The sequence below is a fragment of the Canis lupus genome, chromosome 3 (assembly GCF_011100685.1).
Source record: "Canis lupus familiaris isolate Mischka breed German Shepherd chromosome 3, alternate assembly UU_Cfam_GSD_1.0, whole genome shotgun sequence".
Lineage (NCBI taxonomy): Eukaryota > Metazoa > Chordata > Mammalia > Carnivora > Canidae > Canis > Canis lupus.
Window position 1 is genome coordinate 60,684,706 of NC_049224.1, and position 140,934 is coordinate 60,825,639.

Sequence of the window (140,934 nt, forward strand, 5' to 3'; positions counted from 1 at the left end):
CAGCATTGTCTTAACCAGAGGTCAACATCTTCATTAGCTTGATCAGTTTACTTAGACTGAGCTGTCATGGTGCTGTGATTACAAGCTTTGATTTCTTTTTTTTTGTTTTTCCAAGTCCCACTGGTTTATTTTTTGTTTTTATTTTTTTATTGGAGTTCAATTTGCCAACATATAGCATAACACCCAGTTCTCATCCCATCAAGTGCCCCCCTCAGTGCCCGTCACCCAGTCACCCCCTGCCCACCTCCCCTTCCACCACCCCTTGTTCATTTCCCAGAGTTAGAGGTCTCTCATGTTTTGTCTCCCTCTCTGATATTTCCCACTCATTTTCCCTCCTTTCCCCTTTATTCCCTTTCACTATTTCTTATATTCCCCGAATGAATGAGACCATATGTTTGTCCTTCTCTGACCGACTTACTTCCTTCAGCATAATACCCTCCAGTTCCATCCTCATCAAAGCAAATGGTGGGTATTCGTTACTTCTAATGGCTGAGTAACATCCCGTTGTATATATAGACCACATCTTTACAGCTTTGATTTCAAACTTCCTACACGGGGCTTATTTACAGTAAACTCCAACCACCACGATGGCCTCTTCAGCACTTCGCTCTCCTGAAGGACAGCGGTCCAGAGGTTCTTATAGAGCTACAAAAAACAAGCACATACATCAATAATAAACAAGATTCCTTAGACAGCCAAGGAGACAGACGCAGATGCCCTCATAAGCTTTTGTTGAAAACACAGTGAATTCTATGTCGCTTTTTAGAAAAGTTTAAAATGGTTTCATTTATATAATCTTTTTTTCTAACAGAAAACAACTGGGAAAGTGTAATACTTTAAAACATGTTTATGGTGACAGCTTCACATGTGTCCTCTTCTCTAGGAACTCCCGTAGGGGGCGGCCCGCACGGCTCCCGCAGGTGGGTGCCAGCTGTCTGCTCTGACACTTGCCTTCTCCCCTGGTGGCTGCCGGCTGGGTGGGTACCCGCACACGGACCCTCTCCACCTGCCCCTTCTGGGCCAGCGGGCCGCCTCCTCCAGCACACTCACACTGAACCCCTCCCGCCGGGCTGCCCCCTGGGAAAAGCAGAACAGCTTTTATTCCGGAGGAAAGCTGTGAGCCTTGTAGAAGCAGGTGACTGTGCTTCATCTGCCCCAGACACAGTGCCCAGGAGGACAGGTCTCCAGTCCACGGAGACATGGACGGAGCCTCTTGTGTACCTGGCTGGCTTCAACAAATTTTACTTCTTAATTTTACTTCTTCTTTTCTTTTTCTTTCTTCTTCTTCCTTCTTCTTCCTTCTTCTTTCTTTTCTTCTTCTTCTTCTTCTTCTTCTTCTTCTTCTTCTTCTTCTTCTTCTTCTTCTTCTTCTTCTTCTTCTTCTCTTCTCTTCTTTTTTTTTTTTTTTTTTTTTTAAGTATAAGGCTCCACACCCAATGTAGGGCTTGAACTCACAACCTGAGATCAAGGGTCGTGTGCTCCACCACTGAGCCAGCCGGGTGCCCCTTACTTTGAAGAATCCACTGTCCCTGCACCTGCTGAGTGCACTTGCTGGTCCCCTCCAGCCCTCTGCTCTGCTTGCTCTCACAGAGACACGGACTCAGGCTTGCTTTCTCTGCACAGGTGACATATCACAGTTTGGAGCACGATACTCCATTTAATGATCATTTTAAATAACCTCTGGCAGCCATATTTGTTCACTTAAAATGATCTTCCCGCCTAGCAGTACCTGTTTTAAACGTGTGCCATATAAACCTTCCTGTCAGGTGAGGTTTGGGGATTCCACCGTGGAATCCAGAGCCACAAAGAGCCTGCACCACAGGGATGCCCTCCTGCCCGTGAGCCAGGCTGCGCCTCTGCAGGGCAGGCATGCAGGCAAAGGGCTCCAGTCCGCCAGCCGCTCTGGCTCCTTCCACACCAGCTAACACTCCCATGTGCTCGGGGCCTCCTATGATGCCATGTCCGGGTGCTCCGTGACGGGCACCACTCACATGTCTCTTCCTCAAGTGCCAGCCAGCCTGGTGCCTCATAAGCGCCCCCACAGGCATAGGCTAGCCCCTCTCCTGTGGCCTTATTGGCACATCCTCCTGCCTGTGCCCATTCGGGCCCTGGCCACACCAAGGGCTGAGGCCTGATCTCCTGTCTTCTCTCCAGGCAGTAGATCTCTACCCACATCCTGGCTCTGCTGCTTCCTGGCTGGGCAGCTGTGGGCAGGCCACCTGGCTTCTCTGCATGTTGGGTTTCTCCCTGGCAAAGTGGTTTTTTCATAGGCCGTGTGGGAGAGAGCCAGATGCTCAGGCCTGCAGTCAGGGGACCGCAGGCCTCCATGGATGTTACTGTCTCCATGCCGGCCCGGGGACTTCTATCCTGCCCACCCCAGGGCCCAGTACCATCCCAACCCCAGGTGTGGCCTGGGCCGAGGTCAGGGTGCCTGCCTCCCTGCCGGGATAAGTCTGTTCCCCTGAGCACACATGGAGGGCTTCTGTTCCCTTACATTTAATCTCCACTGAGACACAGCAGAGTGGCAGCAGGTATCTCGGCATGAAGGACATGGCCGTGGGGGTGGGGGGTCAGGTGGGTCAATCCTGTTGCACTGCTCATAGTTGTAAGACCCCAGGCAAGTGGTAACACAGGGACAACACTCTAGCAGATGCTGAGCAGACCTCAGTGTTCATCACACTGAACATCACATAGCTCACAGGGATATGAGCTGGCTCAGTACTGAGCACCATAAGGGTCACACAGCAGGACAAAGTAGGGGCACCTGCCTGGAGTGCCAGAAAAGAGCTGAGAGGCAGTGTTCTGCTTAGACGTAATGAATGGAAGTGCTCCAGGCAGCAGCGAGAGCAGGTGCAAAGGCCCTGAGGCAGGAAAGCCTAGCATCATAGAAATGAATGGGGATGGTGAGGGTGGAGTCCTGAGGGCAGGAGGGGCATAGCATAAAATGACCTTGGAGAACCAGACAGCCAGAGGGCAGGCTGCCTGGGCTTGGGGTGCAGGAATGGGTGTGATGTGCATGCGGTTACGGGTATGAGGGCTGTTGCTGGAGGCCTCAGCAGAGGAGCAGCTTGACAGGATCACTCTAAGAGATCCTTCTGGAGCATGGCGGGGCAGAGAGATCGGGGAGCTGAGCCGGGGCTGCTGGGAAGCGAAACTACCAGGGGTGAGTGGTCATTGATGGAAAGCCAGCATTGTGAGACATCAGGAGGACCCAGCTCTGGAAAGGGCTCCCGGGGGTGTGAGAACAGGGAACAGCCTTAGGGCCTGGCACTGGGCAGGGCTTGGGCTGACCCTGGTACCCTGGCCCAGTTAGGGTGTTGCTGCCACCGCACATCTCGGAGGCAGGCAGGCAGGCTGGGGTATGGCTAACTTGCCCCAGGCCACCCCGACCTCTCCTGGCCACCCCTCCAGTGCTGCCCAAATGTGACAACTTCCCGGGAGGCGCCAGGGCCCTCCTGGCCCATGCCACCATCTCAGACGCCGGAATGACCACCAGCAGCCCCCAGAGCAGCCCCCACACATGCTCGGATGCCTGGCATTTCCCACCCGGCCACCGGGGGACTCACCTCGCCGTCGGCTCTGCCAATCGGTGAGTCCAGGACAAAGTCGGGAGGGGCGATCACGTCCACCAGGGCAACCGCATCGTCTTTCAGCTGTTGGAAAACAAAGTCCATTCGCTTGGCAACCCCCAGAAATCTCCATGGTGACCACTGAGAAACAGAGCACTGGCCGTTTGTTGCTACAGCCCGCTAGCAACGGTAACCCTAGCAGGCGCGTGCGTGGCTTGATTACTAACGCATTATCTTTTCGTTGGCCTGCAACACAGATTCCCTCGGTGTGTGTCTGAATATTTTCACCATGTTGCTAATCACTCAAGACTTCCAATGCGTTAACCGTTTTTCAATAAGGTAGGAGCTGCTCGTAAAAGTGGCTCTGCAGCCCACTCACCGGCAAGCGTCCTCAGATTTGTGTCTGAATCCTCCCTGATCTGAGCAGCTGCTGCTGTAGCAGGGGAAAATGTGTCCGGAAAAAATGTGCCGGAGAAGGTGTTTATAGGCACCTGGGAAAGTCGACCTGTGAAGGCTGTCTGGTGCGCAGTGGTTTTAGGACTCCCCATCCCCTCCTGCAAGTGATTCTTCAACATGACACATGGAATTTATATGAGACTCCCAAGAACATTCTTGAAATGCAGAAACATTTTTTTCTTGAAATAATTGTGAAGTGTCCTGGTGGCACCAACCAGAGCTCTGGCGTGGGACAGTTTCAGCGACGCAGAGAGCAACAGGCCATCCCGGAATAACAAAGTCCACACGACAGAGGGGAGCAGGACACCTTCATGGTTCAGATGCTGCTCGTTAGTGCACCTGCTCCCTCACTCCACGGCCATGTGCCCTCTGCCCGCGCGTCACAGATGAATGAGCCCGCCCACTTCAGATGGAACCGTTGGCAGAGCCAGGCCCCTTGTCTACATGGGGGTCAGCACACATGCCACGTAACAGCCCAAAATGGTCGGCTCAGTGGCCACCTCTGCCGAGGCCGCAGCAACACACCCACAGATGATGCATAAGTGAACTGCCGGACGGGGCTGGCACCCCCTCCACCTGTCTGACCCATGACCCAGGCCTCCCTGGTAGCAGATAGGGACAAGGCGTCAGCTGCCTGCCTGCCTGCCTGGGCCACAGCCGCCAGACGCGGGTTCCGGGGGACATGGCTATTTGGGAGCAAGGTGAACATCTGCTGCATTTTTTGTAAACAGCAACCCCCCCCCCCCACCCCGGAACACACAAAGGAAACCCTTCTAGTCACTGGCTTTACTGGAAAGAACCTACACGTGGCCACACCCCGGTACAGTGCAGTCACAGTCACACACTGATCCAGAACCCCAGAGATTGGGGGCTGGCTGCTGGTGAACTGAGTCAGGGAGGGGCTGAAAACCAGTGGCAGAGGTGTCACCTGGAACCGCACTGACTCTGAGTGCCAAGGAGAAATGAAGTGTCAGGTCGCCAGTCCTTTGAGACTTCTAATAAAATTATATCCCATCAAGAGGAGAGAGGACTCTGCCAGCTACCGTCACCCAATCTGGCGGCACCAGCACGCGCGGCCCTTTCACTGTAAGTTAGTCAAAATCAAAGATAAACAGCCTCGGTCACACAGGCATGTGTCCACGGCCAACAGCCGTGGGGCTGCAGTGAGTGATGGGACGGCACCGCTCCAGGCCATGTCCGCCCCTGCAGAAAGGCCCCCTGGACCGAGCGCCACTACAAAATAAAGTGGGGGCTCAGTCCATGTGACTCTTCTGGGTGACAAAGGTCAAAGAATACAATACACAAGAAAACTACCCTGAAATGAAGTTAGTCGGCGGCTGAGTCCCTTGGAATGCTTGAGAGAATTGCCAAGGCGGCTGTACGAGGTGCGTTCCAGACTACGGATTCTAAGACGTTCCCTAAAAGCTACTCTTTCCTAACATTTCTGACAGAGCCATATTTTCTTAAATCTTCCTGCTCTTGTTTGATGTTTTACACGCTCGAATGTGTGGGAAGCAAAGGCGGGTGTGTGTCAGTGGTTACACGTAACATGGGAATTGTGATGACCAAGAGTGACTGCAGCTCACCTGTGAACACAGGGTCAGGATGGCGTTCTGGATCATTTTTCCTGCTTCCTCACCAGAAAAGTAGCCACCTGTAAGCACAGGACTGGTTACACCAGGGTCTGGTACCCGAAGCCCACGTTACCCTACCAGGTGCCCCCTTTGTGTGAGAAGGTCTCCCCTCTGCAGGAATACGCTGGCTGGGGCCAGGGTTCCCATGTCCCCTTCCCATCACTGTGCAAGTGCCAGGAGGTCACAGCCAGGCTAGGAGACCTCCTCGACCATTACCACTATCACTCCCACCTCCACCTCTACCACTACCATCACCTCTATTACCATCACCTCCACCACCATCACCCCAACTCCACCATCATCACCTCCACCTCTACCACCATCACCCCCACCTCCATCACCATCATCCCTACTACCTCTACCATCACCTCCACCACGATCACCCCTACCTCCATCACCCCATCCCCCACTACCTCTACCATCACCTCCACCACCATCACCCCCACCTCCATCACCATCATCCCCACTAACTCTACCATCACCTCCACCACCATCACCCCCACCTCCACCACCATCACCCCTACCTCCATTACCCCATCCCCCACTACCTGTACCATCACCTCTACCACCATCACCCCCACCTCTATCACCCATACCCCCACCGCCATTACCCCCACTTCCACCACCACCCCACCACCACTACCATCACCTCTACCACCATCACCCCCACCTCTAGCACCACCATCACCTCTACAGCCACCATCATCATTACCCTACCTCCATCACCCTCACCTCCACCACCACCATCACCTCCATCACCACCATCATCATCATCCCCAGTGCCATTAACTGCACCACCTCCACCTCTACAACCACCACAGTGGGCTTGCGGTGGCATCCATTGGGCTCAAGGCCACAGCCTGTGCATTTGAGTGCACAATCTTCTCTTTGATTTTTGTGAAGAAAACTGTCCATACATCAGAGTTGTCAAGTCTTAGTGCATGGTCTCCTGCCCTACACCCTGCCACTCCCTGGGTTCAAAGCCCACTCTCCCCTTTGTAAACCTAGCCACATGCTCTCACCGCCTCCTCAGAGCAACACCAGCCCTGAGCAGGAAGACCTTGTTCTTGGTGAGGGGAGTAGGACAAAGAGTCTTACTCTTCAGGAAGTGCACATATATGCACAAGACATGAACAGATATATAGTCTGACTGTAGCATTAACATGTCCCAGGAGATATTAGGGAAAAATGGTCTGAAAATGTTCCTTAGAAGGATAATAATGGAGAAAGATGGAGGAATTCAGGCTTACACCATTTTCACCAATCTCCAATTTCACTCCACGGCCATGTGCCCTCTGCCCACGCGTCACAGTGGAATGAGCCCGCACATTGGTATGTGGAATCAGTCCACATACCACCTCCTCCAGGAAGCCCCCCTGGATCCACAGGCTGGCATTCCTGAGGGTGTCTCCCAGCAGCCTGGGCTTGTGTCTATCTGGGCCTCATGGTCCTGGAGGTGTGGGTTTCAGCTCTCTATAGACCAGCTCCCTGCCTGGCTAGTACGGGTCTTCTGGGAATATTCTCTGAACTGAACTGGAAACAGACTTCAAACTCTGAATAAAAGGGAAACGTTGTCCTGTCCTGATGTTGCTTTTTTTAACATGGAATCCAGGCTCACCTGCCCCCGGTCTCCCCCAGCCTGTGATGAATGCTTAGTACACACACATGGAAGGTAACATCTCACAGGGGAGGCAAAGTTCCTGGACAGGACGTGGCTGGATTCCAGGTAGGACAGGGCGGGGATAGGGCGGATGGACAGGTGTCCACTGCCCAGGCCTTACCTTGGTAGAGCAGGGCCATGTGCTGGCTCAGGGTCCACAGGGCGTAGAGGGCACTGAGCCGCCCCAGTATGGCCCGCAGCGGGGGCGGCACGCTGGGCTGGTGTGTGTACTCGTGGAACCTCCGCACCACCGTGAGCTCCAGGAACGCCAGAGCCAAGGGACGGCAGTAGTACACCTTAAAATAAAACACAACAGAGCCGTCGACCCCTGTGAGCAGGCGGCTGGGGCCCCAGTTACAGTGTGCTGGGGGCGGAAGAAGGAAGCCTTAGGAACACAGACCCAGACCAGAGTGCCAGTGCATGCCCTGGAGGGACACTGACACCAAGTGACGCTGCGCATGGAAGGGGGCACAGCATGAGAATCACCCACATGCGAACAGCACGGGAAGGCCAGCGCCCAGAGGCAGCCTGGGCTGAGGCCGGCGCTCATGTGCTCCTCGACCTGGGGAAGCCCAGTGACCGCTCTCTGCTTGGCCCCACCTGGAACGCACAGGGACAACCGTGCCTGGCCCTGCAGCACAGGGGCACCCCCGGGAGGTGTGAGGGCACACAATGGGTCCTCCCTGGCACAGAAGGCACTCAGCAGGCCACCCCAGCTGCTCTGGCCCCACAGAGGAAACTGTCTCCCGTCCCGCTCATGAATCCGTCCAGAAGCAAGCAGTGCTAACTGCAGCTGAGACGCGGGACCGCTCCCAGCTGGGTTGCATTTGCAGAAGGAGCTCTGATGCCCGCTGTGTCTGTGAGCAGAGGCCACTGCAGATCCTCTGGTCCCAGTGTTTGTCTTCACCTATCAGCCCCAGAGCCCGCTGATCATCAGCTTCATTAGCTTTTCTTTTCCCCTCTTCACTGTGTCATCATACCAGATTTGTTCTATTTAGAACAATAACACTGGTCATGATGAGCACATGTTGCCTTCATGTGGCAGGCACAGGAGCCGTGTCTACACAGGACCCTGGCTGGTTGGGCCGAAGGGCTGCATGACGGCTCTGCCAACCAGGTGTCAGCCCACCCTGCATGTCATCTGAGAATCTGAAATGACACCTGTGGAGCCCAGGGTTTGAGAGCTGCGTGTGCTGGGTCCAGAAGGCTACGTGGGCCCCAGAGTGACAGCCACACTGGGCCGGGGACGCAGGAGGCCTGAGAGAGACGTGGCACTGCAGCAAAGGCCAGTGGCCCTGAGACGCCATGAGCCAGAGAGCAGGTCCGCTTCTGCTGGCTCTAGCTCCAGACCCCACAAGGCCTGCGACACTTGACGCCAGGGGCTCTTTGCTCGGGTAAGTTTGTCCCCAGGGACATCTACCACCATCAGATGCATCCTCGGTTGTCAAAACTCAGGGGTGCTGTTGACATCATTGTGGGGGGAGGTGAGGTGCTGCTGAGCATCGCACAGTGCACAGGACAGGCCTCCCAAGAACTGTCCGTGGATGGGACTGGATGGAGCCTCTGCTCCCCAGGCTCCACTAGGCGGGGACGTGTGGTAAGGCCACAGTTCTGCCTTGGCTCCTGCACCATCCATTGACCCTCCAGTGCTGGGCTGTTTAAGTGTCCCCTCTGGGAGTCTGATGAGACTCTTCCTGGACTCCAGGAGGCGGGGGGTCAGCTGTCGCTCTGCAGCCCCGAACCTGGGGCTAGTGCTCGCAGAGAGGAGCACTCAAGGGCAGGGCCGGTCACCCGTGAAGACTCTGGAGGGGCAGCCCTGCCCCCAGCCCTGTCACGAGGGCAACCCCTCCCACAAGCCCCTGTCCCCATGAAGCCATAAACCAGCCAGATCAAGCTATCTGTTTCTGCTGTGCTCCAATTCCTGAGGATATTTGCACATTAGCAAATAATGAACGATTCAGGCAAAAAATGAATTCCTAATTGTCCAGGTTCAGACATCAGTTCAGGGCAAAGACCCAGGCCCTGGGTTTGGCGCTGGGTTCCCTGCCGGCCCCTCGCACAGCTGAGCTGGATGACCTAGGGCATCTCTCTTGGCCTCGACTGCTTCATCCATGAGAGAAGACAGCAGGAAATGACATGTGTCAGGAGCCCCATGTGCAGCTGGGGATGGGTGGGCGAGGGAGGGGGCGTGCTCAGCTGCCTTCTGAGGCAGACAGCTCTGGACAGGGGCTGGCTCCAGGAACTGGGGAAACCCGTGACCCACTTTTTTACATTTTCTCACTTTGAACATGGGAGGGTATTACTCGGCCAAAAAAGGCAATAAATGCATCTTTTTCACTGCCAGTCTGCGTAGGTGCACAGCAAGGGGCAGCTGTTTCTGAGGGGAGGCGAGAGAGGAATGCGCTCCCCCACTCCGAGTCTGAGTCAGCACACTCTGGATTTTTTTCTTTAAAGATTTTAAATATTTACTCGTGAGATGCACAGAGAAGCAGAGACACAGGCAGAGGGAGAAGGAGGCTCCCTGTGGGGAGCCCGATGTGGGACTTGATCCCAGGACCCTGGAATCAGGCCCCGAGCTGAAGGCAGACACTCAACCACTGAGCCACCCAGTGTCCTAGCACATTCTGGATTTTAAGGGAAGCAGGGAGTAGCTGCCCCAGAGAACACAGCAGCCCACCTCGCCATGCCCATGGGACACCGTCCTTCACCTGCACAGCCCCAGTTCGTGCTCTGGAACCCCTGTGCCTGCTACCTTGTACCAGCAGCCGGTTCCCCGCCAGGAACCCTTCCCCACCAGGACATTCTGCGGTCATGCCACATGAGCTTCCCTGGCCTGCAGTCTGTCTCCTGACTTTATTTACAGAAATGGTGAGCATTTATATAGTCAGATCTGAATACTTTCTCTCTTTTACGGTTTCTAGTTTCCTGTCTTAAGAAGGCGCGTCCCATACCAAGGCCATGTAAACGATCTCCGCAATTTTCCTCTCACACCCTGTGGCTGCTCAGGTCACTGTATGGGAAGGGGCTACATCCCCCTTGGAACCCATGAATGTCCAGCCCAAGCTGTGCTTGGTCAGCTGTGCTGACCCAGTGCTCTTAGCACACTCTGTGATCCAGACCAGCGGTGGAAAATGCAAGACTGCACTTGGGTCATTACCTCCCTCCAGGCCTCATGCTGCTCCATGCACCTGCACTCCAGCCAATGAGTGCCGATCAGCCCAGCAGCCCTCCCTGGGGACCCAGAGCCCAGGCTGGCCTCGCCCTCTCCTGTTCTCTTCTCTGCGCGACTCACTGAAACGCTGCTACGAAGTCCCTTAATGAAGGTCTAAAGGTGAATTGTTTCTAAAATGGCTGGGCCCCTGCTTGGGTTCCATTGTCAGGGAGCCAGACATGGGGTGGCTGGTAGGGGTGCAGAGGGACAGGCACCTCTAGGCAGTGTTCCAGGATTCAGGTGGCATGGGAATGAGGGCCTCTTGCGCCCGCCATATCTTTGAGGCCTTGGCTTGTGAGTCAGGGGGAGGACCTCCACTTTCACTCCAATAGTGACAGCCTGACAGGCGGGGAAAGGGGTGATGTGGGACAAGCTAATGCACTCCTGTCAGTGTCCAAAAGACTAAGCTTGCTGGGGCCCCAGCCATTCCAGAAGGATCATTTCCACGCCCCCTATTTTTGTGGCACTGAAGTCAAGTTTACTGACTGGGGCCACCCACGAAACTTATTTACTGTACAACCTACGTTCGAGCTGCTTTTATCAATCCAGGCCTTTGCAAGAAAGATGCCATCCTGTTTCCTCACCTCCGCACCTGGTGCAGGTGCTCCTGGCTGCATCTGACCAAGCGCTCAAGCTGCCCATCACGATGTAACAGAAGGGGTCAGGAGCCTTTGGAGGAGATGGCCAGATGTGGACACGGAGTTCCCAAAGGACATGAAAAGAGCCTCATGAAACAAGACCAAGGAGAAGGAATGGCCCCAGTTCTAGAAACTTCTCATGTTTCCTTTATCTGTGGCCTCCCAAATGACACCGATCACTCCAGATATACTGGCTGTATGGGTCACAACAGGCCAGATCCAGATGCAAGCAGGCGTTTTAGAGAGGGCTGCTTTGACGCTATAGATTGCGGAATGTGGGAGCCAGCCCCGTCCAAGTACAAAATCCAAAGCCACCCTGGACCATTCCCACCAAGGCTCCCTGAGAAGGGTAGCAATGACCTGAGAGAAACCCGGTGTGACCTCACATGAGTCACCAAGCTGTTGCTGGCCAGCCAGGAGGGACCAGGACTGGTGTCTGGCCCCACATCCCAGCGTCCCCGCTGTGACAGTGACAGTTCTGGGTGCTGCCAGATGCTGCCAGGCACCTTGAATACAACACCCACAGTCCAGGGAGTTCTCTGTAGCAAACCAAGGTGCAGAGACCTGCCCATGCGCCCGAGGTCCCAGGGGCCGAAGGGCTTGGCTTGCCACCCCCAGGACATTCAGTTTCCCCAGGCCACGGCAGCACAGGAACTTAGGGCAAAATAAAAAAGCAAATTTTAAAACAAATATGTACCTGACTGTTGTTTCTTGCTTCAAAGTCATTCCTTCCTGATCTTTTCTCTTCATTTAATTTTTGGTAACTCTCAAGGAGAAGGTAACAAACCAACCACTCGTATGCCGCCAGAGGGACTTCAAAACAAGAAACAGAAAAAAAAAAAAAAGTGACAATAAAGTATCTACTGTCTGCAGAGCACTTACCAGGGAAAGGTGCTGCCGAGAGCAGCTCGGGCAGATGGAGTGATCTTCAGGACGAGTGCGAGAGCCGGGCTAGCTCCCAGACAGGGACACTGAGGCACAGGGAGGGCCCAGCTCTAGGTTGGGACAGGCCCAGGGGAGGGCATCCCCTGGCTCTAAGGCCACCCCGGTTTCTACACTAGTCCAGCAACCAGAGGCCAGGGAGCCCCAGAGCCACCTTTGGGGTGAGCATTGTTTTGGGACAGCTGCAAATTCTGGCTGGTGCTCACGTGCTTAGTCTGACGGGACAGAACACATCCCCCGTGTCACTAGGGATTTGCATGGACACCAAGGACAACTTTGTGGCAGATGGCGGGTGAGCAGCAGGAGGAAGGGGTGCCCGTTCACTGGCCAGCCTGGCCATCAGCCTCTGTGGGGCTGGTGGGCAACTGAGCTGGGAGTTCCTATTGGTCCTCCTGGGGCCCCAGCCCAGGCATGTCCCTCCCAAGGAGCACTAAGGGAGGAGAAGTGCCCTAGACTGTAGACAGGCACGCACTGGATGGGGTGGAAGAAAGACCCATGGGAAAAACCTCAGGGCATCCCTGCCCTGCCCTCTCCCTGCCCCCAGTGCTGTGCCACATCTGTGGACGGCTCGCCTCCTCGTCACATCTCAGCCAGAGATGACGCAGACGCTGACACAGCACATCCTATGTACCAGGCAGGTTCCAATCTCCTCGGAACACCCAGCCAAACAGAGCTGCTACCTGCCCGATGAGGACACAGGGCAGGAGGAGGTGCCCAGGGTACAGAGGGGGAGGGTATGAGTCATCTGACCTGGTCATGTGGCCCCGATCCACACCGTCACCAGCCCCTACCCTCCAGCCCTGGCACAGGCAAGCCCTTTTGCTCCGCAGCTGTTCTGGACTCAGACCCCCAGGAGGGGCCATGGGGACCAGGCCACACTGGATTTGGGCCCAAAACCTGGGCAAGTGGTCCTCGGGATTCCTCCTGCATCACACAGCCCGGTCCCAGGAAGAAGACAGGCAACCCTCACTGGGGACCCGTTGCAAACAAGCTGGTGCCTCTGAGGCCTCCTCTGCACAGCTATCTTCAGGCCGTGCCAGAGTCCTGCCAGGTATGGTCACTCCAACAGAAGCCTCCAAAGGACATGCCCACATCCTGATCCCAAACCTACAAACATCTTTCTTGGGAAAAGATAGACAGAATCAGTTAAGGATCTCAAGAGAAGATTCCCCAGGAGTGGTGGGCCCCAAACCCAACAATAGTGTTCTATTGGGATCAGAGGGGAGATACACGCATGGGGTAGGCCATCGGGGTAGAGGAGCGATGGAGCCATGTGGGCATGAGCCCAGGAGCAGCCGGGGTCCTGGAAGCTGGAAGAGGCAGGAAGGACCCCACCCCCCCCAGCCCTGAGCCTCTGGAGGGAGCGCAGCCCTGCCCACGCCTTTTGTCCAGAGCTGCCAGAGAGAAAAATGTCTGTTGTTTCCGGGTCCTCCCGCACTCCCCACGCTGGTCACTGCTACTGCATTCCAGCTGTCCCTTCTCCTAGCCCCAGGGCTCCTACACATGTCTGCTGGGCACTCAACTCCTCGAGTGACACCTGAGCTAACAGCAGCATCACACCTCTTCTCCCCAACTCCCGGGCCTTCATTCTCACCCAGCCATCTATCCAGTGAGCCCCTCAAGACCAGCCAGACACCTGCCAACCACCTCCCTGCCCTCCCACCCTGCTTCCATCCCTCCCCCATGCTGCCCTTGTCTGGGTCCCCACTTCTTAGCCATGTCCCCTTCTGAAGCAGGGCTCTGACCGCCACGTGCCCACAAGGCAAGGCGTAGATGACTGGCCCCAGCTCACTGGCTGGCACAGGCCCGGTCTGGGTGTTGCCTGCCATCTGACCATGTTCCCATACCCTGAGCTCCTGTATGGCTGTCCATTCCCACACAACCTCCTCTCAAGGTGCAAGACCCGCCACAGAGCTGGCTGCCAGGGCAACAGTGCTCTCCCTACATCTGGTTGCCCAAGGGGGTTTTCAGATGGTGGCCCCCAGCATGTGGCAGCCAGCCCCAGCAAGAGTGAACCACATAGCCCCGGCCCTACCAGGCTCAGCATGGGGATGACCACATCCCCCCAGTGTACCACAGGGGACACTGGGGCTCGGAGAGGTTAAGTATCCAGCCCTAGGTCATGCTGACGTCAGAGCCTGAGGTCCCATGACTGCACCATGGAACCCCAGTGAACAGATACAATGTGAGCCCACTGCCCTGTATGTACACATGGCTGTCAGAAGCACACATGCTGAAACACAATTACTTAATATTTTTGCAAATTAGCCAATTTGACCAGAACAAACGGGCCTCATACTGTCAGGGGACAGCGCAAATCCTCAGATGCACAGGATGGTCCTCAGCACACATGCCTGTATGTGAATCGAAGGAAGCAGAGACAACAGGCCATGCCCGCCCCTCCCTCTCCAAATAAACAACTCATCCCCCGAAGGGAAATCTCTCCGACCTTCCTGACAGGCAACGCTCGGTACAGAGGGGTCTGACGTCTCCAGTCCTACAGAGCACGAGGCTCATAAAGATTTCACGTAATCTTCACCACAGATCCCGCCAGCACATGCCAGGGCCGACACGCGGGATGGGCTGACCATGGGTCCCAGAGATGAGGGGCCGGCCACGTGCCACATGCTCCCTCCTCTGCGTGGACAGTGACGTCAGCACTCAGTGTCACTTTCACCAAATGAATTTTAGTTCCGTTTTTTTCCTCTAGAAAATGTTTTTACTTTGTTGGATCTTGCAAAAACCAGGGCACTCACAGGAAAAACAGATGACGCGGCCTGGCACATTTCCTGCTGTAGATACGCAGGAGGGGCCCCTGGTTGCACGGTGTCTGTGAGGGAGGGACTGGACTGAGTGCTGGGCACGTCCAGAAGCTGGCAGACCACTTGTTTACTATTGGGTTTTACAACGGGTGATGGTTTTAGAGGAAATAACGCTGGTTGGGTTGATGTTATAAGAAGCATAAGCTCATTTTCTAGTGTTTTCTGTAGCAACACTTGGCTGAGGAGCTCTGTAACCATCTGAAATAGATCTTTAAGTGCGTCCTGCTTCCTACGGTTACTTTACAAAGGCAGGTGAAGACCTGTTAGGTTGGTTATCATCAGGAAAACCATGACAACATCTGGCAACCAATAAGAAAGAAAACACTTATGAGCAGGAGCTTTCTAGAGGATGGTGATGATGATGATGGTGGAGGAAGTGGCTGGGACATCAGCCCAGCCTGGATTACACTCTTGCTCCGGCCGCTGACTTGGATTGGGGCGGCCCAGTCTCCTCTCGGGAAGACGGGCGCAGTGCGTGCAGCCCTGCGGGGCCGAGTGGAGAGTGAGGTGGGTGTCCTCGGTGCCCACAGCTGCTGATGCTGTGAAGCCACAGGCTCTCGGCCTCTGATAAGCAGGCGGGTGGTGGCCCCCAGGCCCGGGGGATGCTCACTCTGAGGTCTCCTGATACAGGGCCAGGTGCCCTCCTCCCATGACAAAGGTGCTCTGCTAACAGTGCTCGGTGGAACAAAGGGCGTCTTCGTGATGACTTCTGTGATGGAGAGTAGAGTCCGCGTGGTTGTATTTACAACAGTGACCGGTGGTTCCTGAGCATGTACATGGTACCAAGCACGGCGCTGAGCGCTGCAATCAGCTCCCGCGACCCAAGAGCCTGACGGAGCAATTACAGCTCTTCCCAGGGTTCGGCCAGCAGGCCTGAGGCGGGAAGGGGTCGCCCCCTTGCTCTTCTGGCAGTGGGGCTGCGCTTCCAGGTCCCCGGGGGGCTCAGCAGAAGGGCAGCTCCCGCCTGGCCAGGACACAAGCCCCACAGTTCATCACCATCCCACAGGAGCAGTCTCCAAGGGGCGTGTAAACCAGTGTTTCCGGTAGCAGCATGAGGCACTTGCCCTTGGTGCTCATAGGTCAGATGAAGGTGAGGTTCATGACGTTTCTGCTGTGGCTTCAAGTGTTGTGTTTGGCAGGGGATGTGACAGAAAAAGGAGTGGGACCCCGTGGGAGGCATTCCCTTCCTTTAGTGACATTCCCATTTGGGGGAAGCGGGGACGCAGGCTCAGGGCAGGAGTTCCACCACCGTTCCTTCTGCAGGTCTCATCCCACACTCATTAGGAGGCTTCCAGGAGCTGCTGGGGGGACGCTGAGCTTCGGAGCACAGCAGGCTCGGCTGGACCCGGGCTCCTCGCTTGCACTGTGGATGTGCTGCTGGACCTCCCAGAGCCCGGGGGCCGGAGCAGGAGCAGAAGGAGGTGACCCCAGGATGGGACCAGAGCCTTAGCAAGCTCCCTCCAGCAGAGAAGCTCCCCCTGAGCCCTGGCACTCTGGTTCACACCCACTGCTGCCATGGTCACTGCCCTGTCCAGGACACCCTCCTATCTCATGTCCCTCTGTTCCTACAGTGGCCAGAACGGACTTTTCTCCAGAGTAACATTTTAGAGTGAATCATCACAACGAACACCCAGACCCAAGTCAGTGAGCAGCTCTCTTGCTCAGAATCGAGTGTTTCCCACAGCCCTAGTGCACTCCACCGAGCACATCCTTCCCACGGTGCCCCTGTGGCCACCACGTCCCTGTCACTGAGACCTCAGGCTGCCCTGGCCAGCCAAGCCCCAGTGCACGGGCCACCGCCACACAGAGCGCCTGTTCCTGTGACCAGGCCTGTCCCCCATGGACTGCAAAGCCGCGCAGAAGGCACCTGCGTCTCAGCCAGCTCTGTCTTCCAGCCAAGCAGTACGCAAATGCTTGGAGATTGAAGGAACGACCAGCGTAAGAGCACATGCCGTCTGTAGGTTGCATATGTTCTGTGTTGAAATATGAGTGTGCTTGCTATGCTGCTGCCTACAGCACAGCGTTCATTCCTCTCTCTGAGGAAAGAGCCTGGGGTAGGGGGAGAAGCGGGGCCTCCACCGCTCCCCACTGCGCACAGCAGCGTACAGTATCCCAGGTTAGGGTCAGGCACTCAACAATCACAGCCATGTGCGAAGAGCAGGGAGCCCAGTGCCGAAGGCAGCTGAGCCTATTCGGGGCTGAGAAGAAAGAGTGTACTGCAGGATGGGGGCCACAGAAGTGAGGCCAGCAAGGGTGGCATGTGCAAAGGCCCTGAGCTAGGGAGACTCCGGCTTCCTGTGAAGATGGCTCAGTCACAGGGGCAGCCAGTGAGCAGGAGCCCAGCCACCCAGCAAGGCAGGAACAAGACCCAGGGCCTCTCCCTCTTCACCCTTAGGGAGAGAGCACCTGACTCAGAGTCAGGCCCACAGAGGGGCTGGATGAATCCAGGAACCACAGCCTACCCCTACTGAACACATGCCCCCAGGGATCACGACATGCCCCAGGGAGGGAAACAGGGAGATGGTGTGCTCACCTGAGGAGTCCAAGCAGCTGTTGATGCTGGGGCATGAAAACCTCTGACCAAGGATCTCAGGATAGGCTTCCAGAAAGTCCACAGTCTTCAGAGGGCTCTCTAGGCGCACACCACCTGCAAGCACACCCAGGATCTGGAGTGACCACCCCACCCCACCTCGCTGAGCACCTTGGAAACTGGAGGATCATGGTGAGCAACACGTTTCCTTCCTAGGGATGCAGGGTGTGCCTTGGTGGGATGTCTCTTACGTTCAATGCGGGATGCCAACAGGCTGAGGAGGTAGCTGCTGGTCTGCTGCAGGAGGATGTTGTTGTCACCTTCATACGTGCAGTTTGGGTCATTGTCATTCCTCAGGTCACCCAGGCGGTTCACTGCAATGAAGCCACGCACTTCGTCACTTAAAGTGCTCACGAGAGGCAGGAACCCGACTGTCCTGGCTGGCCCGACCAAAACAGCACTCCCAGGCTGCCCAGGCCCCCACCACGCCTCCTCCTGGGCTGTGTCCTCCCAACCTCCCAACCAGATGCTCGTCTTTAAGGAGACATGAGTAGCCACAGTTAGTGTGACTACTGACTTTGATGCCCCAGTGCAGTGCAGATGAGCAGGAGTGCTCGAGAAATGCCCAGCATCGCCAGCTTCTCCCTCTGTCCAGCTGACACTGAGCCTCAAGTGGTCAGCTGGCAGGGCCCCAGCGTGCGGGTCACGACAGACACAGGCTGCTGCAGGGGAGCTGCCTACCTCGTGGGGGGCAGGCATCATTTTACACAAGAAATTTCAAATGTCTCAGGGCGCCGTCAGTTAAGCGTCAGACCCTTGATTTCAGCTTAGGTCAAGATCTCAGGGTTATGAGATCAAGTTCTGCCTCAGGCTCCACACTCAGCACAGAGTCTGCTTGGGATCCTCTCTCCTTCTCCCTCTGCCTCTCCCAATTGTGCATACACTTGCTCTCTCATTCTTTCTCTCTCTCTCTCAAAGTAAATAAATCAATCTTGAAAAAGAAAAAAGAAATTTTGGATATTCCAAGACATCTCTGTTTTCTTTTGCTGTCTCTCCTGTCTGTTAAGGGACCAGATTCCTTCACATATTTTATAAGGTACGCTTTCTAGACGCCGTTGTCTGGGTCTCCATCCTCACCACATGCCCTACACAGTGCTGGCCGAGGCAGGACCCTGTGTTGTGGTATACTGCCATCGTCCTCGTTTTACAGGTAAGGAAACCGAGGCACAGCGAGGTTAGCTGGCCCAGGTGCAGCTAGACAGGATGAGTGGAGGGAAGAGGAGTGGGACTCCCATGCTCACATGCTGCTGGGAACAGAGCCTGAGAGGGTGTAAGATGTTCTGCAGCAGACATGGGGCTTGTGGTCCCCTGGAACACCTGATCGTTTCCCCCCCAACTCCCTACAGACCACTCTACAGAAACAGCTGGGCATGACCACAAAGAAACAATTTGAAACAATTCACAATTGATATTAAACCTAGGCAGAGCCCCATTACACGTACCCCACTGAGCTGGGTTTTGCTAGTTTCAGCCCAGCATTTGTACCCTGACACCTGACTCAGTTGTTTATGTTGTCTGAGGGGCTACAGATTCCCTTTCATTATTCTATTTCAAGCCCAACAAAGCAAACTATTTATGGTGTCTCTAGGAGCTGTGACAACAAACAGAAACTATAGAGCACTGCCCAGAGGACAAGATGTGTAAGTGACGTGGGCGCCACCGCAGTCACCCGTTCGTCAATGGGTAACGGGGAGGCAGAGCGTGGTGGGAGCCCAGCAACCACTGCTGGCCGCCTGCGTGACAAGTAACTGGAGCAGATCCTCACTGAAAGCACGTAATGAGCCACAGACCATCACTGTAATGATTTAGGCAAGAGCCTAAAATGCTTTTGCAGAGGTTATCAGCTTGAAAACAAGGTTGTTGCCGATTCTGTTGTTCGGAATGCGTGTGGAGCCTTCTCTGGATAACTACGTTTTACCAATCACTTACTGAACACCAGCACACGGGACGTGTCCTGAACACTGAACACTCTGACAATTACCACAAATGAGAGGCCACTGGCCACGTGCCACATGCCCTACACAGTGCTGGCCGAGGCAGGACCCTGTGTTGTGGTATACTGCCATCGTCCTCGTTTTACAGGTAAGGAAACCGAGGCACAGCGAGGTTAGCTGGCCCAGGTGCAGCTAGTGAGTGGCAGAGCAGGAGTTGGTCCCCGGCTGTTGGCGGCCCACTCTCTTCACCACAAACCAGCTGCCCAAATAAGAGCCAATGCCAATAAAAACTAACTCTCTTTTTCTAAGTTTTTTTTTCACCCAAATAAGACCTGGTGCCAGTTTACTGCCAAGTTGTTCACCAAACGGTTACAATTCAAATGAACAGAGTATCTACTGTCTGCTCTGGTTTCTGGGGGGCTCCTTCACATAGTCTCCCCACTGTTCCTTATCCCCAGACGGAGGCCAAGGAACGTGAGCCAGACGCGGGGGCATCTGTCTAGGGCAGTGGGCTGGCAAACCTGCTTTGGGAAAAGCCCAGACAGTGAACATTTTAGGCTTGATGGAGATGACTCGACCCTGGTTGTCATGCAAACATGGCCACAGAAGATTCATGAACGAACGGGTGCAGCCACATTCTAATAAAACTTTATTCGCAAAAACCAGTGGTGGCTGACTTTGGCCTACAGGCAGTCGCCTACTGACCCCTTGAGTCAAAAGTAGAGCTATAGACAGAAAACCCAAGAAATGCTTCAAAACCTACCAGCCAGATAGCCATGTCCTCCACACGCCTCCCGGCATTCCTGAATTCCCTTCTGGGCAGTCCATGAGGCCAGGGGCTTGCTGGCCGACACCAAGGCATGGATCTCACGTCCGAGCTCTGCCTTAAGAGAGGAAGTCCAACAAAAACAGGTGAAAAGAGGCTCTGACACCAGAGGTCAAAGGTCAATTCACCCCTAGCGTCAAAGGCTCGTGTCCCCTCTAGTCTTATCCAGGACACCTGACAACTGCAGGAGAAAAAAAAAAAAAAACAATTTTAGCTTAAAAAGCAAGGATTCATCTCAGAGTGGAGACATTGTGCCATAAGCAGTTTCACAGCCACAAAAACGGATGGACCAGAGAGTTCTGTGCAGCAAACAAACGCCAGGGCGTAAGGACGATCGCAAACGCAGAGCATAGAAGCAGAGAGTACACGTTATACGGTTTATGCGAAGCTCATGAAACTGAAACCAAGCAGTGGGAGAAAGAAAAGCAAGAAACCAGACAGGAGGTGGAGGTAGGGCTCCCCTCCGAGGAGAGGTGAGGGTGGAGACCATGTCCCAAGAGACTGCGCAGGTGATGCGATTTCTAGTTGACGCTGCAAGGCTATCCCTGGCCAGCGGCCCCGGGCCTCACATGTCTCATGATATCCTTTTGCTTCTACTTAACATTTAACAGGTACAATAAAGAAAAAGAGACATGCACACCTGCTGAATAAGATGATCCCTGTTACTGGTGTTTTTGGTGTGAAATAAGGACCATGTCTAGGTCCCACTGTGCCTCAGTTAAGCACTGAGTTTCAGAAGGAATATAGCATGCTTACTACACTTTATTACATTATTAATAGGAGAACGATTCCAATGTCAGCTGGCAAAAGTCTCAGTGACTCACGCTGGGGAAAAACATGTTTAATCCCTGCGTTCCCGTGGACCTGTGTGCTGCTGAGCAGTGCACCCTGCTGGCGGCCTCCACACCACCCACCACCCACCCACCCCCACCCCCGGATGTTTGCGCTGAGTATTCCAAAACGTGCTAATTCAATACAGGCCTTTTAGGGTGTTGTACATAACACCGATCTGCAGTATTTCTGATTTGTTTTCAGACACATTCCTTGTGATTCATTTTACTCATGCCCAGGAGGCAACATGCAGGGCCATGGAAAGGCGGTTGTAAGCCGTTTACACAGGGATCAGCCAAGGATGAGTCTACATAGCTGCCGAGCTCAGTGCACACTCATTTCTGGCATAAATCCTTGACTGTCAATTCAAATCCAGTCAGCTGGATTCAGACCTTTAGAGGGTTGTTTACGAAAGGATCAGAACCGTGAAATCTACTGAGGAGCCGGTAATGTGCAATCTGCCAAATCATCATGTTCTCAAAAGGAGGAGGACAGCTGAGCTCACAGCCTGGAGTCGGAGTCACGTCAGCACATCCCTGAGAGCTGGGAACATGGACACATGCCCGCGCTGTCCAGATCAGTGAGGGTTCCACGAGGCCCGGGTGGGCAGACACAGCTCAGGAAGTGGCCCGGCAACCCCACAAAGCCACCACGGACGACGGGCGTTATTTTGAAAGACAGGCTGAGTCTGTGCCGATCAACATCAGTGAGAGTCAATGATGATGAACACTGCGGGAGGGCGGGGGGGGGGGGGGGGGGCGGAGGGCAATAAGGGCGTCATCTCACCTGCCTGGCACTCTGGTCTTTCCCCATGAGGCCCTGCTGAAGGTCCACCAAGTCCAGGAAGAGTGATTTAGAAAAGTGGTCTAAGGCATAGACGGCCGCCAGATAGGGGAGCAAGCGCCATTGCTACAATCAAGAAGACCCTCACATTACCACACCACACATCCTCGTGGGGAGCCCACCCCCTCCCCCGCGGGGAGCCCACCCTGCCTTGCAGAGAACATGCTCCCCCTCCCCGCAGAGAACCAGCCCCTCCGGATGCCCAACGGCAATGATGACCAGGGCAGAGTCCAGGGGCAACAGGTCAGCAACAGCAGGATCTTGCTGCCACAGCCAGGAGGCCCTCTGCCCTGATGCGCTTCCAACCCAGCCAGTCCCTCCCATCACCCCACAGTCTTGCCCACAGGTGCTGCTTCCCGTATACCATGTTATTGGAACAGTGATGATCAGCCACCTACAACTGAGGAAGCCAGCCGACTGCACTGGCACGCAGGGCTAGACACTTTATAGCTTGTGCTCTGTGTGCCTACCAAGGATCAAGCAACCACCCCTCAGCCACATGGGGAAACTGAGGCTCACAGGGAACTAGAAGTCCCCCCAAGGCAGGGACGAGGTCTCTTGCACATCCACTGCTACATGGATGGAAGGGGGGGTGTTGAGGAAAAAGCAGGAAAGGAAGTTATCACCACCACCATCAACACCACCGCCATCCATCGCTTACTGAGTGCCGGGTGCCAGATGCCCTGCCGACTGGTTTCCATGGATTGGTGTATTTAATCCTCACAACCGCCCCACAAAGAGGTATTATCATCAGCTCTAATTTATTAACGAGCTAGTCAGAACGCAGAGAGGTTAAGTGCCTTGCCCAAGGGCACACAGACAGCACGGTGGAGCTGGGGCAGGAGCCTAAGCGCTGCGTCCAGGCAGTCAGGTGCACTGACCTCACGAAGGACGTGGGATTCATGGTGGAGGGGACAATATGCGCCACAGTCACGAACCAGATATTCTGCTTCTTCTCATTTATTTGTTATTAAAACAGGCTCCCAGCCATGATAAAAAATGTTAAAAGAAACTGGGATTCTGTTATGGTTCCTTCCAGCTCTCACTCGGACACGCCTGTGCTTACACAGAGCTTGGGCCAAGACCAGGTCAGACTTGCTATTGAACTCAGAAGGAGCCCCCTGTTTGACCCGTGATGCCCCCCGCTGTGACCTGGGAACTGCAACCCTAGCCCACCAGGTGAAAGACAAGTGTGTGAGGAAGGGGTGAGGCCAGGTGTGTGAGGAAGTCCCGAAGCTTCCATGTGTGAGGAAGACCCAGGTGAGGCCAGGTGTGTGAAGAAGTCAGGAAGGCGAAGGGAATGAGGAAGTGGGAAGGCCAAGCATGTGAAGAAGGAGTGTCAGGAAGTCATAAAGTCCAGGCGTGTGAGGAAGGGCTGATAGCATACAAGCACCATGAGTATTCTCCAGGATAAAATTTATCTCCCTTTGCCAGGAACTAAGGAGCTTATTATTGGTGTTGCCACCTGGGATCCCCTTTTGCCATCCCAGGGTGCCTCTCTCCTGAGGAACAGCAGGACGAGTGTCCCTCCTGCTACTGGGTGATGTCACAATGAACAGCTTGAATGCCCAGCTGCTGTGGCTGATTATTCCCATAGGGGGTCATGTCTGAGGGACGTTGTGAACCATCAGAGCATGGCCCTGGACATGTGGAGCCTGCAGTGCCCTCAGATACAAATGGAGTGAGCCCCTCACCAGAACGTGCTTCCTCCAAGGCCCTTATTTTGGCTCCTGTACACACTCCTTTTCAGGAGGACCCACTGACAAGAAGTCTGCTGCCCAGCTGCTAAGCTCCCCTTTCAGCTGGTCCATGAGCAGCCTGAGGTCTGACCTGCCCCCGGGAAGCAAAAGGCAGCACCCAGCAGAGCATGTGCACATCCTCACAGGCGGGACTGGTGGCTGGACTTGGCCAAACCAGTACCTGCATCTGATACTCCAGCACCGGGACTTCCTCCTCATCTGATGGCCCAAACTGACACCGAGTGGCCGAGAAACGAAGTGCTATAGAGACAGCCAGCTTTAAGTTCACGGTGGACATGCCCACAATGGCGACCCGGCCCATGGACAAGGTGCCCAGGGATGCTCCGAAGCGCTGCCGGTCATCCTATGGAAGAAAAGCACATGGTGAGCATGAGCAGGGCAGCTGGGCCACCTCGGGGACACTCCTGCAATGACCACAGGGCCCGGCTGCCAGGCCCACCCCTAAGGGCGCCCCCGACCCAGACTTCCAGGCCAGGGCTACAGTGTCTGAGTTGTAGATGGCAATAGCAGGGGACATTCAGGGGATGCTCTGCTATGGAGGCAGCAGGCAGGAGGGATAGGGCCACACGAATCCACACCCTGTGTGGGAACCACAGGCTCCTGGCCTCTCAAGTAGGACACAGTCTGGCTGTGCTAGTGCCAACATTCTGTTCCCATGACCCCCATTCCTCTGGAATTCCTCCTTCCGCACAGAAGACAACCTTCCTGAGGGCTGTGACGGTCACTGGCTGTGTTCTTTTATGATAGATGGTAGCCTCACATGCATTTGTGTTAATCTCCTGTCGCCAACCTCAGGGCCTTGGGCACGATTTTCTACAGCAGTGGTGCCCTGGGAGCACCCAGCTTCCAGCCTTAACTGATCTTGCCATCCCGGCCTCCCTCACCTCCCGCTGCCTCTCCTGCCTTCATTTCTTTTAGTATTTGGACTTCTCTTCCAAAGTCCTATCCCCTGTGGTATTTGTGTGGCAACCCTGCAAACCCCAGTGAGCCGGAGAACATTTACAACACCCTGACACAAAAATGACAGTTGGATGGATCATCGCTGGGGAAATCTGAAGGCTCAGAGAGTTCTACTCTGTGGGAGTCAAGCCCGCACCCTCTTTCTGGAGGATCTCATCTGTTTTTCTGTGAAATGTTTTCATTTCTCTACAGTGTGTTTGCAGCGAGCACTCACCCGACTTCTCCCCAGGGCTTCACGGGCCGTCCATTGGGTCTTCTTCCCTTCCTTCACGTGGACATTCCTCTTCCTTACCGCTCCCTTCCCCTCCTCTCACTCTGCTGCAGCCTCTCCTATGTGCTGAGGACCCCTCTCTCGGGCCTTCCAGCCTCCAGCCTCCAGCCCGTCCCCCGTGACGCTCATCCCCTCTGCTGTATGCCTTCTGCTCCTTCATTTTCCTACTGGCTTCTGATGAATGGCTGACACTACTATTCCCATTGGTAAGAGACTCTGGCTCCATGTTGCCGACTTTTCTCCTCGTCCCTAGCATCTCTATCATGCTTGCTTCCAACTGAGCTGTTCCAACTCTGATCAGGTGGGTGTATGTTGTGGGACAGAGTCCTCTGAGGCTCATGTGCTCCTGGGGATGCAGCCACCTCAGCTGTGAGCTCAGGACCTAGGAGGTGACCAGCTGCTCCAACATGGGCCATGGCCATCGTGCGTCTAACCCTCCAAAGAATTTAGGGATGTGATGAGCCCCGGACACCAGACAACATTGTCGCCCCATTTGGATATTTCATCACACAACCGATGCCCTCAAGCTCTTTAGGGGAAACAGCAGCAATAGGGCCAGCCTCCCTAACTAACCCGGGAGAGCTGGGTGGGGGGGTGAGGTGGGCAGAGGAGTGGACATCCATGGGCAGCTGTTGGCCAGCATCTGTCATCATGCCCAGGCACCAGAGGGTGCAGCTGACCTAAGTGACACCTTCCTTGTTGGGGGTACTGGAACATGAACTAGAAGAAATTTGCTGCCAGCCAGCCCAGCAAGGGTGGTGGGACTCCTTGGAGGCCTGGGGAGTGTCCTATGCAGCACTTTCCACCTGTAAACTTCTCCATCTGGAGATACCTGTACCTTAAAGGGGGTGACGTAGGTACCCTCGAGGGTGACCTCTCCATTCCGGTTCAGAAGGTCTTGGCGAGGAATTCTAACCTTGTGGAACATGGCAAATCTGTGCAGAGACACAGCAGGACTTCTGGTTAAACTGGGCTCTGGCCCTGGGGCTTATCTACTCTCCCTGCAGAAACCTGACAGATAAAAAGCAAAGGAAAGCTAAAAGGGTGACAATCTCCCTTCCCAAAAGAGAAAACAAGAAAAGTCACTAAGGGCAGGAAATTTCAACACATTTTTCTATTTAAAAAGTAGATTCAGAGGGTGACTGGGTGGCTCAGAGGGCTAAGTGTCTGCCTTCTGCTCAGGACATGGTCTCAGGGTTCTGAGATCGAGTCCCCGTGTCGGGCTCCCTGCTCAGTGGGGAGTTTGCTTCTCCCTCTCCCTCTGCCCTCCCTTACTTGTGCTCTCTCGATCTTGCTATCTCAAATAAATAAATAAAATCTTTTTTTAAAAAAAGTAGTAAAAAAAATAAATAAAACAAAACAAAAAAAAAACCCGTGATCTGTATGCGGTGGGGCTCTGTGCGGAAGCAAATGACCATCTACTGGTAATCACGAGGCCAGGTGCCCTCATGCTGCTGGGACAAAGCTGGTTAGTCAGAAAAGGAGGGAAATTACTTTTTTAAAGATTAGAATCTCTGGTTCTTACCCTTAAGTCTTATACCAGGATCCACAATATGACATGAAAAACCAGCAAACTAAGATTTTAAAACTCTCATGTTAAGCAACAGAACCGTGTTATTGTACCCATGCTCAGAAAGCATGTGAATTCATTTCTTTTAGAAAGCTAAGAAGAATAGAGGCCCACACACGTCATTATAGATCACTTACGCATTAGCAATAGAAGGTATCCTTTAGAGCTGTCAGGTTGAGAAAACCTACTTCATAATAGTCTAAGGGACCAGGTTATACAAAGGTATGGATGTTACATACACTGAGCAAAAACCCCAAACCGCCTTAGAAATCTCAACAGATCACACAGCAACTTATCTGATTACCAAGCGCATTTTCAGTGTCATCCAGAAAGCTCTTTTGACCCATAAGAGGCCATGGTGGGGAGCACAGCGTCACCAAGCCTGAGTGGGGAGCCATCCCTCTTTGCTTACCCTAACTCCAGCCAGAACTGTGGGCACCCCCAAGATGGGGCCAGGCACCCCATCAAAGCCGGGCACCAGCTCTGCCCAAACGGGGTCCTGACCCCCACCCTGCTCCACCTGTGTTCACTCAGCCGCCACTCCCTCTGGTCCAGTTCACTGCAATAATCGTCCCCGGGCTCTGTGCAGACCACATCCCTTGCAGAGAAGCACAGGCCTTTCCAACTGCTGATCATAATGATGAGAACCTGAGCACATCCCTTCGACCCATCCGCCCTCCAGCCCCAGAATGATGTGGGAAGCTCTCAGATGGGGCCTGGCCTACTGTTCCAGCAGCCCCACCTGCCTCCCAGCCTCCAACCAGGTAGCACCTGCCAGGACCCTCCAATGGGCCAGGCTGTCCCATGATCTGAGGCATGTCTCTCAGAGTGCCACTACATCCTCCAGAGGCCTGTCACAATTCTCCTCTCACTCCGCCCTGCAGCAGGTAACTGGTGGTCCCCTGGCACCACTACCATGTGAACCCATTCTGTGGTGACTGCTCACTGTCCACAATCTCACTGAGCCACCTCCTTCTGGTTGGCAGTTTCTATGGGCCTTACTGACCCTTTGTTATAGAGCCATTGGGCCTGACACTTGAAAGATGCTTGCTAAGAGACGTGTAGTGGGTTGCAGCAGGCAAGACATCGTGCCCTGGGTACCACGGGTCTCTCCACCACCCCTGCATGCAGGCCAGCCTTGGGGGAAAGACGCAGCACACTGTCCAGGTCTCCCAGGGAAGAGCAGAGACCCAGGGCTGGGTGCAGGGCCGCTGGCAACAGCCCCGTCCCACATTCCTTGGGGAACATCTAGGGGATCTGCCGGGCAAGAAGGCACAGCCAGCCACCAGGCCCCCGCCAGCATCCAGGCGAGAGGCCAACCTCTGCAGGTCGCCCTCCCAAGTATGAAACCAGGGTCGGCTGCAGACCAGCTCCTCCACAGGTCTGGCTGGGAGCAGCTGAGGCACTGCCCAGGAGCGGCTGCAGCACCTGAACCTCCATGGGGCCGCTCTGACTGGCGGCAGTGGAGGCCCCCCAGGCCGTGAGCCCACACAGCCACTTTCAAGAATACACTGGATGCCAGTACCCCCAGAGTGTTCGAGACTATTACTCGGAAGCTGAGGAATTCTTCTCCAAGCACAACTCAGCAAACTCAAAGTGCCTTTTTTAAGGAATGGAAAATCTTCCCTCGTTCTTGCAGCATGGAGACAGAACAGGTCTCAAGGGGTTTATACCCATGAAAGGATTCACCAAGCTTAACTGAGAGCAAACCCCCACATATTCTCTTTTGAGCACATGCAAACTACAAATGCCGTCCTAGAAACAGTCAGATGGCAGCAAAGCCAGTGTGTGTGTGTGTGTGTGTGTGTGTGAGAGAGAGAGAGACATGGAGGCATAACATGGGGTCTGTGTGACAAGATGTATATGCATGACATGTATGTGTGAAACAATGTATGTGAAACACAGTGTGTATAACACACGTATGTGTGATGTGGGGTGTGTGTGACACACGGGTGTGACACGGTGTGTGACAGTGTGACACAGGGTATGTGTGTGACACACGGGTGTGTGGGGTGTGGAGTGTGTGACATGGGTGTGTGACAGGGTATATGTGATGCAGGGTGTGACACAGGATAGGGTGTATGTGGTGTGAGGTGTGTGGGGTGTGTGTGGTGTGGGGTATGTGTGGTGCAGGGGTGTGATACAGGTGTGTGTTATGAGGGTGTGTGACACACGGTATGTGTGATGCAGGGTATGACACAGATGTGTGACACAGGGTAGGGTGTATGTGGTGGGTGTGTGTGGCACGGGGTGTGTGTGTGGTGTGGGGTGTATGACACAGGTATGTGTTATAAGGGTGTGTGATGATGCAGGGTATGTGTGATGCGGGGTGTGTATGTACAGGGTATGACATGGAGTGTATATGACATCGGTATGTGTGACATGGGGTATGTATGACAATGGTGTGTGTGTGACACAGGGTGTGTGTATGACAAGGGGTTTGTGAGATGGGGGATGTGAGACAGGGTGTGTGTGACATAGGGTGTATGTGCACAGGGTGTGACATGGAACATATGAGACACAGGGTGTGTGTGTGACATGGGGTGTGTGACAGGTGTGTGTGCACAGGGAGTGACATGGAGTGTGTGTGACAGGGGGTGTGCATGTGACGCGGCTCTCAAGTGGCAGATGAGGCGTGTGTCCCTGTCACGTGTTCCCTGCCCCACAGGCGTCTAGGAGGGGACAGCACTAAGGGACTCGGAGGGCTCATGGGCTGGCATCAGCAGGGCCCCAGGACCTGAGTGAGTGGCCCCGAGTGGCAACCCCGCAGAGAACACGGGACCCATTGAGGTCAGGGCACACACTCACCCGTTGTCTATACCATTCAGTCCCACCTTCTTCCCCATGTCGCCAATCATCACCCCTGGCATAGGAAGAAGGGTCTTGGGGTTCCGAATCTGTACAAAACATGGAAGACAACGAGTGGCAGCCATTAGGACCTCACAGAAATGAAAAAGAACACAATAAAAAACCCCCGTGACTGAGCCCCAGGCTCCCTTCCTGTATCTGTGAGGGGAAAGAGGGTAAACTGTGTCCCTCGAAAACGGGACCTTAAAGAGCCAGGGTTTTTGCAACTATAATTAAGCCAAGGATCTGCAGACAAGGTCCTCCCAGATCACCACAGTGGGCTCCAAATACAATGACAAGTGTCCTCTAAGAGACAGGATGTAGCCCCAGCCCAGGGACCCGGCAGCCACCAGGGCTGGACAAGTGGACTGTCCCCTGGAGCCTGGGGGCGGGGAGCTGGCCACACTGATGTCAGAGATCCAACCTCCCACTCTGTGGTGCCGTCTCACTGTGGCAGTGCCCGGTGACCAGCATGGGAGCCGAGGAGTCCTGCAGCCTCGAGGCCAGCAGGAAGGTCACCTTCAGGTTGTCGCTGGACCAGGGCCATGACCACACACCCGTGCACATGCATGCTGGAGGAGACATGGCCTGACATTAGCCCCACAGATCTCTGCTCCCAAAGTGGGGAAGGAGCACTTACTCAGGCACTAGACGTAGCTAGCAAATGGTTCCTCACCATGGGAGCTCCACGCCAGGGATACAGGGCTGCACCCGAGAACACCAGTAGAGTCGTGACTCCCAACCGGGTGTGAGCCTGCACCGTCCCCTCCCGCTGGGGACAGGTGTCATGTCTGAGAGCATCCGGCTGTTCTGGCTGGAGGGCACCCTGGGCATGAGTGGGTGGAGCGCATCCCACTACATGGGGCTTGGCCCCATCACAAGAGGCTGACCCAGCCCAAACGTCCACTGCCCTGGCAAGAAACTCTGCTTTAAGGAAATATACTGAGTTCATGCTATTCGGAGTTTAGCTAACTGTGGAATCGCTTGCTTTTGTTGATTTTGGTGGAACAACCATCTGATTGGATTGAATGCCATGATAACAGTATTTCAGATAAAACAAAGGCTGAAGTCCACATGTAAATGCTCTTTCCCCTTCCTTGTCTATTTCGGAAAGGCCTGGTGAAGATTCAGATGCTAACTATTCATAATGGTTTGAAATTGAAAAAAGTTGGAAAGAAAGTACACACGGAGAGAAGACGCACTAAAAGAAAACTAGTTGGGGACGCCGGGGTGGCTCAGCCGTTAAGCGTCTACCTTTGGCTCAGGTTGTGATCCCAGGGTCTGGGATCAAGTCCCACATCAGGCGCCCTGCATGGAGCCTGCTTCTCCTTCTGCCCATGTCTCTGCCTCTCTCTGTGTGTCTCTCGTGAATAAAAAAATAAAATCTTTAAAAAATATAAAAGAAAAGAAAAGAAAAAGAAAAGAAGTTGGTGCTTTTTGAGGAGCTGCACAGAAAAACAGCGCGGGGGCAAGGCCCAGTTCACATGGGAATCAATGGCCACACAGTCACCACAAATTCCACACTAACCTCCCCATCAAGGAAAGGGAGCAGACTAATGCCCAGAATGGAATTAGTTAAGGTCATATGATCTCAAATTTGACCGTGTACATTTACAGTTTGTGAGGCCTGCCGACTGGACATGAGAAAACAAACTTGAGAAAAATCACACCCCTCCACCAGATGGCTACACCCTGTTGCATGCATCATAACTCTGAGTAGCTTAGTGATTCCCTGTTTCAGGCCCTCTTCCTTGATGGTGACAGGGAAGCACGGCACCCACAAGACCTCGCTAGGTGCACACGAGGCACACAGAAATGCTCCGCTGGATGGAGGGGTGACATGGTCCCGCCGGAGAGTCAGCAACAGCACAGCTCTCTGAAGTGAGGGCCGGGAAGCCTGAATGAAGCTGAATCCTAGCCCAATCCCCACAAGAGGCCCATCCAGGTACAAGTCTGTACTCAGAGCAGCATCACATGGAAGCCTGACATAATGACAAGTGATTTCTGGTCTGCATGCGGGGACTCGAATGTGAATCGAAAATAAGCACATGAGCAATGAGGAGAAAGGGACCCACTGGTCATCACTGAAATTAAAACCCTTTGTGTCTCAAAGGACACAAATGAGAAAATGCAAAGAAGACCTCTGGGACGAGAGAAAAATCATCTCTCGGACGAGGGGTGAGTCTCCAGGATGCACAAAGAGCTCTCAGAACTCAACAACCAGAAGACGAGCCACCCAATGCAGAGAGGCACTGGACCAGCCACATGACGGGAGAACTGTGACTGTGACCGTGCCCTGCAATGGAAGAAGCCAAGCAAGAACCGGGGCCACAGGCCAGGGCTTGATCTATAACTGCCGGCTTCCCTCGCATGTGTCCTGCTGCCAGCCCAGGACCAACCTCTCAGAGCCAGCCCGCTCCCCTGAACAGGCTCAGTGACTGCCCCAGCCTCCCCAGGGACTGTGGCCAGCTCTGAGCAAACAACTTTGCCTTTCCCTTAGAGGGGGGGAGCGGGACTATTTCCACAGGGCAAGGGACTTGAACAGGTGTTTCTCCAAAGAAAATACATACATGGCCAACTGGCACACGAAGAGCTCAACACCATTTGGGTTCTACGAAAATGCAAATCAAGACAGAACAAATACTAACACTGCCCATGTGGGTGCTTGTTTAAAGAAAAAAAAAAAAGGAAAATATATATTGGTGAGGGTCCAGAAGAACCCAGAGAATACAGAGTGGCGGGAACTGTGGGAAGTGGTACGGTGGTTCCTCAAAAAGTTAAACACAGCATGACCAGAGGACTCCACAAGTCCAGGCCCGGGCCGATGCCCCAAAGACCGAAACAGTGTTTTAGCAGACACCTGCTCGTGAGTGTTCAGAGCACTGTTCACCACAGCCCAGAGATGAAAACAACCCGAACATCCACCGACAGGCAAGTGGATATGCACATCGGGGTCCATCCATGCAATGGATTGATTATTCAGCCTCGGAAAGCAAGGAAGTTCTGGCAGCTGCTCTAGTACGAGTGGACCTCAAACCCACACTACAGAAAGAAGCCAGATGGGAGAGGTCATGCTGTTGGATCCCTTCCACATGAAATGTCAACAGGCAAACCTGTAGCCAGGGGCTGGGGAGGGGGAACAGGGAGCCAATGGGGGCATGGGGTGTTCTCCTCAACAGGAAAATGTTCTGGAACTCAGGACAGCCCTGGGGACACACCAGATGCCACTGAATTGTTCACTTCAAAGTGGTTAATTGTATGTTATATGGATATCACCTCAATCAGGGAAAAAAAACAAAAAAAAAAAAGACGTGGCTGACTTCCTTCTCTCCTGAGAGCCTCTCACCAGAAAGGTCTTAACAAAAATGCCAGAATAGGGTCTGGGTATGGGGAAGTGGGGCTCCCATTCAGTATCCAGTCGCCAAGACAGAAAGGCCTTAGACAAACTTCCGGAAGCTCGGCTTCAGGGACACCGCAGCCGCCCTGGGCAGGCGGGACATGGGCCCCGCAGGAAGGCAGGAAGCCCTGGCCCAGCCATTGGTACCAGGTGTCCTCTTGGTGGTAGCTTCCTGCTCATGACCGGGGAACAGGCTACCTCAAGGCCCCCAAGATGGACTTCATGTCTTAGACCTGCCAGCTCAGAACCATAGGAGGGTGTGGCTGGGAAGCCCAGGATTGTGACAAGTGTCTGAAAACTTGGCGCCATGGTCACCAGAGGGATGGAAAGACTATCCCTCGAGTGATGGTGGGTCTAGACCAGGGTTGATTGACCCCAGCAGCCCTGACTCCTGGGGCTGGATGATGCCCTCTTGGGGGCAGGCGGGTGGGGTGTCCTGCACTCAGAGGATGCTGCCCAGCCGAGAGCCACCTCACCTGTACCACAAAGGGGTGCAGGCCGTGGCACTGGCCCTCCGGTGTGTACAGCTGAGCGAACACCACAGCGTGGGTAGCAGTCTTGCCCATATTGCCCACCCAGAATTTGGCAGCTTCAAAATCAGGGGAGTGTATGATGAATTCCTGCACAAGAGAGAAAAAAATTAAAGTTATAATCAAAGTTATAATTAACAACTGAAACACACGCATAATTCCTTTCCCTTTTGGATCTATCCAACATTTTCTGTTGAAAATTCCTGTGGAAGACTAAGTGGATGAACGGCTGACTCCTGTCTGTTGCAGGGAGCCCTGGTTTTAAACACAGCATACCCTTGTGTCCCATGACTTAACAAAGACACATCCATGGAAAACTAGGACTCATGTCAGACAATAAAATATACACCCTGGGGTGCCTGGGTGGCTCAGTCGACGCAGCATCTGCCTTCAGCTCAGATCGTGATCTCGGGGTCCTGGGATCAAGCCCTGCTCAGTGGAGAGCCTGCTTCTCTCCCTCTCCCTCTGCCCCTGCTCATGCTTGCATGTGCTTGCTCTCTTTCTCTGAAATAAATAAAATCTAAAAAAAAAAAAAAAATCACCAACTATTATAGCAGCTGGCCAGTGCCCAGGTACTGCTTACTGTGATGCCTCACCTCCTCGGGGTGCCATCCCTGGCCACAGCCCTTGAGTGGAGCCCCTCCTCTGTGCTCCTACTGTTTCTCTTTCCATGGCCTCCCCCCAACTACAACCTCCATAAGGGCCACATGACCAGGAGCACAATGCAGACACTTGACACGTTGAGGTGAATGAACATGGGTTAAGGGATGGGCCGGGAGGCTGGTTCATTGAGGCAGGAGATGAGCAGAAGAGCAATGAGGGGGTGGGCCAGGGGCCTTGGAGGGCCTAGGGATAAGGTGGGGTGGTGGTGGGGCGCTTGGTAACCAGACAGAGCCACCGTCTGACCATGAGTCACCTGCTGCGTACATTGCAGGCCAGTGCGGGCAAATGCTGTGCAGGTTTCCTTCTCCCTGAAGGAGGTAATGTCCTCACACAGCCTGGGGGTGTGTACAGGGTTACCAGCTCCAGGTGCCCGGGTGACTACCTAACAGATGCTGAAACCCCACAAAAGAAAAGTAGGGGCAGGGGTAGGCCTACCGGTCCTGCCTCCTGCTCACCACCCTGTGGCACCGATGCCTACCGCAGCCCTCAACCAGCTGCCGCACACGGCAGCGACTCCTCCACCAGACACCTGTTCTCGGCAGGAGTCGCTGAGCAGCAGGCTGCCTCACAGCCATGGCACTGCCACTCTCTGTGCCCATGTCTGCCCACAGCCTTCACGCGGTCTCAGCCTGTCACACCTGCAGATGTCCTCCCTGCGTGTGGCACACTGAGCCCACTCCCTTGACGTCTCCACAGTCCCCAGTGCACCTGACTTCTCCTTGCTAGTGTCCGTTCATGTCTTCCCCAAGCACATGTGAGTCCCTAGAGCAGAGATCTCTCTGTTGCACTCACTGCTAGGTGCCCGGTCTCCAACAGCAGGGCCAGGCACATACGAGGTGCTCAACAATAGCTGTCGTCTACACGGATGCCTAACCTGTGGCCCACAAAGGGCTCTGGGCTGCCAATCCCTCCAGCTCTGACGTTACGCTCTGATCTTCACTGAGGTGCAGATGCCAACAAGCAGCGGATCAGAACCAGGCTGCTCCATGGATGCCACACTTCACCCTGCCTCCCCACTTAGCACTGGGAGCCCACAGTGCCAGCGTGCAGAGCACAAAGACAAGGCCAGGCCAGGCCAGAAAAACCAGGGTTCAGATAAAGGCATCTGGTTGCTGGAAAGCCAAATAAAACCCCAAGAGGGCCATGGGCGATCTCTCCACTCTATTCTGGTGTGGAGAGCTATTGGCACTGTGCCATGACCACTGCTCCCTTGGCCCTGCCCTGCCCTGCTGGGGGCTCCCCTTAAGTCTATGGCTCTGTGCACCTGCAGGCAGCACCGACGTACGCGGTGCACACTCAGCCCACATTGCTGAAGAATGAATGAGTTATGAGTGAATACACAGCACAGGGCTTATACTTTCTGTTACAGACTCTTCCAAACACGCTACCAACAAGAGGAAGGCAGAGGGTTCCTAAGACACCAGACCAGGTGTAGAAAGAGCAGTGGAGGGTGTGGTCTTCAGAGAAGTGGAGTGGTCCGGCACAGGCACAGAGGGCATGGAGAGAGGAGGCTGCCCTGACCTGTGTACCTCATCCTCTCCCAGCCCTGCCTTCCCCTGCAGCATTGACCACCCAATAAATCATGACTCCACTAGCTGACATCTGTGTACCCCTACTGGAGCCTAGAATGTCTGCTCCCCAAGAGCAAGGACACAGACCTGAGCGCCCATGGCTAAGACCATCACCCTCATGGGGCAGCACTCCACAGATGTGCTGGCGCAATGCACAAGGCACAAGGCAGCAGCCATCAGTGCACACCAGTGTGTGCCATCGGGTGCAGCAAGGCGGTGCACTCTGAGGGACCAGATGTCAGGGCAAGAGAAGACAGAGCAGGCCCCTGGCTGGCAGAGCCTGGTCTCAGATGGGGACCAGGCAGCTAGAAGGGACCAGGGTCAAGGGTCAATCTTCGACAGAGCGAGAGTGCATGTGTGTGTGCACAGGCAGGGGGAGGGGCCTAGGGAGAGGGGGAAGCAGACTCCCCAACACGGGGCTCAATCCCAGGACCCTGAGATCATGACCCGAGCCAAAAGCAGATGCTTAACTCACTGAGCCACCCAGGTGCCCCGCACTGAGCAGCTTGAACCGTTTACAAACCCAACACCAACAGGCTGCCTGGTGAACCAAGAAATAAACCCTTTATGTCCCAAGCTGCCACTTTGCAGGGTGATGATCTCAGTGTGCATGTGAAAAGCACACGTGCACAAGGACGGGTTTCTGAGCATTGGGACAGCACCTTACACATCCTTGAAGCCCAGAGGCCAATGGGAACATAACAATTACCTGGGTAATGGGGTCATAGTGGGCCGTTGTTCGGATGGCCTTGGCATTACTCCCATGGCTGAGTTCGGTCACGGCAAAACATCCAAAAATCTAATATGGAAGCACAAAATGGGGTAAGGCAAGAAAGCTCTTTCTGCGCACCCCTGGAGGGGCCCCACCACCATCCTTCTGGAAGGACTAAACTATAGGCCAAAGCATCAACTCCCCCCACACACAACCAGCTGGGGTCTTACGGGGTCATGGGGCCATGCTGGACACCACGGCCCTGGCCTCTGGGAACAGTGAAAACTGAAGGCTTCGCTTTGAGAGCCACAAGCTAAACCCACCAAGTGCTGGGGATTCGGGACAGCATGCTGGGGAATACACAGCCCCCAGGAGCCCCCTTCTGCTCCCCGAGGTGCACGGGGAGAGAGTGCAGGCACACAGGTCACTGTAGCTCTCGTCTCACCTCCATGTTGAAGATCTTTGGAAGGTACTTTAAATGTCTTTCAGAACCCAAGTTGTATATTGCTAATCCAAAAGTCTGAAAATACAAAATCAGCATGCAAACAGGTGAAGTTAAAAGAGTCCTGCTCTTCTGCACTCTGGGAGTGGGAGTGGCAAGTACTGTAACGTCCACAGGGGGCTGAGACCCGGGTCCCTGGGCTCAAGCAGCTCGTGTAAGTCAAGGGCAAGCACCTCCCGCTAAAGATGCCCCAGGGAAGTCCCGACCAGCCAGATGGGCAGAGACAGGAGCAGAGGGGGAGCAGAGGGAACCAGGGTGCAGGACAGGGGGCAAGCTCTGCTTTCCATCAGAGCCCCATGGTGGGCCACAGGTGTGCCAAGGCCACAGACACGTCCTCACCTCTGCCCGTGTACCAGCAATGGGAGCCCTGGCATCTCCTCTGACCTGCTTTCCCTTCCCTGCTGGTTTTTGCTTTTTTTGTCAGGTTTTTTTGGGGCATTGGGGGGATGGGGGTTGGTATAAAGAAGTCCTAAGCTCCTCTTCTTATAGGGCTTTAACTTGCACTGTATTCTCATCAAGGCCTCATGTGCACAAACTTGCATGTACAGCTGAGAAAGGCAGGACCTCTCCCTAAAGCATCATGGGATCTGCCCACACATTCTAATCTCCATTCTGGCTTCCCACACAATTTTTTAGAAATCTCTTAAGATATGTGCTGCCAAAGTGAGCGCTAGAAATCTCTTAAAAGAAACATTTCCCCAAATGCTCGCGTCCCCACGAACCTCCACAAGCCAGCAAACACTGGCGCGCCAGCAACCACCACACCCCGTGGGCACCGTCTACATCTCATGAGGACCTGCTCTCTCAGTGCTCTTCCTCCTGCTTGGGCCTGGGGCGGCTTTGCATGAGGCAGAAAAGGCATGCTCCCCACCCCCCACCCCTCCTCGCCACCCACTTACCACCATATTCAGCAAGAGCCTGATAGCCAGGGACCAGTCATACATGCCCAGGCAGTTGGTGAACACCTGAAACCACAGAGGGTTCGCTACCATGTCCTCCAAGGGGAGGAGGTTGTACTCCATGATTCGCTTGCAGCGGAGGAAGCTCAGCTCCCGGTACCTATCCAAGGAGATATCTTCCTCGTGGGAACGAGCGAAGAGCGGGTCATTCTCCAAAGTCGAGAAGATGGTTTTCTGGAAATGCAGGAGACAGGGAGTGGGCCACTCAGAGGCCAGTGACAGATGCTCACTAGGCTCTTACTATGGTTTTCTCAAGGCTGCTGGCTGTGTGGGACACGGTCTGACCCAGAACCCAGGGGCAGATGAAAGTCCTCCTATGCTCCTTCTTGGAGCTGCAATGAGGCTCGCTTGGCGGGCTCATGGGACACAGGCCATGCCGGGGACTAGCTGGGGTCTTCAGAGGCCAGATGGCCCACCTGTGCCCGTGAGCTGGATGCCCAGCACACCCTCGGGGGTCAGCCTGGCCCACTGCCCACACGTCTCACCTTCAGGCGGAGCACGTCTTCGCCTTCCAAGAACAGCACCAGCTCCTTCCAGCAGAAGGAGGCTCGGGCGCGGTAGGCCTGTAGGGGCCCCCTGGGGAGATCCAGCAGCAAGGCATCTGCACCGCCTTCCAATGGGGACGCCATCACTGGGTGTCAGCCTGCAGGACACAGATGACCTGAGCCAGTGAGCGAGTGCACCGTGTGACAAGTAGGAGAAAAGCAGACTCCCAAAGTGCCGGCCAAAGAGAATTGTCATACAAGACCTCACGTCTACCTTCCCTAAAGACAAGGTAAGGAGACATCTGAGAGCAGAGGCTCCATGCTTCCATCCGGCCCAACAACACCTCACCCTCTCTGGACCACCAGACCACTCCCCAAGGCCCAGCCAAACCTTATGGCCCAGGAAGCCTCCCTCTGGAGTCCAGTCAATGCTGGCTGGTCCACTCTGACAACACAGGACAGGACCAAAAGTCCCCTTCCAGCCTGCCTGGGCATCAGACAGGAGCCTCTGAACACGGACTTTTGTCCTGAACTCTCTTGACAAACAGACATCTGGCTTCCCACCAATAAGCCAGGCCTCCTGAGGCCCAGCCTTCTTGACCAAAGAATGATTCTGGAAATTTCTGAAAGGAATGGTTCCTGTCCACACTGCCCTGGCTCTCAAGGCACAGGATAGGAGGGGCCTGTGAACCTAGACTTAGGGGAGTGGCAAGAAGGAGAGTAGGGTCCCAGGCGTGGACCTCCAGCTGAGTCTTCAAGGCCTCTGGGCACCGGAGTACGGTTGCTCAATACTGCTAATAAGTAATAGGGACTTGATCTCTTGACAAAAAAACTTCTATGCTTCTGGGGGGGGGGAGGTGCAGAGGCACCTGTGTGAGCACCCACATGGTTATGGCAGGGACTGTGCCCTCTGACCCCATCTCTTCTAGAACCAAAGGCATCCTGAGAAAGTGAGGCTACAGACCAACATCCCATATGAACACAGGTGCACAAGTCCTCAATGAGTTCTGCAGACCAAATCCAGTCACCCCCCATGACAAGGGACGTGGGCCCCAGGAAACTATGGGCAGCTCAACATGTAAAAGTCAGTTAGGGGCACCTACATGGTGCCGTCAGTTGAGCGACTCTTGATTTCAGCTCAGGTCATGATCTCAGGGTCGTGGGACTAAGCCCCACGTTGGGCTCCAGGCTGGGCACAGATTCTGCTTGGGATTCTCTCCCTCTACTCCTCCCTACCTTTCTCTCTCTCTCTCCCCCTCTCTCTCTCCCCATCCCAGAAAAATAGAAAGAAAGAAAGAAAGAAAGAAAGAAAGAAAGAAAGAAAGATCAATGTAATATGCCATGCCAACAGAATGAAAGACAAAAATACATGATCGTGTCAATGGATGCAGAAAAAGCACCCAAAACAAAATCCCATGCCCTTTCATGAAAGAAATTCTGAACAAACTGGGAGCAGGAGGGAACACCCTGCACCTGATAAAGGGTGTTCCCCTATGAGATGTCCACAGCTATCTTCGTCCATTAATATGGAAGACTCAATGCCTTCCCCTGAACATCAGGAATAAGACAAGTGTGTCTACTCGGCCTCTTCTCATCAACATGCTCCTGGATGCTCCAGCCAATGCAGTTATGTGAGAATATGAAATCAATGCATCCTGATTAGAAACCTATCCCTTATCTGCTGGTGATGTGATTAAGTATATAGAAAATCCTAAGGAATTCACTAAAAATATAAGTTCACTAAATTTACTAAAAGAATAAGTTAGTTTGGCCAGTTCTTTGGGTACAAAATCAATATGCAAAACTCTACTGAATTTCGTTTTTTTAAAAAAAGGATTTTAGGAGTCAACAATAAAGGACCGAGGGTGCCAAGCGGGAGTGGCCTCGGCGATTGAAGTGAGTGAATTCAGATATATAATTCAACCTTGTTAGAGGGCTATTTAAAAAATAAAAAGTTGATTCGGTGCATGAGAGCAAGTTACTGCTGCATACCGTTCAGAGACTTACAGGTGCTTGCCTGCATTGCAATAAAGGACTCATATATTGAGCAAGACTTATATTTATCTCTTCGTTTTGGAGAGCCTAATAAACTGTTATTACAGTTTCTCTACTGACTTTCAAAAGTTTTGAAGTTTGAAAGAGACATCTTTACAATTAATACAGCATGAGCACGGCCAGAACAGAGAACCCTGTTATAATGGGTCTTTCCAGTCAAAATGGTCAGCTGAGGGGCCCTGTGAAGCCCAGTGGTGGCCCCGGAGGACGGGGGCACACAGACACAGCAACAGATGAACCAGCTGAAAAATACCAACACAATCAATAATGGCACTCAGCAGCAAGCACAGAGTATGACCACCACTATTAAACCTGGTGATGACTGGAAAAAGACTTTAAAACTCCCTCCAAAGGATCTAAGAATCAAAACTTCGGATGTGACCTCCACAAAAGGAAATGAGTTTGAAGATTACTGTTTGAAATGGGAGTTACTGATGGGAATTTTTGAAATGGGCTGGGAAAAGCCATCTCCTATTCAGGAGGAGAGCATTCCCATTGCTTTATCTGGTAGGGATATCTTAGCTAGAGCAAAAAATGGAACAGGCAAGAGCGGTGCCTACTTCATTCCCTTACTTGAACGGCTAGACCTGAAGAAGGACAATATACAAGCAATGGTGATTGTTCCCACTAGAGAAGTTGCTCTACAGGTCAGTCAAATTTGCATCCAGGTCAGCAAGCACATGGGAGGGGCCAAAGTGATGGCAACCACAGGAGGAACCAATTTACGGGATGACATAATGAGGCTTGATGACACAGTGCACGTGGTGATAGCTACCCCTGGAAGAATCCTGGATGTTATCAAGAAAGGAGCAGCAAAAGTTGATCATGTCCAGATGATAGTATTGGATGAGGCAGATAAGTTGCTGTCACAGGATTTTGTGCAGATAATGGAGGATATTATTCTCACGCTACCTAAAAACAGACAGATTTTATTATATTCTGCTACTTTCCCTCTTAGTGTACAGAAGTTCATGAATTCCCATTTGCGGAAACCCTGTGAGATTAACCTGATGGAGGAACTAACTTTGAAGGGAGTAACCCAGTACTACGCCTATGTAACTGAGCGCCAAAAAGTACTCTGCCTCAACACACTTTTTTCCAGGCTTCAGATAAACCAGTCGATCATTTTCTGTAACTCCTCTCAGCGAGTTGAATTGCTAGCCAAGATTTCTCTACTGGGTTATTCTTGCTTCTATATCCATGCTAAAATGAGGCAGGAACATCGAAATAGTGTATTTCATGATTTCCGAAATGGCTTATGCCGCAATCTTGTTTGCACTGATTTGTTTCCCCGAGGTATTGATATACAAGCTGTGAATGTGGTAATAAACTTTGACTTCCCAAAGCTGTTAGAGACCTATCTCCATCGTATTGGAAGATCAGGTCGCTTTGGTCATCTTGGCTTAGCCATCAACTTGATCACATATGATGATCGCTTCAACCTGAAAAATATTGAGGAGCAGCTGGGAACAGAAATTAAACCGATCCCAAGCAACATCGACAAGAGCCTGTATGAGGCAGAATACCACAGCGAGCCCGTGGAGGACGAGAAGCCCTAACAAGCATGCTTTCACAAACTACAGAGGGCTCGTTTGGATCTGTGACACATCGTTTGGGGGGGATGCTCTTCTCTTTGTGGCTTTTTCATCTTCTTTTATTTTGGAACTATGAAGACTTAAAAGAGCTCAGACATTTTTTTCTTTTTTTTAACTGGTGAAGAGAAAAAGCTGAAAAGAAGGAATTTACCTTTTTTGTTCCACTTGTTTGCACTGTGTGCTGACTGAACATTAGTTGCACTAACTGCTGGTTTTAAAAAAATGTTTTCTGGGGAAGGGGGACAAGGAAGGAGGAGAAAGAAGAGAAGGGGAGAAACCCTAAAAAGAGAAGAATCTTGATGAACACACGAGCTTGTCTACAATTTCAAAATTCTCCAACAGCTGACTCTTGAGTGCATTTCAACTTCTCCCTAATTACTCATCCGTTTTTTAAGACTGAAGAGCTTATTACTTATTTGTGCGAAGTGCCTTATGCTATGAGACCATTCAGAATATCATCTTTTAGACGCAGCCCAAGAAATCAACAATAGTAGTTCTTTCCTTTTTTAATTTTTTTTCCTTCCTATCTTTTTTAAAATTTTTGTCTTTTCATTTTGATTTCAAGTTGGAGTCTCTCTCTTCCCTTTATACCCGATACTCAAGCCCAGGGCTGGAAGATGACACGTATTAGTAATGTTAAACACCATTCTCTTTTTCTTTATGTGGAGGAGTTGATATGCAACTGCAGTTCATCCGCACTGTAAATACATGTATTTAAAAAAACAAAACAAAACAAAACAAAACACAATCCCAAGTAAAAATTTCTTCCGGGCTGAGTAGATTACAACATCATCGCTCCCAAAGGAAAGAGCAGTCTATCATTGCAGGAGCCATATGACAAGCCTTTGTGCTCTATAGCAGAACACTAAAGACTGGTTTACATACGCTTCCATTAGCAGTTATGGCACTTGATGTGTAGACATGTCAGGGCCTTGACCCTCTTTCCTCTGTGGCAAAGCGTGTCCCATAGAAAATTGGGTGTGTATACTTGTATAAACTTTGTAAATAAGTTTTTTTCTGGGTTATATATATATATATATCTTTTTTTTGGATGAAGGTTGCTGGGATTAAGGGGATTAGAATGATTATGGGAGCAGCTAAAGATGAGAGGGGCTCAGTTTTCCGCAACACTAAATTCTAAAAAGTACTTTGGCCTCTTTAGTAGAGAGAGCAGACCTCTGTGGTGACCCTGTGTTGGAAGAGGGACCTGGAAGTCTGGGATTTATTGTTTGCTGCCACACTGTATCATCTAATACCTTTGGAGAACACCTGCCAGAGAGAGCAAAGAAACTTCAGAAACCTATAACTCAAGATGTTATTTTTGAGAAGCTCTCTCTGATTTTGCTTCTCCCTCCCCTTTTAAAGAAAGTTTGAGGAACTTTTCAAGCTCAGCAAAAGGGGACAAAGATTAATCTCCCTTGCAGTGTGGAAATTCAGTTGTGTGGCAGTGTCTGAGCAGTATATGTACGAAGCATGGATTTTGCATTTCAGAACATTAGCCAGTACCAGCTTTGGTAATGTTAGCAGTTCTGGAGCTTACTTTCTGTGGATCACTTCCTGTACTGTGTAAGTGTGTTGCCCTCTGCCCACCTTGATACATAAACTTGCAGGAATGGGCAACTCCTGAGAGCTGTTAACTTTCATGCTAAAGAAAGCTGCTTGCCATCCTCTTGCTTTGTGACAAGAATTATCTGTCATTTTGCATTGTAAATTGCTGGCAAATGCTTTACAGTCAATAGTGTTGCTTTAAATTGTGCCCCTCCCAACATGCTTGATGTTTGGCCTGATCTCCAGGCAAAAGGAGTGAGATGAATCAAAACCAGTGAACTTTTTTTTTTTTTAATGTTTTTAATTCCCTTTTAACCCAGTGTACTAGGTCAATCAGGAGGCATCTAGGGTTTAAAAAAAAAAAAAGCAAAAAATAAAATGAAAAAAATTTGTTTCCTATATTCCATTTTTTCGAAACCCTAAAATATTACAAGAGAAGTCCTGCATATGCTTTCGTGCTTAATTCGTGGCTAAAAAAATCAATTATTCAAAGTTGCTTTTTTTTTTTGACTCTTGCATAGTTCTAAGCAAAACTATTTTGTGACTCACCCAAAACTCCTTAGGATCAAAATCCTACAGATGCCTCCTGATCAGACATAGCCCTAACTCCTTAAAAAATCTGTAGCAAGAGCTGCACAGTACAAACCCAAAAAGAATAAGCTCATTTATTTAGTATCCAAGCTATGTTCTATCCAGCCAATGTTGGTTACTAAATACAAGCCCTAATTAAGAAAATAACTCTTTTCCAGGGAGGGGTGGGGGGGAGGGAATTTAGAAGGCATCAACTTTTGACCAAAAATATCTTGCCCTTGTACTGATGCAGCTCTCTCTTTCTTCCCCACCTCTGGCGAGATAAGAGGGATCATTCATTATAGAAGAAAAGCAAGAAAGGCTTGTAAATGCAATTTGATATCTCGCTAGAGAGTGTAGGTGACAAAAACAGCGCAGTCTCGTTTGCTATCCTCAGACTGTGCCCGGTGCCACATGCCTGTGGGTCCCTCTTAAAGCACAGACTTCATTGAAAGTATTACTGAAGTATAGCCTCTGGTGAGGAGTGGCACTTAAACTATCTGGGACACCACTACTGGACACAGTTCTGTAGAGGCAGCTGTCCAGTTTTGGTGCTGGACTCTTGAATAGGAATTATTAAATGGAAAGATGCTCTAAGGACTAGGTCAAGGCCTAGTCTTTTTTTTTTTTTCTTTTTTTTAAGTCCCCCCTCACTATAAGAAGCATTGTTATTAGAAATTGTTTTTGTCTTCTTTCCACTATTGGGTGTCTGTTTTCAGTAATGGTAATATTTTTTCCGGTGATTCATTTGGATGAAACTGTTCCCTATTTTTAATATTTAAATTATGTCCAACTCACAGGTTTTGCCTGTGGTTGTAGTTGTGTAATGGGTTATGGACTGTTACACACCTTGCTGCCTCTGGGCCTGTGTTTTGTTTTTCTCTTCCCATACATTCCAACGGAGAAACTTCTTGTCTTTCCCTTGGGAACAGAATAATCTAAGGGAGAAGCAAATCTAAATATATTTCTCAATTATTTTCACGTTGGCCCCACCATCATAATATGGGTGGGCCCCAATGGCTAGGGGGCGGGGGGAGGAATTGGTTATCAGTATTTGTTTTCAGAATGAGATGGAAGCATCTTTCCTTTGCTGTGTGCTTTGTGTTTGATACCATCATGCTTGAGTTAGAACCAGACAACTCAACACAAAGCCTTGAGTGTAAATTTGTTGGAATCAAAACATCTCATTCGGATCACTTGGTTTCATTTGTTTTTTTTTTTCTTTTCTTTTTTAATAGGGGTGGGAGGGAGGTTACTATGCCCCAAAAGGGAGGGTGTCTGCACTAAGGATTTAGAAACACTTTGGAAACTCATAACCTCATCAGAAATGGCCTTTAGCCACACTCCTGACCTTCTAGATGAGTACAAAAAGATGAAATGATTTTTGGGAATTAAGCCATTTATTTTAATTTGCTACTTTTTTCAGTGTTCTGTGTATCTTAAAAATTGTTACTGTGGAATCATTTTCTGACAAAATACTTTTGTCAAGCAAAATTTTTGGCTTCATGGGAGCTGAAGTCCGTCAATGTTTTGGTGAAATTAAGTGGACTTTGGTGAGTTTATAGTTCTACTTTATATCCTTAAAGATATGTTTTTTAAAACTCCTCCCAAAAATCTCTGGTCTAAAAACTCATCTTTGGGGTAAAGAGTTAAGTGTCCAAAGGTTACAACAGTTCATGAGGTTAGAGGGAGCTAGCCCGGCACCTGGACTCTGCCCCTCCACAGCTGACAGATTCCAGCATAAGTGTGTTTAAATTCTCCAGTAGACAGTACTGGGCAGGGCAAGGGAGGGGGTAGGGCTGGGTTATTAAGATACAGGCTTCTGTATTTTAACCAATGGTTGTGGGGGAGGGGTGCCTGGAGAAAACAAAGTCACTTCCCTTTTTTGAAACAAAACTAAAACTTGAAAAAAATTATTTTTGTTTAGTAAAAATGGGGTAGAATTCCAATGTCCCTAGCCACAAGGGACCAGTTCCACTGAGAAATGAACAGTGGGGACTCAAAATTTTGAAAACATTTGGGGAAAGGGAAAATTGGCTTTCTGTTAATTGGCAAATGTTCCAGTGGGACTCTGTTTTTGTTGGGATGTGTTATGTTGTATGTACACATATATATGGACCAGAGTCTGCTGAGTTTATAAGGTTCAGGAAAAAATGGTTGATAAAATCTTGGTTTTTGTTAATTTATCTCAATAAAAGCCCACTGGAACTCCAAAAAATAAAAAATAAAAAAATAAAAAAAGGATTGATTTATTTATTCATGAGAGACACAGAGAGAGAGGCAGAGACATAGGCAGAGGGAGAAGCAGGCTCCCTGCAGGGAGTCCAATGTAGGACTCGATCCCAGGACCCTGGGATCACACCCTGAGCCGAAGGCAGACACTCAACCACTGAGCCACCCAGGTCCCCTCTACTGAATATCTATACACTAGCAATAAACAACTCAAAAATGAAATGAAGAAAAAAAATAAATTTACAACAGCATCAAAAATAACAAAATACTGAGAAATAAATTCAGAAGAAGTGTAGAACTTATACTCTGAAAACTACAAAGTGTTTTTGAAAGAAACCTGAGACCTCAATAAATGGAGAAATATCCCTCGTTCCTGAGTCAGAAGGACCCAGTATTGTGAAAATATCAATATTCGCCAACTCATCTACAGAGCCAATGTGGTTTCATCAAAAGCTCAGCCGCCCCCCCCCTTTTTTTTTTGGACAGGAATTAAAAAGCTGATCCTAAAATTCATATGCAAATTTAAGGAACCCAGAAGAGACAAAACCAGCTTGAAAAAGAACAAAGCTGGAGAATCCATTCTGCTTGATTTCAAAACTTGCCACAAAGGGACGGTAATGAAGACATATGGTGCCACATGAAGACAGGTGTGTAGATTGACAGCAGAGGGCCAAGAGTCCAGCAGTAAACCCTAATATGGAAGGTCAACTGCCTTTGGACAGGCTGTCCAGACAAGGTCATGGGGAAGAAACTGTCTTCCCAAGTGGGGCTGGGCACCCGGATGTCCATGTGCAAAGTAATGAGGGTCCACTCTTCCCACACACGCATGACACTTACCAGATATAAGTGTTAACACTAAAGCTGCACAAAGAAAAGGTAGAAGTGACCTTCACAACCTTAGGTGAGGCCAATCCTTCCTGGACACGGCATCACAAACACATGCAATAAAAGTAAATCAAACATCATCGAAATAAAAAACTTTTGCTCCAAAGAATGCCAATGGGTGAGTGAAAAGGCAAACCAGAAAATGGAAGATATTTGCAAATCACATATTGATAAAGGACTTGGACCTGGACTATATGAAGAATCTCAATAATAAAGCCAAATAACCTGATCTAAAGGCCTCAAATAGGTACTTCTGCAAAGATATGCAGGTGGCCAACGAGCATGCGAAGAGATGTGCCACATCAACAGCCATCAGGGAGTGCGAATCCAAACCACATGAGATACCACCCCATGGTGCACATCAAATCGGCCGGCAATAACACGTATTGATGAGAATGTGCACAGAGTGGAGTCCTCATGCCTTGTTGGTGGGAATGCACAATAGCAGTCATTCGGGGAAAGTCTGACGGATCTTCAGAAGTTTAAGTAAATAGTCACCACGGGACCTGACAATTCCACTCCCAGGTACACACCCAAGAGAAATGGAAATAAATATGTATGCAAAAATTTGTGCATGGATATTCACAGTGGCATTATTTTTAACACCCCAAAATGGAAACAATCCACATATCCATCAACTGATGAATGGGTAAACAAGATGTAGGCTATCCATACAATGAAATAGTATTGGATGAACCTCGGAAGTGTTGCATTAAGTGAGAGAAGTCAGACACAAAAGATTACATATTGTATGATCCTACCTACATGAAATGTTCAGCATGGGCAAATATGTAGAGGTTAAAGTGGACTAGTGGCTGCCAGCAGCTGGAGAATGATTCCTAACAGGGCCAAGATTCCTTCTGGAGTGATGAAAACATTCTGGGAATAAACAGCACTGCCGATTGCCCCACTCTGGACCATGCACTTCATTTTTTTAAAAAGATTTTATTTATATATTTGACGGGAGAGAGAGAGAGAGAGGGCAAGCGCACGAGCAGGGGGGAGGGGCAGAGGGAGAGAGAACCAGACTCCCCACTGTGTAGGGAGCCCAATTCGAGGCCTCCATCCAGGACCCCCGGATCGTGGCCTGAGCCATCCAGATGCCCTGAGTGGTGCACTTCAGATGGATGAATCGTATGGTGAGTTACATCTCAATAAAACAAGAATTTTTTTTTTTTTTAAGGTAAGCCACAGCTCTTGGCAGAGTCCAAGTGCTTCAAAGTGCAAGCTATAGGGCAGCTCTTGGCTTTCTGGATTTCCATGCCCTGACTGCAGTCCTGTCACTCCTCACACCGCCTCCCTGCAGGCCAGGGCACCACCCTGTGAGTCCCTTCCTGCTCCCCTCCAGCTGCTTGCAGACTCTCAGCCCCGGCCACTCTCACTCTTCATCACCTGCTGAAACTGTCCTGATGGATGGAGGGCTCCCAGACCTGACTCTGAAGAGCCGCATGCTCATCCGGCAGTTTTCTTGACACTTCTCCGTTCTCATGATCTAGAGGTCCTCAAGCTCTGAATGTTCAAACCCCGGGCTCCTTGGCCCAGCCTTTCCTCCTGCAGACCCAGGTCCATACTGCCAGTCCCCATGGTTCCCGAGTGCCAAGCTGGAATTCCCTTCTCTGACTCCAAACCTGGATGGTCACCAACCACCCCCCCACCCCGCACTGCACCTCGTTAACACCTATGGAATCCTTTCTTAACTCTGCAACTATTAAATCAATCACAATACTGTGCAACCATCGAGCAACCGCTGAGGGTAGGTGGCCGCTAAGCAGCTACACCATGTCAATGGTGCTTGCAACCCCAGGTGTTATCAGCACTCTTATGTTCCAGGTGAGCAAACTGGAAGCTTGTTAGAGTGAAGTAAGTTGCCGGAGATCTACAGCCGTCAGCTCACCAACCTCAAACCCCATGATCCTAAGCAGCCAGGAGGATCCCCAGGGCCCCATGCTGCCTGGCGGCACCCACATTACTGCAGATGGTGCAGCTGCTGCCACCAAGGGGCCTGACGTGAGCACTGACGAGCTGGGTGAACTTGGCCTGTCTCTTCACCTCTTCGGGTGTCAGGGTGACCACATGGTAATGCTAGCCTAGTGCCTGGTGTCTAGGCTGCTGCAACTCACGGCGGGCCTTGGAGCTGCCCCCGCAGGACATCGTTACAGTAGCAACAGCCCTGACTCTAAATGCAGACTGATCGTTCTCCCTTTAGGTGACAGCTGAGTGGGCGACCTCTTGGGACAATGTCTGAAATCCTCCAACGGTCTCTCCTGTTGACCTACCTGTCCTTGGCACCCGCACTCTTGCCCCGGGCAACTATTAAATCAACCACAATACGCGCAACCATTGAGCAATCACCGACCGGTGATTGCTCAATGGTGTGCCCCCGGGCCTTTGCACAACCGCTCCCTCCACCCCGGCCAGGCACTTCGTCCCCGCGCCGCCCGCGCTCCCAGCCCCACGGCCCCGACCTTGGATCCCGCCAGGCCTTCCCGGTCGCCGGGTCCCCACACCGCCCGGCGCATACAGGTGGCGCCCAGCAATTGTCCTTCGGGGCTCGGCAGACGTCCCAAGGCGAGCGCCGCGCCTCCGGAAAGCCTAGAGCCGGGCTGGCAGCCGCGCACCACCTCCCGGCCTCCGTCCGCCCTGACGTCATCACCCCGCGCCGCCGCCAGTCGCCGGGGAGACGGCCGGGGGCGCTCCGGGGGGTGGGGCGCGCGCGCGTGCGTGTCGGCATCCGGGAGGTGGAGAACACGCGGCCCCCGCCGCTCCGCCCTGCGCCCCAGAGGAGCTGCGCCCGGGCGCGCCCCCCACCGCGCCCCGGGAGGCACGCCCCGGCCAGACCCCCAGACCCCGGCAGCCACCCACCCCCCCTCCAGACCCCGCCCCCCCAGACCCCCCTCCAGACCCCCGGCCCCAGACCCCGGTCCAGACCCCCAGACCCCGGCAGCCACCCACCCCCCGTCCAGACCCCCGACCCCCCAGACCCCCCTCCAGACCCCCGGCCCCAGACCCCCGGCCCCAGACCCCCGTCCAGACCCCCAGACCCCGGCAGCCACCCACCCCCCCGTCCAGACCCCCGACCCCCCAGACCCCCCTCCAGACCCCCCTCCAGACCCCCGGCCCCAGACCCCCGTCCAGACCCCCAGACCCCGGCAGCCACCCACCCCGCCCAGCCGTGTCCAGGGCCGCCCGCCTCCTCGGGCCGCTCTCCCTTCCCGTGAGTTAAGCTTGGTCAGTTGCGAATTCCAGGGTCCGTAACAAACGGGCGTCTCCTTGAGCAGAAAGGACCATCTGTTAGAGCAGCAAAGGGGTAAGTTTGTTTAGAGCCCCAGAAAACTCACAAAGCACACGGCTACATAAGGATTACAGATTATTGTAAGACTTAGAATTTGAGTATTTATTTAACCAACAGGGCAATGAGAGACTTCACAGGCTAATATATTGTATTACACGGTTGGTAGCAGACTTCGCTTCTCTGATGTTGAGGAGTTTTAGTTAAGTAACCAAAGACCTGATAAAGACAAAACACAAACCTTGGCTTTCTGGGCAGACAGAAGAGAATAAAAAAAACAACTTCGTTTACATGTTCTAATCGGAGCCGACCAACAATCCAAGAAAACTTTGTCTTTTTAACAGAGAAAAGTAGAGTTTCAGTCTGAACACCAGTGTACTTTTAAAATCCATTCATTTTGACCTTAGTTGACCACACATAAAATTCCATTGCCAAAATTTCCCTTCATAAGCCTTCTGCAACTCTTTTATTTATTCAGATTTTGAGCTACGGTCTTTTTTTTAAAACTCAGTCTTAATTACATTTATCAGAATTTTGACTCTCAGACGCCTTATTCCCCCGTGAAAACTAAGTAGTAAGCAATTGTGAACTGTTACACCATAATTTTTAGATCAGAATGTATGAATATAAATATATTTTGTAATTTAAAAACATGTCTTTTCATAATACAACCTTTAAAATGTTTTTTTTTAATTACTTATGATAGTCACACACAGAAAGAGAGAGAAAGAGAGAGGCAGAGACAGAAGCAGGCTCCATGCACCGGGAGCCCGACGTGGGATTCGATCCCGGGTCTCCAGGATCGCGCCCTGGGCCAAAGGCAGGCCCTAAACCGCTGCGCCACCCAGGGATCCCGTAATACAATCTTTAGAGCACAAAGCATATTTACTAACAGACTCAAGTACCCTCAGCTTCTCTGCAATAAGAAGCCAAAGGCACAAACCTACATCCAGTAATTAATGCTCCGTCCTATTTGGAAAAGACCTAGATGTCCAACAAATTCAATCTCATTTATCATCCAAGCAAAACTTTAAAGTCTCCAGTTAACAAAGACTTTGAAAGCTATCTTGGCAATTACCCATGAAACTTTTGCGACAGACAAAATTAACCATCATTTTTAGTCCTCTTTTTGCTAACAAATTGCAACGGAGATCACATGAGTTTATTTGACCTTTAGTAAATTTTGGTAGGATAAAAGTTTCCTATTTAAAGCTGATAACTCTGAAGATATGCCTATCCTAATTAAACCAGCAAACTTAAATCAGTTTAAATACTGAATCATGTTCCACCTGGGACCACTTAAAGGCCAATCAATTTTTCCCCCATTGTCAGTTTTTACCTGAGGCACCAATGAAGAAATCTGAAGCAGACAGTGTTAAATCCAAGGTGTTACTCTTCACTCCTTGTCCTGAGGGAACCAGGAGGAGCCAGTGGTGCTGGAGGTACTCACTTGGTATAGGAATCAGTTATGCAGGCCACACCCAAGGTGGTGGAGCAACAGGAGGAGTATGGAGGGGGGCAGTGCAGAAGAGGTAAGACAGAGGATCCTCATTCTAAACGTCCTGAGCTCGGACAGAGGAGCAGACGCCGTGGTTTTTTTCCACCAAAGTAGAAATATGCGGTTAATCATTCTCTGAGTTTTGTCCTAGGTCCCCAAATACCTGATAACATTTAAGAGCTGGATCCCAAACATGTTGCAGGATGTTAGCTTCAAGCAAATGTCTTCTGATGCTGGCATCAATACTCCAACCTTTGATAATTTACAGAATAACATCTGTTGTTCACCTGACACCTTTGACTGGACTCTTCCCTGGATTCTGGAGGAACAAGTACCCTAGACCCTTTGCCAAATAAGCCCCTAACTCAAAGCGAGGAAGAGACTCATTTTCATTTCCCCTCTGAGTCTCCCAGACACTCTGTCTGCTATTCATTGTCACCCACATTATTCAATAAACTGTTTTCACTTTCTCTGGCTTGTATTTTATTTCTGTCCTGCGTGAAGCCAAGGACCCTCTTGGCTGGTTCTGTAGGAACTTCCCCTGTGTTCTCGGACTCAGTCTGCCCACATCAGGAGAACCTTCCCGTTGCAAAAGCAGAAGGAAGAATCTGAATGCTGAGCCATGCAAATTAATTCTCCATCCAGGCAATGTTTCCAGCCATGGGTCTGTGACATCATTACAAGGGGCCCCAAGAGTGCCTGCAAATCTAATCATGGTCTAATAAAGGGGCGCCTGGGTGGTGCAGTTGGTTGAGCAACTGACTCTTGGATTTGGCTCAGGTTGTCATCTCAGGGTCATGAGATTGAGCCCCACATCTGGCTTTAAGCTCAGTGCAGAGTCTGCTTGAGATTTTTCTCTCTCTCTATCCTCATGCTGATGCTCTATCTTCCTCTCTCAATAAATGCATCTTTATAAAAACTAATGGTCTGGGACGCCTGGGTGGCTCAGCGAGTAAGCATCTGCCTTTGGCCCAGAGCGTGATCCCAGAGTCCGGGGATCCGGTCCCACATCGGGCTCCCTGCATGGAGCCTGCTTCTCCCTCTGCCTATGTCTCTGCCTCTCTCTCTCTCTCTCTCTGTGTGTGCCTTTCATGAATAAATAAATGAATAAATACAATCTTCAAGAAAAAAAAACTAAACTAATGGTCTAATCAAAACAGATGCCACCGTTTTTCTAATGGATATACTTTTGAGAGTAAGAAAAAAAATCTAGAACAATAACTTACACCTTTAGATCAGTTCCTTCCAAAATTAACTACTACAAAGTAAGTTAGGTTCACATGTTTCATTGATATCAGATAAACATCTTTCCACTTGGGAATCATTTGAGCCTAGTGCCAAGTGACAGAGAGGGAGCAAGAACTGGCAGGCAGGCTTGCAGTGAAGCTGGAGGAACAGGCGGACTGGTACAGGGGAGAGGCGGGAAGGGCAGGGCAGCTGGCGAAAGGGTGGGGGGATGACTTTGAACTATTGATTCTCTATCTCATGGGGTGGCGAGAGCACACAAAGCAGAGACTCCCAGGCTTCTCTCCCTCCTTTCCCTCCCTCCCTCTCTCTTCCTATGCTTTCTCAAATCACTACACCTGTACCCCGCCCCAGCCCCCGGCCGCCACCAGCTGCTCAGGGCTGACTCATAGCCAGCTTTGGTCTCATTACTTCATCTCTCCACTTAGATTCCTGCAGGGGTTGCTGGGTTTAGGAGTACCATTCCCAACTCTGACCCTGGCTTTTCTTTATACCCCATCTTCTGGTCTCTGCTTGCCAGCCCTCCAGTACCCCATACTGGATCTGCACCCCAGCCTTAGGACACTGCTTGACCTGTGTCTGACAGGGAGTGTGCTTTGAACATCCCTGGACCAGGTGGACCCTGAAACATCTTGGATGGTGGTGAGGTAGGGAGAGAGGAAGGGATCGCACTCAAGTCTGGTTGTCCTGCCAGGACAGGACCTGGGTGGATGGAGACACCTTTGAGGCCAGTCTAGGGGGAAGAGCCTTCAGGAAAAGAAAGGAATCCTGGTTTCGAATAGGTTTTGTTAGCTACTTGCCGTAAAACTGCCAGGAGTGGCCATGGAGCTGGTACAAACAGTAGGGGAGCAAAGACCTCTTGCAGTGACGCAGCTGATGATGAGCTGGGCGTCCTCTGCCGGGTCCCCACCCGCCCACTCTTGATCATTTTGACATCTTCCCACTCCACCCCATTTGGCCCACCCATTCCTTTCTCATCTTCAGCCATTTGCTTTACTGGGTATCATTGGTAAGTGCAATCATTTGAACATGTCATGAATACTAAAGTTTCCTCCCAGACTCTGGCCCTTTGTCTCTATCTACATCCTCCTTTCTCACCTGCCACCATCTGCCTCACTTCTTCAGGACCTACAGAAGAGCAGGGCCAGCTACAAAGTACCTCCACCCCATTCCCTTCTCTCACAGACCTTTACCCTCAGTAATGAATAACTGGGTAGCTCCTGTGTGCCAAAAACTAAGCCAGGACTCTGGTGATAAATAAGTCAGAGAGATTTCCTGACCTAAGGACACTTGTGTCCTCAAGGGAGGAGACAACACACAACAACAGTTGGCAATGAGACACAAATTTGTGGGGGCCATTTGGTTGGGAGGTCAGGGAAGTTCTGTCTAAGGAGAGGACATATAATCTCATTCTTTTCTTTCCTTTTTTTAAAGACTTAATTTATTTATTTATATGAGAGAGAAAGAGCATGAGCAGGGATGGGACAGAGGAAGATGGGAGAAGCAGGCTCCTCACTGAGCAGGGAGCCCAACGTGGGGCGTGATTCCAGGACCCCAAGGTCATGTCCCGAGCTGATGGCAGACGCTTCACCGACATAGCCACCCAGGTGCCCCTAACCTCATTTCTTAATTGGGAGAAGAGGCAAAGGCTCTCTTGGCAGAGGGAACACCCAGAGAAAAGGCTAGCCTGGGAATGAGGAGAATGAGCAGACCCCTTGGCAGGAGCTTAGTGGGAGGAGTGGAGTGTGTGTGTGGGGGGTTACAGCCTGGAAGAAGCAGCAAGTGGGCTTATGTGGAACTCTGCAGGTAGGAGCCAAGAGGCTGGTAAACCTTGTTCTTCGTTCCAGCAAAGAGCTGGCATGGTCTTATACAGGGATTCCTGCCCACTAAATATGGGCTTCTGGATTTATGACCTTTCTCTGCTGCACTCCTGTGACACCCAGCAGGGCAGCAGGGACAGGTCAGTCAGTGCCAGGACATGGTAAAGCCTCAGAGACCAAGAAGGGTCTGAACACATAGGAACACAGAGCCTGAAAGGCAAGAGAGGTTGAGGAATTGGGCTGCATTTAAATGAAATAACACGCTAGATGTACTTACAAAACCTAAGTGGACACCTTGCCTCGCTTCTGCCTGAAGGACTTCACATACCAAGCTGAACAAAGAGCCAACAGCACTTTGAATCCTGAGATCAACTTGAATCAACAAGCACACCCCTCTATTACCAGTCCCTGAGTTAGCAAAGCCTTTCCTAGGACCCCCAAGCTCCCCGGTAAGAAAATTGCCCTTGGCTGTGCTAATATCTACCACTGTACACATGTGAGATGAGCTTCTTGGAAGAAAAATTTTTTTGTTTTTGTTTTTCCTACAGTGAACAAAGGATTATACCCTTGGGAACTGCTCTGTTTTGCTCTGTGCCCTTTATTTGGACAGCCAAGTCTTTTGAAGTGAGAGCTCCCTTGTAGAATTTTTCTTTTTTCTTTCTTTCTTTTATTTTTTTTTTCCAGTGGAGCCTTCCTTTCACAGAATCCTCCCCCCAAGACAGGAGGAGCCTTGGAGCACAGAAAACTTTCTTCTTTCTTTTCTTTTTCTTTCTTTCTTTTTTTTTTTTAAAGTAGATTCCATGCCCAACATGGGGCTTGAACTTAAAACCCTGAGACCAAGAGTCATATGCTCTTCTGACCGAGCCAGCCAGGTAGCCCCAAAACTCCCCTCTCTCCATAGCCTTTGAACCCTGTGCCTGTGTTAAATGCTGTACTTTCATGTTTCATAACCATCATTATGGCCTGAAGCTTGCTCAAGTGCAGGATCGTATTCAGCTCTTCATTGTACATGCTTGGCCCAGCCCCACCCCCCATGTTAGCAATTGGTGAGATTTGTAATGACTCATCTTTTGGCTGTTCCAACTAGACTATGCCCCTGAGGACAGAGCTGGGGGTTGAATTCTGTTCCCCCCCTCCTCAGAAAGCAGGTCAAAACCCTAACCCACTGTACCTGTGGCCTTATTTGGAAATAGGGTCTTTGGAGAAGAGACATGGAGAAAGTGGAGGAGCAGGCTGTGTGACCACGGAGGCAGAGTTACATGGCTGCAGTCCAGGAATGCTAGCAATTGCTGGCAACCAGCAGAAATTGCGGGAGAGGCAAGAAGTGTTCTCTTTCAGAGCCTCCAGAAGTGTGAGAGAATGAATTTCTGTTGTTTTAAGCCTCCCAGTTTGTGGTGATTTGTTATAGCAGCCCCCAGGAAAGAAAGGAAGAAAGCAAGCCTCAGTTAAAATGGAGTCAGGGGAGGAGCAGAGCGCCTGGGCGGCTCAGTCCATGAAGCATACGACTTGATTTCAGCTCAGGTTGTGAGATTGATCCCCGGAACCAGTTCCCTGGGATTGTCTCCCTCTGCCCCTCCATCTCTGTCTGTCAAATACATAAATAAGAGTTGGGGGCAGCCCGGGTGGCTCAGCGGTTTAGCGCCGCCTTCAGCCCAGGGCGTGATCCTGGAGACCCGGGACTGAGTCCCAGGTCGGGCTCCCTGGATGGAGCCTGCTTCTCCCTCTGCCTGTGTCTCTGCCTGTGTCTCTGCATCTCTGTGTGTCTGTCATGGATAAATAAATTAAAAAAAAAAAAAAAGCACAGGCTTCCCTTGGGAAGCCCTGAAGGGAGAGAGTACTTAAATCACCAGCAGAAAGAATTATTTGGGACAAGAGAGGACGTTTTTTCACATAGTAATTCCATCTCTTACTCTTTTTTATCATTTTTTTTTTTTAATTTACGATAGTCACACACAGAGAGAGAGAGAGGGGCAGAGACACAGGCAGAGGGAGAAGCAGGCTCCATGCCGGGAGCCCAACGCGGGACTCGATCCCGGGACTCCAGGATCGCGCCCTGGGCCAAAGGGAGGCAGCGGCTTTTAAGAAACAGAAGGATGATCCCTCTCTCCCCGCCCCAGCAACAGTGCCCTAAGGGGGCTTGCAGCCAATGAGAGACTGGCTAACCTCAAACTTCTATTCTTCTCCCCCGAACTTCTGTTTAAGTTAAAACACCCCTCTCCAATTTCCTCCTAAAAACCTGATATAAGCTGACCTTTCCTTCATCTCTCCAACTTGCCTTACACTGTAGCTTGCACCTCCGAACTGCTATTTCTCGGTCATCCCCGAATAAACTCAATTTGCTAGTAAAATCACTGGCTATTTACTGTTTGTGTTTGACAGCGCAGACCCATAAACCCACGAGGTCCAAGGCCGAGGGAGGGCGTGAACATCACTCGGTGGGGTCTCCCCGGAGACCGGCGCGTGCCCTTCTCTCCAGCAGATCGCTCGCTTCGCGCTAGGGCTTGCCTCCTCCGGACTCCGCAGAGACCCTCCGGCGAGCGATTAAAGCCCCCCACGGAGCGACCCGGGCACCTAGAGGAGGAGTCCCCGGGGTTTTGAGCATAGCACAGACTCTGCGGACTGTGCTGGAGGCGGGGCCCCCACCTGGAGGGGACGCGCAGGCGGCCCGGAGCGCTCAGACGGCAGGCGCACGGGCAGCGGGGAGGAGCCAGACCTCCGCCGGCCACCCGCACCCGCACCCGCGCCCGCCACAGGACCCCGGGGCCGGGGGAGCCCAACGCAGCGTGCACAGGCCACCGCCAGCGCTGTCCTCCGAGCGCAGCGGGAACTCGCCCCGGCGGGCAGCACCGCCGCGGGACCGGCCGGAGAGCAAGCGAGCTCCCCGTCTGCCCCGCCCCCGCCCCGCCCCCGCCCCGCCCCTTCGCCCCGCCCCCTTACGTCACGAGCCGCGCCGCCCCGTGCGTCATCACAGCGCGCGTAGCCGCGGAGCGCCGGGGTCCGGCCGGCCATGGCGGAGGTGGGCCGCGCGGCCGTGCGGGACCCGGGTGCGCTGCTTCCCGGGGGCTTCTGGGCGGCGGTGGCCGTGTGGCTGGAGAGGCCGCAGGTGGCCAACAAGCGGCTGTGTGGCGTCCGCCTGGAGGCCCGGCGGAGTGTTGCTGAGCCCCGGGCGGAGGACTGCGGCCAGCGGCCCAACGCCGGCCGGGAGCAGGAGGAGCGGGCCGCGGCCGCCCCGGGTCTGCGCCCCCCGGATGGGGCCCTGGGTCCCCGGCCGAGCTCGGGCCCCGACCTGGGCACGGCGGGGCGCGGCCCCGAGGGGGCCCGGCGCCGGCGAGGGGAGGAGCGCGGGGACGGGGGCCCCGGGCAGCCCCGCGAGCCGGCGGTCGGGGACGCCGGTTTCCCGGCCTCGGATCTGGAGTCCGCCTGGGACGCTTGCTCTCGAAGCCAAGCCGGCGGCGGCCCGGAGGTGCTGGCCTTCCTCGCCGGGCCCCCGGTGGGACCGCAGCCAGGGGCGCCCCGCCAGCTGGACCTCGTTCTCAGAAGCGTCATCCCGAAGACGGGCCCGCGCTGCCCGCTTGCCGTTCCGAGGAGGGAAATGGTCGTGCGAGGTAGGAGCGATCTCACGGCCCCGGGCGTCGGGGACGGCCGCGAGGACAGAGTTTTAAGTACGAATACGTTATTGCGATAGGGAGAAGAGTCTCCGCTTGGATTTGTGCAGAGGAGACGGCGCGGCCGAAAGGCAGAGGGAGGGGGAGAGAAGTGGGGCGGGCTCGGTAGAGCGGGGGAGGCCAGAATCAACCAAACGGGGGTGTGCGGCCCTGGTGACCCCCTGCGGCTTCCTGCTCGCGCTCCTGGAAGTCGGGCTGCCCCCCCCCACACACAGGGGCCCACCCTAGGGTTAGGGCAGGGCTGGGACTGCCCCCGCAGCCTTGAGGGGCCCGGTCATTCTAGGGATGCAGCCTGAGCTCTTAGAGACTGTCAGTGTTTGAGTCTTTGCTCAAACACCAGCCAAGTTTGCGACAGGGCCCAGAGAGCCTGGCCGGAGTTTGGTTAGGGAGAGAATCTTGTGCACAAGATGCAGTTTGATTAAAAACTGTCCTTTGAACCTCAGAGCAGTGAAAAGGCACTAACCATACTCACTATGTCAATACCTTTGTAAAGTCCTAGGGAGGTTTAGTTGTTTTTTAGTTGTTGTTTTTTTGCTGGTTTTTGAGGGGCCATGTAGAAATGTGCATTTCTAGTACAGAGAATGGGGTCATCGTTGGGGGGGAGTGTCTGGAATGCCTGAGGGAGGAGGTGAAGAAGCACCAGATGTCGAATGATGGATAAGAGTTTAGCAGGTGAAGAGACTAGTGGAAGGCCCGCTCCTGGAGGACCTGGTGGAAGGCTCCCTCGGGCTCTTGAGTCCCAGAGCCAGCTGTGATGTCCAGTCCTTCTCACACTTGCAGCTTCCTCTGCTGCCTCCAGCTGGAGCAAGTTGTCAGCTGTTCAGGGCCCCTGTGACTGGCCTGAGCCCACCTGCCTAATCCAGAGCACCCCCTTTCCTGAGGCCTGTGGCCCCCTCACATCTGCAAAGTCCATTTTTGCCTTGTCACACAGCATACTCTTGGGTTGTGGGTATTAGGGCATGAACACCTTGGGGAGGCTGCTGCAGCACATGTGGCAATGTCAAGTCACTGGTAGGTGTGTTCCCTCCCATCCCCACTTCCCAGTACTGTCTGCCTCTGTGTCCCCTGCAAGACTCTTCCCAGGTGTCCCCTCTGCCGGGAGGCCCTCCCTGATCCCGTCGTCGTCCAGACTACTTTAGGAGCTCCTCCAGCTTTTGTCTGGGTTTGGTCACCTTTTACATCTCCCCTCTGCCAGACAGAGGTTGGTGAGTCAGGTTCCCCGAGGCCTTCAGATGTAGACATCTGCATTCCCAGATTGGCTTCTCTGGCGAGGAGAGACAGTGCTCCTCCCTCTATAAGGAGTGCTGGTTTTAGGACTGTTTTCTCCCCTCGGCTCCTGCTGGCTCCTGCTGAACGTGTCTGCCGCGTGCCTGGCACCCCGTGAGCTCGGTTCGCAGCAGTGGATAGGATGTAAAAGCATATCTATCTTCCTGGATGCCGTGGTAAAGAGAACGGGGAAAGCCTTGGGAGAGCAAAGTCAGGCTGAGTCTTTACTATCTTTAACATTGGGTCTGATAAAATGCTGAACTAAGTAAGCAGTTTTCATTGATTATCCCTGTCTTTGTTCCCCAGATGTCCTCAATGGAACAGTAACATTTTTACCTTTGGAAGAAGACGACAGAGGGAATTTAAAGGTTGAGACAAGCAACGTGTATCAAATCCGGCTCAGTCAGAGCAGAGAAGAATGGTAAGAGCTAAAGACTGGACTCCTCCTCCAGTGCTGTGTGGTATCAGTCGCTCATCTAGGTAGCTGCAAGAATCAGGGTCGTTGAAGAACAAAGGCGCCCTTCGGCAGCTGAGGTGTGTGAGAATGTGTTTCCTGTTTCTAGTTGATGTCTCCATGACGTGTCTTTGTTCCTGTGGGCACCCGGCCTGTGTGTGGGTGATCCCAGGCTGGCCGGAGTCTGTATTCTTTACATTCCACGCAGCTATGATGAATAGCACCTAGATGTAGCTGAATTTAAGTAATTGCAAATCTTTTTATTATATTCTTTCTTACAGCTTGGGAATGGGGAGCAGGAATAGCTTCCTTTTTTATTTCCTGTTGAGGCTCATGTGGTTTCGGATATTGTGGGTATTCAGTGGTGCTTATCATGAAAGTGGCAGATCAGTAGGCCCCTTAGTTCATGTGGCTTTTGGGCCTGTACAGCAAGTGTGAAATTTGGTTTACTTCCATTTGGTATTTTTTAAATGGAAAAGTCAGAGGAAGGGTAAAATCACTTATCACTTTGCTGCTGCTGTTTTTCTGAGAGCCATATCTGGTCTGTACTTTCCAGAACAGGCTTGGGGATTGTGTCTGTGTAAGCAGGCTGGGCTTGTTGGCACATGGGTTTGTATAAAGCAGAGGAGTACAGTGGAAAGAGCCTGATTTGCCCACTAACACTGTGACCTTGGGTATGTCATCTTTGTGACCCTCAGTCTCCCCATCCCTGCAATGGGTTTAATAATTCTTGAACCTCTGAGGAGGAGCCTAGGCTTTGTAGGGACCTGTTGCAGGCATAGAAGCTTGATGGGAATACTTAGGGCCTGGGTGAATCCTCTTAGAATTGTCAAGAGACTGCCCAAGAGATCCGGCCCCAGGCTCTTTCCTTGGTGTGTTGTTGGAAACTGGGGACTGGGAGCAGGCACCTTGGGGAAGGTGTGTCTCCTGTGGTGGTCACCTGGGGGCGCTGATCATAGAACTGGTAAGTGGGCACTGAAGGCATCTGTTGGGTTCGCTGTGAGAGCTCCCAGTGTGGCACGGCCGTAGCAGTGTGCAGTACATTCCACGCGTGGTGGTCACATTCTTTGCTGATTTCCTGAGGGCTTGAACTCAGGTGCCTGCTCCTCATCTTTCCAGGTTGGTGTTTCCTGTCTTTGCCTACCAGGCAGTCGTCCCTTTGGGCACTCGGGCCAGATGCTAAGCACAAGTTTAATGGGGTTGGCCAGGCCACTGCTGTAGCGCATAGTGCTCCTGGTCGGCTCCTGTCGTCCGCGGCAGTGGTGGTGTGCGCCCACCCTACCATGTTCTTGGCACTGGGCAGAGTGGCATGATACATAAGTATACACTCTACCACCAGGTGGTACAAAGTACAACAGGTAAGACGTGTCTCTGTTCCCACGTCTCCTTGTTAGCTAAGGCAGTGTTGTGTCAGGTACATGCAGAGTGCTGGGAAATGCCTCTGAGGAGGGGGCATCCTGGATGAGCCCAGAGTGGATGAGGAAGGAGGCTGTGGGGACTCTGGGAACACCTGGGAGAAGGGCACAAGGCCCGGGGAGAGCACAGGAAGGGCCTGACAGGGGTGCCAGCCCTGGCTGGAGAGCTTCCCAGGTGAAGGGACTGGGAAGGGGAGCAGTCCAAGTCCTTCCTGGACTCTTCCCACATCATGACCCGCCTGGGTGCGCCTCTCAGTGGAGAGTCAGTGCCTGTTACTCAGGGGGAGCTATGTGCCTCTGATGTACAGGGCAACAAAAAGCCTGACTGTCCTAGCTCTTGCCAGAGTGCATGACCCCTTACCCTGCCCCCTCACCCAGCTGCTGTGCTTCCACTTGCTCTTAGGGCCGATGATGAATGCCACCTTTTTGTAGCCTCTTTTCTCCACCTGACAGTCTGGATCCTCTCCGCTTATTGGGCCACCTGAATTGTGTCCTCAGATAGTGTGTTGTGATCTGGGCCTGTGGGGTGAGCTTTTATTTGCGTGTTCATCACACAGACTGTGAGGGCCTGCTGTGCATCTGGTGCTGAGCAGGTGACAGCGGACAGGAGCTGTGGGGGCAGGAGATACACACAGAACTGAACCTGTGAGCTGCACAGGGATTTTGTGTGTCCTTAGCTTTGAGGCCAAGTGCTCCACTTTCTGCCTGGGGAGTATTTGGTGAGCCGGTATAGTCACATTTGAGTTGCACGTGTGAAAATATATGAAAACAGAATTTAGAGAAATCCTTAGATGTTCAGAAGCTGGCTAGTCAGTGTGTGAAGCAGACAGTAAGAGCAGCTTTGTTATTTGTCCATCCTCCTAATGGGCTTCATAGGATGGGTAAGTGTGTTTTTAACAGTGTTTGTAAGAGAATTCTTTCTGCTTTTAAAAAATGTGTTTTTCTTTATTTGATGAAAGTTCTACAGCTAGTTGTTGGGCTTCAGGTCAAATATTTTGTAATTATAGCTGTCTTAACACGTGCTCTCTTCTCTTGGTAAATGTTAAAATAAGAATTGAAACTAGCTCTGCTTATTCATATTTCTCTTATTTTTAAAGGTTTATATCTATTTTAATTTTCTGTCCAGAAAGATGGCATTCAGATGGCATTGTTTATCCCAGACCCAGCTGGCTGGGAGAAGAGCTGCTGGCCAGGCTGGCCAGGTGGTCTGTGGACAGCAAGAAGAGCGAATTTAAAAGCACCCTGTCCCTCATTTCCATCATCAAATACAGCAAGACTTACCAGATGCTCAAGGAGAAGTATAAAGACATGGTCAAGGTAACCCTGGGGAAGACATTTGTAATTCCCCTCATTTAGATGAGGTGACATTGGCCAAACTATACCAGGTGAAGTCATTTTTCCAGTAAACATCCTGGTTTCTGCAGACGCAGACACCAAGTTGACGTATAGCTACTGAGGGCCTGTGTTGTAGGTTGTATTTCAACATAGGGATACAGACAGCAAAAATGTCAACAGATGTGTTACAGAAAAGGAATTTTTTTTTTTTTTTTTGCACATTGCTAATTTTTTTCCAAGCAAATAAAGGGAAATATTTAATTGAAAGTAGTTGGATATTAGTTACAAAATTGTCACATTTCCTTATATAAACTTAAGGACGCTTAAAGAAAATATATGAAAAATTAAATACAAAAGCGTGTACTTCCAGAAAGAAGATAAATTTCATATGTCCTTAACTATGTTTAGGATGTAGAGACAGTAACAGCAAACCTCTATGCTCACAACCAGAGTAAGAAATAAAGCTTTCCTAATGTGACTGAACTTCATTTGTACTCTTCCAAGTGTATAGCCCTCTTTCTAGAGGGAACTATGATTTGTCATTTCTTCGTGTATGTGTGTGTGTGTGTGTGTTTTGTTTGTTTTTGGAGGGAGGGAGAGAATCTTAAGCAGGCTCTGTGCTCCGCATGGAGCCCAATGCAGGGCTTGATCCTAGGATCCTGAGATCATGACCCGAGCTGAAATCAAGAGTCAGATGCTCAATTGACTGAGATCCCAAGGTACCCATATGTGTTTTTTTGTTTGTTTGTTTTTTAAGTCACTTACCTATCATTCTGTAACAGAGCACCTCAAAGTTCATAGTCTGGAGACAGTGGCCTTTCACTCTTGCTGAAGTGTGTGGCTCCTAGCCCTGGCTGACCTAAGCTGGGGGCCCCTTCCCTTCCAGATCCTGGCCTGAGAGGCCTTCATTATCTTATTAACTATTCAGTTCCTTCAGGAAGGGACTTCATCTATTATTTCAGCCTTTGAAATTGGCCTAGTGAGACCATCTGACCTGTCTAATCCCTTGTGACTAGAAATGGGAATCTGAACGTGTCACCTTGTCATGGGTTTGTCCTCTGTTGCCAGATTCCGTCGTGCATGTCAGTGATGTAGATAGTGAGCTGTCACACTTGGCAGCCCATGTTGTGCAGCTTTCAGGGTACCTGCTGTTGTCCTGTGTGGCAGCTAAGGCTTTCTCCCTTTACACATAGGGAGATGGGGACCACCTGCTGAGTGCTGCTCCTGACAGGTGACAGCCAGGCACCAACAGACCAGAGGGCTGGTGCACTGGCCTTGTGACCCTTTTGGTCTCCTCGTCCAGGTTTTCTTGTTCATTTCCCTCATCTGGATAAGTGATGGGGACAGGAGAGCTGAGCATTTTCCTATGATGGTACAGTTGTTTCATCTAAATATCTTACATGTCATTTTTGTTGCAAAATCTTGCTTTGGACAGCATTGTTTTTGATGTGTCCTATGCCATCTATAGGCATAGATGGTAAAAGTTTTGTGTGTCTTTATGCCACTTATCTATTGTATGAAAGTGATCATAAATGTCTGCCTTTGGAATGAGCTTATTTTTAAAATTTTCCCGCCTGAGAAGTCTCATGTGCTGTATGGCTACTGGGGATACTCTAAGTGTAGTGACATTAGGCAGAGTGATGGAGTTATAATTACATGCACTCTGGAACACTTTCTAGGTATGGCCTGAAGTAACTGATCCGGAAAAGTTTGTGTACGAAGATGTGGCTCTTGCTGCCTACCTGCTGGTAAGAGTATGTCCGGTCATCTAAGCTCCTCTGCAGTGGGGGAAGGTTGCTACCCTCAGCTGCTACCAGTGGGGAACAACATTTATCAAATCCATCACTTAGCATGTTTCTGGTTCTGTTGCTAGTTTGGTAACACGTATAGTAGTTGGGCTTGGTGTGAGTGAGGAATAAACCTGTGTCATGAAGCTCCAGCTTAGCTGGGGCTTCCCTGCCTCATCATAACCACGGAGGCGCTGGGTGGCTCACGCTGCTGACGGGACCCCTCCAGTCCTGGGTCCTTCCTTAGCTAGTTTGCCAGCCTCGAAATTTGGGTGTGCCTTGACTTAATAGTCTTGACTTTCTTATCTAAAAAAATGTTTAGACCAGATAATTTCTAATTTCTTTTCATCTGTGATTCTCATAGCCTTTTTAGAAATAGCATACTTTGCTTTGGTTATTAAAGTATATGTCCTTGAAGAACAGAGAGAAGCCATGAGGAAACCAGCAGTTATCTGTAGAGCTCTTGCCCAGAGAGGATCACTTTCATGTAGACTGTCAATGGGAGGAGGAAGCTTCGATGCCCCTGCAGCAGCAGGCAAGGGCAGCTCCCTCTGCTCACCTATAGGTCGGCTCTGCAGACCCAGGGCCACAGATGAAGCCTGTCCTACCTTTTCTGGAAATGTTATTTGTAACCCGTGTAGAATTTGTATCTGAATTATTCTTGGAAGGAGTGAATCAGGACTGATTTTATTTTATTTTATTTTTTTTTAACCTAGGTTTTGTGGGAAGAGGAGCGAGAGGAGCGGGGCTTGACAGCCAAGCAGTCCTTTGTTGACTTAGGATGTGGTAACGGTCTCCTGGTCCACATCCTGAGCACTGAGGGGGTAAATGTACATCTGTGGCCATTTCTAATTCCTTTTCCAGAGTGTCTTCCAGTCCAGCACAAGGGCCCTTGAGGTGGTTTTCTGATATGAGCTGGATCCAGAGTCTGCCTGGGTGTTGGACTGGTGACCAAGGAGCACAGGCAGCCCATGTGGCTGGGAGAGAGGAGATAGAACAGGGCTCTTGGGCTTGCAGGGGCTGCATCTGTGGATGACAGACTTTACCCAGTACAGCCGTGGTTGCTGTAAGGTGCTTCTCTGGGGAATGCGGCATGTCAGGGCACGGGAAGGGGAATAAGAGGCAGTAGGTTCTGCCCTCCAGAAGCTGGATGCCCAGCTCAGAGGATACTTACACTATGATATAAGCTTATGACACTGGTTTGTGCACCATTTTCAGATCCGTGAAGTCAAGGCAGGATGTGCTGAAAATAGCCACTGCTGCTCAGGGCAGTTTAGTGTAAGCAGGAGCTCTGAGCTCCCTGGGCCGATGCTTTGGGCCCGTGTCCAGCCTTCCCGCGGAGGATGCCATCATTGTCACCTGGCTGAGCTAGCTGGAGCTTAGTAGCTTCGTGCTCCATCATGGTGACCCCGGCTGATTTCTTCCTGTAGCATTCTGCCCTGTGGGAGAGATGTCCCGTCCACAGCTATAGGAACTTGAAATGGGATCATCAGAATGTACTTTTTAATTGCTTTATTAAAAAATGAGTTTATGACAGTAATACCTGTAAACAAGTTGTCTCTGGGGCATCAGCACATCAGGTGGTGGCCTGTAGGCTGGTAGGTAAGGAGGACCGGGTACCTTGTCCACCCCTCCTCTCCTCCCAACTTGGAAATGAGCCTGGCTGCCCTGTGAGAGCCCGCGGATACGGGCACAGCGTACTGGCTGAGACGCAGCCACAGCGGATGGGCCTTGTCTGTTTCAAGTTGGAGGAGCAGATGTGCTGGGGTCTGGACTGGACTCCGGGCCGTGAGACAGGCTCTGTTTCCATGTGCATCTCCTGGGCCACTGTCCTCGGACATGTTCTCATACCTTGACTCCATTTTCCCATCGTGAAGGCTCCTGGTGGGTGACCTTTGCGGACTGCAGGTTCTTACCCATGCCTTGCAGGGGCATGAATGTCTGTTTCCAGCCCTGAGATACCATGAGTGCCATCCGTGAGTGTAAAAGGTCTCTTGCACTTCACACTGGTGGCAATCTCTGCAGAGTTTAATTTGTTCTTGCTAATTTATTATACTGTACCAGCGTTAACCTTCAGTTTCTGAAATTATTTTAGCATCCAGGCAGAGGGATTGATGTACGAAGAAGAAAAATCTGGGACATGTATGGACCACAGACTTGCTTAGAGGTACTGGCCTTGTTTTTTTGTTTGATCTCAGCATGGTTGTCTCATAGTGGCAGTTCTAACGAGTGTGCCAGGTGCCTCGTGTATTCACTGGTCCTGACACAGTGCCAGGTTGGTATCCTGTCACGCCCATGGCCCCTAAGAGGGCAGGGCACACACATAACAGCACACGATGACAGTGAGGTTATCCTCTTGGCTCGCCTCATGTTCCTGACTGTGTTCAGATGACAAGTTCATTACATAAATCTTTGTGTGTCAGTCTTAGTCCACTTAAAAAAAATCTGTCATAGGCCAAACTTTAGAAGTTTTTGATGATATTGTCATAATGGTTTTCAGAAAGGTTTTACTTCAAATACACTTTCAGGAAGAGTTTTGAATGCTTTAAGAGATGCATCCAAAATACAGGAGAAAAAGTAGAGATTTACATATTTACCAAATTTTTGAGTGCCTTCAACTTGCCAGGTGTTTTCAGGTGCTGGCAGTTCAACAGTAATGAAAGGCTCCTGCCTTCATGGGGGTGGGGGACACCCCCAGAAAGAGTGGATGCGGGGTGTCAGGTGTGGTACTTGCTGAGAGGGATGAACACCTGAGCAGGGCAGGGGAGGGTGAGGGGGCTGCTGGGGCACCAGGTCTTGCTATGTATGTTGAGTAGCCAGGAGGGCCTCCTAGCAAGAAGGCAGGTGCTACAGAGTCCAGGGAAGGAAGGTAAAATGCACCTGGGGTGGGGCTGGGTCTCAGGTGTGCCGATGCCCTGTGGAGCTAGACTGCACATTTGTCTCTGGAGCCTATGACTGTGGAGCCACAGTGAACCCAGGTCCCTACAGTCTTGCTCAGAAGGAGCTCACTTGTCCTGGTCCAGTCAGAGAGGAGTGTCTCCCTAAGGGAGAAGGTGACCGGCCACCTGAGCAGCATTCCCCATCAGGTCTGGTGTCCATTGTTGCTGTGTCGGTGTCTGGTCGGGGCCTCTGAGCTGGCCAGCAGAGGGCTCCATAGGAGGGTCTCCACACTAGGTCCCTCCCACTGCCCAGCTGTGCTCCACCGCCCTGGTTACCTCAAGACCTTGGTCCTGGAGTTAAATGCAGGATGTGACTGGGACACAGATTCTCATCCCCAGTGGCCAGAGAGCTGATGAGACTTCTCACGCATTCACTCGTCACTGTGGAGGGTGCACAGAAATCAGAAGAGCGTGATGTGCCCAGAAGCTTGCAGCTGTCCACACTTGCTCTTTTGCCCCGCGCTTGGCCTGCCGCTCCTGTGAAATAATGCTCAGCTGTGCCATTTCATCTTTAAATAGAACTTTGAGACCATTTGCATATTTTCTGCCTCATTTTTTTTGAAGGTAGAGAATGACATTGTAAAAAAAAAGATTAGTGGAAGGGAGTGGCAAACTCTTTGGGCTCGTTTTCTTTATCCACATGGTCAAAAGCCGAGGACAAGTTTACAGCTTCTTTCAAATCGTCATTTGATTATAAGACTGCTAAATCACAGCAGCTGTAAATTACATTTCTATTCATGCAGGCCATGTAAAGGAAAATAGGCAACTTTAAATCTAGACTGGGTGGAGATAGAGAACAATAAGGTCTGTTTTTTCCTGCTGTTAAATTCTATCCATACCAGTTGAACAGTACTGTTTTCACTGTTTTAATGTGCATAAGTAGAAGCCCAGATGCTTATTTAAGAACCGGAAAGATTAAAAAAAAAAAAAAAACGGAAAGATGGTAGAGTTCAAATTCCACTTTGTATATATCATGTCTGTGAAAGACTCAGTTTTGTTCTAAGGAAGGGCCTTGAAAGTGAGTGTTGTCAGACTGTCTTCCTGGTGTGTTTTGAGCTAGGAAAGCAGCTGTGCTCGCTTCCCTTGGGTGTTGGCTCTTCAGCTTTAAAGTTTGGAGGGTCTTGAGCGGCTGTATAGTATCTTTTCTCTGTCTTCCCAGTTCTCACTGACAGTGTTGGGGTCCGACTGCAATCGTGTGATGGTCTGCTGCTTAGCAGGAAGAGTAGGGTGTCATGTAGGAGTAGGGTCGATGTAAAGTTCTAAATTACCAAATTTTTGTAAGTTCTAAATTACCAGTTATCTGCGGCTTAATTACAGAAATTATCAGAATGGCTAACCTGCCTGTGGAGTGGGTTTTTACTTGGTGTCTGTTTACAAAAGATTGTGCAATAGCAAAGATTTCTTCTATATGTAAACTGCTCCTGCCTCAGCCTACCTCGTCCCTTCACAGGTGTGCTTCATCACATAGGTTGACAGACGTGAGGTTATGTGATGCATTACATGACACACTTAACCTCAGACCCACTTGTGTTCCACTCACTTGCTCCTGAGGCCCTGTCTGGCTCCGATGTCCTGCCAGTGTGGAAACTGTTGCTCTGTCCTCCTGTAGCTTCTTTGTGTGTTTGTGTAGAGAAGCATGTTTGTAAGGATCAACAAGAGATTAGCACTCAGAGCATTGTTAGTGTCTTTAGTGATGACACTAAAAGCTGCTGTATTTCACACCCTCTGGGGCAGACGCAGGCCATACATTCAGGGGCCTGCCCAGAACCCACGACGACCCGAGGGGCTGAGACGACCACCCCAGCAAGCCGGGATTCTGCAGGGCCTAGCCTCATAGCTGTGTGCTGCTTTACTGAACCAACATGTGGTCTCGTTGTGTGCTTTTCTTTTAGGAAGATGCAATCACACCAAATGATAAGACCTTGTTCCCTGACGTTGATTGGTTAATTGGTAACCATTCCGATGAATTGACACCATGGATACCTGTCATTGCAGCCAGGTGAGCAGATAGCCCAGCCGGCAGGGCGGCTGGTAGGGGGGGAGCAGAATGTTTTGGTGCCTAAATCTCACTGTCCAAAACTAGCTGCTGTGGCTGTTGAACACTGGAGACATAGCTAGTTCAGATTGCTGAAATGATAATCTGCAGAGTATATTGGGTCAGGGTTAAATTCTGCCTGTTTTATATAAAACGTGGCTGAAAAAATCACAAATGTGATTCACGTTTTTCTTCTATTGAATGTGCTGATGAAAACTGATCACTTCTGCAATATATTTATATCCAGTATTGAGAGACCTGTCATATTTTGAAAGCTTTTTTCTGGCAACAGGAGGGTTGGTCTTCAAAGGAAAAATCTCTCAACATGGAGATACTTGCAGCAGTATTTATTTCTCATCCCAGGGGCTAGACATGTGGCAGCGCTTCTAGGTCAGGAGGAGATGTCACAGAGATGCAGGTTACGTTGCTGCCCCAAATATTTCGTGGCTATGGCTCTTCATCCATGGTCTTTTGAGCTGTCTTAGCTCTTGGAGAATGATGTGGGTCAGGGAGCAGGTGTTCATCCTGGCTGGGCCCGCCTCCCAGGTGCCTCACTCACAGCCGAAATCTCAGGCATTTCAGGAAGTGTGGGTTTCAGTTGACAAGAGCAACTGCAGTGGACCGAGTGTTTTATAGAAGTAATTCACTTCGTATTTCATGGGGAAGGTATGCCATGCTGCACTGTTTCTAGAAATTGAATTAGGGAGAGCTCTGACTATTTTGTCACCTAGAAGACATTGTCAGCCAGCAACACACATGTATTTTACCCAGATACATGTTAGCCGTACAGCTTTCTGCTAAATTTCCTTTTGGTTTTTGTGGATTGCTTTTGAAGGTCTTCCTACGGCTGCCGCTTTTTTGTCCTCCCCTGCTGCTTCTTTGACTTCATTGGAAAATACTCCCGGAGGCAGAGCAGGAAGACTCAGTACCGGGAGTACCTTGATTTCATCACAGAAGTGGGGCTGGCCTGCGGGTTTCACGTTGAGGAGGACTGCCTTCGCATTCCCTCCACCAAAAGGGTGCGTCCTCATGAGTTGCTGGCTCAGGGCCAGTGTCTCAGAACCACAGGTGATGCTGTGCTGTTGGAAAGTGTGTGGGATCCAGAAGGAGCCTGTGTGGATCTCGGCATTCCGGCCCCTGGTGGGGTGCAGAGGGCTCGTTAGCCTCCACAGCCCCTGGCACTGCCTTCTCCACACCCATAGCAACTTTGCAGGACCCTCAGGGAGTCTTCATTTCCTTCCCAGAAAGTACACATGGCCCTCGAGGACCTGCCCAAAGTAGGTGTCAGCCTAACTTGTGTAGCGGTGGCCTGAGGGTTGTCTGTGGCTCTGCCTGCCCTCAGTTCTGACTTCTTGGGTTCCTCAGTGATTGGCTGGAATTGAAGTTTGGTTTAGAATGATTCCTGTTTTCTCGTCACATGCTTCATTAATTCAGATTGACCTAAAATGTACCTGGCCCAGGCAGATTTTGGCCCTTACACAGTCTGTGAAAACAGCAGGAGTACCTTGTGTGACCCTGCCAGCTGGTCAGGGCAGGCTCAGTGGCATTCCCACTTACCCTCTGAGCCATGAGAAGTACTGCCATCGATTTATGATAGTTTCTGATAGCTTCCTCTTCTCAGACTCAGTGGCTGTCAGTGAGCCACTGCTTTGAACAGCAAAACAAAAAAAAACCATCGTATCCAAATTATTAACTTCATTGCTTGACAGGCAAAAAGGGTCTAAGGTGTGAGGTGAACTCTCGGCTCTGCCACCTGCTGGCAGTGAATTCTTGGGCACATTGTGAGCCATACCTGTGTCCTTGTCTGTCCAGCGAGGAAAAGATAAAAAAAAAATGGCACCTTCATTGTAGGTGCTTAGTGGTGGTGAGTGGGGTCCACGTGGCCTCCAGTATGTCATTGCTGCCCGTGTGGTCACTGCTCAAGTCACTTTGAAAGCTTCCTTTAGGACTCTGCTTCAGAGCCATGATGTCATTCTCCTAAGTGCGCTCACGTTGGCAAGTCACTCTACTAAAGTTGGAATTGAATCTGGGAACTGCTAGGCTTTGGGTCATGTCAGTAGGTTCAAGGATCTCGCAGTTTGGGTTTTTTGCACTTGTCTTTCTGTTGTCTTGTTAGAGAGCATGTATCAGTCCTTAATCACTCTGAGCCTCAGCTTTCTTGTAACTCGGTGGTTTGGAGTACAAATGTAAGAGCAGATGTGCACACATAGCAGCTATCCAGTGAGGGTGATGACACCTGGCATGCTTGTTCGCACACAGAGAGGTTGAGTTACCTGCCCAGGATCATGCATGCATCAGGTGGCAGGGCTGGAGACTAGTAAGAGTGGCTCTGATATAATTGGAGTTGCTTTCTTTCCTTGTCTCTAACCTGGCTTTGTAGCTCCTCCTCTTGTAGGAAGTCCAGAGATGCTGTGCCTAGGGCAGTGTCGCTGGACTGGCCTCACTTGCCCTGGGGACTCCTGTGCGGCAGCCTTCAGCTGGATGTACAAAGAAGAAAAGAGCATGGAATGAGCATCCGTGCTGTACTGAGTGCTTTGCTAGATACTCCTCCCTCCCTCGCTCTGGCAAGGTTGATAGGAGGACATCTCATTTTGAGAGCTGACAGTGTTACTGTCCATGTCTGCACGTGAGGGCCAAATGGAGGCTCTCACATGTAGAACGTTCAGAACAGGCATGGCCATAAGCTCAGTAACTATGGACTTGTGATTTGTACATGTGTGTTAGGGCTCTGAAAGTCTGAGCCAGGAGTTTCTTTGTGGGCTTTTGCTCTTGGTTTATTTTGGATGTTTTTATTGGTTTTTAAAATAGGCTTTTCTTTTGTGATAAATGCCTAAAACTTTATTTATTTATTTATTTTAAAAGATTTTATTTATTCATGAGAGAGAGAGAGAGAGAGAGAGGCAGAGACACAGGCAGAGGGAGAAGCAGGCTCCATGCAGGGAGCCCAACGGGACTCGATCCCGGGTCTCCAGGATCACACCCTGGGCCGGAGGCAGATGCACAACCACTGAGCCACCCAGGCGTCCCATAAATGCCTAAAACTTTAATGTGTGCTGCAGAAGAAGAGAATTAAATGGCAAATATTGAAATGCTATAGGAACCTGGTAAAATACTCTGCTTTTTTTTCACAAGCAGGTTTGTCTCATTGGGAAATCCAGAACATACTCACCTGCTAGAGAAGTTTCCATGGATAAGCAGAGAACCCGGTATATTAACAGCAGGCGGGGCCACCTTGCCAGCCCACCCGGCGAGACGCCTGCCTCTCTTCCACCCCGGGCTGCTGTGGGACATGAGGGTCACCCCAACGGGCACCAGGTCCTGGACGTTGGGGCTGCCGAGGGAGGGGCAGAGGCCCCGGCTGATGAACTCTGGCTGTCTGGATTTCAACCTAGAGAAAAAGTTGAGCGCCTGAGGAACTGTGCCACCCTCCCTCGAGATTTTATTGACCAAGTGGTCTTGCAAGTGGCACATTTGCTGTTGGACAGAGAGGAGCAGATAAGCATAGGAGATGCTTCCAGCAGCAGCTCGAAGGCCTGGAACCGAGGAGGTAGGCCCCCGACCCCAGCTGCGGCCGCCTGCATGCCTGCTGGCTTTCAGGCAGTGGCTCGGTGCTCCCTTAGGACTGACTTAAAATTGTGTGGTGGTTCTAATTATGTATATTTTAAAGCGACGTCAGTGATGAATAAGCCACTTATATGCTAATTGTTTAAAATTTTCCTTGTGGTTCCCATTAGTATGCAGGACTCCATTTCTCTTAGAGGAAGGCACTGAGGGCAGAGGGGTAGTGTTCACACATTTAATTAGCCTTTACAGAAACGTTCAGGCTGCAGGGTGTGGAGACACTTCTTTTCTTTTTTTTTTTTTTTGAAATTTTTTTAATTTATTTATGATAGTCACATAGAGAGAGAGAGAGAGAGAGGCAGAGACACAGGCAGAGGGAGAAGCAGGCTCCATGCACCGGGAGCCCGACGTGGGATTCGATCCCGGGTCTCCAGGATCGCGCCCTGGGCCAAAGGCAGGTGTTAAACCACTGTGCCACCCAGGGATCCCCGACACTTGTTTTCAATTCATAGTAGGATTGAATTATTCAAACTGGAAACAGGGTCCTGAAAGTCAGAAAGGTGCTCTGTCCCCTTGAATGTAAGAGATGTGGTCTGATCCTGTGGAATCGCCAAAGCGCAAAACTCAGCCATGATAAACAGAAGAACATTATATCTGATTGTTCTCATAGAATGAGTAATGTGCTGAAATCAGTGTTCAAATCAGTGGTGTTCAAGAGAGATGGGGGCCAAAGTGTAGACTGTTCCTGCTTCGGTAAAGTGTCCAGTCTCAGGCGGCTTGCTGGGCCCCAGCTGGTTTCTTCCCTGCCTCCACTCCCGGCTGAGGTGTTGACTGGCGACACTAGAGGGCGCTGTGGAGCTGGCTGTGCTGGGCAGTGTCAGAGACTCCCCTGAGGTTTTGGGGTCATTGGGGGGTCTAGGGGAGCCCTCTCTCAGCCTGTCAAAGGCTGCTGCCTGGCTGGCCCTGTGAGTGGGGGGCCAAGGAGGAGGCGGCAAGCCTGCCCTCCCCCACCCATGATACTGTCCTGCCCTGAGCCTCCATAGCCCTCGTGCACTTGCCACGCGGGAGTGCTGTGGAGCATCTCCCCTTCTCTGCGAATTACCCGATGCTGGTGGTGTCTGATGGAGGTGGGGGCTCTCCAGGGATATAGGGGCAACCCTGGCCAGAGCCCCCAACTCCAGGTGCCTGACCATCCGTGTAATTGGGCACCAACCCTGAGGCACCATGGGCTGCCCTATGGGTTGACACCCCACTTCCTGCTGAGGTGGGGCCCAAGTGGAGAGGAAGGCAAGCTGAGGGGGATTTCCAATGGGGCCTCGAGTGCCAAGGAGCCCGCAGCAGGTGAGCAGGCGCCTCAGAGTCGTTTGAAGGCATCTGAGAATGTGGAGTTTGACCTTCAGACCACAGGAGTGATTGAGCTCAGGAGGGGCTTGCCTGTGCCTGGGACAGAACTTTCTTTCAGTGGGGTAGACCAGGTCTTCTAGGCTCAGACGTAGATGTGAGTGGCTCTGATCATTAGGTCTCAGGTGTCAGGCCTGCTCACCCATGAGAAACATCTGCAGAGCGGGGGGTGCCATCCTCCCCACATGGGTCTTGTTGCCCCGGAGCTGGCCGGAGGTGCTCTCGTGCTGTGGACATGTGCCCACAGGCTCCTGCCCTCAGGTGGTCTTCCCACCTTTTGGTTGCTGGAATTTAGTGACCCGTCTGAAACCTGCCCTTATATAATGTATGGGTGGGTCTGTCCCCAGGACCTCAGTGATCTCAGTCCAGGGGTCTTCCCTCTGCAAGGCATGGGTGAGGGAGCACAGGGCAGGAGGAGGTGGTCCCTGCCCTCATGACTGAGTCAACACACACACGACAGAGGATGAGCACCTGAGAGGTCGCAGTGCAGAGCTGTGTGTGTGAGCACCAGCGTCCAGGGACTTGTGTGGGGCCAGACTAGGAGGGGCAAGGACGGCTGTCTGGGCCGGTTTTAGCCTTTTCCTTAGATGTGCTGCTTGCTCTTGGAACGTGGTGGAGGCAGCTGAGAGGTGCATCCTGAAGGTCAGCTAGGCTTGGTAGATGGAATCCCAGCCACAGGGTGGCTGCTCCCTGGGAGTCTGGGGCTGGGCCTCTAGAGTCTGTGTCTGGGAGGCAGGGGCGTCTCAGCTGGCCTACAGAGTCGCTGGGTGGGCATAGGTGAGCCCCCAGGCATGGGGCCTGGCAGATGCAAAGTCCCTGGCATCCCAGATGGTGCTGGCTTGGCCCCTGCAGTTCCAGCTAGGTGCTATGTGGTATGGGCTCGCTCAGAGTGCAGGTAAATCTCACGGCCTGCCCTGCTGACGTGCGTGAGAGACTGGGGTTGGCTGGACGAGAACTGGTCCCTGGGCCAAGCAGTGGGCGGGCTTGTTGGACAGTCTCTAACAGCCTTTACATTGTTGTTGTTGGGGAAACCCGGGTTTCAGGAAGCCTCTCCTTGACAGAAGTGGCCAGTGAGCTGGACCCAGAGACACTGCAGAGGTTGAAGCGGGAGTGTGGAGGCCTACAGACACTGCTCAGAAACAACCATCAGGTGTTTGAAGGTAAGGGGATCGGGCCTTGAAATGTGCTCCTCTTTCAGAGCTGGGTGACACGTTCCACCTTCTCATGTCAGAATGTTCTTCCCCACAGATTCTGGAATCACTGCTCCCTGCTTTTTCTGTCAAGTGAAGTTTGCTTTATTTTTAAATTTTTTTAAAATTTATTTATTTTAGAGCGAGAACATGAGCAAGAGAGCAGGGGTGAGGGCAGAGGGAAGAGGGAGACTCTCCAGCAGGCTTCCTGCCGAGCACAGAGCCTGACTCTGGGCTCGATCCCAGGATCCTGAGATCCTAACCTGAGCTGAAACCACAAGTCACTTAACCAACTGACCACCCAGGTGTCCCTAACTGAAGTTTGCTTTCAAGGAGATTTACACTTTTAAAAAAGTGGGGGGGAGAGGATAGAGTGCCCCCGATCCCGCTTCAGCCTTGTGAGCATCTTCTACCAGGAGGGAACATTGCCCACACCTCTTCTCCGGTCCTTTCTAGCCCCATCAGGCCTGGTACCCCTGGGCCTGGCCTTACCCCTGTCCTGGATATGCTTATGCCTCACGTGGAAGGAAGAGCAAGTCTGAAAGCCTGCTTGCTGGGTGTTGCTGGAGGACTTTCTCGGTGGGGGTTTGTTATTTGCTTGGGCTCTTGGCTGTCTGCAGACTGGAAGCATCGTGAGCTCACATCTGGGCCCTGGGCAGTTAGAGGAGGGAGCCCCGATGCCTGTCCACTCCCCTCCCCTGCATGCGTGCACTGGGCCCTTGGGAACGCAGCTCTCATGCCCTTCCTGCGCTGACGCTCGGGCTTCCAGGACTGCCAGGAGGTAGAGCGGCCCAGGAACCTGTGCTCATTCCCTTCGTCTGTCCCTGCCCTCCTGGGGCTTATGGGGAGGGAGACACAGAACCAGTGTTTACAGGGGTACCTGGAGTTAAAAGAAGTTCCTTTATTTAGAGTTTTTAAGCACACACCTGTCGTCCAGATGGTTGGTAATTTGTCATATTTGCTTCAAGATGAAGCTTTTTCCTCCTTTTCTTTGTGGAAGTGTTTTAGAGCACATCCCAGCCCACCAGCTTTTTCACCCCTAAGACTTCAGCAAATGGCTTTAAAGATGGTGGCATCTGGCATCACCGTAGTGCCATAGGCATGTTCCCACCCAAGTCATGATGTGCAGGGAGATCTGCCCTCATCCCAGGAAGGGGTTGGGACGGCCAGACTTGGGAAATGACATCTGAGCTGGGACTTGGTAAAGAGGAAGAGGAACAGCATTCGTGATGGGTCTGAGTTGGGGAGGAGTGGGATTGGGGCATGAGGAGTGAGGGGAGGGGGAGGCAGGTGGCTGGCTTGCAGTCCCCCTGTGGCTGTGAGGAGGTTTGGGTCTGTGTGATGGCAGGGGAGTGGTGGCACCCATGTGACTGACTTCCAGTCCAGCTGCAGGGTCACTGTATGCCTGTTCTCTGCTGTATCGGGGCCTCCAGGGTCAAGTGCAGGGCCCTGTCAAATCCCCCCACAGCGCAGCATCTGACTCCTTAGGACTTAATATGTGGGAACACATTTTATTCTATTTCCACTGGGAGGTGTCCGATGAAGGCCAGCTGTGGACCAGTGCCGAGCACCTCTTCTTTCTGGGAGGTAGGGGCAGGGCAAGTGTAAGGGTGCAGATGGTATTTCAGTGTGCACCATGGTGGTTCTGGCTGGTGGTGCGTAAAGATGTGCTAAGAATGTGGGGTCTAGAGGAGACCAGGCTGGCAGGGGCTGCGGACCTGCCCCTGGACCCACCCTTCACCTGCTGAGTCGGGCTCCTGTGAGGTCGTGCTGCTCGCTGGCTTGCCTCAGGAGCCACACTTGGAGCCCATTGCCTGCTGTCTGTCTGCCTTGCACCCCCCGCCCAGCCCCCCAGCTCCCCCACATGGCCCTTTGGCTTATGTTCCACTCCTGATGCTCTTTCCTGTCCTGCAAGGCTACCTGCTGGCTCCTGCCCCCATCCCAGTGCCCCAGCCCTGCTGGTAGTGTAGCCATAGTGCTAGACCACAGCCTGCACACCTTTCATAAACAGCATTCCATCTGCCTCTCTGGGTCCCCAGGGTCTGCATGTGCTGCTGTCTCTCGGCCGCCTGCATTTGGTCACATCACTGCCTCCACGAGACCCTGAGCTCCCTGCGGGTGGGGCCAGGCCTTGCTTGGCAGCCCAGAGCCCACTGCTTTGTCGCTTAGCCTGTGTCACAGGATAAGACAGAGGAGCAGCCCAGTGGGGAGGGCGCACTTCCCAGACCTCTCCTCACAGGGAGACCATTGCATCCCAGAGTCCCCAACCCCTGAGATGCCACCTGTGAGCAAAACCCAACACAGGAGGACGGGGAGCCCACAGGCCTTGTCTAGGGATGCTGGCAGTTATCTGAGCCCCAGGACTTGGGCCCATCCCCCCACCCCTACCGTTGTGCAGTTCCTGAGGAGAGTGGTTGGACAGTGCCTCAGGGCAGGTGGCCACAGTGGCTGGAAGTGTATCTGTCCACTCCCAGCCTATAAAGCAAAGAGAGTTGGGTGCTGTCACTTCTTCCCTGACCCTGTGTGCATGTGAGACAGGAGAGCTTGGGTGTGCACAGCCCTGCATGTACATGGGAGAGCTTGAATATGCACACTGGCAGTGCCTTTGGGCGGCCCAGTGGCCCTTGTGGAGTTAGACTTTGTTTTCATTTAAACCCGGTTTTGCTGGGTAAGTGCCTGGAATGGCCCTGAGCCCTGTGACCAGAACTGGCATCTCCAGGTTTGGGGCGGTTGCAGGAGCTGGGGCCTAGGCAGGCAGGCCCTCCACTGGGGTGTGGAGAAGCTGGGAGGTAGGCAGCCTTCCTGAATTGGCAGTTCCTGCTCCCCTTGAGCTCCAGCAGGGCTGCCTGGGATCTGCTCTCCGGTTCACAAGGCCTCGGTCAGTTCAAATACTCATTGCAGTCCAGAAGGGCTGCTCTTTTTTCCCCCAGCATGTTTTTTTGGTTGACTTCACAAAATTGTATCTTTTTTTTTTTTTCCATTATAAATATGCATGTATGTGATTGCTTTTCTGTGCAGTTCACATGGGGGGGGGGGGCACATTTATTTTTGGAAACTTCTGAGTAGGCGGCTTGGGGCCTGAGCTCTGAGTAAACATTCTGCTGTAGTCATGCAAAAACTATGCTCTGAGGCTGCTCCTACCTCTGAGTGTGTTTTACACTAGAGCAGCTAGTCTCTGCTCATGTTTATAGGGTGGAGGAGGGAAAATCGATTTTGGATACCCTCAGTTCCGCCAGCACTGAGTCCCTTCCCCGGGCCAGTGCAAGGTCCTGTGCAAGCTGTGGTCAGGGGCTGGGAGGTTCCGGTGGGGGTGCCTGGCCCAGGGTCTGTACCCGCAGTGCCTTCATCGCCTGTGCCAGCCATGGGGAACATGTGGCCACAGCTGAGGGATGGGGACTTGCCCAGAGTCTCTAGATAGAGAGGCTGGACTGGCAGCCCAGGTCACATCTGACCAGAACTTGAGCACGGGGCACTGTTCTGGTGAATTATCCCTCATGATTTCCTGGAACAGTTTACAGGCTGTTCCTCAGAGTGCTTTGGTCAAGGTTTCATATGCTGTCAGAATTGGGAGGGGAACGGACCAGCAGGTTTTGTGTGCTATGTTGAGCAAGTCTGCGGGAGTGCATACTTTGGGAGGAAGCAGAAATACCACCAGATAAGTGAACTTTGGTAGAATATATTTGGTTCCTGTGATTCCATTTTAGAATCAGGAGCATATTCCCACTGGGGAGAGTCCACTGGGTGGCCTGACCCACTCGGGCTGGAGTGTGTAGAGCTGGAGTGTTGTGCCCTCAGGTCCCAGCACGGGCCTACCCAGGATGGGAGCTGCCCTGGAACCTGGAGGTGTGTGGGAGCATGTCACCGCCCCCTGCCACAGCCAATCCTGTGTCATTGGTGCCCAGGCCCCCTTTCCCTTGACCCTGTAGTTAACCGCTCCAGACATGTGGTGAGGTGCCCTCTTAACTCTTGAGACCACTGTGGAGGGCCTGCTGCCAGCCAGCCTGTCCTCTAGGAGGGGGCCCTCCTTGGAGGCTTTTGTGGGAGGCTCCCTCTCCCCTGGGTTTCTCTTGAACGTGTCCAGGCCTTTGGGCGGGGCAAGGGTTCCCTGCCTTTTTGGAGAGCACACCCTGGTCACCTGATGGGAGTCTCTCCTCGGGACTCTTCCGAGACACACTTCAAGGCTGTGTCATCCTGCCGCAGGAACGTCCAGTGGAGCCCAGTGACATTTCCCTGACCTGAGCTATCAGACTGAGGAAGCTTGGCGTCAGCCTTGTGGGGAGCAGTGCAGGAGGCCGGCTCCGAGGAGGGTGACAGTTGTGCCAGGCCGTTAGTAGGTGCCTCCTGACCTCCCGTGATGATGAATCCCTCCATTGTGGCCCTCCGTGCATCAGGCGCCTCTCTGCAGCTCCTCTGATTGAAAGGGAAATGTTGACTAGGCGGCAGTCTCCAGAGACAAACAATCTCGTTATTGCCATGACACGAGGCCATTTGAAAGCAAATCCAAGCTTTAATTCATTGCTTTCAAGTTCTCGTCAGAAGTTAGAGAGCCAGATTTCTTCAATAAGCTTCCTTTATTTCTCCCCGAGCCGGTCTGTCTCCGGGTGGTTTTACAGCTTCCAGGGAAAACCAGGATGGATTTGGCTGCTTTGGCCACATATCCGAGGAGTTGCTGGCTTCTGGGGATCAAATGGCCAGGTGAAAGCCTGGGAGGCGTCTCAGCCCCCGTGGGGGCTACCGTCTCAGGAGGCAGCTTGGTGGAGGGCCCAGTCTGCTGCTGAGGCCCTACTCCCTAGTCCCCATGTCCTGCAGCATCCCCAGGGCTGACGGGGCTGCTGTACTCCCTGCCCACTGCTTGTGTTTGGGGGCTCTGGCTGGGGGTGGAGGGACAGTAAACCCTCCTCTTGGCCTGCCCAGAAAGGACCTGTGCTTGTTTCTCTTCGATGCAAAGGTGAGGTTCCCCAGGACAGGCGCCGCTGCAGCTTCTACAGCTGTACCCAAGTCCATGCAGGTCTTATGCCGGGGTTTCCCAGGCTTTCAGCGTTGTTTCCCACAGGCCCATCATGGTGCGGCTGCAGCCACTTGTCCACGGTCTTGTCAGCAAGACCTTTGGTTCTTCACCTCCGTCCTGGGGTCCAACGTGTGCCTCCTTACGGCCCCTGACGCTGGCCCTTCAGGGCTCCTGGCCCTGGCACACCTCCACCCTGCTCCCTGCCTGCCCCGCCGGCCTCCCTCCCACCAGGCTGAGGCTCCGACTCTGCCTCCCCCAGAGCCCACCCTTCTGGCATGAAGGGACTGAGGTGTCAGGGGTTGTCAGAGCAGTGCAGCCATGATTGAGGTCTCTGCCCTTGTCTCCGTCCTGCTGGGTGCTGCTGCCCCAGAGTCGGGGCGTCCCCAGCTCTATGAGTGGGTGGACTTGGAGAATAACGCCTGAGCCATGTCTTCTCTTTGTTCCGAACCACAGTTCTGAATGGGCGAGTTCACATTCGTGACTGGAGAGAAGAGCAGCTACAGAGGCAGCAGCACCCGGAAGCAAAGCGGAGACTGTTCTCAGAAGCTTTCAAAACCCGCATCTGCTGGTTTTTCAGTCACCACCCTGACGGTTGTGTTCTGCCTTCAGACAGCTGCCCGTTTGCCCATGGGCCTGCGGAGCTTCGGCCTCCCCGGACCCCCAAGAAGAAGAAGCAGATTCTGTGAGCTGCTCCCACCCTGTAAGCAGAGCCTGGTGTGGGGGCCCAGCGCTCAGCTCCTCTGACAACTGCAGACTCCGCTGGTTGGGGTAACTTCCTCCAGATTGCCCCCATGATGTGACTCGTTCATTATATGAACACCAGATGGGACAGAAGCTGAAATTCCTCCCACCCCCAGCCCCGTCAGGGTGTAGGGTCTGTGTTGTAAATGAAGTCACACTTGCGTTTGGGATCTTTATTCCAGAAAGAGCACAGGAGTTCTTGGTAGCATCTCATTGTGATGAAGGTGGCAAAAGTCCCTGGACCACCTGGCCCCTGTAGGGGGCCTGCCTCTGTCCTGCTTGCCTCAGTGTGTGATAGCTGACTTACCCTGCCTGCAGGAGCGCAGCCGGTGCTGCCAAATCCTGGCTGTACTGGAAACCCAGCTGCTCTGGGTGCTAATCACTAGACTGGTATTTTGTAAAAGCTGTCACACTTATGTGTGCAGGTTATTTTTAGTTCAGAGAACAAAACACCCATAATCTCTTTACCTAGGTCACTTTAGGTGACGTGGAAAAGAATCCCAAGTGATACACAACAAAGCCAGAAAATCTAAATGATACAGAAAGCACTCCCCGCCCCCCGCCCCTCCCTACTAGATCATCTCCCCAGAAGTACTGTTAGCAGTTCTTTTGATTCTGGAAAAAATATCCTATGTGTTTCTGTTTAAAATTATTTTTACAGTTTTACTAAAAGGTCCCGTCAATGTACATTGTCATGCCCTTCATTTGCCGCATACCCTGGTGACCTTTCTGTGGTGCAGTCTTCTCTTGGGGCACCAAGAATGAACTCATTCCTTTCCCTGAGAGGCATTGCAGCTTGGCATAGCACCTGGTTTCTGCACATCCTCCAGGGCCGGCTGAGCTGGTGAAGTGGGGTCTGGGGAGTGTGCCTGCCTGCCTAGCCCCATGTGCTGGACATGGTTTTTCCCACCCTCGAACCTCTCCCTCACAGGAGGCTCTGGGGATGAAGTCCCAGCTGGGGCAAGTGGCTGCAGTGTGTCACTTGGGCCACGATTGGCCTGTGCACATGGAGTAGCTCTGGCCAGCAAGGTGTGAGGGGCCTGCTGCGGAGCCCCTGCTGCCACTTTTGCGGGGGATGCCTGGTGTAGGAATCTGTGGCTGGCCGAGCAGAAAGAGAGAGGCCTGGGTCCGGTGGTGGCCCTGAGCTGGGTTAGCCCGTGCTGGGCCTGTAGTCTCCTCGCCTCTGACCTCAGCTACAGAGATCAGGTGTCTTCATCAGTACGACACCAGTGAGCTGAGGTTTCCGTGGCATGGCTGGGATGATACCCATCAAGACAAGCCCCCTGGCCTCTCTGCCTTGGGATCAGACTCCCTTCCCCTTGTCTTGAAGGAGAAGTTCCTCCTAAGGGGTGAGGTGTGAGCCCCGGGACTGCCCTTCCAGGGCACGCAGCTCCAGGTGGACAGCCTAGCATCTGCTTTAGCTTTCAAAGAGAGAGCGAGAGAGAGAGAGACTGTGGCAGCCGTGTTAGCCTGGATCTGCTGTCTGTGCACCTGGACCCTGTCCTGGGCCTGGTGGACTGGCCCTCAGGGAAATGAGCTGTGCTGCTAAGTCTTGAGACGGACGGTTTGCCCTGAAAAGCCCCAAGGACCCATCCTCAGTCACGGGTCTTGTTTGGGGTCAGGAGGGGTGTTGGGTGACATCGGCTCTCCTCGGGTGCCTTGGTGCCACCTTTCCTCAGGTGAGTGAATGTGGGTCCTACCAGGCTGGGCGCTATACTGAGAGGAGACTTGACACACTGTTGACTCCCCACACACCACTCAAGATAGCAGAAATGGCCTGAGTGGGCCATGTCACCCGGATCCAACCTCTTGCTTCCAGGTGGTACTTTTTTTTTCTTCCAGTACTTCTTAACGGCCACCAGTACCACTGCGTAGAGTCCACGGTCACGTGCAGCCTTACCCTTGCTGCGGCATCACAGTGTGCATGTGTCCACGGGAGGGTGTGGCCAGAGGACTGCTAACCGTGGCAGCCTGGCTGAGGCCAGAGTATGTGGGGCTGGGGGGGTAAGACTCCTAGAGTAGGGGGCTTGGAGGGTGGGCAGGGGAGTGGCCACTCAGGTGGCACATCTTCCACGAGCCCTCCAGCCTCTCTTCCTCCACCTGCTCTGTGTCCCTGGCCAGCAGGGGTCCACTCCTACCTCTGAGGTGACCCCCATCCACTTCTCCTCATAAAGAGCTGTCACCCCCCCCCCCCAGGGGATTAGAAGGTGACACTCCTGTCCCTTCCCTCTCAGCTCTGCTCCTGGGTGACTGCCCACTGAGAGTCGCCTCACAGGGGCACAGCTGCCACAGCAAACCCAGGGCCCCTGCAGGAGAACCCTATGTTGGGGGGCCAGCCCAGCATGGGGAGGCTGAGATCATGTCTTGCCTCCAGCTCAGGTCTGGCCGGCACCTCCCTGGGGAGAATTTCCAGTAGGTGCTGTTGTCAGGAAGAGGCAGCTCATAGGGAAGCACATTAGAACCGTGTGAATGGTGGGCTGACCTAGCTCCTGGCTGACTTCTTGTCGGTGGGGCTCTAACTCAAGAAGCAGGTTCCATGGCACTTTGGAAGACCTGGCGCACCCTTCCCACAGCCCTGGGTCCAGTGGGGGAAACAACTTTGGCAAGGCACAGGTCGGGAGAGGCTGGGCTGGCTACAGAGGCTGCCCCCTTGGTCTCTCAAGTCCTCTTGTGCTTGACGACGGCATATCCGTTGTACTGAAGCCCCACCACCCTGTGGCGAGTCAGTGACTGGTGCCACAGGGAGCAAGCTCTCCCTCAGACAGGCTGGTGACTTGCCCAAAGTCACAGTTTGCAGCTGCCAGAGTTGGGGTTCAAACCTGGCTCTGCCTCTTCCAGGAGGCTCTTCCCTGGCAAGGTCCTTGACTGGAGGGGACACCTGGGCCTAACTGGCTAGGCATTGGCTTCTCACTTGCCATTTAGGGCACATGGTACCAGACTCTCCGTGTCGATGCTGAAGCATCCTTTCAAAATCCATTTCTGTCAAGAGCAAGTCCGTGTAATACAGAATATTAAGTAGGTGATGGTTTGATGCCTGGATGGGGCCAATGGCACAGAGGTGATCCTTGAGTGGTCCCAGTTAGGAGATCTCTGCCCGGTAACTCTCTCCAGAATTGTAGCCAGGCAGCATCACTGTTTCGCACACAGAAAACACTGACCTCCTTGTTCTCATCCTGCCCTGAGCCATGGTGGTGGTTGTCTCGGCATCCTTGTCTGCAAGACCTCAAGGATGCAGCAGAAGAAACAGGAGCAGGTGTTCAGGGCTCAGCCAGCTGGGCCCTGGGCAGGAGCTTGGCTGTGCAGCTCCCATGGTGTCAATCATGGCAGCGCTTCAAACCCCAGACCTAGGGGCAGTTCATCCTGGCGGCTCCTCTAATGAGGAGCGGAGGTGAATCACTCAGGACCACAGAGCTGGGAGGTTAGTTGAAACCGCACAGTAATCTATCTGGCCTTTGTTGCTCCCAGGGGCTGTGGCCTCCAGGGCTCCTTGGGTAATTAGCAGTCTAGGGACTTTTAATCCAAAGAGGCCGCAGCGGCCTTTGTGGCTGGGCTCCAGCTCCGTTGTGTCTGATGATTTATCCAGGTGAGGGGCGGTGAAGCATTTGCCCGCTTGCACTTTTCTGCCATCTGACCCCAAAGCCATCTGTACAGTGCAGGGAATGGGAGGTTTGCAGGCCAGGATGGCGGGGAGTGGGGCTGGGGCTGACTGCTGGTAGGGAGACAGAACTGCACCCCTGCCTGGAGCTGAGAACATGGCCTGGTCCATGCATTCAGCAAATGCTTACAAAGCACCTCTAGTGGGCTGGCACTGGCAATGTGGATGCAGGGGTGCAGTAGTGCTGGAGTGGGACCCCACATCCTGGTGGTGCTGGCTGGATTCCTGGGTGGCTGGGCTGTGGGGAGGAAGGGAAGAATGGCATGCTCTGTACTGTTCTTCCTCGTATTGCTTTTCTAGTGCTTGCTCAGGAGTCACAGTGTATGTCCTTCATATGTCAGTATCTACCTTAGGTCCATACTAAAACCACTTCTAGAGAAGGCCGGAGCCTCGCAGTGATGTCATTCCGTTGACACACCTCCCGTTGGTTGTCATGCGGTATATTTCTAATGGTATGAACCCAAGAGCACACAGTGTCGCTGTTGCCTGGAATGGTCCATTGACTTTTAAACGTTAAAAGAAAAAAAATCATGTTTACCTGCATACTTTTGTTCCCTGTACTTTCCATTCCTTCTTGTCCGTATGATTTCAGTCTGGTATCACTTCCTTGCAGCCTGAAGATCCTCCTTCAGCATTTCTTGGAGTACAAGTCTGTGGGTTATATGATCATCTTTTGTTTGCTGAAAATGTGTTTATTTTGTCCTTGTTTTTTGAAAGATATTTTAGTTATACATAATATTCCAGCTTGACAGTAGTTTTCTTTTAGCTCTTTAAAGATGTCATTCCATTTTTTTCTGGCCTGTGTTCCTGATAAGAGGTTAACCATGGTTTTCATTCTTGTACCCTCTATGCCATAGGTGCTGTATCTGTGGCTGATTTTAAGAGTTTTTTTCCATCTGTGGTTTTTAACAGTTCAGTATAATGTGCATAAGGTGCACCTTACATATGGTGTAATTTTCTTTTATTTATCTTGCTAGGGTTTGCTAAACTTTGCAAATCCCTGGATTGCTGTTTTTGATCAAATTTGGGGAAATAATCAGCCAATATTCCATTCAATTTTTCTTGCTCCTTTCTCTGTCTCATACTAAATCTCCAGTGTGTGTGTGTATTTTTAGTCACTTGATCCCTCCTACCCATCACGGAGTCTGTTTATTTTTTAACCTTTTTCTAACATGTGCCTTAGTTTGGATGATTTCTGTCTTAACTAGTCTCTAAGTCATTGGTCGTTTCTTCTGTTGCATCCAATATACAGTTAATCCCATTCAAGGATAGATATTTTTTTCAAAACTTCAGATATTATAGGTTTTTTTGTTTGTTTGTTTGTTTGTTTTACAAGTAACTTGTGACATTTCCCATGTCTTCAGCCTTTATCTGTCAGGTTTAAAGTCCTTTTTTTGCCAGTCCCAACATTTGGGCCATCTGTGGGTCTGTTTTTATTGACTTTTTTCTCTTGACCATGAGTCACATTTTCCTGTTTCTCCTATGACTAGATTTTTTTTACTGTTGTTGTATAATGGATACTGCGGATGATATGTTGCAGAGATTCTAAATCCTGTTGTCTTCCTATGAAGAGTACAGAGTTTTGTTTTAGCACCTGTTTATCAGTGAACCACTTTGACTCAGTGGAGGCTTGGCATCAGGTTAAGGCAGGTTTATTTCTGGTTTGCCAGTCTTCCACGTCCCTGCAATCCTGGGACGGGTCTTACTGCTAAGATGGGTCTTTCTGGGGTTTCATGGTAGAACTGGCAGGACTTGAATCCCACACAGTCTCTCCTCTGGCATGCAGTGGCCACGTGCCCTGCTCAGCTGCACTTCCAGCTCCTGTCCAGACCATTTGGCCTCTCAGCCTGCTTCTGTGCAATTTAAGAGGTGGCCAGGGTTTCGGGAGAGCTCATATACAGTGGGGTGCCTTCCTCTGTGGTCCCTCCTCTCCAAGATTGCCCTTCAATTTCTAGTTGTTTTATCAGCCCTAAACCCCATGCATGGACTCCTTGGGGTGGTGAGACCACAGCTTTCTGTCTGACCTCTGCCCCCATGCACTGTGTAGTCCAGGCAGTGCCCTTGATGTACATCATGCCTTGTGGACCCCTTCTACTAGGGATAGACCCTTCCCCCAGATTACACCTGATTCTGATCATTTGTGCCTTCAGATACTTGTTTGCATCTGGGTTCGTAGTTGTTAACAAAAGAGCTGGCCCTGCGTGACTACTGCACCGTCAGTGGAGGTCAGAACCCTGTGCACATCTGTCCTCCCAACCTGATGGCCAGCTTCCACAGGTGGAAACCTAAAAGTCATCCGTGGACCCACAAATGAAGTCCATGCTCCTTCCTCTGTCTGGCCTGTGGAGTGCCCTCCACACCAGGCCAACTCTCAAGCTCACCTCCTCCCTACTAGGTCTCGACCCCCAGGACTCCAGCCATGACCACTCCTTACTCTCCCTGGAGCTCTCTGGACTGTGCTGCCCAGCGGGACCTTCTGCAGCAGCAGGGATACCCCCAATCTGTACTGTCCAGGGTGCTGGCTGCTGGTCACTGGCTACTTGAAATGTGGCCATTAGGACTGAGGAACAGAACTTCTAGCTTTATGCAATTGTGATTCAAATGTAAATAGCTGCATGTGAGTAGTGGCTAATACACTGGACAGAGAGCACAGACCTGTCTTCGCTGCTCCAAATGTGATCTGACACACAGGATGGGCCTGGCCTTGGAGTTTCTTGGAAATGCAGAATTATGGGGCTGCTGCAGACCTGCCAACAGGACCCCTGCGGCGTACCCAGCGAGCTCAATGGCTGCGATTTACTTGTTCTCTGGATGGTGAGTGTGCGGGGAAACGCTGCACTTCTGTGCCTTTTCACATGCGGTTTGTTCCTTCTGCCTGGAAAAGCTCCTCCCTCTTCTCTGCTCTTCAAATCTCAGATGAAGCCAGCCCTCTGGGAAGCTCCTCCCCTGGGGCTTCCTTGCTGACAGTTCATGGTAGCTCTGGGAGGCCCTCTGAAGGCTGGGGAGGGGCTGGGGAGACAGCCTTGCTGGGAGGGGTGGCTGGGGCTGAGTGGAGGAGCTCCACTAGGGGAGAAGAGGCAGTCCTAGAGGCTTCAGGTGGAGGACAAAACAGCTGGTTCTGTGCCACCCTCCATGGTGAGATGATAGGAAATGCAGGAAACAGACTAGGGGCAGAGTTCTGCTCAGTTCACAAAACACCTTCAGGCCAGCACAGCTGACAAGACTTAGAACATGCCACCTTTCAGTAGTGAGCACCCCATCACCAGGGGTGTGTAAGTGGAAGCTGAAGGGTTATCTGGCAGGGATGCTGGGTGGTGGTTTTCCTTGCTGATACGTTTTTGGGGCACGGACTCCCATCGTTTCCAGGGTGCCTCCTACTTTAGGTAGTCTGTGTCTGAGAATGGAAGTGTCTTGGAACCACAGGCCTTGTGGAGCCTGGCTGTGGAGACCTGGAATCTCCTCTCTGTCATACTTCCAATGTGCTGTGTGATCTCAGGCAGACCCCTCACCCGTCTTGGGCTCCAGAAGCCCTCACGGGTGGCTCCTGCAGGCACTGGTGCTGGGCGCCAAGTGGGACAGCCCCCATGCTGGATGGCCAGGAGTCCTGCCTCTTCCATCCAGCATCCTGGGCAAGGCAGCTCCCTCTTCCTGGAGGGAAATACCCCTGGGTCTTTGCACGACAGCTGAATGTGCCAACAGAAGGGCTATTGACATTTTCTTCAGAGAGAGGATCACTTTGCTCTGATGAGTCTTGATGTGACGTTCTCCAAATGGTTCGCTGGCAAGGAAGGCTAATGGGTGTGTTTTTAGAACAGTCCATGAGTCCTGAGCGTGTGCATGGAGCAGGCCTTGTGATGTACAGACCCTGACATAGGGACACCGTCCAACTTCTCTGTGTGGCACTGGTTGACCACACCCGCATGTTTCCCACAGAGCGGAGAGGGCGTGGTGAGGGACCCTTGGTGGATCTGTTATCAGTGGTTGCGTCACACCTAGTGATGAACCAGATGGCCTAGAGCAGCACTTCCATGTCACCTCCTGGTAGCCCTGGGTCAGCAGCAGGGCAGAGTCCTCCACGAGGGGCCACACCAGGCTGCAGCAAGGAGTTGGCCGGGGCTGGGGTCTCTGCTCAGGCTCAGCTGGGGAAGAGCCTACTGGTCTGAGCATGAGGCTGTTGGCAACATCCAGTTCCTCACTGGCTCTCGGCCAGAGGCTGCCCTTGGCTTGCTGCCCTGTGGCCCCTGCCCAGGCCAGTTCCAGATAAGGCCACTTGCTTCTTGAGAGCCAGCCAGGGGGAGAGCCAGCTTGACCGTGCACGATCCCATGCCGTGTTACCGTGGAAGCAGCCGTCCATTGCCCCTGCTGGGTCCTGCTGGAGAGAAGTCAGGAGTAGGTCCTGCCCACACTCAGGGAAGGATGTGGGCCTTGGGGCCGCTGGTCTGTGCACCCCTGTCTGGACTGGCCCAAGCTGTCTTGTGCTCATCCTGGCTGATGCACGCACCCAAGCCTCTATTGGTCAGGATGAGGCAGAGTGGCCCTGACGCCCTTCACCTCCTGCATACGAGGGCCAGGAGCGCTGGCTTTGCTTTAACTGTGACCCTTGGCAGGCCACCCCCTGCTGGGTCTCTGCTTCCTCAACCATCATCCATCCACAGCAATGGAGCTTGACCTGGGATGCTACAGTTGTATCCCCCTGCCCCAGGCTGCAGGCTGTCCCCCACAGACCCCTTTGGTAAGTTGGCATGAGCATTCACTCTACCCACCTCCCAGGGTGACCAATGGAGGTTTTGTTTCCCATACTACTAACCAATTAATTCAATTCTCCATGGACCCTGGGCTGAGTGTCCCCCAAATCTAACTCAGCCCTCACTCTCCTCCTGGAGATGGCATCAGACCCCTCAGGGAAGGGCTCAGTCCCACAAGGCTGCCCCTCCACCCAGACTCCACAGTCCCCTGTGCTTCTGGCCGCAGGTCCTTGGATCCAAGGGTCCCACAGCCCACCTCGGGTTTGACCGTTTGCTAGAGCGACTCATGGAGCCCGGGCAAACATGCTGTGCACTGAACCAAACGATGTCACTCGGAACAGCCAGATGGGGGAGAGGCTCTCTGGCCCGTCACCTTCCCGCATCCCATCTGCACCTCTGCCTAGGGTCACTGACCTGGAAGCTCTCTGATGCCCCCTCTTGGAGTTTTCTGGAGGCTTCACTATACTGGCCGGACCAATCGGATGGCTGGCCTTGCTCAGGGGTCTCAGTCTCCAGCCGCTGGTCCCTCAGAGGCCGAGGTGGGGCTGAACGTTGTACACCCCCCTCCAATCACATGGTTGATTCCCCTGGCAACCAGCCCCCAGCCATGGGGGCTTTCCAAAGGTCACGTCATTCACACAAGACACTTTTGTCACTGTCATCACTTAAGAAATCCCAGGAGTTTTGGGAGCTCTGTGCCAGGATGGACGAAGACCAAATTATATTTCATATTATAAATCACAGTATCAGACCTGCCTGCCCACAGCCTCTGGACAGGTGGCCCTCCTGCCCTGACCACGGCAGATGGGACCAGGCCTGAGGATCTGACCCGGGAGCCAGCCCAAAGCACCAGACTCAATCAGGTGGGGATCTGAGCCAAGAGGTGCAGAGCTTGTGGTCAGGTGGATGGTCCCTGAGCAGAAGGGACGTGCAGGGCCACCAGCAAGGAGCAGAGACTGTAGCCCGGAAGTGACCTCTGCTGCCTGCAGTTGTCTGCCCTGTAGATCGTGGGCTGGTCTCCCAGGTGGAGGATTGCGTGGTGCTTCTGCAGCCTCAGGTTTCTCACCTCTAAAACTAGGGGTGAATGGACACCCCACCACCACCAAGGTTTTCTTTGTGGCCCAGGGGAGGGAGTGGAGGGCAGGACAGAGGGAGGTGGGCTGAGGTCACAGGGTCAGAGATGCAGGGAACTCCTCCCCTCTCCTTGCTCTATCTGTGTTGCCTTTTATCCTTAACTCCCAGAGGAAGGTCCTCATTGTCCTCATTGGCACTCTTTATACTGATGAGGAATTAGAGACACAGGTTGAGATGCTTGCCCAAGGCCACACAGTGGATGGCAGCACCAGAGCTGGAACCCAGGCTGCCTGGCTCAAGCACACATGGGACAAGGAAGGAGACAAGGCTCCCGCGGCTCTTGTGGGTCCTGGTCAAAGAGATGGGGCCCCAGTGATGTCCGAAGGCTGCCCCGAGACCCGGAGCCCCTCAGCTCCAGATGGGCCGCCCCTGGTGGTGGATCCAGCCACGAGAGCTCAGAGTGAAGAGGTACTTCCGACAGAGGAGTGAAGAGAAAGGAACTTCTAAACCCTCAGGGGCCCAGAGAACGCTGCCTGGAGTGCCTCACTCCTTCAACAGCCTGTTTAATCACCAGACCTTGACGCTCGCGGCAGAGCCTGCAGCCCCGCTGCCCAGGCTGGAAGGGAGTGAGGACAGTTCTTCGCAGCCAGCCGGGGCTAGGCCAGGGCACGGCTCCATACTCCACGCCGACTCACCCGATTTAACCTTGGGATCTGGCTCCACTCCGTACTGGGGTCCCTGCGTGAGCCGGCGGGTCCCTCCCTCGGCCTGGGGGTCCCCGTGGGCCGGGAAGCCAGGATTCTACTCGGGTTCTAGCCAAGTGCTGTGTGTGCACTTCCTCTGTGGATTCTCGCCTCCTTGGCGCCCGCCCCACAGAGGCTCAGCAGAGGCCCAGCGTGGAGGGCTGGGAGCCATTTCTTGGCAGGAATAAAAACCACAACTCAAACTCCCTCTTGCTCCAGATGAAGAATGCTGCTTGGTCAGCCAGGCAGCCTGCCTTCCATCTAGGCTCACTGATGGCCAGGGGCCATCATCCATGGAGCCCCCAAGACAGCGTGGCTGGCCTTCCCATGGGACTGGCCAAGGGAGCTTCACCACCAGAACCCACCTGGCAACTGGCACCTGTGCCCTCCCCAGCTCCCCCAGCCTGGCCTGGGCCTGCAGGTGTGGCCTCGCACAGCACTGATCTCCCCCCTCCCACAGAGCTGTGCTTGGGAACCCCCACCGCCTGCTCTCTGCACCCCATGCCTTGCCCACATGTCCACAGGAGAGTGACCATCTTCATGCACTATGAGCCCCAATCAGGCCATGTGCATTCCTGCTGAGGGCAGACTGGCCAGTAAGAAACCCGGGGTCATGTGGCAGCAATTTATTCTGCCCTGAGATTCTCTCTAGAAAGAACCAGGCCAAACCCTGAGAGGAACATAAGTGATAAACAGAGTCCCATAGCCTCCTAGAGTGCCTGGTTCTAGAAAGTTCCTGAGCTCCCAAGCCATCCATGGCTGTGGGGTCAAGGACACCTCCCTCCCTCCTCTTCTATTTTTTGGCAGAAGGTATAGTTGGTTTCTGTTACTTCCATCCAGGAAGAGTTCACTTGGGGTGTGCAAGGTGCCCACGGCCTGGAGACCTGGGGCCTGGAGCGGGGCTGTATCTCAGTGCACAGAAGCATCCAGGCTCTGAGGGCCTGAGAACAAGCCCAAGTGTCCACAGTTTGCACGGCCCCTCCACCCTGCACCGCTGTCCCCCAGTTAGAGATCTAGCAGGAGGCGAAGCCCCGGCCCTGGAAATGCCTGGCCCCAGGGCTCTCGGAAGTGGGGGCACCTGCTCTGTCTGCGAGGAGCCAGTATCTGGGGCTGTGAGAGGCAGGAAGGGGACAGTCCCAATAGCTATGCCGTTGCTAGCCGGCTGGGGGCCGCTGGCCCTGCCTGTGGCTGTAGGTCCTTGTTGGGGTCAGGGAATGGACAGGAGCCCCTGGACGCCTCCCACCCAACTCCCCAGCTGGAGGGGAGGCCTCTGACCAACGTGGGGGCCTCTCTGAGTCACCTCCATGTGCAGGCCGCCGCTCTGGGAGCCCTGGTGCAAGTGGATGGAGTGGAAGCCTGTCCCTTAAGCGCCCACGGGCATGAGGGCCCAGCCTGCCCTGACTGGCCACGTGATTGCAGCGACATAGACAGCGGCTGACATGCCCACAGGGTCTTGATACCTGTCTGGTGGGCTCGGGAGCAAGTCTCCACTCCCCTTCCCCAAGCCTCAGTGTGTTCACCTGTAAAACGAGGGGAGCCCCTCTGAGTGACTTCTGTGTCCTTACGCTGACCTCTGCTCTGGGCCCCTTGCCCTGGCCAGCCTGTCCCTGGTGCATGTGCCCTCAGGGCTGGCAGGGGTGGGGCCTGGGGACAGCCAGCCAGCCGCTCCTCCCCAGAGCTGATGACAGAGACCCTGAGCGTTTCCATGGAAACTGGAAAACAACGCAGATAAATCTGAGATTTTGTAATCGCCACTCTCGAGTAATCACAGTGGGATCATGAGTCCCACTGTTGCCGTTGGAGCTGGGTTTTCCCCACTGCGCATGAGACGGCCCCTGCCCTAGGCCTTTCCTGACAGGAAGGACCACTGAGGCTCTGTGCACACCCCCACCTGCTGCTCCTGCCTCACGTGGAGCCTCCATCTGGGCCTCGAGGGCTCCACCGTCCCCGAGTTGAGATGTGGGGCTGCCTGTGCTGGGTGCCTTCCCAGGGCCAGACCCTCCGGGGGTGCTGTCAGGTTCCTCCCACAACAGGCCGGGCCGCGGAGGCTCAGAGTCTCCAGCTGGGTCTGGGTGTCTGCACTGCCCCTTGGCTGCAACTCCTGGCCGGAAGACTGCTGTGGGACCTGGGTGGGGTGTGGGGTCTCACTGCGGGGTCCCCTGGGATCTCAGCCTGGCCACTGGCTGAGCGTGAGTTTGCGTGGTGTGCTTGAGGGCCTGAGGAGAGGTTCTGCACCTGCAGAGTGCCGTGGCCCGTCCCCCATGGGATTTCAGAAGACTAGATGCGAGGAGGGTGGGATCCCAGTGCCTGCTTGCTAAATGTGGGCATTCTGGGTGCATTTGGGATGTGCGATGGCACAACTCCCTGATGGGGAGGCAACACTCTCCATGGGGAGGCCGGGACGCGACAGCCCTCCCTCCACATGATCTGGACTCACGAAGGCTTTAACCTGACTTTAATTCAGGGAGTTGCTCAAATTGGAAGAACGGCCCCAGTTGGCCCCAGTTACCCTGAGATGCCGCTGGAAGTCAGTCCCCGGACCCAGATAACCCAGATAATGCGGTCTCTGTATCAGCTGACGAGCTGTCAAGGAGGGGCACCGAGTCCCTCCATGGGCTGGGTATGGGCTGAGCCCCACTCGAGGGCACTGGCTCTGCCCAGGGGCCCCTGCCTCTCTCAGATGGGTCAGCCGCAGCTCCGGGCACTGGGTGGGTCTTGGCAGGTAAGGCCTTGAGGCCTCGGGAAGGGCTGCCCTGGTAGCCGGACAGAACAGGGGGCCGGGGCAGGCCTCCTGTTCTGGAAGTCAGGCCCCTGGGGGAGGGAGGCACACAAGCTGGGATGGACTCTGATCTTGTAGAAGGATTGCTGTGGCTCTGGTGGGCACTCCTCCTTTGTCCTGCCTATGTCGAAGCCCTGATGTGCCACCACATCTGGCTGCCACAGCGACCCCTGACGTAGCACCAACACCCCCATCCTGCAGAAGGGACAGAGCCCCGCGCGGAGCACAGGAGCTCAGCGGTACAGCCACCCAGACCTCCAGGGATGTCCATGGTCCTGTGCCGGGTCTGCGGTGGTTGTGTGGATGGGGAGACTCCCAGGCCCCTGCAAGGTTTCCATCTGGAGCCCCACAGAGACCCAGGGGAGCCTGGGAGGGAATGGAGACTCCCCAGGCCGGGTCAAGGCGGGACGCGGGGGGCCCTCACCGGCCATGCAGGTGAGAGCTTCAGAGAGCATCACGTGGGGTGTTCAAAGACCCTCGTGGATGGTAATCAGAATAGGGGAGCAGGACAGGCTGGGCCTGGAAGGATGGAGGGTGTCCCCTTGGAGTGGGGGAGCGCAGAACCCGATCCCCCAGGACCAATGGCCATGGTATATGATGCTGCGTGGACTCCCGCGGTCTCCATAACGACCCACATTCAGGCCCCTGTGGATCCTGGGGTCTGGAGGGACCCACACCAGACACAGGCCCCCCAGGGGCTTTTTCTGTCTGGTGGCCTGCACCCAAGGAGTCCACACTAAATCTACTGTTATTTCCCATCAATTAGTAAATGAAACTGATTTATTTCTTGTGAAGAGGATACGTGCACTCCTGCATTCATCCTCCTGCTCTTGCTTCTCCTTTATCTTACCCACGGTGCGCTCAACCCTACAGCTGGCTGGTTCAGCTGCTACCTGTCCAACCCTCCATCCATTCTTCCCTCCATTCCTGCACCCACCCATCTACCCATGTACCTTGCATCCACCCACCCACCCATCTACCCATGTTCCCTGCATCCACCCACCCACCCATCTACCCATATATACTGCATTCACCCTCCCACCCATCTACCCATGTACCCTACATCTGCCCACTCACCCATCCATGTATTCATCCATCCCTCCATTTATCCATCCGCCCAGCATTTGCTGAACATCCACTCTGACCCTCATGTCATATCGGATGAAGAAGACATACAAAGGAATATGGCAAAATATGGTTCTTTGTTCTTAAGAATCTCACATGTTCGAGGGGGGAGGGACCAATAACGATGATGGAATTCATGTTTGCTGAGGTGATGTACCTGGCACCTGCTAAGTCCATCCGACATTTTCCATGGATGTGGCTAACTCTGTTGGAAAGATGCATTAGTGGAATGCCAAGGTATTCCTGGGGTGGGCAGGGGACAGGGAGCAGCACTTCCTTTTGAAGAGGCCTGGGCAGGTCAGGGTTGACCATCATGTAGAAGAGCAACTAGCAGTTGACTATACAAAAGCACTGGGGTGTGGGCCACAGCTTAGGCTCATGGCATGGAGATCTAGTCTTGGACAAGGGTAAGGAGGACCTTGCCAGGGCAGTGAGAATGGACCCCGCCCTGCTGCCTCTGCTGCATGCGTGTGCATGTGCGTGTGCGCGTGCGCGTGTGTGAGTCCTTCCTGGGATGTGTACTTACGGAAAGCGTGGGCCAGTGAGTGTGCATCCAGGTGGGCGGCCAGTCTCAGGCTGTCTCCTTAGGGTGGGGATGGGTGCAGGTGCAGCCCTGGTACTCGGAGGAGTCTGCTCAGCAGACTGTCTGTCTGCCTCTGGAGGGATCACAATTAACTTGAGTGGACTGAATGCTTTGTGGTCAGGAGTCAACATCGGCGAACACGGAGGAAACTGTCCCTAGAAGCATTTTTGCATCTGGGGATGAGTATGAGTGACTGCCTCACGGGCCCGTCAGGAGGCTCTGAAGCTGAGGCCCCTCTCAGAATGCCTGGAATGCTTGGAGCTGGGCCCAGGTAGGTAGGTACACGCACACGTGAGCACATGTGCAAACACATGTATGGGTACCTGCCTCTACTCCTGCAGGCCTGGGGTGGCCCCTGTAAGGGAGAAGACCAAACCATCAATGATTAGACAGAAGAAGGGACCCTCTTAGTGGGACAGAAGCTCCAGGAAAACAGCCTGGGGCTCAGGGTGGTGAGGAGAGTAGTTAACAGTGACTGTGCCTCAGGCTGGGGGCTTGCTGACATGTGGGTGGGCCACCCAAGAGCCCACGGTTAACTGACCCCTGTGTGTCCTGTGGCCGGGGACCTCCCAACACTCGGAGAGAAGGTCATCTCCAGGCAGAGGTGAAAGTAGATGGGGATTTGGGCTCTTTCAACTCCGGAAGTAGAGCCTTAGAGCTTGAGATGCCCCAAATCCTCAGAGTGCAGAATGCCTCCCCATATGCCTGGAGCGAGCGGGTAGGTGTCCGCATGTCCCCTAGGGCAGAGGGTGGGTCCCCCCAGACCAGATGGGGCCTGACTCCCCTTTCCAGCTCCACAAGCCCTCCCTGAATAAGGCTGCCCTGCACTGGACCCCCGCGGCGAGGTGGGAGTCCCTGCAGGGGCGGCCGGGGCAAGGCTCCCCCATTTCCTCTTGCCTGTCCCCTAAGGGAGTGTTGAACAACTGTGCCCCTAAATGCTACCCCAAGGCTAAACAGTGACAAATGATAATATAGGTTTATTTTGTAATGTTGGCACTTAAACAAAAGCAGGAGCCTCTGCATCCTAGGCTGGTTTGCATGGGATCCTGTGGTGTCCGACCCTGTACCGCCTCAGTCTTCAAAGCCACTCTGTCATGAACACGATTATTTAAATTGAAACAGATTAAAAAAGAAAATTTGTGTGATCCTCATTTATATTCCAAGACTTAAGGTTTTCTTCTAGATTTAGTTATTCCTACATTCGTTATTAAAACACAATTGAAAAAAAATAAAGCACAATTGATCAAAATAATGGAAGTACATGGGAAATTAATTCTGATGACAACTATTACACATAAACTTATGTTTTATTGGAAACAATGAGATGAATGAAGCCATTTTTAACTCCATTTTGTGCTATGCATCGCTGGAATTCTAGGGGGCTCTGGAGTCCATTGACTTTCATTTTTTTACTTTATAGATAAAAAATTGAAAAACACTTATTGATACAGTGGCCCATTGTCAGGGTTCAATCAGAGGCAGGATTGCTGTGTCTCCTGCGTGTGTGTATAGACATACATGTATGTCCATCTGTAAATTTATAGATTTATATAAAAGCTTGTGTTATATTCCTTTATACACAGTAATGAATATATTTATATTTTAAGTACAATTTATATTATTATAAAATTAAAGATAATTTTATTAAATTAATACATTTACATAAATATATGTATACACATATATACGTTTATACATTTATACACAGGCTTATGTCTAGTATTGCAAATATGTATATATTTCTACATTCCTTTATAGATGAACGTATGTACACACACACACACACTTGAGTGCAGGATTATCTACATTGTCGCACACATGTACCTACGTGTCTGCTTCTACAGGGACAGGTTACTGGGGTCAGCCGTGTGCAGTGGTGCTGGGTTAAGGGTGTGACCGGCTGTCGTGCAGCCTGGCTTCCCTACAGGGGAGGTGCTGGCCGTCTGTGCACCTGGGGGTGATGCCCAGGCCTTGAGCTCTCTCCTGGGGGGTGGGGGCCAGCCTGGCGGGGAAGCAAGAGCTTGTACATGGGGGTCCCCCATCTTGCTGCTGAGTGTGAGTTGGCTCCACGGCGTCTGAGCAGCACAACCTGCGGGTGACCCCGTGAAAGCAGGTGTAGGCAGCGTCCTCAAGTGACAGGTGCGACGGAGACCAGGAGAAAAGGGAAGACGGCTACTGGGGACCCCCACCCCCACCCCCACCCCGTGGTTCTTTCTTGGGGAAAACTGGCAGTCTGGTCTCTGACGCAGGTGGAAACACAACACAGAAAGTAGAGCATCTTGAAACAGCAGAGCTGAGGGCGGGAGAGGCCAGCATCTCAGTCCTGCGTGCCTGCTTTACGTAGAGCTCCAAGTGGGCAAGATCATCCATTGGGTCAAAGGATGGAGGCTTGAACTTTCAGGAGGGCAAGGTGTAGGTGGGGGCCGCATGGACATGTCCACTTCATGAAAATCATGAAAATCCAGCTGTTCGGGTTTGGTGTTTTCCCTCTGTATGTTATACTGAACAGATGTCCCAGAAAACGTCCCCACGCTCGGGCCTGCACAGTAAGGAAACAAAGAAGACGAAGCAGCCCCAGGGGGCAGGTTTGTGGGACGGGGGTGTGAGATGAGATAGAAACTCAGCTTGATGCCCCATCCACAGGCACTGGTGACTCTCAGCTCCTTCGTGTCACAGGTACTCACTGAACACCTCGTGTGGGCAGGTCCTGCCCTTGGCCCGGAGGGTGTGATGGAGAACAATGCATGTGGAGACAAGTGGGTGCTGGGAGCTCGCCACCCGTGAAGGGCGGCCGATAACTCACGTCCTGGCTTCTCACTTGGCCTCAGGCCTCTAAAATGGTGGGTGTGATGGGCACACACAGAATTTCCGGTGCCTGCTCCAGGTGGGGGTGCTGCAGACACAGCCTGGACTGCTGGGGTCACAGAGCCGGGGTATGGGAGCCCCAGGGGAGTGCCAGACTCAGCCCCAGAGAGGAGTGAATCAGGTAGGCTTCCAGGGGGAGGTGGCCTTTGGGAAGAGTCTGAAGGCCAGGTAGGAGGCCCGCAGCTCGGGGAGCAGGGTATCACTCTTCCTGAAATATTATTTCCCCAAATCATGCTCCCTGCTCCCTCAGCCTCAAATACCTCTCCCCAGTGTGGGATGACGTGGGCCGTGCTCACTCTTGCTTCTGGGAGCAGAGGCTTGTGTTCTGTCTGACAGGAGGCCTGGAGTCCAGCCCAGAGCCTGGTTCACCCTGGCAGCTCAAGAAATAGTTGTCCTGCGACCTTCGAGCAGCTAGCTGGCACGGCGCCCGGGACCCCCACACCACGAGAGATCAGCTTTTCAGCTTCACTCACCCGAGATTTAGCCTGGCCTTCCTCGGTCCCCGTCTCGGCACAGACACCCTGTGACCTTGCTCACAACACGTCTGTCTCGGATCCCCAGCCCCCCTCACGTATCAGGCGAGATAGCCCTGCTGTAATCAGAAAGCGGCATGGAAGAGGTGCTCAGGAGGTGCAGCAAAGGGCGTGGGGTTGTGCAAGGCGTGTGACCCGGGTGTGACCAGGAACCCGCCCCCTTGCTCCACAGGAGGCCACCAGCTGTACCAACATTGTCCCCTATCTGTAAACAGTCTGCTCTTCCTCTGCTGGCAGGAGACCAGAGAGAAACTTTCTTGGTGGTGCTCAGTGCACTCTGCTCCCTGTGGACGGACAGACCCCTCCTCCTGGCCTCTGCTCTGACTGGGTGGGGGGGGGGGTTGCCTGCAGGGAGGTTTGCTGGGGGGGCCCAGGCTGGGGGAGCAGTGCTAAGAGGGACTCTTGAATGAGCTTGGTTTTCTTCCCAGTAGGTCCCTGAGCTGGGAGGGGAGGGGAGGGGAAAGGAGGGGAGGGCTGAGTGAAAAGAACCTTGTTTTGTTTGAGAATGAGAGACCCCGAGCCCCCATGTGGGGGAGACCTGTGATAATGAGACCCTCAGAACTAACGGCCCTCTTCCCTCTTCATCCAGAGCAGCCCGGCTCCAATGATCCAGGGGGAAGGACTCTTTTTTAGAGGTTCCACTCTGCCTCAGGCCCATGCTTTTGTGAAATATGATAAAAATAAGCTGCTAGAAAACCAAATAAAAAGGTAGGTATTCAAAAGACAAGGCTCACTTAAAAATTATTATTGTCATCGGGTTTAGCAACAGACGTAAAATCACTTCATCAAAATGCCCTACAGGTTTCCGTGTGCTCTGCATCCGTTTTTCCTTGAACAGTAACAATGGTTTGCAAATGGCTCTGGGTCATGGCACCCTTGGGGTCACGCTGGCCTGGTGGGGTCAGCCTCAGGAAGGTGGTTTGTCCTTGGCTGAGGAAGGTGATTTCCTGGAGCTCAGAGAGCCTGAGGGTCCCGTGGACCAAGGGTCCAGCTCCAGCCACTCAGATGGTGTGTGCTGGGTGGTCATCAGGGACGCCAGTGTGCCCCCTGAGAGATGATGGGGGTCATGGGCAGACGCTTGCAAGTGGACATGCTGCCTCTGAAGACAAGGAATGTGGTGGGAGTTGGGGGGTGGTTTCTGAGTTAAGGACCCTGAGTTAAGAAGGCCCGTGGGGAAAATCAGACCCAGTTTTAAATTCCTTCCTATTTACACTGTAGCGTCTTTTGTTTCTTAACCTTCCAGGGGAGCTTTTATGATTCTTTCTACTTTGGTAAGAGGGTCAGAGAGAGAAATGGAGGTGGAGAGGAAGGGGAGTGGGGTTTGCTCCTTGCCTCTTTGCAGGCCCAGGACAGCCTGGCACCACCAGCAGGATGAGAGGCGGGTTGGGTGGCCACTGGGGGTGCCTGGAATGAAATGTCTACGGGTTGCCTGGAGAGATGCACAGGGGCGTGGGGGGCCCGGAGACAGACACTTCCAGAGGAGAGCAGAGGTTCAAGGGGAGGACAGAGTCAATGCAAACTTCCTCCGTCTTCAAAATACTCAAGAGGGAGAATAAAGCTGACACCTGAGGCATATTCATAGCCGCTCCCACTCATTCTCTCATTCAACGCTCAGGATAGCACTGCAAACAGGACAATTCTTTCCATTGGACAAATGAAGATACTGAGACCACGGGAGGCAGCTGACCTGCCAGTTACACAGCACGTGATCACAAAACGTTACTTGAATCTGGTCCCTCAGACTCCAGGGCACAGGCTCCCTCTAATGTACCACCTGCTTTTATCACAACGGAGTCCATGGTGCACATGCTCACATGTTCAGCAGGGTTGGATTGCACCAGCTCATGCAAGTGGGCCAAGTGCCTTCTGCATTCCTGCCATGCAGTGGAGCCTGGGCTTGGTTTCCCTCCCAGCCCCAGGCTGTGAGCTCTGGAAAGATCCCATCCACCCATCCATCATCGACTCACTCATCCTTCCTTCTTCCCTCATTTCTCCCTCCTTCCATCCAACTACCCATCCCTCCACCTGCCCATCTATCCATCCTTTCTTCCTACAAGAGGTTTGTTGAACCATGGACGTCCCCTGTGCGAGGTACCAGGTACCGTGTGATCCTGCCTGGGAGTCCCGATGTGACCTTGTAACAATGTAGCCTGCACCACCAGCACCATTTCTTGAAATGCCTGCTTCTCCCCTGGCTGGTTTTAAACACGGAGCTGGGTTTGGTGTGCGATGGAGCCCCTTCGTGATGGTGGTGCTACCTCCACGTCACCACTGTCTGGGAAGAGAACAAAGTTGAAAGGAGAAGCAACTGCACAAAGTGCTGCATCCTTGGCCATGGGTCATGACCGCCAGGCAGCCTTCAGTGAGGTGCCAAAGGGCCTGGGGGCCACTGTCGCAGCAGGCACAGCCTTGGTGCCAAATCTTCAGCCACTGAGTTATTTACAAGCTTTCAGAATGGAGATAGCAGGAAGCCCTCTGACAGGTGAGACAGGACAGAAGCTTCCAGCAGACACAGGCAGTTTCAGAGGCTTCCTGGTGCAGTGATTCATCCAGAAATTTCTTTCAAAACTCATTTCTATCCGGTGGTGATCACTAAGTGTTGGAACCAGACCCTGGTGAGGCTCTCTCCCTCCTCCAGCACCAGCCCATGTGGAAGGGAAGTGCAAGGTCTCCTGGGGTTAGGAGGCAGTGGGAGGCATGTGCCAGCCTTGTCACCCACCTGCTGTGCAGAGCTTGGGCCTCCGAGTCTTCCTCCTCTGAGAGCAGTGCACGGGCTGGGTGGCTCTCGGGTCCTTCTGGCTCAGGTGCCCCGAGGCCCCGACACGGACGGTCTGCTGTGGCCGTGCCCCTTGGCTGAACCTGTCTTCAGCTGCAGGAGGCCATGGCCAGGAGGGAGCGGCCCTCATGGGAGCACAGGCTGTGGGGTGAGCCATGTGCTCCTGGGTAACCGGGTCAGACTCTTCCACCCTGACCTGCATAAGGCGGTGTCCGAGGCAACACCTCCGGGCTTTGCAGGGAAGGAAGGAGGGGGTGGCAGTGCTGTTGGGGACCCCTGGGGTGGAGACCCTGCAGGGTCTGAGGGCTGAAGGCCCAATAAGAGAGAGAGAGCCCAGGAAGCCCTTTGGAGGCCGGGAAGGGCTGGGCTCCTCGGAAGAACCCCACGTTCTCCGTGGTGGCCCAGGCTCAAGGCCACGTCAGCAGCAGGCCTGGCCTGGGACGCAGCCCGTGTTCTCTGGGTTTCCACGAGGCACAGGCTTCTGGCAGGATGCGGGGGAGGCCAGGTGCCCGGGGAGCTGCTTTCCTCTCCTCAGACAGAGAAGGAAAAAGTGACTTCCAAGAACTGAGTCGCATTCAGAAACCTTGAATGCCTTGAAAGGACCCTTTCTTTGTGCTGGCTGAAGCTTGCAAAAATCTTCAGTTGCCCGTAAGGGCAGCAGGGTCCAGGGGGCCTGTAGGGTGGGGAGGGCTGACCCAGGAGAAGAAACAAGGACGGGGAGCGGGGGCCCCAGGGCACACAGCCAGGCCCAGGAAAGGGCCCTTGCAGGGCAGGGTTGCTCTGCTCACAGCCGGCGTCATAGCCAGGCCCTGACCCCTGTGGCCACGGCAGCCTGGACAGGCAGTGCTGGGAACCCCAGGCCGCCCACCTGTCAGATGGGCAGGAGGTGGCAGGAGACAGGGCGGCTCTAGATTCATCGAAGACTTTCTTCAGTTCTTTGCAACCCTGACAAGGGGCATGGTTGGGTCCTGCCCATGTGCTTGTGTCATTTGCCCTGAGGCCCCGTTTTCTGTCCTGGTGTCCCCCAGCTGAGGAGGAGATGGGTGGCCCAGCTGCCCTCCCAGGGCCCAGCAGTGCCCTCTCCCTGGGAGATGGGGGGGGGGGGCAGTGCTTTCCAGGAAGACAAAAGGAACCTTCCCTGAAGCCCCAGCTCAGCACCACATCTGGTCTGTGTCGGGGCAGAGGAATGAGTGGGGAGGGAATGAGAGAGTGTTCGCAATAAGTAGGACACCAGCCACATTTCCGGAGGGCTCGGGGCGCCTGGCACACCGGCCGTGAGGCAGCTCACTGGGTGGCTCTGGATCCATCCATCATCCCCTCCACTGTCATCTTCAGAGAGCCAGACAGAGTGTGCCTGCAAGGAAGGGCTCCGGCCCGCCTGGTCGCCCTGCTGGTCTACTGACTTTGTGAGTGCCCCTGGCTGGGCCCCGGTCTTTGTGGGCCTTGGTGTCCCCATCTGTAGAGGGATGGGGAATGAGCCCCAGTTAGGGAAAGAGCCAAGGTGCAGAGGTCAGGTGTGGAGCTGAGCTGGGGAAGGGGTGGGCTTGGTGAGACCCTGGCAGTCAGGCTGAAGGGCAGAGCAGGTGCAGTTGGAGCTGTAGGCACAGGCCAGTGAGGGGTGAGGGGAAATGCCCGAGTGATTCTCCAGGAATGTCCCTTAAAGGGGGGACAGACAGGAGGTGCTCACCTCTTTTAACTCTCACTCTTCCCTTCCTCTGGCTGGAATGCATCTGCTAGTTGGAGCTGCAGCAGCCACATTGTGACTCTGAAGACACCACACATGGAGTCTGTTGAAGTAGAAACAGGAGGATCTGGGGTCTTTGCCAACCTCACACTTCCTGGATGCCCACCTCCTGACATTTTTCACCTGACAGAGTAAACGGCCGATCTGCGTAAACCCCTTTATTCTGTTTCCTGTCGTATGCAGTCACGCCTGACCTCACCTTGCTCTGCCATCCCAAGCACCTGACTAGCAGCAGGCCTGATGCTGCTGGGATGGGGAAGGAGGTGGGAAATGTCAGGGGATGCCAGGAAGAGTGTGAAGTAGCTACTGGAAGAGCCGAGTCAGCGTGACTGGGCGAGAGCTTGTGACTACACTGTAGGGGATCCTGTCTGGGCAAACCCTGGCAATGCTGCCAATATCGGGGATCGGGGATGGAGATACAGAACGAATGAACAACTTCACACCAATAAACTCAACGAGGTAGCTGCAGGCAAGTTCCTTGAAAGACACAAAATGCCAAAGCTTGTTCAAGAAGAAAAAGGTAACATGAATAGCCCCACATTTCCATAAGAAAAATTGAATTAGTAGTTAAAATCTTCCCCCGAAAAGAAAACTCAGCCCCAGTGGTTTCACTGGAAAATTCTACCAAAAATCTAAGGGAGAAATAACCTAAATTCCACCCAAATTCTCCTGGAGACTAGAAGAGGAAGTCGTATTTTCAACTCCTTCCAAGGGGCCAGCATCACCCTGACACCCAGACCAAATATGTCATAAGGAAAAATGGCTATAAGCTAATCTCTGTTATGAATGTAAGTGTAAAGTTTTTAAACAAAAATTCTGTGAATCCAATAATATGTAAACAGGATAATATATCACAGCCGAGGCAGATGTGTACCAGGAATGCAAGGCTGGCTCAATATTTAAAGAGCAGCAGAGTAATTTACCCCATCAACAAGCAAAACGTGAAAAAATCACAGAATCATCTCAATAGAAGCTAAAAAGCCTTTTACAAAATCCAACACCTATTTTTGGTAAAAACTCTCAGCAGACTAGGAGTGGAAGGGAACTTCCTCGGGATCGAAGACACCTGCAGACACCCAGCATCTGTGTCCTACGGGGCGAGCAGACTGTGCGTCCCGGGAGCAGGGATGGATGAGGTATGGGAAATAGAACAAAGCTGCGGTATTAGCGCACCGCCTGACGTAGGGAGGCGGCACGGCGCACAGTATCTCCTGGCATCCTTTCACCGACCCCATGGGGAAACTGGGGTATAGGAAGCTGCTGGCTCACCCGATACTGGGAGCCCGGGCCCAGAGGCTCAGATGCAGGACGGCACCCACTCCGCGGACCGCGGCGTCTTCAGCTCCCAGCACCACGCCTGGCATGTCGTGCGTGCACCAGGCTTGAGAAGTTACCAGTGGTGAGAGTGGTGGTAGCCGTAGTCCCTGAGCACTCGATCCATGCCCGGCTCTGTCTACACACTGCATGTGTGTATGAATACTTGTATCAACCCCATTTGGATGGGACAGGGATAGTAGAACACACCTTCTCACACCTAGTGTCCTAAGAAGGGACTTTACCGGAACCCTCCTGGGCTCTGGTCTCCAGCCTCGCTTGGCCCCTAGCTGGAGGAGCATCCTTCCTGCTGCAGCATGCCAGGCATCCACGCACAGCTTCTGCATCCTCTGGCCATTCCAGGAGCACAGTGGGGTGGCTCCTTCCAGCCGCAGCGTTTGGGGGCAGCCCCTTAGAGAGGCTTGCGGGGTCCCCGCTGCTGGTGGCCAGGCGGCAGCCCCACCCCAGAGCCTGCCGTTAGGAAGCAATTGTTGCCGCACATTTGAGCTCTGTTCTTACAGCTAATATTGTATTTCTACTCCTGCCTGCCTGATGGCTTTATTTCCCAGTTGGCTCCAACAAATCTCGGACAGGGCAAAAGCATGTGATTAAGACTTCTTCGCTCCCAGAGATAATCCACATCCCATCCCTGCCAGGTGGGGACTGTTACTGTCCTCATTTCACAGATGAGGAAATTGAGGCCCAGAGAGATGAGTGGACGGAAGGACGATGTGCTGCCAAGATGTGGGCTCCTTGCCACAGACTACCCAGCCCTTGACATGAGGGCCAGGTTGGCAGCAGGAAGTGGGTGGGCCAGCCCCTGGCATGTGGCGTGAGGAGGAAGGACCCTCTCAGGGCTGCCCTGTGCCCCCGTCACTGTGACTGGCTGGACACGGTCCCCAGCATCCATCAGCCCCTCTCTTAGAGATGGGATGGCAGGCAAGACATGGGTGGTGTCCCAGCTGGAGGGCAGGAGCCAGGTCGACAGCCTCTCCGGCCTCTCCTACCTCCCCTCTTATCGAGGGCCGGATACACAGAGGGTCCAGGAAGTCTTGTTAAAACAATTGGTGAGTTTTCAACATTTCAACCTTCTCGTTTTGACTTTCAGGAGAGAAAGTGTACGGCCTGGTTCCCTACCTGGAGCCTGCACTGCTGTGTCCCTGATGTGTGTCACCCTCGGGGGCCAGGGGTCAGGGCGGCCACAGCAGGCTGCAGAGCACACCGGCCGGAACGCAGCTGAGAAGCTCCCGGGCCATCTGGAGGAGTCCTCTCCAGAGCCCGCCAGTATTTCTGCCTCCGCCTGCGGCAGCGGGAGGTTGCCAGGGCTGATTTTCCACTGTGAAAAGAAATGCTCTAGAAGGAATAGAGTGGCCACGTGGACTGGAGCCCCGTCTCCCAGCCAAGCTCAGGCTTCTCTTCCTTCCAGTGATCCTCCCCGTCCTGAGGCCGAAGCTGTGTCCCAGCATCCAGCTTCCCGGGGCTGCGGGGCTGCAGTCTGTTCAGCAAATGCAGCACCCACCCCCCTAGATCAGACTTGGTTCCTGCCCCCCGGAGCGCTGGGTCTTGAACAGTGTTGACTGCAGTTTGTTGGATAGTGTTTCCTGCTGCGACAGAGGGGAGCAGAGGGGCTGTGGGAGGCCAGAGCAGACACCAAAGACAGGCCTGGCAGCAGAGAAGTCAGCCTGGGAGCAGTGAGAACACAGCTGGGTATTGAGGGATGAATAGGAGTTGACCAAGAGGAGGAGGTGAGAGAGGGCAATTCAGGTCTCTAGCCAGATCCCTGCCCCAGGTTTGGGTGGTTGGGTGGTAGTCATGAGGGCTTCTGGGGGGAGGTGTTTCCTCGAGTGACACCTTCAGAATCCATCTCCATAGAGGCCTTGGGACAGACAGAGGTTGAAAACTCACAGCTTTTCATCGAAGGCCCTCCAGGGAACCCAGCTACAAAGCACACAGGCCTCCCTGTGAACCAGAGAGGTTTCTGGGCCGTGGAATTGGCAAAGGGCAGCAGAAAAGCAGGGCAGAAGGAAGATGCATTTCAAAAGAGGGTCAAGAATTTGCTGCTCAGGAAATATTTCTGGAAAAGTTCAATGGGGCGTCTTGTGGAATCTCAAATATTCCAAGTTGAAGAGGAAGGAAGGTTTGTGTTCCCGGGATGGCGGCCTGTCTTAGCTTTCCTTTCCCGGGTGAGGCCAAGGGCTCTGGGGAGGGGGTCAGTGCGTCAGTGCTGGGGAAGGCGTGCTGGGGGGAGTGCACGCCGGGGGCCAGGGCTGCACCATCCTCAGCCCTCAGTGTGGAAAACGTTCAGGGCGGCCTCCACCTGCCTGCCACTCACCCCTGCTCCTGCTCTGCCTGCATTGCTGCCCTAAGGAGTGACTTCATTTCTCGGGGACCCCCAGGGGGCGCAGTGGGAGGCATCCAGGAGGCCCCACAGCCCACTGACTCTTGGCCACGGTCTTCTGCAAGATGCTTCCTCATGTGCTCACTGCTAGGAGAGAATCCACTGCGGGGGGACCAGATGCAACTCTCACGTCCGCCGGAAGCACAGCTTTCTGCAGACACGCACGCTAAGGGGCAGTGACCCGGCTCTGCGGCAAGCGTGTCCAGCTGCCTCTGGGAGCGTGATGGGGTGGGCTGGGGGGGTGGCGACAGGCACAGGCCTGGTGCTCATCCTCTGGGTGCTGCAGTCTGGACACCTCCTCTTTCTGTTCCCAGTTTGGGAGCTGAGGAAACGGGCACCTGGGGAGCCTGTGGCCATGGGGGTCAGGGCTGGCTTCACACGAGAGGGACTGGATGCCACTTCCCTCACTCTCTTGGGATGGGGGGCCTGAGTGCTCCTGTGCAGCACCCCCTCGCCCCCTGTGCCCGGGCAAAGCCCTCAGCAACCAATGTACCACTCGTCCCTGTAAATGAGACTGTGCAGGCAAACGTGAGCTTGGAAGGCAGGAAACCAGGCCTGCGGTGATGGCTACGTGTGAGTGTGTGCGTGTGTGGTCACGGGTCAGGGACTCCGAGCTCTGGGAGCCGATGTGCACCCACCTGACCCAGGGGGTGCAGAGGCCGGGCTTACTGATCCGTGCAGTCCTGTGCATGTGTAAGTGATTTTAACTAGAACAACATATTAACAGGGATAATCCTCCACCTTTTCTTGATCCAGGGTCCCCAGAAAGCCTTTCCTCTGAGTTCAGGTTGTTACAAAACTTTTGTTTTTAAGTTCATACATTTTATTTTTTAAATTCTCACACAGGCCACTTGCCTTTTGGGGCGTATGGTGTTGTGGGTTTTAACACGTGTGCGGATCTGTATGAGCGCGCCAGCCAGCCCCCCAGGAACCCCTTGGGCCACACAGGGCCCCTGTCCCGGGCCCTAATGCCCGCCACCGGGGGTGCTCTCCTGGACCATGGTTCTGTCCTCTCCAGGGCGCCCCTTGAGCACAATAAGATGTGACAAAGACTTCAGAGCAGTTTGAGTAAAGGTCGCCCAAGAAGAAAGAGGGTGGCTTCCTTCTGCAGCGTGAGGCCTTGGGGACTGTTCCCATTCATCACTGGGTGGTGTGGTCATGGGACGTGGCCTCGTTTGTTTGCCGTTCACCCAGTGGAGGACACGTGCTTTGTTTCACGTGGGCGTCCTTTGCCAAATGTGGCCAGTCGTCAGCCACTGTTCCTCCACACAGCCGCCATCCCCTCTCTCAGGACACTGGTGACACAAACCTTAGACCTCCTGCTACTCCCCAGGTCTCCAAAGCTTTGTTCACTTCTTTCTTTGTCTATTTTCTTAAAGATTCGTTTATTTATTTTAGAGAGAAAGAGAGAGTGCAAGCACAGGAGAGTGAGAGAGTGGCGGGCGAAAAGGGAGAGAGAGAATCTTAAGCAGATTCTCCACCTAGTGTGGAGCTGGGTATGGAGGTTGATCTCATGACTCTGAGATCATGACCTGAGCCAAAATCAAGAGTCAGATGCTTAATCCACTGAGCTACCCAGGCGTCCCTGCTTCTTTCTTTTTTTAAGTGTACTTTTAATTTATAACGTAAGTTACCATTTAAACCATTTTAAACTGTGCTGTGTAGTGGTTTTTGGTATATTCCCAATGTTGGGCAGCCTTCACCAGTCTGCTTCCAGAACATTCCTACCACTCCATACCCATGAGCCGTCACCTCTAGCCCCCTTGTCTGCCTTCTGTCTCTGCAGACCCGCCTGGTGTGGACATAGCATATGGACAAAACCAGGGACATGTGGCCGATAGTGGCTGGCTTCTTCTGAGGAGCACCACGTCCTTAAGGCTGTGGTCTGTGTCCTCCCAGTGGCTGAGGAGCATTCCATCATACGGACTCATCATTCTTCAAAACTCCGTTTGTGGGTTGGTGAACACTCATGCTGCTTCCCCTGCCCGGCTACTGTGACCGATGCTGTGATAAGCATCTGTGTGCAAATGCCTGTGCGAACCCTTGTTTTCAAGTCTGTTTGAACTAAATCATATATGTAGCCGTGTCATTTGTTGGTCACCTGGGGACTATTTGTGACTTTTTGAGAGACAGCGAACTGTTTCCTGCAGCAGTTGCACCATTTTACATGCCCACCTACAACAGACGGGGCTTCCAATTTCCCCATGTCCTCACCAGCAGTTGCTGCTTTCTGCTTCCAGTGGGAGCCGTGCTGGTGGTTGTCAGGTGGTGGATCACTGCGGTTTGGATCCACGTGTCCCCACTGACAAGGGGTGTGGGACACCCTCTCATGTGCCTACTGGCCATCGTATGTCTTCTTTGGAGAAGCATCCATTCAGATCCTTTGCTTGTGTTAAAATTGGATTATTGGCCTTTTTATTGTCATAATCTAGGCACCAGAACTCTTACTGGATATATGATTTGCAAATAGTTTGTCCCATTCTGTGTGGTTTTTTCCACTTTCTTGGGAATGTCCTTTGGCAGCAGAAGTCTTTAATTTTGATGAAGCCCAATTAATCTATTCTTTCTTTTATTGCTTGTGCTTTTAGTTCCATATCTAAAAAACTTGTCAAATCTGAGGTCACAAACTCTTACACCTGTGTTTCCTCCCAATGGTTTTATGGTTTTAGCTTTTACATTACAGTCTTTGAAATAACTTTGAGTTAGTTTTTATATATGGAGTGAGGTAAGGGTCCAAGAGTTAGTTTTTATATATGGCGTGAGGTAGGGGTCCAAGTTTGTGATTTTTTTCATGTAGATATCCAATTGTACTGCCACCATTAATTAAAAAGATTGTTCTCTCCCCATTGAGTGGTCTCGCCAGCCCTGTAGAAGATCAATCAGCCATAGCTGTATGGGCATATTTCCAGACTCTCAATGCCAGGGCCACATCTGTGTTTATCCTAATGCTAGCACTACATTGTCCTGAGGACCCCAGCTCCATAGTAGGTTTTGAAATCAGGGGTGTGCATCCTCCAGCTTTGTTCTCTTTTTCCCAAGGTTTTGTTTGGCTATCTGGGCTCCCTTTAAATTCCAGATGAATTTTAGAACCAGAGTATCCATTTCTGCAAGACAGGCCATTGGAATTTTGATAGGAATTGCACAGAAGCTGTAGCTCTGTCTGGGAAGTATTGCCATCCCAACAAAATAGTAAGCTTTCCAGCCCATGCACACACAATGTCTTCCCATTTATTTAGCTCTGCTTTAATTTATTTCTTGGGGTTTTCTCTATATAAATTCATGTCATATGTAAAGTGACACTTTTATTTCTTCCTTTGCAATCTGGAGCCTGTAATTTCCTTTCCTCTCCTGACTGCTCTGGCTAGAGCCCCTGTACAATGTTGAACAGAAGTGGCCTTGCCCCTGATCTTCGGGGAAACACCCAGCCTTGTACCATTGAGCATGTTGGAAGCCATAGGTGTTCTGTGCACATCCTTTATCAGGTGGAAGAATTTCCCTCCTGTTCCCAGTTGGTTGGGTGTTGGAGTTTGTGATCATGTTCTTTTTTTTTTTTTTTTTTTTTTTTTTTTTTTTGTGATCATGTTCTAACCTCATTTGTTCTCTTTTGTTCATGCTAGATAGTTTCTGTTGCTCTATCTTCAAATTCACTGGCCCCTTCTTCTGTCGTGTCTATCTGGCCAAGGAACCCTTACAATGAGTTTTAAATTTTGATTCCTATGTTTTTTCAGCCTTATGTTTTTCATTTGGTTCTTCTTTACATATTGTGTTTCTTTGCTGAAAGGTTTTTTTTTTTTAATATTTTCTTTAATTTCAGTAGTCTGCACACTTTCTTGCTGGGTTACTTTTATGATCCTTGCTTTCAGGTCTTCATCAGACAGGTCTGATGTCTGAATCATCTTGGCATTCCTCTCTGTTGGTGGTCTTTTCCCACGCAAGTTGAAGTTTTCCTGGTTCTTTGTATGCCAAGTACTTCTGGATTGTATCCTGGACATTTAGAATATTATGTTATACGGCTCTGGGTCTTGTTTAAATACCATGGAGAATGTCCATATTTTTGTGGTAACAGGGGTTGGATCCAGCTGGGTCCAGCCCACAGTTTCTGCCAGCCTCCTTGGGTTAAGGTTTAACATCGGCCCCATTTCCAGTCTTGGTGGTGATTTGTCCTGTGTGCACCACCCAGTGGCCAGTCTGGGTCTGGAGAGGTGGTCTCCACGTAGTTGAATTATCAGTCCTAGCGCGCTATTTACATCAGATCCATGCATGTGCAGCTTGGGAGTGAGCCTGGGGGTTCAGGAACAGCCTATGATGTCAGGCTGGTGTCAGATTCCAAGCTGCTTCCTCATTAGGACGTCTCTGGGGGCTTTCTGGTTCTCAGGGGTCCCTTCTTCAGTCTTGGTTAGCCTGACTTGCTGCACATCTCCTGGTGCTATGCTGAGTCCAAGGCCAGGCTGTGGGAGGATAGGACACAAAGCAATTGGCTTTGTCCCTTGCTCTGGGGGACTTAGGCTCCTTCACTGGGGAGGGAAGTTTGGGCACCTGTGGGCTCTCGCTGCCCAGCTGTTAGTGCTGTAGCTGCTGACACCTGGGAGACAGAGGGAAACAGTCCACCAGCCAGCACAGATGGAGGCCCAGCGCTCATCCCTGTGCAGCGCCCCTTCTCTCTTCACCACCCAACCCCAGGAGTTGCTTCCTTACTGAAAACTCCCTGCCTGTCAGCTCCCTCTCCTTCCCCAGACAGCCTGCGGTGGCTTCTGAGACAGGCCAAGCTTCTGGCTGTTTCCAGAGGGAGATAGAAAGTCCCTGCTGTCCCCACCCTTCAAGACTCTTTCTTCCCCTCCTCCCCTCCAGCCTCTCCTCTCCACTTCTCCCACCTCCCTCTTCCCTCCGTGCCCACATCTAACTACACTTCACACTCTGCACCCATCACTCCTTAGGGTCTGCAGTCTTCACTGAAGAACACTCAGAGACCCAAGGCTCAGAGGAGCTAAGGGAGTGATTCACAATGGCAGAGCTGGATCTACAAGCCACACTCGCCAGATTTGCCTTCCTTGCTTTTTGCACCAGAGAGCTTGGGCAGCCGAGAAGAGGTGTGCTTTATCCCTCTCTCTCTCTCCCTCCTCCAGCTGGATGTTGACAGGCATGTTCCCAAGCCCAAGGCCCCAAGTGACTGTGTGGGGCAGACCCCTCCCCCTGCCCAGTCCCTCAGCCAGGTTCCTAGGAAAGTGAGACCCAATGTGTGCTCTGATGAGACAAAGTTCAGGGGTTTGATTGTTAATGCTACTCTTAGAAAGTCACTGGAGGGCACTTCCAGTCATAAGCCAAGTCATTGGCCTTCCAGAGGCCAAGCACTGTAAAAGCATTTTCTAAAGAAAAAATAAATTGTGAAAAGGAAAGAAGGGAAGAAAGGTAAAATAAGCTTAGTTAACCTTTCAAGGAATTTCTCAACAATGGACTGACACCAATGTACCAGGATGAAAGATTCTCTGTGCAGTCATTAAACTACTGCAATGTGACAACATGAGTTTGAAAAGAAATTGGATAAGTGGTAAAACTGGTAGGTTGTAAGAAGGTAAAAAGAGCAAGAGCAAGAACACAGCAAGTGTTGAAAATCCACAGTGAGTTCCATGTGGACAGCATGGTCGTGGGCCTGAAGGAGAAAGAACAAGCACCCAGCCAGCCCCCAAAACTCTATATCTGCTGAAGAGTTTAGCGAAAGATCTAGTTATAGAAAATACAGACACAGAAGAGAAGCAGGGAGTTTGTTGGTCAAGCAGAGTGAGACTGTAGGCACCAGCACCAAGTGGAGACCCCTCCACAGAGGCGGGTGGTACAGGGTCCGGGGAAGCAGAAGCTGGCAGCAGAAGCTTGCTCTGTCCTCACAGCTGGTTGGGAAACCCACAGCACAGGGTTACGTCCTCAGCCAGCTCAGAGAGGAGGGTGGGGACCTTGAGCAGAGAGGAGGGTGGGGACCACCACAGCAGGACATGACGTGGTGCTCAGAAGGACGCCACTCTTGGGGTTTAATGCTCCGCAGTTGGGGTCCTGAAATTATTAGCAACATTACCTTTGAATCTGTGCCTTGGAGGGAAGTCTGATGGGCCAGTGGGACATGGGTGTGGGCCTGGAGCCCTGGTTTGCAAATGTATCTGCCTCCACTCTTCCCCACTCTGAGAGGCAGGACGGAACATCCAGAACATTGACAATTCACTGTCTTCCCACACTTGCTCAGACTGGGGTCAGCTGTGTGAGGCACAATTGGCTGTACAGGACAAGGGGAAATGCTGAGGGCCAGGGAGCACCATCTTCCTTCCAATGATTTCTGAAGGGTGGTGCACGTTCCAATTATAGGCTGACTCATAGTCAAAGAAGTGAAAGCCACTTAGAGGGTCTCTGGGAGGTCAATAGCCAGGACACCACTGAGACCTCTGGACCAGAAACCTGGTTGCCTGGTTCCAGCCCTGCATTCATTCACTCACATGTCTATTCATTAATTCATTCACTTATCAGACATATGCCAAATTCCTTTGGTGCCAACCTCAGAGACATGATGGACCCAAGATGCAGAGATGTGAAGGCTGTGTGCTCACCATTTGATGGGCCTGGGCTTTACTCATGTGAGCCCCTTCAGTTCTCTGTGGCTTCCTGGGGGGTTACCCCTTATACAGAAAGGAAAACAGATGCTCAAAAGGAAGTGATGCTGCCTGAGGTCCAACTGTAGAACCCAGCAAGGCCAGGGATGGACCCATATCTGCTCACCTGCAAAACTCTCTTCCACTGCATCACCCATGTCCTCTGCCCAGAGTGGGGTCCAGGAGCTGGGAACCTCTTATAAGCTTGCCACCTGTCTTCTACCGCTAGGGGCAACCTGGACAGGTGGGATGAGGCAGGGTCTTGGTTGTGGGAGGGGCCAGTTCTCAGGTCTGCTCCTGAAACTGGGGTCATCACGGAGCAGGTCCAGACCCAACTTCCCAGGGCCATGCGCTGTCATGGTTCCCAGGTGTCTATACCCTTGGCCATGGCCCTCTGGATGCTAGGAAGGATGTTCCAGAGGCCCCAGAAAAGGCATTCTCATGGCTCAGACTGTCCAGTTCTTTATTGTCTTTAGTCTGGAAAACCTCAGGACACATCTTCTCTCCTGGGGCTCCATGGAATCCAAACAGGGAAGACCAAACACCATGTTTATGGAAAATATCAATACTTTGCTAGATAAAAATCTCACAAAATGCTCAGCCTTGCTGGGTATTGGCAAAATTGGCTCTGTGTGTCTGCTCTGTCATCTTCCTTCCTTGACTTGAAAAGTGCTGCTATTTCTCAGTTTCCTAATTGTAGATGCTACTCCTGACTCCCTCCTATGGAAGAGGGGGATCCTCTACATCCTCTCCGAGAAGTTGCAGCACAGTTTTTGTTTAGTCAATATTCAGTGTTGTTGTTGTGATGACCCAGTAAGTGCCCCTGACTGACAGACACACAATGGACCATGATTATATCATTTTCACCAGCCTTATTGCTTGCCTGAGTTGGTACTTGCCTTGTGTTTTCATTTACTTGGATTTTCATGTACTTATCATTAACTTATCCCCAAACTCCCTTCATTGTGGCCAAGTACATCAGGTGGGTCCTTTCTTAAGCCTCTTTGCTAGGGTCTTCCACTTACAGCTCCAGCCTGGCTAGGTTGCCCCTCAGGTCCACTGCACTGCAAGTTTCTGCAGCTCCCTTTGTTCCCCTCCTGGACTGGCTCTGCTGCTTCCTGGTTCCCATAGCATTTTTATCCACGAAAGTCAGTTAAAGTTAGTGGTTAAGGCACATGTTTTAGAACCCGACTGCCTGGGACCAAGTCCTAGCTCTTCTGTTTTGTTCAGTCTCACCAGCCACTTACCCCTGGTCTTACCCTCCCTGGGTGCTGGTTGAGGCAGCACCATCTCTGGAGGTGGACTGAATTTGGAAGGTCCTGAAGAAGAAGTTGTTGAGCTGAGAACAGGAAGGAGGAGAGTCTGTGCAGTCAGGTGTGTGGAGATGCATCATGGGAGATGAGGCTTGAACAGTCAGGTGGGGGCCTGGAATTCCAGGCTGAGGAGTTGAGGGATGGGGTCTTATCTGTAGGCAAGGGGGAGCCCTTGGACATTCTTGAGCAGGAACATTATCTGGAATTGAGATCTAAAGAGGACTCTTGTCCCCGTGGATCCATCAGGGTTCCTCATTTAGAAATACTAAGACCTGCTCTGGATAAATAACTTAAGCCAAAGAAGCATGTGCTAGAAGCAAACCAAGCCATTAACAGAATCCAGGGAAAGGCTAAGGATCCAGACTTTGAAGAGGGTGGGTGGGGCTGGAGTAGGGCCCAAGGGGGTGAGAGTGACACAGTGAGACTTCTAGGGCAGTTTCCCCATGAGTGCATTGTGCTCAGTAGACCCAGGAGTACCATCCTGGGAGAGAACAGTGGGTAACCTGACTTGGGTCTTGTGTGCCCCTTCTGCCAGGCAGGGAAGGGGAGGTCCCTGACCCATATCTCACTCAGGTAGTGGCCAATGGTGAGGATGAGTCCCCAGGGTGAAATATGGCCCAAACTGTGGGCCAGATGCTGGGCAAGCAGGACAGGGGCATCCAGCCCAGCTTGCATCCCCATCCAGAGGTGAGTGACTCACTCAGGGACACAGGGAGCTTGTGGGCAGGTAGCACCAAGAACCAGCTCAAGAGATGGCTCAGAACATTCCTGTCCCAATGGGCTATTGGAGGAACCAAGGACAATGCTTGATGCAAACCAGATGTTTGGGGACTGTTTCAGGTGGATATGAAAAGGAGGAGGAGGAGGAGGAGGAGGAGGAGGAGGAGGAGAAAGAGAAGGAGGGCCAGACAGGAGGACTGGCTCCACAGAGTGGCTATGTGCTCTCGCCATATGGATGGTTCCAACCCCACTGTGGTACTGCTTGTGGTGTGAGTCCACTGACAAGGTACATGACCTTTGTCTCTATTCATTACACTATTGAGATTACATCAAAATAAAAGCCACTTCACAGGGAAGGAAACAGTTAACAAAACCAAAAGGCAACCTACTGAATGGGAGAAGATATTTGCAAAAGACATATCCAGAAGAAAATAATATCTGAAATATATAAAGAACTGATACAACTCAAAACATCCCCAAAACAAATAATCATTTTTTAACAAAGTAAAAAAAAAGGGGGCCAAAGACATGAACAAACATTTCTCCAAAGGAGTGATCCAGATGGCCAACAGACACATAAAGATGCTCAATATCACTCATCACTGGAAATGCAAATGAAAAACACAATGAGATACTACCTCACACCAGTCAGAATGGCTAAAATCAACAACACAGGAAACAACAGATGTTGGAGAGGATGTGGAGAAAGGGGAACCCTCGTGCACTGTTGGTGGGAATGCAAGCTGGTGCAGCTACTCTGGGAAACAGTGTGAAGGTTCCTCAAGAAGTTAAAAATACAACTATCCTCTGATCCAGCAATTCTACTACTGGGTATTTAGGCAAAGAACATAAAAATACTAATTTGAAAAGACACGTGCACCCCTATGTTTATAGCAGCATTATCTACAATAGCCAAGGTATGAAAGCAGCCCAAGTGTCCCTCGGCAAATGAATGGATAAAGAAGATGTGGTATATATATACAATGGAATATTACTCAGCCAACAAAAAGAATGAAATCTTGCCATTTGCAACTACATGTCCCACGGGGCCATCGAGGAGTTCATTTAAGGACAGAATGACAAAGCCCTCTATTCCTGAGGAAGGAGGGTTCCTCATTTAGAAATAATAGGACCTGCTCTGGATAAATAACTTAAGACAAAGCGCCTGAGTTCCATCACTGGACAGGGGACCACCAAGTCCATGCCCTTTCTGTACCCTGCCTCCCCGCCAGGACCAGCAAAGGGTGTTGAGTGGCAGGGTAAAGAGCTGATGGGTACCTTCCAGAAAAGGTCCCCAGCTGCTCTTCCTGGCACTTGAGGACAGAGCGCTCCCAGTTCTGAAGGCACATTCCTGAGAGGTGTGCTGACCGCCTGGGCTTGCATGTCAGCTGTGCTCATCATGCCTGCAGGATGGAGCCAAGTCTGAGCTGAGTAGGTGGCCCTGCAGGTGGTCTGAGGTGGAAGCCAGGGGCAGGGTGTGGTATGAGGCCTGGCTGGAAGACAGGTCCTGGGGCATGGGGAGACACCGGATTCCCCTCCCTGTGTGGTGTGCTGGCAAACCTGCTCCCAGGAAGGGCAAGAATCAAGAGCCCTACTTTGCAGCACTTGCCAGTTTCCAAGGTGCAAATATGCGTATCGTGGCGGATTCCGAGCCATGGACCATTTAACAGCTGCTCTCCATGTTCCTGAGTCCTTAGCAGTCTGCTCTTCAGGAGATGAAGGCCCTGGACCCGCAGGCCCACCCCAGCATTTGTTCAGACTATCCCAGCTCCGTGACACACAGCCCTATTGTGTCCTCAGCAGCCAGGCTCCTACCCTCTCCAGAAGGCTTTTCCAAACCACAAAATGTCCCAGATTCCTCGAAGGGCCCACGTAGCCAGAGAGCCTGGGACCCCGCCTGGGCAGGACCTGTCCCAACAGGAGACCACCATGAGGTGCCCTGCAGGGAGTGAGAGCCAGGAGGGGAGGACTCGGTCTTGGCTGGGCTCTGTGTGCCCTCTCCTGGGGCTGAGTCTGGCCGACACCCCGCCCACACTCCTGCACAGTCTCTCTGCCAGCCGCCTCCACTGCAGACCCTGGTCGGCGGTTTCAGCCTCGGGCCTGAGCTCTCTCAGAGACACCTTCAGCATTAGCAAGTCCACTGTGGTTAAGCTTGGGAGGTCGCAGCGGCCGCCAAGCCGTGCTCTCCTGGGAGCAGCATGCTGGCTGTGCTAGCAGGTGCCGCTGCCATCACACCCGCTTCACGGATGACGAAGTGCAGACAGAGGTTCCAGGTCACGAGGGCTGCAGGTGTGACTGGTGGCCTGCTCATTCTGCACCCTGATCCTTGCTTGTCTGCTAGGTCACACTTACCCAAGGGAATGTTTGTCCTATTGGGACGGGGGCCCATGTCAACTGTGTCCCGAGTCCCCCTCGGGTCCAGCAGGGTGCCATCTGAGTCCAACATGTTGTGGATTCAGTGACCAAGTGGCTGGTTTTTGGCCCCTGGAGGTGGCAGGAGAACCTAGAAGTATGCTTACCAAGGCCTGAGGCCCGTCCCTCGATGGGCAATGAGACAGAGAGCTTTGGTGCAGCCTGACAGATGGGAGGGCAGGGGTTACTCCTGGGAGCATCCAAGCAATAATGCAGTTCCCCATCGAGCTGGGATGGCCACTGAGTTTCCAAGGGTCTGCAGGCAATCGGAGATCTTCTAGGAAAGTAGAGTTTTCTTATGACACATTCAAAATCTATTTGTAAGCCAGAGCATGATTACCGAGAGCTGGAATTTTTTGAAGGTGGAGGGTGACATGACGAAGATATTAACCCCTCTATTCTTGGTCAGCTCACTCCAGGGACAATGTTCCCAAGCCCGAACCACTGTCTCTGCTGATTAGCATGGGAAAAGCCTTTCTTTTTCTAGTCTCACTTTTCATGGTGAGGGGCAGCAACCTGACATTCTGTGAGGGCCCAGAATACATGAGATGGGGATGGTAGGGAAATTGCAGGTTTTAGGTTCAGCCATAAATTGAGCAAACTTAGTGCACAGGTGCAGCCTTCCGTTCTAGTAAGAGAGTGAATTGGATGGGGGCTTCAGGGGGATGGCACTGGGGTCATTGTCTCCCCAGCACGGGTTTGGTCTTGAGCTGGGCTGGCAGAGACTTTAGCTGTCCATTCATTGCCTGCTCCCCCGATTTCTTTCTACTACAACCCGATTTCATCCCCTGCCACTGTCAATCTGGAAAACAGAAGCCCATCCAGCGACTGGGCAGTGCAACTGGTCAGACTCAAGCCCCGAACCAAAGAGACACCTGGCAGGTCCATGCCAGCTGGGGTGTGAGAAGAGGGGGATCCCTGGGGGTCCCAGGAGGTTCCCAAGGCCTGGTCTCTGTGTGGCCTGCGGGGGTAAGATCTGTGTGGCTGAGGGGCCTCCTCACCTCCTGCCTGGTGTGTGGAAAGATTCCCCAGTGGCCAGCAAACTCCGACCTCTAGGCATAGCCGCAGCTGGTTGAGAGGCTCCCCCGGCCCCCCAGCCTCTCTCTGTTGTGCCTGCATCGCTGCGTGGGCAGCCAAGGTCAGGGACTGTGGTGCATATGCATCCCCGCTCCCAGGCCCAGCTACAGCCAGCCCAGAGCCAGTGCCCAGCACACACTTGCTGAATGAGTACATCGTCCTAACTTGCCTGTGACCTCGGTGGCTTGCTCCTCTAGTGGAAGTTCAGCTTCTTCATGCTTGAAAGTGGATGACACCCCTTCTCTGCCAGGGTGAACGTGAGGACCATGTGAGAAATGCACAGGAAGGTTAGAACCCTCAGGGCCCCAGGCTCTCCTCCGCAGAAGGAGGGGCAGGCTCCATTGTGGCCCAGGGCATGCTGTGGCATCCCAGGATTGCAGAGCTGGGGCCCGGCCCAGGTCCCGGCCCAGGTCCCCGGCTGCAGGGCCAGGGCTGAGCCCCAGCGCCCGGAGCCAGGCCAGGCTGCCACCTCAGCGGCTGTGCCCCGTGCAGCTGAGTCTCTCCACCAGCTGTTTCCCACATTAGCTGCCCCTCCTGGGAGGGCCTCCAGCTCTGGAAGGGTGGGGACAGAGGTCCCGGGAGCTCTCCAGGCAGCCCTGGGCTCCTTGGCTGCAGGTGGCCGACAGGGAGGGTACTGGGCCGTGGCCTCCTCAGCCGGGGTCTGGAGGCCAGCTGCTTTGCAATCATGCCCCCTTTTGACCTCCGGGCTCTCCACCCTCAGGCTCTGATAGGCCAGGCCAGCCTGGTGTGGGAGGCAGGACAGCGGTTGGTGCTGTAGGGCTGGGCCTGGCCAGAGGGGAACCCTGAGACCACTGGTCCAGTCCTGCTAATCGGTGCTAAGTGCTGAGGACAGCACTGGGTAAGGGGTGGGGGTCACCCTGGGATAGGAGCAGCGTCATCAGCTCCCCTGGGATGGGGCAAGACCGGGAATGTGACTTTAGGAAGGGGGGCATCCTGGTGGGCCTGACCTGGTCAGGACACCCCCAGAGGGCTTCTATGCGAGGGACATGCCATATTCCTCGCTCTGGAGGCTGAGGGTTGCATGGAAGTGACCCTGACAGTGACCTTGGATGCTGAGGGGGCCCAGGCTCCTGGTGGGTGGCAGCCCTACCACCTCAGCCTGGATATTCAACCCGCAGAAATGCAGATGGTACATGATGCTGTTACGGGATAATCTGTTACGCAGCATAGACAGGAAGGAACACGTAAGTAAAATGAACACGTAAGTGTCAAGAGCCACTGTCCAGGCTTCTAGGTCCTCTGCGAGCCCCCGAAGCCCCTTGCTTTTGTGCAGGGTGTCCACATACATACCTACTCACCTGCACACCCACTTGCACACAGGCTCAGCTGCACACACACTCACCTCCACACATGCTCACCTCCACACACATACTTGCCTGCACATGTGCTCACTTCCACACACACACTCACCTACAAGCACATGTGAGCATGCACACACACAGGTTCCCAGTAAGGCCCTCTGTAACACAGGCTACATCGTCTCATGTGTCTTCTCTTTCTTGTTAGCTCAGTAATAAGCCTGGACACGTTCCTATGCACAAATCCAGACCTGAACCGTGGGCCCCCAGCCTCCCAGCATTTCCCTGTATGTTGCAAGGACCACCATCTCCAGGTTTTGTGACGAGTGACACTGGACCTCTGCGTGCCCACACCTTGGCTTGCACGTGGTCTCCTTGGTGCTGGATGCCAGATGGACAGTGGTCAGGGTGTAGGCTTTGAATATATATTTGTGGGATGGGCTTCTACATTTCTATGTGAAAAGATGGGCCTTTGTGTGGTTCCCACGGCCGGATGTCTGCGGGGCCTGCTGGGCCCACATTCCCTCTCTCCGGGGAGCAGCGTTCCCAGCTAAGAGTGCAGAACGCAGCGTCTCTTACCCCTGTGTAATTCTGATCATGGGGAGGTTGGGACAACATGGTGCCTTGTCTGTTTGCAGCTGCCTCTTCCCCCGTCATGAATTCCAGCCCCTGCCCGCAGGGCTTTCTGTCGGGCGCTTTCCTTTAGAGCACTTGCGAGAGTGTCTCCATGCTGGGCTGGTCAGGAGGGCCAGCAGTGAGGTGAGCCTGTGGTGTAGGGGGTTGGGGGAGCAGTGATGAGGAGCCCTCCCAGGAGACCTTGAGCCCCTCGGGGTCCCTTCTCCCCATGGGGGAGGCTAGGCCCAGGGTCCATGGGGAAGTAGAAAATGGGGTTCCTGGAAGGAGTTTTAGTCTAAAAGAGGGTTCGTCTTGGTGTGAAAACGGAGAAATGACTCTCCCCAAAGGCAGTATAATCCAAAGGAAGCCATGTCAGGAAGGAGAAGGCCACTGCTGGCCTCAGTCTTTTCATCTGTGAATGGGACTCATGACCTTTCTTAGGGAAGAAAGGCCCTGCTGCCTTCTCACTGGACCAAACGGGGTGCTTGGGAGCTCCTCTGCACCGCTCCAGCACAGCAGCACACAGCAGCACAGGAGCCCACCACAGGATCCCCACTCCCCCACCCCCACGGCGGGAATCAAGCCCATTCCCTTACCAGGTACTGTGCCTCCGTTTCCTGCGAGATCATCGTCCCTTCTGGTGAGAACACTCCAGTCTTCACCTGGCTAACCACAGTTCTTGGCTTAGATGTCACTCCTTCTATGAGCCTGGGGGATCCCTACTTGTCCCTCTCCAACCCTGGCCTCACTGCGCACAGGGGTCTGTTAGCTGCCCCTCCTAGACGCCAGCAGCTGGACCCCTTGGGCAGGGCAGTGACAGGGGCAGGGGGCGGGAGCTGGTCCTTCTGCTTCCAGTGGTCCATAGGCCACTGAGGACTCCCTCTGCATGGGGAACCTGGCCTCTCACCCCCCTCACCAGCAGTGCCAGCTACCCTGGGATGTGCTGGTGACCTCTCTCTGCTTTCACCTCAGGGCCTGGGGAGGAAACAGGACACCCACAGTTAATAAGCAACCTGTCCTGAGCTTTCAGTTAGTTTCACCCCACTCTTCCCTCCATCCAAGGCTGCATGGGGACCTTGCATCTGAACTAGGCTCACCCACTCGGCCCTGAGTCTGCAGCCTGATTGCTGACACCTCTGTTGGTCACACTCCAGGGTTTAGTGACCTGTGCCCATCTTGGTTACAGACGGGGGCTGTTCCCCGGGGCAGGGCCTTGTATCTGGGGGGTTTCAGGATTTCAGGTGATGCTCAGCAGGACCCACAACAGAAGGGACAGGTGGATCCATGATGTGCAAAGTGACAGGGAATTTGAGTTCTCTTCAGTTGGCAAAGCTTCGGACAGTTCAGCAGATGGAATTCCCGGAGCCTGGCCACCAGGCACGGAGCCGTGCGTGGGGCCCATCACGCCCTCCTCCTGACCACTGGCACTCTGGCTGGGGGCAGAGGCCAGGGGCCAGCGCTTGGGCCCCTCTCAGCTGTGTGGCCCGGGGCCAGTGCCCTGGACTCTCTGGGACTAGGTTTCTCCAGTGCCAACATAAGGAAAATAAAACTCTTCTGTTGTCTACACTTGTGTTAATGATTTTAAAGTGATTTCTGTTGCACCTTCACCTGGTCACCATGTGCAAGCACTGGGGGAGCCGGTGTGGCCAGAGGGAGCGTGGGCACAGAATCTTCCCTCACTGGATCACCAGGAAGAGCATAGAAAGAACTGCCTGTGAGCACTCGCTGCCACCTTACCGTCAGAAGGGACCTGGGGAGGCGGGTTATGGGTTATCTGTGATGCCGGCCAAGGTATGCGCTGCAGCTGGGCATTACCTGTGTCTGGGGCTGCGCATCACCTGCACTCAGATCCCAGCCTGGTCCCTTCTGAGCAGCGTGGCCTGAGCCTTCCTGAGCATCGGTCCCCTCATCTATTAACTGGGAGGGGAGCACAGTTCTGAATGTTTGAGTCCCTGAAAGTCACATGTGGAAATCCTACCATCTGGTGTGATGGCCTCAGGAGGCGAGGCCTTTGGGAGGCTGGAGCCTGATGAGTGAGATTAGTGCTCATGTGATAGAGACATACAATACTGTAGAGGATCCACCCTCATGACCTGAGCACCTCCCAAAGGCCCCCTGTGGCCGTCACGTTCCATTTCATAGATGGGGAGACTGAGGCTTAGAAAGTCTATGTCGGGATCCCTGGGTGGCGCAGCGGTTTGGCGCCTGCCTTTGGCTCAGGGCGCGATCCTGGAGACCCGGGATCGAATCCCACGTCGGGCTCCCGGTGCATGGAGCCTGCTTCTCTCTCTGTGTGACTATCATAAATAAATAAATAAATAAATAAATAAATAAATTAATTAATTAATTAATTAATTTAAAAAAAAAGTCTATGTCCTCACTGCTCAGAAGGGACTGAGAGCCAGGATCTGAGCCTAGGCACCAGCGGCTCCAAACCAGAAACCTCTTTACCCTCTGCCTTCTCTAGGGTTTGTCTTCTGTCTGAAGACGAACTTGCCCTGGTTGAAACTGAGTCGGGCTGTCAGTCCCATGGGAAATCTTTCCATCTGGTGTTTTAGGAAGGAGGAGGCTCTGGGGTCTCTTTTCACCTCTTGCAGGCTGAACTGTGGGGTGGGAGAGCGGGGAGGGCCCCAGAGCAGGTGGCCCTGAGTATTGGCAGAGGAAAACCATGTGAAGGGCTCTGATGGCTGTGGGGTAGCTGGATGAATGGAAGCGGCCCAGGTAAGTGGGGCTCCAGGCTGCCTCCAGCACCTCTCGGAGACTCCTGGCTCCCCCTTCCTCCGTATCGGGTGTTCTTCACTCCATGTGGAGCTCTCACCCACCGAGAGCTCTTGGCAGCAGGAACCCAGGCTGCACAGACCATGACCCCAAAGTCCTTGGGCCACAAGGCTGAAAGATCCAAACGGCCTCTGCACTTGGCTGACACCCCACAGCCTTCGGGACCAGCTCGCTCACTTGGTCTGACACTGTGTTTCTCACGCCTGTGCCTGTCACAGTCTGCAGCTGTGAGCTTCTTCCTGCCAAACTGTCCACATTATCCAGTTATCTTGTCTTTGCCCCTTCTGGGCCTGACTCTTGTCATCCTGACTCTGGGGAGACCCAGGCTAGGTCAGAGGCTGCCTGGGGGCCCCTGGAGCCCTTGTCCTCCCTCTGCCGCAGCCTCATCCCCCAGGGCTCATGTTTGCTCTCAGCTCTGTCCTACATGTACGAAGTCAGCTGGACAAAGTAGCCTCCCCACCTGGGGTATGCAGTGGCATCGAGGGGAAATGGAAGGCAAAGTTAAGGTTCTGTTTGGTGCCTCTGGTATTTTCTAGAAACATTCTTTTGCACATACCCTTGTGTTTTCTGCTGAGACAAATGCTTTCCAAAGCAGTGTGCCCTCTTGCTGGAACTTAATTAAAGTAAGACTGTTCTTTTACTCCATTTTGGTTTGTTGGTAGCATAGAAGGTAAACCTCTTTAGTTTGGACTGGAAATTTTGTTCAGGTTTATTTAGAGATTAAGGTTATTTCTGTGTCACATACAGAAAAGTGTCTTTACCCCCAAGTTGCATCTCATTCCGACAGTCATCCAGCTGTCTTTACTTGGATGAAACGGACTCCAGAGGATAAGGAGTTAATGCCAGCATGGACTCCAGAGTTAAGTCCAGCACGGCCTGAGCTTACAGACCCCATGGGGCCTACGGGGCCTACGTGGCCTGCGCGAGCTGTCCTCCCAGGCACCCTTTAGCTTGGGGCTTATTCCCTTCCTTCCAGAGCTTAGGGAAGTCACTTAAACCTTCATGGCCTTCAGAATGCTCCTCAGCCACCTGGTGTGTGAGACAATGCAGCCTGGGAAGCAGAACAACCGCCTAAGGCAAGGGTGCAGTACACACCTTGTCCCTGTCTGAGCCTATGACCTGCATGCGGGGTCTCCCCCTAGGGTCCCCATTCCAGATATGTCTAGAGGGTGTCGCCATGGCAGACTTTGTTAATCAAGCACAGCATCCCTTTGTAACGGACCCAGACACAGCCTGCCTCACTACCCTCAACTCCAGGCTCTAAGCAGTCCCCATGTTTATTCAGAGTTGGCACGTAACATGTAGCCTGCTTGGTGTTTCTGGCCTAAGGACACCTCAGGGGTGACAGGACCTGGGCAGAGCCCCAGCACAGGCAGGACAGTCAAAGGGGATGATGGAGGTCCTGGTGCTGGAGAGCCATGATCTCTGAGGACCTATGTTGTATCTACGTGATGAGGATCAAACCATATATACTATTGGGAGGAAGACTCTGTTGACCTAGGTAGTGGCAAAATAGTAAAGTCAAAAGAGCAAAACCAAGTGTTGGGTTTGGGGCTGTCACGTGTGAACAGAATAAAGCAAAAAATAATTATTTAAGAAATGTACTCTTAAAAAAGAAGGGTGTGCCCTCACTATGCCATCTTGCTCAGTCCTGCTGAGATCCGCATTTCCATGACAAAGCTCGGCAGGGGGGCGCCTGGGTGGCTCAGTGGGGTAAGAGTCTGCCTTTGGCTCAGGTCATGTTCTTTCCACTCCTTACACATGTTTCCCCTCCCTGATTGCACAAAACAAATGTTCAATGCACGTTTGTAGAAATGAATTGGTTCACAAGTGGCAGTATTTCATTCTAATTGGTACGATTCATTTGTCTTAAAAAATAAGATCATCATTTCTTATAGGAGGTCAGCGTGCTTGTGTTCAGACCTTATTTGTCCAATCTCTCTCTCTGCTCATCAAAGTGCGAGGATGAAAGCTCATTTGTCTCCAGTCTGTGTCGTGTCTGTTCCAGTCCCTTGTGAGGCTGGGCACCCACAAATCCTTGCAGTGAGCAGATGCCTTGCTGTCACATAACACTGACGGGCAAAGCTGTCCTGTGTTCCTGTCAAGGAATGATGTGCTTGTCCCCCCAGGTGACCTGCCTGGAATCTCTCCTGGGAGATATTCAGAGGGCACAGAAGCTGCTGCCTGTGTCTCCTCATGAGGCATCCGATGCCTCCACTGATTTGCTGATCTACAGATGGCCACTCAGAAGCCCTGGAGGGACTGTGGGGGCCCCTACTGCCATGTTGTCACAGCCGCCTTCATTGTCCCAGCTCCCACTCCACTAGGTTAGCCCTATCTTCCTTAGCGATACCTGGGGCTGTAAGGCAGCCTGCCCTTCCTGAGAAAGTCAGTAGGGCGAGCTTTGACTTTAGGGTCTGGTTTCAGAGAAGGTCTGATCCGATGAGAATTCCTCTTGAATTTGAAAGCATTTAGTGGGAGGGACAGGGAGCTAGGAAGCTGCATTTGAAGGCCGGAGGCTGGGCATGGAGCTGGTGTGATGGTCTCTGTATGAGGCTGTGTGGAGGGGTGACAGGAGCCAGAAGGACCAAGTTTGATCCCCAGAGCCCCTGGTTTCTAGTTATGTGACCTTGGAAGAGACACTTGACTTATCTGAGTTGCCCTTTCCCCAACTATAAAATGGAGTCATAACAAAGGCTGATGTTACTCTGACTACTTGCTGTGTGCCAGGCACTGTTTGAAGCCCTCTGTGTTTATTTATTAGTCTAATCCTAATTGCAACCACATAAGCAGGTGCAACTGGTAGTTACTATTATCTGTGCTATACATATTAGGAAGGGAGACCCACGAGGTGACTTGCCCAAGGCCATGGGGCTGGGGTCATGGGAATAGCAGAGGTTGTCCATCTCTTTTGCCAGCCCCTTGCCTTCTCTCCAGTCCTTATAGCACTGGCACCAAGGAAACACACCCCATCATGAGAGTGAGCCCCCTCTCCACTGGCCACACTCCATTTCTGGGACAGGGCAAGGCTTGCAGAGCCCCTAGGTGAGAGTGGATGAGTGGGGCCAGGGGAAAATGAGGTGAGGGTCTGTCTCCTGGCTCCTTTCATGTCGGGGCTGCCAAAAAGCTCCCTGGAACCTGGCAGCTTCCAAGTGTCTTCCCTCTATTCTTGTCCTGCGAACTGGCCACTGACGGGTTTGGAAGATTCCTGCAGGTTCAGGAGCCCAGAGGGGCCAGCAGGGGGAGAGAGATATAGACTCCTCCCCCAGAGGGGCTCAGAGAGCCACAGGGAGAGACAGAGCTCAGCTCCAAAGGGAGTTCCCTTCTGCGTGGGGGCAGGGAGCCACGCCTCCCGGGCTCTCCCTCTTTCCTTCTCTTTGCTGTTCTCTCCCTTACCCCTCCTTCCCTCCCTTATCCCTTTCCTCTCCATCTTTCCTTCATCTCCTTCTCCCGTCACACCTTTTCCACTTCTTAACTGCCCTTCTTTGTTCATCCACACCTGGACCTGAGCTGAGACTTGGAAAAGGGGACTGTGTACTTTCTCCCTCCAGCTCCTGCCCATCCACCACAACTCCCTGCCCCTCAGTCTCCCGCTCACCTGCTTCCCTAAGCCCCCAGACGGCTGGGTCACTCCAGTTCGGTGCCTGCGAAAGGGAGCGTAAGGCGCATGGAAAGGGCAGAAGCAACCAGGGAGAAGCGGGCAGCTTTCTTGCTTCCCAGCTGCGCAGGAGTTACCACCAGGAGGCCCCGGAGGAGGAGGTAGGTGTGACCACTGCGAAGGCCGTCCTGGTCTGGGGCAGAGCGGTGTGGAGCTCCCTGCAGCCAGTGCATGTGGACGGAAGAAAAGACAAGGCGGCTGCGGAGCGCTCCGCGACGCCAGCCTCGGCCCAGGTTGGGCGGCGGGGCTGCGCCCCGGGCAGCTGGCACGGGCTGGGCCGGCGCGCCTTCAGCACCCTGGACAGCGCCGCGGGAGGCCCCAGCTCCGCAGCGCCGCGCGCACCGCCAGGCACCGGGCCCGCCTTGGCCGCTGCGAACCGCGCCGGCGGCTCTGGATCTCTGGGTCCCCGAGGGCGCGCCGCTCCCGCCGCCACGCGTTCCCACCCGGAGCGCAGGTCCTGCCGCTGTTCGCGGGGCGCCTGGCCGCCGCGCTGGTGCAGCTGCTGCGCCTATAGAGCCCAGCTGTCCGCGGCCTCGGGCGCCTTCCTGGTGAACCCGTCCCTGGGCCACCTGCTGCTGGCGCCGCCAGACAAGCCCTCCATGCTGCTGGGCACCCTGCGCTGGCCACTGCCATCCGGGCCCAGGGCGCACCAGGCCGTAGGCTTCCTGGGCACCTTCCTGGCGTCCAACTCCGTACTAAGCGCGGTGGCGCTGAGGGCAGACCCGTGGCTGGCGGTGGGTTTCCCGCTCCGCTACGTTAGTCCTGTTGGCCTAGAAGTGGGGACAGTCATTGGCCTTCACGTTCACAGTGCTCTCCTGCTCATGGCTCCGCTACCGAGTCGCCTTCCAGTCCTGCTTGCTTCCCCTGCCCACGGACCACTCCATGCTGCCAGCTTCGCGCAGCTGTTCCCGGTGCTCAGCCTCACCTTGCTCGCCAGATGCTTCTGGTGGCAAACAGCCACTGCCGGTGCTTCGACGTCATCACTATGAAGGTGCTTGTGCTGCTCATGGACCTGCACCCCAGGTAGTCTGCTGGTGAGTCCCTGCCCAGCCCAGAGGGCTGCACCCAGCTCCTGCGCTCCCCACTGGCCCCCGGCTCACAGGAGCCTGCAGGCACTAGCACCTGCCCCAGGGGTTCCTACGCTGTGTGGCCTCCCCTGCACGCTGCTCCCAGGGTTTCCATACGGGCTTGCTTGTACTCTCTGAGTCCACACAATGGAAGGGCTGGATGCTTCTCAGCCTCTGCACTTGCTCTGTGGAATATGTGCCCACAGTGAGCTTTTGCACAAGCTGTGAGGTCTGAGCCACGTAAGAAGGGTTGTCTGCCCTGCCTTCCCCCTGTGGCAAGAGTCAGTCACTCCTCTTCTGGGGCAGGTGGGTGTGGACCTGAGTACTCCTTCTTGTTTCTGCCCTGCTGACCCAGTGCCCTTGCCTGGTCTGGGGTCTCAAGTCTTGGGGAGGATCTGTCTGGTTCTGTATGCTCACGGCTTGCCATGCAGTTGCCCACTGAATCTCCAGCTGGTGTTACTGCTGGGGGTTGCCCCTCCTCCCACCTGCTCCCCTTACCACTAGACATTGGCCCCCCCTTCCCAGGCCTTCCCCCTCCCCTCCCCTCTCCTGCCTCAGGACACAGGCCAGCACCCTCCCTGAGGATCCCATTGTGCTCCTCTGTCTTCTGTGGGACGACTTAGATCCCTCTGTCCCAGGGGGAAGGAAGAGCTAGTGGGGAGGGCAGTGCTGCAGCTTCACAGAGGAAGGGGGAATCCTCCCCTCCTTCCAGCTCTCGGTTATGTCACCTACAAACCAAACCTGCCTCTTTCTATCGTCTTTCCTTTTTTTTAAAAAAAAAAAAAAGATTTTATTTATTTATTCATGAGAGACACACAGAGAGAGAGGCAGGGACATAGGCAGAGGGAGAAGCAGGTTCTCTGTGGGGAGCCCAATGTGGGACTTGATCCCAGGATCCTGGGATCACACCCTGAGCCAAAGGCAGATGCTCAACCACTGTGCCACCCAGGTATCCCCTGATTCATCTTTTAAGATGCTTCTCTGAGCTCTAGGAAAGAAAGCCATGGCCAGACATGGTGAGAAACAGTGAGTCCAGGATAGTGGGCAGCTTGGAAGGTGGGCTTCACCCAGGAGACCTCTGCCATCTCGGGCATCCTAGAGAGGAACAGGGACCCCAGGATCACACCCTGAGCTGAAGGCAACGCTCAACTGCTGAGCCACTCAGGCATCCCTCTGTCATTTTTCCTTGGGCTCTCTGGCCTAGGCATCCTCCTAGGACCTGCCCACTTGGGATCTTTGCTCTGCACTCAGCTCTGCACTCCCCAAAATGCCCTGCCCTCTGTCCTCTGTTCTGGACTTCCAATGTTGCCTCAGCGAGCAGAAGCATCACCGCTGGAAGCTGTCAGGCAGATCAGCAGCTTCATTGGGTCCTTTAACATCTGCTTTGCCCCTTACGTTGGGACCAGGTGGGTCCTGGCCCTCAGACCCCTGTCTTGGATGCTGCTGGGAAGTGGGCTCAGCCTCAGCCAGGCAGCTTCTGAGGTCTCCCTACTGGGGACCTGGAGGGATGCTGATGTCCGCAGGTCCTTCCTCTACACCCAAGGAAGTCAGTACCTTACCTCAGCTCTTGTCAAAGGCCCTGGGACAGAGACAGCGCTAGCCCCACATCCCTGCTGTGGCTGCTGCTGTCCAGGGAGACCAAGGCCGGGCCACAGGGAGGTGTGGGGTCTGTCGAGCTAGCACCTGACTCTTTCCAATCTTAGGAAGCTTTTCAAGCCAGTTGGGTGATCTGGGATCAACCCAGGCCTCAGACTCAGCATCTCCTGGGCATGGATTCCGGGATCCTGGGGGGAGGTCCAGGCCAAGGCCACTGTCACCCTGGGTGACTGCTCTCTTTGCTCTTCCTTCTGTCCCTTCCTCTGGAGACCCTGCTCTGGAGCTTGTAGGGGGCTGGGGGAGACCTCATGTAAGGGGCCCAGTGGACACCACGGTCGTCATCCTGTGATGAGGGCACCTGGGTCTGCTTCCCGCCTCTGGGGTTCCTGGGATTCCCACTCTGTGGGTAGGTTCCTGCTGTGGTCAGCCTCTCTGGGTGGTCCCCACACCCCATCTTGGGCTGAGGCAGAAGGACACCCTGATGGACATGGCTCCTGAGAGGAGCTGATGGTCCTTGGCCGCTAGCCCAGGCTGTTCACCCAAGGGGCAGGGGACGCACTGGGCATGGTGCCAGGCTCCTGGGTTTATTCCAACAAGCATCTCCTGTAGGCTCTAAGACACCTTGGGAGGTCGGCTTGTCTGTTCAGGCTGTCTGACTGCTCGGGTCATTTGGTTTGTTAGGTGTTATTGGGAGGGCACCCATGGTTCCCGCAAGTTGGGGGAGCTTCTGTGCCAAGTAAAGTGGGTTCCATCTTCCTTCAAGCTCCCACTGAGAGCTCTCTGGAATCGGTGCTCAGGATGAGTCACATGGCTCTTGGCTACCACCCATCTGGCCCCGGAATAAGGTAGATTTCTCATGGATCACAGACATCATGCTTCTTCACATGAAACCTGGCCAGTTGTCTCATGTTCTTAAAAACTGCATGCGTGCAGTTGTGGACAGAGCCAACCGTGGAGCTCTGTGAACCAACAATTTGATCTGGTATCGTGTCTGTGTGAGCACATGTGATTATGTGTACGTGTGTGTGCATGCATGCGTGTGCAGGGGTGGGTGCTGGAGTTTCAAGAGCTCCTGTACATGATCCATCTTCAGCATTTGCTTTTGAAATTATGAATGAATCACGAGGAAGCCTGGATTACTCGGCCATAGCATGTTGATTGCTGGCTTTTACTTTTACGTCTTGTATGGGTGCAAGAGCCCATGTGTGTATATGTGAGCATGCCTGTACCTATGCATGCACATATGTGTTTGCATGCACGCACGTGTGCAGGAGGAGGGGCCAGAGAGCAGAGCCTTAGTGCATACATCGACAGCCTGGTTTCCACTGTGCTCACTTGGGGACATAGGCAGCTCACACTCTCTTCTCTATGACATGGGTCCCCAAGTCCTCCGTGGGAACTGTGGATAAGGTAACATAGAGTCTCTTATGATTGTCACGAGTGCTCACGATGTGGTACATCTCATCCACTCACTCATCGTTTCTCCTGTGTGCTGCGCTTTGTGCTGGGTTCCAGGTGAGTCCTGCCTCTCTGGGCTCTTGTTCTGATGACAGGAGATGCAGGTCAACAGGGTCAAGCAGGTGTCTCCAGGAATGGGGGGGGGCATTGGGGAGTTGAATTTGGGAGCAGCACCCTGGCTCTGTACCCATCTGCACTCCCACCCCCACCCCAGAGTGTGGACTCCTGGAGGTGAGTGTGCAGCACACCTGAGACCTTAATCCACTCTGGTATTTGAATAAATAAAACCTGAGGGTGATAACCGAGAAACAAAAAGGGAAAATCACCACGTCCCCAGCTCCTTTGCCTTCTTCATCCACACCACCAACCCCGGGCTGGAGGTGACTTTGTGATGTTTCTAACCAGGTTAAATCCACTTCAGGGCATCCACAGAAGAATCTAAGAATGCACCACAGTCCTGAAAACAATTCTCCAGAGGAGAGCTCTAAAATATTTTTAGCAATTACAAAATAAGCAGAACAAATGCAGCTCGTTTCAGGGGGAGAGAGACTCTTTTGGGAGGAACAGGACACCCCTCAGTATATGAACGCTCCGAGGTTAAACCACCAGCCACATGAGAATTTCATCCGCACACATGGCTATGAGGTTCTGGTGTGGTTGGTGCTTCTGCTGTGGGAGGTGCCAGCCAGGCAACTCTTTCCGCACACCGACCCGGCTGTGCTGCTCCCAAGCTCAATCCCCCGATGCCCTTCACTGGAGACACGTGCCTAAGGCTCAGAGAGCATGCACAGAGCCACTCCGCTAGTAACGTCAGGGCTGTCATTTGTCCTCGTCTGTGGTTCTAGAACCTTTCACACCTCCAGAGCATGGGGTGTATGTGGGCGTGGTCACTACTGCTGAACCACCCACTCAGCTCCCCAGCAGGCTTGTGGTGCTCACGCCCTTTGTCAAGTTCACCCTCACTGGGGTATCCTGAGCACGTACCCGAGCCACAGCAAGGCAGCGGGCCAGCCCCCTGGACTCCCTGCTACCCGAGCAGATCCACCAGGTCCTGGGTGGCATAGCCAACAGGCTGCTGAGAGTGAGGGCCTGGCTCCCCACTGCTGCCACTCTGCTCAGCACTGAGGGGAGCTGAGAGGGCCTGGGGCTTTCCCTCAGGCTGGTAGTTGGGCAGGTAGGCATGCCCAGGCTGTCACTAGATGGCCCCAGGGGACATTGCCTGGGAACTGCATGCGCATCTTATTGTTCACAGTTCAAAGTGGCACACAGCGTGTTGTAGGCCCTTCCAAGAGGTGTGTTGGATGAGGGGTGAATGGGCACACTTCCCTCTCTACTACTGTTTATTGCTGTTTGCTCACCTTCTCAGGCCCCAGCTATCCTCTGCAGAACTGGGGCTGAGCTGCATGATGGGGGGCCCACCATGTGGTAGGATGGACATTCGGCTAGGGCCTTGCTCACGGGATGCTGCAGAGCCTGTAGCGCTGGCCCCCCACCCAACGTCCAGGGAGGGGCGGGTCCTGAGTCCCTGCCTTGCACACACACACAGAGCTCCTGTTGGCCTATCTGGGCATTAGGAGGAGCTTACAGCCTGGTGGAGCCAACTCAGCAAGTTCTTTCTCAACCCCCCTGGGTGTCATTTGTCTGCTTTTGGCTGATTCTCCAAGGTGTCCTTGTAAGCTGGATATATTTAAATGCTTATAAATTATAAAATGCAACTCAGGGAAAACAAATTATTTTTAGGAATAATAGTAACTAGGTATGTGATCAGAAAGTAGTTTAAAAAAAAAAAACACCCAGGTAGTTCAATGAAAACCACATCCCAGCCTTGGGTTAGCCATTGCAGGTGTTGGGGGGGTGGGGGTTGATGGGCTTCATTACCTGGCTCACGGAGGCAAGTGGACCTAGAGCCTGGGGTCCCCTGGGCTTGCAAAGGAGAGCTTCGTCTCCACTGTTTTGCATGTAACTCAGAGCCAGGCTATGAACTTGCAGGTTGAGTCCTCTCTCCTTCCTGGGAACTTCCCCCGCTGGACTGGCCCCTGCACTGCCACAGCCTGGCCAGGTTAAAGTACTCCCTGGAAGCCCTAAATCCGTTTGAGGAAAATGTATATATCCTGTCCCCTGGAAAAGCCATGGCTATGAAGAGACAACAGTCATTGTAGATGATGACTGCTCCTCACCTGTCTTGTCTTCCCTGAAGCCACTGGGGAATTTCTAGAAGACCACTCAGGGACAGCTGTCTCCCAGGTTGTGTCTGTGCTGGGCATTCTAGAACATTCTCTCATTGTGTTATCTTTTGCCTTGGGTTTGTGGTCTTTTTTGTTTGTTTGTTTGAAAGATACTTTCCACGTGCAGTTAAATGTACTGCAAAATGGTGGCATGTCCCAAGCACTGTGTGAATCAATAATCTCTCCATTTTATTCAAAAGGTCTCTCATTTCTCTGCAAAGGGGAAAGTCCTGCCTTTGCAGCAGCTTGAAACCACCTGTCTAATTACCAGGAAAGCAGGTCCTGGCTGGGCTTCCACGAAGAGCGGGACTAGACTTGCACCATGGGTGCTCAGTCCTACCACAAGCCTTGTGCCTTCCCAGTGCACCAGCCAGTGACACCCAGCACAGCACATGCTCTTCTTGGGGGGGGGGGGTCCATAGCTCCCATCTGATTCCCAGAGAGCCTGAGCCCCCACAGGGCAGGAATCACTCCCCACCATACAGAGTTGGCAACTCCAGATGGGCTGCGCTGTGAGATGAGAATGTCTCCCCAGCGCTCAGCAGGGGCAGCACCCAGCCGGTTCTGGAGCACTTTCTGGATGAGTTAGACCCACTAAATTCAGTGAGGGGAGTGCTGTCCCAGAGGGAGCTTGGGGAGCCCTGGGGTCTAGGTGCTGCTCCCAGGGTCCTTGACCACTCAGATGGGCACCAAAGGAGGGGTGCCAAGGGAACCATCTCCCTACGGCGGGGTGGACTCCAGGCCATCTACACACCCCCCATCCTGCGAGCCCCAAGATGGGCAATGTCAACTTCTCAGCAGATGGCCCCGGGCTCACTGAAGTGAGCCACTCGGTGAAGTGACCCATACGGGTTGCCAGAGTCTGTGTTCTGTCCAGGACACCGTGAGGCTTCTCTCCCAGCGGTTCGTCCTGCAAGCAGCCCTGTGGGTGCTGCTGCCCGCCCAAGCATCCGAGTCCTCGCCAGAGTCCTTGCAGGCTCAGGCGCTGCCTGCATCTGATGGCTCACCTCACCCCATTCCAATGGTGCGGGTCTGGCCACGTGCTGTCCCTCCCCTCCTGGCCAGTTGTCCCGTGGGCCACTGGGCAGAGCAGGGATTGGGGGTTGGGGAGGGAGCCACTGGGCAGAGCAGGGATTGGGGGTTGGGGAGGGAGCCACTGGGCAGAGCAGGGATTGGGGGTTGGGGAGGGAGGGACAGCTCCTGGCCCTTGGAAAGGGTTAACCTGCCTGCGACTCACCCCAGCCAAACCACTTGGCCGAGTGCCCTCCTCCTCTCTGACAGGAGACTTGGGTGAGAGACAGTTCCTTCCAACTTCATTGGGGAGGAAAGAGGTAGGTCACAGAGGGGATTCCAAATTCCACCCACTGGGTCCTTAAAAATAACAATAGCTAGCAGGACCCTTTCTCTTTACCAAATCTCAGATGCCACTGGTTTGAAACAGTATTATTATTTTATATACCACTCAGGGAAACAAACCCACAGTGAGGGCTGTAATAGGAGACGACCGCACAAATCTGGCCACGTATGAGCCGCAGGCTCAGTGTCCGTGAGAACTTCACTTGCCTGCAGGAAGGGACAGCAAGTGAACTCACAGGCTCCCCTGGCACACGGGGAGGAGGGTGAAATCCTCCCCGAGAATGTGTACCCCCGGCTGGCACTTGGGGAGAGTGGGGTCTGGGTTCACCCTCCCAGCCTGGAGCAGAGACCCCAGACAGGAAAGTACCTGGGCTGGAGCAAGCCCAGAGACTTTTCTGGAAGGACTAGCTGCGGGCTGGGTGGACACGGGTGGCACGGAGCATCACATGTGGAAAAGGACAACTCGAGTCAATGAACTGGAGTGAGTGGCTCCTTCTCCTGGCCTGCGATGGACTGAAGCCCTTGTCTGATGTTTACCCCATAGTAGGTACTGTCACGATTATCCCAGACTCTAAGTCAAGCCCCTTGTCCAAAGTCTCAGGGCTGGGTGGCATCTGGCTACAGGACACTGCTGGACAGGTGTTAAAGGAGTCCCATAAAGGCACATGGATGCTAAAGATCGTCTGGGCCAATGGCTTAGCAGGGGAGGGACTGGCCCGGGTGACTGCTGGGAGGCAGACCCAGGTGTCTAGCTGGCATTGTTCCCAGCACACCAGGGGCTGGACTGCAGCTGTGGGATGTGACAAGGGGCTGGCAGGCAGATGTGTGCACATCTGGACGGCAGAGTCGGCACCTGCTGAGCAACATGAAGGGGGTGCTTCAGAGACGTTGGCTGAATCCCAAAGCAGTCCTGGTCCTCGGAAGAGAGAGAGGCTCTGAGTAGACAGCAAGCTGGAGGCTCTGGGGTCACTTTTCCCTCACTTTGGGGGCCGGGGTCCTGGGCCTCCCTCCTCCCGAGCCCCTCGAATTCCTGCCCAGACGGCTGTGGGTGACACAGGCACTGCGTGGGGAGGGTGGGAAGGGGTCCTCCCACTCCCAGGTGCCATCAGGTCATGGAGGCAGGGCTGCCTGCATTGGGCTCTCAGGCCCCCTCCACATGCCTTTGCCCCTCATCTAGAGGGGAGGGGTGTTCACCCCATGAGACCTTAAGCCACCACTGGGTTGGTCCGTTGCCTCCTTTGATGAGTTGAGAGACAGCCTGCCACACTTCACTGAGGACCTAGTGCCAGGCTCTGCTGGAGCAAGGAGGAGGGGGCTTCTCCGCAGGGCGCAGGGACCAGGCTCAGAGGGGACGCCTGCCCAAGGACACCCAGGAGCCGCCGGCCCTTGCCGGTACCTAAACATCCCCCACAGACCCTTCTCCTCCCCCGGTGACTTGGCCTGGTTGGTGGCCAGCCCGGCCCCCAGCCCCTCCCCGTCCGGGGCCCAGGTGGGCGCAGGGAGCCAGCCGGTGGGGGGGGCGCGGGGCCCTGGGGGCGGGCCCTGGGCCGGAAGCGTCCCTCCCGCCCGCCGAGTCTGGGCCGCTGTAACCCGACTCCGCGCGCTGCTGGGGGGCGGGAGCCCAGCGGCCTTGCCCCGCGGCCCGAGTGCCACATCACTGCGCCGCCGCCCGCCGCCCACCATGCCGCCCCCGCCGCCGCCGCTGCTGCTGCTCGCCGCGCTGGCCGCCGCCGCCGCCGGGCCCGGGTGTCCGCTGCCCCGGGGGCCCGCCGGTAAGGCCCACCGCCCCGGAGCGCGACCTCGGGCCTCGTGATCCGCTGGGAGGGGGCGCTGGGCTGGGACCCCAGGGCGGAGCACAGCGGGCAGCTGGGGTAGTGGCGGGGCACCGTGCCCTGCCCGCAGGAGGCCCCCGGCTCAGGGCACAGCCGGCGGGCGCCCTGCTCCGTAGGGTCCGAGGGCGCAGGTGCCAGGACTTGGCAGGGGGGAGGTCATCTAAGGTCCCTGCTCCTTCGAGGAAGAGGGCAGCCTGGGGGCGACAGCAGACTCTTGACCCCTCCCTGCCACCTCGGGTCTGTGATGTGGACCACAGAATCTCCGGAAGTGGGCTCCCATAGCCTGGGACGGGGCGCGGTCCCCAGGGAGGGGGTGTGGTCGCCTCGGAGGGAGTGGATGTGCCCTGAGGGCTCTGGGGCAGCGAGAGGGGTGGCAGCCAGGGTCGCTTGACCGGGTGCGCCTGCTTGCGCAATCTCCCTTGAGAGTGTGGACCGTGGGGTGGAGGCTGGGGCCCCTCCTGGAGTGGGCTGCACTTCCTTGCAAAATCAGGGTGGGAGGTGCATCTAGTCCACTGTCCTCAGGGTCTGCAGCAGACTGCTCTGTCCCCAGAGGGTGGGGGTCCCCTTGGGTGCAGGCGGGGGTCTCCCCAGTGCTGGCGTCTGTGGATACCTGAGAACATGCTGGCACCACCAAGTGCATGTACCGGGAGCAAAATGCCCCTCTCAAATGTACCGATGCCAATCTTTCTCTTTCTTCCCTCTCTGTCTGGGTTTTTGCCAACCCCCCACCCTCCGTCCAGCCCTTGCCCTCACCTCTTTCCTCCTCCCCATTGCTACAGAAAAGCCCAGGTAGAGGGTGTGCGTGTGTGTTTGTGTGTGTGCACGTGTGTGCACATGTATGCACAGATACACACGCAAGATGCAGATAGAACTTGCCCTGTGTCCTGGATGGACCCTTCCCTGGACCCATGAGACCTCAGGAAATGTCTAGAATCATATAGACTTGTCAGGGACCACAGTCCCCTCCTCTAGGAAGTCCTCACTGACCTGTCCTTTCCCAGAGAGAAGTGCAGCCCCCTCCTCTGGAGGCCGGGCACAGACTGCTCCCTCCTCACCTTGAGGAATGGGTGGGGGATCTCTGGCTGAGGCCCTGTGGTGGCGCTGGTGACTGTTTCCAGAATACATCCTTTCTCTGATCCCATCCTCACCCCTGACAGTGGGCCATGTGCAGTCCGAGGAAGTGAATGGCTTTTCCAGATGGCAGGCTGGCAAGGGGTGGGGACCAGGCAGTTTGTGTCCAGGCTGCTCTATCTGAGGACTGTGTCCGTGTCCCTATTGTACCTGTCCTGGGGGCTCAGAGCAAGCCTGGGCCCTCCCTTCCCCCCTGCCCTTGTCCCTTGCCTTATTCCAGGTCTCCACCGGGAACCTGGGGACTGAGCATCATTCCTGCTCCTAGGGGCCAGGCAAGTCTTAGTTCAAATCCTGAGTCCTCTTCTCTGCTGTGTATCCTTGGGCAGATGGCCCAACGTCTCTGGCCTCATTCCAGTTTCTCCTCCATCAGAGGAGTCCTTGGCCAGGACCAACAACCTTCCTCCACCGAAGAGGGAGGGAGGCTGGTAGTGGGCCAGCCCCAGGTCAGCCTAGGTCCCTCTGTTGAAAACATGCTGACACCTTGTGGTCACTTAGTGTAATGGGCACGTGCGGGCTGCCAAAAAGCAGCGGCCTTTGAATCAGCGCCCTCTAAACCTGAGGATGCCAGCCCTGTGATAATTTTACAAGTTCTAGTGGTCAAACGAAAGAGGTAACGAGAAACAGGTGAAATTCACCCGGTAACAAATTTTATTTAAGCCAGTGTATTGTTCCAGTGTGTTGTCATCCATATAAAAACTAGGAATGAAGTATTTTACATTCTTTTTTTAGTACGAAGTCTGAAATTTGGTGAGGACTTCACACATGGAGCAGGGATTCCCCGCTCTGAGCTCTCAGTGACCCTGTGCGGCCAGTGGGGCCATGCTGTCCGGTGTGGTCAGAGCAGCGACTCCTCTCCTGACCCACCCTGGCCCCTAAGCTCCCTGAAAGCACACAGTAGGACTTGCCTCTTGTCGTGGGTGGCATTGTGTCCCCTCCCCCCACAAGAAATGTTGAGGTTCTAATGCCCCATACCTGTGGCTGTGACTTTACTGGGAAGTAGGAATTTGCCTATACAGTTGGAGCATGGGCGAGTCACACTGGCTCAGGGTGGGCCATAAATCTAATGACTGGTGTCCTTAGGAGAGGAACAAATTGGGACAGAGCCCCACCAGGAAGGACATGTGACGATGGGGGCTGTCGGGAGCCCAGAGACTAGGAGCAGTGGGGAGGACCCTCCCTCAGATCCTGCGGAATGGCCCAGCCTGCCAGGCCCTGATTCAGGCTGTTGGCCTCCCGAGCTGTGAGACACTCAGTGTGCACTGTACCAGCTTGTGGAGCTTTGTCACAGCAGCCCTGGGAACCATGTCCACCTATCTCTCTGTCTGGCTCCTGGTGACCACGTCAGCAGGTGCCACCCAGTGGTCCGTCCCATAGGCACCGAGATCATGACGGGCAGGCCCTGTGTGACCCGAGCTACTGTCCATGGCACCCCTACTAGGTCCACGTGTTACCTCATCGGGCCCTTCTGCAACGATGGGTGCAACTGTCACCCCCTTTCACAGATGAGGAAACTGAGCCCCAAACTTGTATTTCTTCATCTGTAGATCAAAGCCACTCAAAACCAGGAGGGATCTCTTTACATCCACACAAATCCAGCCACTTGTAGCTCCATGGGGGCAGACATGAGGGTCACTGGTCCCCTCCTGGTTTCCTTGCTGCCCATTTTCCTGAGGCTACAGGGGTGCTGGGTCAAGGGG

The 140,934-nt window shown here is 53.3% G+C and overlaps 4 protein-coding genes and 2 long non-coding RNA genes across 9 annotated transcripts in view; 5 read left to right on the top strand and 1 right to left on the bottom strand.

Moving 5' to 3' along the window:
- Positions 1 to 400: 400 nt before the first annotated feature.
- Positions 401 to 51,933, bottom strand: ACOX3 (acyl-CoA oxidase 3, pristanoyl). Of its 3 annotated transcripts, none has more exons than XM_038533161.1 (18): positions 51,697 to 51,933; positions 38,184 to 38,341; positions 37,639 to 37,872; positions 36,683 to 36,757; positions 36,235 to 36,324; positions 33,238 to 33,381; positions 29,326 to 29,414; positions 25,786 to 25,882; positions 23,877 to 24,059; positions 21,900 to 22,022; positions 20,220 to 20,340; positions 17,714 to 17,836; positions 17,466 to 17,579; positions 11,866 to 11,981; positions 7,441 to 7,615; positions 5,612 to 5,679; positions 3,567 to 3,653; positions 401 to 645 (listed from the first exon to the last, which is right to left on the bottom strand). In XM_038533161.1, exons 2-18 carry the CDS (start codon positions 38,325 to 38,327, stop codon positions 526 to 528), a joined length of 2,103 nt encoding a protein of 700 aa, XP_038389089.1. In that variant the 5' UTR covers positions 38,328 to 38,341; positions 51,697 to 51,933; the 3' UTR covers positions 401 to 525. The 3 variants fall into 3 exon arrangements, with proteins under 3 accessions (XP_038389089.1, XP_038389090.1, XP_038389091.1); XM_038533162.1 differs by lacking the exon at positions 51,697 to 51,933 and adding an exon at positions 49,534 to 49,712; XM_038533163.1 differs by lacking the exon at positions 51,697 to 51,933 and adding an exon at positions 38,575 to 38,723.
- LOC111095251 lies at positions 23,535 to 25,157 on the top strand. Its single transcript, XR_005357165.1, has 2 exons — positions 23,535 to 24,079; positions 25,001 to 25,157. It is a non-coding gene; the product is annotated as an uncharacterized LOC111095251 (long non-coding RNA).
- Positions 40,049 to 42,120, top strand: LOC479071 (probable ATP-dependent RNA helicase DDX6). Its single transcript, XM_038533164.1, is given in 2 exon segments — positions 40,049 to 40,446; positions 40,448 to 42,120. Coding segments are annotated over 2 exon segments (1,449 nt in total). The 5' UTR covers positions 40,049 to 40,347; the 3' UTR covers positions 41,798 to 42,120.
- On the top strand, positions 50,194 to 52,325 carry LOC119871225. Its single transcript, XR_005357164.1, has 2 exons — positions 50,194 to 50,375; positions 51,064 to 52,325. It is a non-coding gene; the product is annotated as an uncharacterized LOC119871225 (long non-coding RNA).
- Positions 52,326 to 57,884: 5,559 nt separating this feature from the next.
- TRMT44 (tRNA methyltransferase 44 homolog) lies at positions 57,885 to 82,404 on the top strand. The gene is given in 11 exon segments (NM_001313873.1): positions 57,885 to 58,525; positions 60,158 to 60,272; positions 62,818 to 63,037; positions 64,735 to 64,803; positions 65,559 to 65,666; positions 66,938 to 67,009; positions 69,674 to 69,780; positions 70,652 to 70,835; positions 72,952 to 73,363; positions 75,822 to 75,938; positions 81,430 to 82,404. Coding segments are annotated over 11 exon segments (2,235 nt in total). The 5' UTR covers positions 57,885 to 57,927; the 3' UTR covers positions 81,663 to 82,404.
- A 55,595-nt stretch (positions 82,405 to 137,999) lies between these two features.
- The window catches only part of CPZ (carboxypeptidase Z), a 22,115-nt gene continuing 19,180 nt past the window's right edge, over positions 138,000 to 140,934 (top strand). For both annotated transcript variants that reach the window (XM_038532099.1, XM_038532100.1), the window contains exon 1: positions 138,000 to 138,046. The gene's annotated coding sequence lies outside the window, so the exon portion shown is untranslated. The remainder of the gene's footprint in view (positions 138,047 to 140,934) is intronic.

Bases quoted from the DNA above. Each gene is read 5' to 3' on its own strand.
- ACOX3 (XM_038533161.1), bottom strand. From the start codon at position 38,327: ATGGCGTCCCCATTGGAAGGCGGTGCAGATGCCTTGCTGCTGGATCTC. The intron at 37,873-38,183 runs GTGAGACGTGTG...CTGCATTTCCAG, and splicing joins AAGACGTGCTCCGCCTGAAG to AAAACCATCTTCTCGACTTT. The intron at 17,580-17,713 runs GTAAGAGACATC...GTGTGCTTGCAG, and splicing joins GTTGGCATCCCGCATTGAAC to GTGGTGTGCGCCTAGAGAGC.